General features: G+C 41.8%; 1 protein-coding gene across 2 annotated transcripts; it reads left to right on the top strand.

The window, feature by feature from the left end:
* Positions 1–82484: 82484 nt before the first annotated feature.
* Positions 82485–140750, top strand: RSPO3 (R-spondin 3). 2 transcript variants are annotated; one of them, XM_058802465.1, is made up of 5 exons: positions 82485–82747; positions 113971–114162; positions 115695–115841; positions 118147–118344; positions 139792–140750. In XM_058802465.1, the coding sequence occupies exons 1-5, from the start codon at positions 82651–82653 to the stop codon at positions 139983–139985; spliced, it is 828 nt and encodes a 275-aa protein (XP_058658448.1). In that variant the 5' UTR covers positions 82485–82650; the 3' UTR covers positions 139986–140750. The 2 variants fall into 2 exon arrangements, with proteins under 2 accessions (XP_058658448.1, XP_058658449.1); XM_058802466.1 differs by lacking the exon at positions 82485–82747 and adding an exon at positions 84013–84133.
* Positions 140751–144179: the final 3429 nt, after the last annotated feature.

The following is a 144179-nucleotide window of genomic DNA, read 5'->3' as shown; positions in this document are numbered from 1 at the left end:
GGAAAAAGAAAAGAAAAAGACATTTAATCAATCAATTGTCAGAAGTGTAGAAAACTGAAAATGCAGCACATAATTTCCAGTAACAGGGAATTGTTGCTGAGTACTTGACTTTAGTGATTTATACTCTTCAAATCACTGTCTTTGTCAGAAAATGTAGTTCTTTCTTCTGTCATTTGGAAACAAGAAGTGAAAGATCTCTACTTTTTCAAAAGCCTTAATGTAACAATGTTGAACAGAAGTCAAAAATATTTAGGCAGCTTTGTGGAATAAGTGTCATAGCCCTGGCTGCTAGACTGAGATGTGCTCACAAGAGCCTTGCTCCTGAAGAGAGAGAAGTTTTTCTGTGCACCTACCCTTTTCATTGAATGATTTCGCTCTCTCAAATGAATTCCTCTTCTAAGAACATTTCCTAAGATCATTCACATAGTTCACCTTAGGGTCTGGCCCATTCTGGGGGTGGCTATGATGGAGAAGTGTGTGCTTTCTGCACTCACTGCTTACTGTGGTGAGGAATGGCGAGATGCAAAATGGGCCAGAGTTCAGCTGGCATAATTCAACAGCAGAAGTTTTGAAATCAGTGGATGTCTACTGGTTTATATCAGCTGTTCAAAAACTGAGGCAAAAGCACAGATTCCAGCTAGCTGAATTTTGGAGATGTTGTCTAGAGCCAGCTTTGCAACTCAAGTTTCTCTCTGTCAGCTTCACAGAGCAAGGGAGGGAAGTGAGATAAAACAGTTAAATGTGAAGCTCATCCAGTGCAACTCATTTGTAACTCTAAAGAACATTCTCTTGTGGTCTTTCCAGAAAGTGGTTTACTAGCATTTTACAACTACAGGTAATGCATGTGATAAAATAACAAACATATACTAGATGGATTAAGGAAATTTGGGCAAAGAAATCAAAATATCTAAGTAAGACATCCAAAATCCACAAAGACTGGCATCTGAAAAACACAGGCCTGTTGGAAAAGCCTGTGCAAGTGGCTGAGATTAGTCATATCAAACAATATCTGCTTTCTACCCAGGCAGCACTGCTAAGGTGAGGTTTTTACAGTTTTGTGCCAGCTCTCCTGCACATGCCTGGATAAATCCATGCCTGGGTGGTGAGCCAGAAAGGCATCTTTTTTTTTTTCTGTAGTCACAGAGACTCACATTGAGATCTGGCTGGCTCATGAGAAACTATGACCTAAAGAAAGGGCAAGCACCCTTAAAATCCAGCTGATTTGGTGAATACAAAAGTATCAAGAGCAGGGGAACCTTGGAATGGATTTGGAAGATAGCTTTTGGACTGTGGTGTCTTTATTGTGATGTAAAGACAGGGTGTGAATTTGATGCTTTTGTCCCTGTAAAGATGGAGTTTGCAGCTGTATTTTGCCCAATGATTAAATTCAATCTGGTAATGGGTCTGATAATTACATCTTTCCCAAACTGACCTGGATAGAAGGCACCAGAGTGGTTTATAGTGCATTCAAGTCTATGAGTTATTTATTGGTGTTCCTTCCATTAAAATAATTTCAAAATTGATGTGAGCAGTTTCATGAAAGTACTAGGAATGACATTCCCACCTTCAAGAGTCAACTAAAACAGATGTTTTCAGAGCACTTTAAACTCAGACTTGGAATACAGGCTACCTATCAAATTCTTGTGGTCTCTTCAGCAAAACCTGTCACACTATAAGAACGAGCCAAAACCCTGCTGTTCAGGGCTGTTAAAATTTCCATAAAATAAAAAGTTCACCTCCACATAAATGAAGGATTGGGGTAATGAGATATGGCCATAGTGGCATGTAGCCTGTACACTTAGGGATGAGGCAGGCCCTGATCATCCTCTGGGTGGACAGAGATGCAGAACTGTAGAAGGTCTCCCAGGCACCCTAAATGCAGAGGTAACATTGCCTGTGTCATTCCTGACAGATATCCAGCACACTTACATCTACAGATTGCTGCTGGTGAATGGCCCACCACTTACCCAGAAAAAATATTCCACAGCATCCTTTCCTAAGAGCTATGAAATTTATCAAGCTGGAAGAAATAATTTTAAAATGCTGCTGCTATGGCTTTAGGAGTCTTTTGACTATAGTACTGTCCTGTTTCATCTGGCAGGCAAGAAACTGGAGTGATGAATAAGAAACCCAACTTCCAACAGTTAACTGTTTGACCCTGGGAACATGGATTTGACCAGTTCAAGCAAGAAAAGGGAATAAAACTTTTTTTTTTCAGTCTCCATAAATGAAGGGAGAAGACACAGATAAAGAGCAGACATTTACTATTATTAATTAAATGAATATAAATATTAGGTAACTATTTAAATTATTCCTGTACTGGCCGAACACAGAGCAGGATATAGTTAAACCTAAAAAAGGCCTGAGACTGAAAGAAAATCATGGCAATCTTTTCTTCAGTGATATTTTTTTGCTGTATCAAACTAAGTTGTTCATTTAAAAAAAATCATTGATGATCAGTGGCAGAAATCAGTAGCATTCTTTGCACACAGGAAGACGAGTCCCCTGAGCATGGTTCTGGAAAAACTTCAGCAGCTGGCTGACACCCTTTCTTACCCTTTGTGAATCAGAAAGGTGGGAGGGGATATAGTGTATCTTGGCCAACAGACCATCTTCTGCTCTTTTATGAAACCAACTTGTTGTAAGAATGCCTTCATTCATTGAATGTCCAGTGATAGCTTTTTCTGGGCAAACTTTGGCTTTTAGTCTGCTCACAAGTTAATTTCATCTCCCTGTGTGGATCTTTCCTATTGTTTTTGGTGCTCCTTGACTGACCTCCCACATCACTGTGCAATATTAATTTTTGTGTTGAAAACCTTTTTGTCCATCTCACTGAATCCTTGAACACCACAAGGCATTCAACCAGTTTACTGTGACTTTATGAAGTTTCAACAGAGAGCTGTGCCACTGTAATTTACATGCCAAGAAGCTGCAAAACAGTTCTGTTGGAAAACAACTGGCAGATGTCTGCAAGGTGAAGCAATCAGTCTGTTTCTGTCATACCACACAGCTCCCAGCACACACCAGACTGGCTCTTGATGGATACCAGCCCCATCTTACACCAAAAGCCATTAGTGACTTTGCCATTGATATCTTTAGGAAGAGTTTTCACAAAGTTATTTCTTCATCACCTGAGTGATGCCCAATGAGCTGAGGGAGGCCGCTCAGTTCAGTCCTGGTAGCTTTTGGTGGCTGGTCTGTATAGCTCCTATGCAACAGAGCAGTTTTAGAGCTGCCCACGCCCCCAAATTGACCTAAATCCTTTCTCCTGCCTCACGCTCAAGGTTGTTGTCAAAGACATGCTTAGTAACAAGATGTTTCCTGGCAGAAATCAGGTACAAAAATGGAACTGTGTACCTAGCTGCAGTGCCAGCCTCACTGATGGGTGGGATTTGCCTGGGAAGCTGGGGCTGTGCCCCTCAGGCCCCCCCGTCACCGGCCGGACACCGACTCCCATTGCCACCCACTGCGGCCACTTCCTATGGCTGCACAGCAAACCAGCAGTGTCTGGTGGCACACTCAGCACCACATCTGGTAGCGTTTAGCCCGAGTGTTGGCTGTCCTTCCCAATAATTCATCTGGAATAGGCTAAAGCAACAAGCGGGCGTTCGTTCTCCTGCGCTCTTTCTTTCCCCCGTTGTGCCATTCAACAGCTCCAAAGCTGCTAAAGCCACAAAAATGTTAGAGTGATTGTTGGCCGATGTCAAACTTATTTTGGAGTGGTTGTCTTATATTGGGTGACATATTATTTACCTTTCTTATCTAAGCTTAATAGAGTTAAACAAATCAGCGCTTCCTGACGGGAGGCTGCTAGAATGTGATTGAATGAGCAGTGTTGTTAGGAGAGCATATGTGCCTGAGCTCGTAGATTCTAACAGCTAAACTTTGGTGCTTCTGTTGTGACATTGTATTTCTAGCTTTCCTGTCAGCTTAACACCACCCAAGGTTGGGGAATTAAAAAAATTCATAAATGCAAACACATTTTAATATACTTTTGGATGTTTCAGTACTTGTAATGCATGAGGTTTTGTAGAATACGTAGAGCAGACTCAAAATCTCAGAGGCTGAAAGTGAAAAAAAATTATTTTTTTAACTCTCAGGTGTTTTAAAGCAAGTTTTTCATAAAGTCAGCAAAACCTTCAGCCAAAGACAAGTGCGTGTTGGATTAACACAAAAGACCCAACAGTGATAATTAAAATTATATCTCTTTTTCATATTATGAAGAACATACAGAAAAGTACAATGGAGAGTTTCACAACAGAAGCTTTAAATTTGAGTTTAACCCTCCAAATACCTGTGCCCAAAGACAGTGGGATGGAAAAGGCCAGAGATCAAAACTGGTATTGACAGAAGGCTCTCCTTATCTGCTAGGGCAGAGCAAACTCATCAGTGTGCTATCTGAAATACTCATGGTACAGATTCCCAAAAGAGAGGGATGGCCCCTAAGAGACACATATTCTCTTCTGCCAAGGTCCTTTGGCTTTAAAGTAAAGGACAGTAATTAGCCCAAGCAAGAGCCAAAATAGAGCTAAATTGCAAAGGAGTGTCAGCCTGCCCTTTCCCCCAGCAGCGCCAAATAAGTGCACCCCAGCCCTTGGCTGCTGCTGACCCTCTGCTGAACTTCTGCTGGTGCATCCCTCACAACTCTGGAAGTCTCAGTGGTGTCTTGATGGCAAAAAAGACTTTTTCCAAGGCTCCCTCTTTGTTTAGCAGCGCCCCAGCTTTCCCAAGTCTTATGGCCATCACAGAGCCATTTAGAAAAGCAATGTTTGGAGGCATTCTTGCACCACTGGTATGGTCTGTGCATCCCTGCAGCAGCCTGGATAGAGGTGTCACAGGCTCCCCGCTGCAATCAGGGGTGAAGAAAGGGATGATATGTATGTCTGCATACCTACAGAAAGAACACTTAGGCTTTTTATGGGTAAAATAACTTAGGTTGTGAAGGCCACTTTAGTAAGTGGAAATGTCTACCCTGAAAGATCATCCTTTTTTTTTGATCAGTGCTGAGCCTAATATCTTTGGTGATGTTTTTATTTATTACATGATAATCTGGCAGGGAATTGGTCAGCCACTTGCAAAAATGATTAATCAAAAATACCAATCTTGTTCTGATTTGCAGCATAACAGAAAACAGCAGCTCTGTCCTGTGCTACTCCCCAGTGATTTACATCAGTATGTGCCAATGATGGAAAACATAGCCTGCCTGTAAAGCTACAATTAGGTCTAGTTTCCATGGACATAATCAGTTGAATGCAGAAAAAAAGAAGAAAGAAATCTAATAAAGAGAACAATATAAAGTAACCATTATAAAATAACTGAGGACTTTACATGCCAAAATATGAATTACTTTAAGATATATGTTTCTACTGGCAATTTTTGTACTTTTTAAAAAATGCTTTATGAGACTATCTAAGTTGAAAAGTTCACATTTATACAGGAATAAAAGAAAAATCTGAAGAAGCCTGGAGTTTATAAATAAAAGGCATGATACATTAATATGCAGTTTTCAGAGTGTTCTACTTCACCATCTTCTATTTTAGATAAGTAGAGTTACACTCAAAGGAAGTACTATCGAATAAATACAAGAATAAACAGCTGAGAAAGGCAGAATATTAACAAAGGTCCAAATGCTGCTGACACTACATCAAGAGAGGGAACATTTTGACAACTTTATTCATGCCAATAATCACAAGTTGCCTTTTTCAACATTCAGGCTACTAAAGTTGCCTTGTTTTGCTTGTTAACCACTACAGCAAAATGAAATAAGATTTCACATAACGAAAAAAGCTTTGATTCCTAATTTCAGACACCCCTAAATTTGAAAACTTTGCTGTTCTTCTGCCAACAGTTCTTGATATATTAGAAATTTTTCTTCTTAGGTTGTATGCCCACACCTGAGAAGAGCTGAGCCATCTTGTGCTGCCTTTAGGTACCATCAGTCTTCTATAACACAACAAACACGGAAGTGTAAATTTGATGTTTAAACATGGCAAGAGATATTTTAATTTCCAGTTTTGTGGGTTTCTACAGTCGTACACTATGCTACTAGTGTTGTTTCTTAGCCTTCTGTTCTCCATTACTCGTGCTATAAAAAGTAAATTGAGAATGTATCTAAATAATCTCTTTCCTTTGGTAAGCTGGCATAGGGAAAGCTGTGTTGGTCTTGGTATTTTTCTTTTCAAACACTGAATTCCTCTGGGATATTTCCCATTCCTCGTATTACAAGCTTAGACTGATATGTGTCTCCAGTCAGGCAGCTGTAGATTTCTAATCCCCTAAAACTAGGGGGTTACATTATTACGTCTGAAGTGTAATAATTCCTGGGAAGGAAACATGCAATATAAAAATATCTCTAATGATTTAAACTGTACCCTGTACAATACTGTATTACTCCTTGTTAAGGTACAGCAGTACAGAGCCATGTTTTTACAGGTTATTTTTCTGTCCCCCAGCTCTCTTTATTCGGGCAACTTTTACCATGTAGGAAGGGACAGACTCCCAAAATAGGGTATAACCAACAGAAAACCCCACAAGACAAGTCTGTGTTGGATGGAGCACATAAGAGATAACTAGGAAGGGAGGTGGAAAGCATTAGCATTAGCTGTGAGGCTAAGCACAGCATGCTCCCCATCCCCAATAAACACATTGCTTGCCAGGCCAGCATCCATCAGGTGAGAAGTATCAGCTTTTGGTGCTGCTTCTGGGAGCAGGCTAGTCCTTGGTGTCACTGAGGTGCCATCTCCCAGCTCACTGTCTTTTCCAGTGAGACTTTATAACTTTCCCTGTCCTTGCTTTTTGCCTTGAATCTTTAATTTGTTACCCATGCTACTGATCTTACCTCTGCCTTCAATTATACATTATAATTTGGCTGATTCTAGTCTACATACTTTCTCACAGCTCTTTCTCATAACTCAGTGTTTTCCAAAAAGTTTGAGCTAAGGTTGCACAGCTGGGCTGTATCAAAACTAAGCCTAGGATCACAGGCAGCTGAACTCCTAGAAGAAGAATCGCGAGGTGGGGGAGGCGGGAGAAAAAAGTCCTGTGTTGATGGGATTGTACCATAGAACTTTCCAAGGTCTTGAGGGGACCTCTGGTTCTAAGCTGGAGATGACGATGACAGTGCTTGCTAAACTTTGCCAAGCCAAACATCTAGGACATAGATCTCTGCAATCAAATCAGATAAAATTTTCCAGGCACCTACAGTCAGCTATTTTTCTGAAAGTAAAGGATGAATGAACGCTCACAAATGCTTATTGTGCATCCAACCCACAAACCAAGAAATCCAGGAAAGTCAATGCCAAAGAATTTTAAATTTTAATAAATATTCTTGAGCTGACGAGGAAGCCAAAACAGGTCAGTTTTAGGTAACTTCAGGACATGTAGAGTTCATATTCAGCTCCTGGCTCTTACATAGACCTTCCTTGTGCAATTTAAGGCAAGATATGTAAGTGTCAAACTAGGACTTGAAGATGGGTACAGGGTCCCAGTAACACCAGCCTATGCATACAAGACTACAAACTAATTCATAAAAGGTTGTAAAATCTAGGGGAAGGAAAAGGATCCAGATAGATTAAGTGCTGCCTAAAGTCCAGGCACGTACCCTTCTCCAAAGCCTTGCAGTTCACATCAATGCTAGATGACTTTTTTTTATGAAAACAAGTCACCACTTCCCAATCTTCTTCTCAAAAATAAATGGGCAAAGAAACCTTTCACTCAAGAGTCTACTGGTTGCACTAGTGACCCATAAAGGGGAAATCTGGACTCTAGTCTTTCCAGTGCTTTCGGAGATTGAGCCCATGGAATATATCCCATTTTTAAGGTAGTACTGCCCTATTGCTACAGCTGAACCACTGTGACAAGAAAGAATACGGGAATCATGGTCCAGAGAAGCAAGTTGTCCAATTGCTTCTTGAACTCAGACAGGTAGGTGCAGTGACCACTTCCCTGGGGAGCCTGGACCAGTGCTCAACCACCCTCTGGGTGGAAAGCCTTTTCCTGACATCTAATCTAATCCTCCCCTAACTCAGCTTCATGATGTTTCCTTGAGTCCTGTCACTGGTCACAGAAGTGAAAATATTGGTAGTTCCTACTTGGCCCTGCACTTCCTCTTGTGTAGAAACTTTAGATTGCAATGAGGTATCCACTCAGTCTCCTCTTCTCCAGGCTGAACAGACCAAGTGACCTCAGCCACTCCTTACATGGCTTCCCCTCCAGATCCTTCACTATCTTTGTGTCCCCCCTTTGGATGGTCTCTAATAGTTCAATATATTTTTCATATTGCGCGCCCAAAACTCTACTCAAGGTGAGGCTGCCCCAGTGCAGAGCAGAGCAGGACAATCCCCTCCCTTGCCCAGCTGCAATGCTGTGCCTGATGCCCCCCAAGACATGCTTGGCCCTCCTGGCTGCCAGGGCACTGCTGGATCATGTTCAGCTCACCATTGACCAGGATCCCCATGTCCCTTTCCACAGTATTTCCCTCCAGCCTTTCATTCCACAGTCTATACACACAGATAGAGAATTCATCACTTGCACTTGTTAAGCTTAATTTCTTTCATGATTTCCCATCTCTCTAATCAAGATCTCTCTACAGGGCCCCTCCTCCAGGAAGACGACAGCTCCTCCCCATTTTGTATCACCTGCAAACTTGCTTAATATCTCTTCAAGTTGTGCTTCCAAGTAATTTCTGAATATGTTGAAGGGCACAAGGCAGAGCCCTGTGGAACCCCATGCGTGATCAGTGGCCATTCTGATGTCTCCACATTCACTGTAACCCTCTGTGCCCAGCCCATGAGCCAGCTGCTCACCCATTGCATCATGTGTTTATGGCCAGTCATGGTCCCTACGGTCCAGACTTCTGATGCATTTTTCAGTACATGGTCAGAAGAGTCCAGAGAGTGCATTGTTGTGCAGACTAATGTATAACATGAAATCTGAGAGCCACAGCTGCTGGCCGTAATTTAAACAAAAAGAGTGAGACCACCACATATTGCTAAATGAGGTGATTTTGATACGTTGGTTTAAAAGAGAAGACTTAGGTTATTGAACTCAGTCCCACACGGACTAAAGATGAGCGTCTAGCCTGCTGAATAAGGGAGATGCCAGCATTCCCAAATGAATGGTGTAGGCATGTCCCTGCTCAGTTAGTGCTGGTCGTGAATACCAGCTGACGCATTTGCCATGTGAGGAAGCGTTCAAATCATTTCCAGATAAAGTCCAAAACATTTGTTAACTATTATTTTTTTGAGGCTATCACTTCAAGAATTAGTTGCTGCAACTTTACCATCAAGCCATATAGTCTGACTCGCATTCTTTGTCTGCAAGCTACAGCAGGTCCACCTATGGCACCTAAATGTGAGCCTCAGAAACCTATTTAGGAACCCTCATTAATTTAAATGGGTGCTGTTCTCCCCAGTGGCCATTAGGCAAGTAGCTATTTCAAGGATCTGGATGCAGAGACCACATTAGGTGCAGTGAAATCATGCCTAAATTCCCTTGTAGAGTTAGTCTTAAATTTATAAACAGAGTGAGTAGAAAGAATTTAGGTCAGGCTACAGACCAGGGCAGACCTAACAATAAAATCACTGATAACATGTGGAGTGATTTCACCTCAGCACTAATATTTTTAACATTAGTTAATATGTCAGAATGTTGAGAGCCTAATTTTTTTTTGCTTCCTGAACAATAGACAAATCTTACTGAAGTCTTACATGCCATAGAAGAGTAATAAAGTAGATGCAAGGCATGTTTTTTATTCTACCTGCTTTTCCCAGACTGCATTGAGTCCCTGCTGAGAATACCCAGATTTAAAATAGTGCTACACTTTATGACTGTTGTTCTACACTTTATGACTGTTACTCTAAATCATATGCAATTAAAGCAGCCACAAATATTAGTCCTTTATTAGACCAAATATTTCCTTCAGAGCTAGTCTGGGGATTTCTGTATCCATAGATGGGGGTGAAGAGTGAACAATTGACAGTGAAGTAGTCTGAAAAGGCACCTTGCTCTCTTTGCCCCGCTTAAAAAAAAATCCCCAAGAATAGACTAAAAAAAGATGTCTTAATGTGAGAACGTTTGTATTTAAATATTTACTTCTCTTGTGCAATCTATATTAATCACAAGAGAGAAGAAAGGGAGACAAGCAGATGAATATAAAACCTGTGAAACTTAGTGGAACAAATGGGATAATTTCCAATTTCTTTACTAGGTGTTAGATCAGGCCCAAAGGATTTACCAGCTGGGACCCAGTTGGCCTGCAACAAACTCATGCCGAGGTTTCCGGCAGTTCATTGAGCACCACTGCCCGCCCAGTGGAGAGAAAATATTTTCAAGGGTCTCTAAGGGAGGAGGCTGCCTGCCTGCCCCAACACCCAGGGTACCTCATCTTCTTCTGCTGCCTCCTCCCTCATTAGCAGAGTCAAAAGTTTTCCTTTGTACCACCATTTCACTGAACACTGAATTAGGTGCCAAAGCATGGTGAGCTGAGTAGCTCACCATGAGTAGCTTGCATGAAAATTGCTCTTACCAGTATTACAGGGGCTCTGTGTGTGTGTCACCACTGTCAGATTGAATTCCCATGCACAGATTGTGCAGGGACTGACTACAAAATCTTGTGGAGATATAGATGTGACATTCTAGCCACCATCACACCAAGGCTCACACTCAAAAGTTTAATGTTTACATACATAAATAAAGAAGGATTAAAGATCTGAAGTCACAAAGATAAGGGATTACTGCACATAATTCTCTAAAACTGCTCACCAGATGATGATGTGCTTTTTTCCACATTTGCTGCATTTCACCTTAAAAAGGGGGGATCCAGATTTTCTTATATTTGTACCAGTTCTTATGTTACTCTTACAGACACTGCTTATTTCCTGGCATTGGTGGGAGAACACCTCCAAAGGAGCAGCTGAAGTATGTGTTGCAGATAGGCCGCTGGCCCTCTCATGAGAAAAATATCAATAACATAACAGATGAATCACATTTCTAACATGTTAATAAACACCTACAAAGCTCTCCACACTCTTACAGGCCTAATCCCAAGAAACTTTAAACTCACGCACATACTCGGTCATGGGGGATCTGCAGCTGTCCACTTACCCCTGCTGCTCCCTGCAGCCCTCTGATACCTCCACAGGTCAGGGCTCATCACTGGGGTGGGCTGCCATGCCTCCTGCCTGTTCTCCAGGTGTTGACTGCTCCATGGAGAGCTGCCTCTGCTGTGCCTGTCGGAGGTCAGGGTGCTACAGGCTGTCTCTGCAGGAGGAACATCAGGTTTTGACTACCACTGTTTTCACATCACAATCTCCTCCCACCATTACAAATGGAGCTCCTTCTTTTATATGTTCTTTTTTGTTTCAAAAGTTGATGTAATTCCTTCTTTGCTATTTACTCTGGCTTATGGTCATCTACCTCTTTAACACTGTGAGTTTTGCGGTGGTTTTGTGTATTTGATCCAGACATGCTGTTTACAGCCACATGCTTATCTTAGCAGGTGGGGTTATCCAGGCGCTTTTCCAAGGGTGGGCTGTGCACACACCCCCTCAGCAGGCCAAGGATCATTTCAAACAGACAGTTTGGGATGCAGTCATCCCGTTCTGGAGGGCAAGAGCAGTTAATGAGAGCAGCGGACACGAGCTCTCACATGTGGATTGGGCTCTGTGCCAGAGAACTATTCCAAGCACCTTTAATTTACCAATACAGACAGAGCCAAGATGACTGTCATCGGAAGTGAACAAGCAGACTTTAAGCTACATGCAAGATGCAGAGTCAAGGTCTTGATCTGGGAGATAACTCAGTCCTCCAACACTCAGTGAGCTGGGATTTTTGTTCACTCCAGCACACCAATACAAAATGGCCATAAATTTCAGAGCTTAATTCTGACTTTAGGTTCTGACTCTTTGTATTCTTAAATGGGGCTCAGGGACAATGTTTTGGTTCAGCACCACCTCTAAAACATTGCATTAGCTTCATGTCACATGAAATAAAAGGTAAATGTCTTTTGATCTTGGTCCGCAGCCAGGTTGTTAGAAGTTCCCTCCCCAGCCTCTTGGGCCTGTGCAGTGCCTCACTGACTGTGGAGCTGATTGTAAGGTGTGGTTTCTTGTTCTAACCAAGTAAGTTTCTTTCTAAAGCCTTCCTTAAAGGGATAAATGGAGACATTGAAACTAGGAGGAGCAATTCTTCTCTCCCTTGGTCGGTGTTGCAGTCACTTCTCTGAAAAACAGTAGAGGACAGAAAAACAGAAAAACAGTAGTGGACAACTGATGTCAGAGTGGGCAGGGTAGAGGAGGTATAATCAAATTTTTATCAAAGCCTCAGGTATTTTGCTTCCTGTTTTCTCAACATTGGAAACATATGTCATGGTTTAGGAATGGTATTCCCCAATTTAGTGCTCCCACTGAAGCACTCCAAACCAGGTGCTGCTCTCTCACTGCTGCCTCCCCATGTGGCAGGGTAGAGAGGAGAATTTGAGGCAGAAAAGGTGAAGATCACAGGCTGAGATAAGAACAATTTACTGGAATCTGCAATGGAGCAGGAAAAACAAACCATAACAGCTGCAATATCAGTAACAGAAGGAAGCAGCACTACCTGACTGCTCACTTCCCACTAGGGTTACTCCACCAGAAGGGACCCACTCCCCCATTCCTGGAAAAATACAAGATGTGGTATAGAATAACTTCCAGGTCCTGGCCATGAAATCCTCCTGGCTACCACAGAAGTTAATCCTGTCCTGGCAAGAACCAGGACAACATCCCAACAACGTAGGATGAGATCAAGTCTGAGATGTTGTTTTTGTTATTGGCCCTGTCCCCACCACTTTTTCCTTTCAAGTACTTTGGGGATTTGTGTCCTATTTACACTTTGGTGCATCATGACAGAAGAACCATCTTGAATTGAGCTCTCATGAAGTGGAGCACAAACTCCTAAGGACTTCATTATATTTGTAATAGTCCCAGCAGATTATGGCTTGGCCCAGGTAACCCACCAAGGCAAATGTCAGCATCTGAAGTGGAAAACATTTCCTTTTCTAAGTAAGCCACAAGGACCAACCCAAAGAGGGATTTGTTGTGATCAAAGACTACATTACTACAGATTACTGAATAAAGAATATAAGTCTTTCATTCCTTGTTCCCTCACATTCCTTGGTATGAACAAAAGCCATTCAGATTCAAAGTCACTTTGTTTTCAAATCCATGTTAAAATGAGGAAACACGCTCCAACAAAGTAATTTTAGTGTCAACTTTTGGAATTAGAGAAAAGCTGAAAAGGCATGCTGGCGGGCAAGAGAAATAGCAAGACAGGACTGTGGGAATCCAGGGTCAGGAGAAAGTACCTGGAATAGAGGGAGAGGCCAGAGCAAATGAAGGGAGTAGTTGAGTAGGAGAATTAGTTATGAGCTAAAGATTTCAAATTTTATTTATTCTCTGAAGCTGAATTGGAAAAACATGGGGACTTGATAGCATACTCATGAAAAGATGGTATTTTAGGAGCTGGTATTTCAAGTGTAGGTCAGATTGCTGGCTGCCTGGTACCTTTGAAAACAGTGTCTTTTAAGAAAAAAGAACAATTCTGTTTTGTGGAGATAAATGGTCCAGTGAGGAGTTAAATGCAGTATCATCCGTTCACTGTTTGTCTATGCAACTTGCCAGTAGTTGCAACACTACGTTCTCTGGAAAGTAAGGAAAAAAAAAGAAAAATCCCTGCAGTATTTTTTTCTCATAATGTGCAGAGCATGATGTCAGCCTGGCAGAGGAATTTAAAAATAAACAATAACACACATTTTTACCAAACAGAAAAATATCACTTGCAAAGGCAATAAAATAAAGGCTGTAATATATTTTATCTCTTATTTTCTTCATGACTGAAGAAGTAGGCAAGCATTAGCAAAGAAGACACTTTCTGCAGAACTGTGTAGTACATTTATTTTGAACAGTCTTTGCATTGGCATGATGTCTTTTCCCAGCACTGGAGACAGGCAGCCCTCTTAAAGGTGTCCCTATGGGGATGGGAAAAATGCCACAGGGGGAACAGCATGGTTGCCTTCCCAGCTCTGCCTACACATGTTATACTTCCCCCCAGTGATGGAATAAACTACTTTGTGCTGTATTTAAATGGGCAGCAACTTCTGATTTTGTGAGTGGAATCTTTTCAACTCATAGACTTACATCTTTTTAAAGCAATCTAGCTGGAAAATGTTCACAAAGCTGAAGATTTGACAAAATCCTTCTCTTTCATTAGTGCCTTTTTGGAGTAATAGTGGCATCAGTAAAGTGTTCATGAAAGGTAATTTTTTTTCCTATAGAGGTTTGAAGGAGTAATTTTAGACCTTGAATGTCTGGTTGGGTTTATATGTTTGTTCAGCAGGTGCCTCCATGTGAATTAATAATTTGTGGATTTTCTCTAATTGATGAAGACACAGCAAAATTCATTTTTCTCTCTCTGGTGGGGAATGAGAAAGATTTCAGAATCCAGACATTTTTGTGCATGAACTAGGGTAATAGAGGACTTGAAATAAATCCAGACTTCAGGTATGTAGCTACATTTTGAACATTAACACTGGGATCTCAGTGCCACATCACTTTTGAAGAGTGGACATGGATCCTAAGGCAAGTATTCTGACACAGAGGCACAATTATGACAAGCTAATTACACCCAAGAGACACCCAGGTTTGATTATAAAGGGAGCCACTAGTTCACATGAAGGCATCTATTCGGTAGGCATCTGAAGCAGATTAAGTAAATTCCTCTTTCTCTCTCTTTCCCACCCTTCATTACTTGTTTTCAGTGTTTTAGGTACCAGGATGGAAGACATAATTTCCTGCCTGTTCTAAAATGCTTCCTCCTGAAAAATCAACTCTAAATTGAGTAGACATTGGAAAGACTTGACTATTTTCCACATGAAAACAATTAGATCAATAAACATTTTTGCCCTGAAAGCAAACATTTGCTATAGATCACTTTCCAGAATATTTCTTTTACTGTTTTGATATATCTTACTTTCCAGATTATTTGGTTTTCATTCTATGTAAGAGAAAAATATCTTCAAAAACCTTGAATGGTCAGCAAAGAATGGTCAGCATACTCTGGCCACCCCTTCTGTTGATTGCTTCTCACAAAGCTGAATATTATTTGATGCTTCAGACCTTTTTGTTTATTTCATAATGAATTTCATTAATTGCTAAATTCTTGCTGTGAGAATATTTAAGATTTTAATTTCTTTAAATTGGAATAACATATGATTTTCTGATCTTAGACTTATAAAGTGGAGAATTCTAAGGTTCAGAGGATTCCTTCCATAAATAATTTTTTTCCTCTTTCTTTGTTTCGGTTTTTTTGTTTCTTACCCCCAGAGTTTCAGGGTAAGGCTCCTGAGACATATGTCTGAGTTATGGTATAGATTTGAGAAGATGAATGCTAGGCCAAAGCACTGTCTGAAACAAAGTGCCACAGGACAGACCATATTTAATGTAAGAAAACACCGCATCATAGAAAGGGGCTGATTCATTTCCCTTCTTTAGGGCAGCTAATCACCAGGCAAGCCATGGATTCCAGATTGTCAACTTCATAAAGAAGGAACAGAAGTAAATTGTTTGCTCTGAAGAGATCTCAGATGGTTCCAAATTTCTCTGCTGCCTGGGCTGGCTGTTCATCCCTGCCAAATGCTAAATACTCTGACTGCCAGCCATTGCCATCACTAAAAACATCCATGTGGTTCATTGCTTCCACCAATGCATTTCTCCTTGGGATTACAGAACATCATTATGGATCACCATCATCATTGTTTGATCTCAATAGCTTTCTGCCACGCCAACTGTGCAGCAATGCTCCTGCATCTCTGGCTAATTTTGTCCTTCTGTATTTGGATGAGTAAGGTTAATAGAACTCTGAAGAGAGAATGACATGATGGTAAAAAAAAAACCCAAAAAACCAAAAAAAAACCAACCCAAATGACTTGCAGGACTGCTGAAAAGAGAAAATTTTTTATCACTTTCATATTTACTGTTACATCCGCTTTCTGCAGAGGAAGGCATCAATGCCAATAACAAGTATGCTAATTACTATTTAGGCCATAACTTCAAGTCTTTAAGTAATGTTGAATAATTCTTTGGTTCAGTCAGGAAATTTGCTAAGACACATTTCTCCAAAATGCTGCCAAAGACAATGTCTGTTTTTAATACTTGAAAAATAAACCAGATTTGCACTTTTAAGTGACCACAATTTTACAGTTCCTTTTGGGCTCCAGTGCAGCATTCAAATTCATCTCACCTCATGCTTTCTCCTTCCAGCCATCACCCTCACTCCTCCCCACTTCAGGGTAACACTGAAGATCACAGACCTGGGAGAAAATTGCTGTACTCTTTTATGCACTTTGATTTAATGTAGCAGAAGGCAGGAGCAGAGGGTTGATGGTAGTGGAGAAGCCATTCACCTTCAATACCACTGTACAAAATCTGAGAAAAGAAGTGAAAAAATGTGTCTGTGAAACACAAAAGGTGGGGAATAATTTCTCTAACATACAGGAGAAATAACAGAGAACTTCATGCTTCTTATTGCCACTAATGTGTGATCACCATCATTTTGGGATTGTGCAGATCGATTTCAGTCTGAAGTGAGGATCACAGCAGAATGATGACGTCTAATAAAATTACTTTTCTTTATGGTCCCATTCAACTCGAACTAGTCAGTAAAAACCAAGAGATCCTACTGATCCCTGCATGTTCTTTGCCCTTTTCTAATTTTGGTGGAAGTCTTCAGTGCCATCCTAAATTATTCACATCAGCTGCTGTTGTTAGAAAAAAAAATAGTCATGAAGTCTCATTTATTTTAAAGATCAGAATGTCAGGAGAAAAAAGAGGTTGCTTTGAAATACTGCCCTAACATATAAAATACTGCTTAAGGTTTTCTCAAGCAAGAGAGACCAGAGTGACATGTTCCCTTGGGAGAGAAGGGCTATACTTATTAAGGCCACAAGCCACTTTTGGTCTTTCTAGACTGTTTTGGTGCTTTCTTTCCCAACAGTTTTCTCTTTTGAATAGTCCTATCTACTGAAATCTGTGGAAAAAAAAATTAAGGGACCTTAACAGCACATACATTCAATTTTAAAACTGAGTCAAGAAATCTTGCTTACAATTCCCATTCAAAATGGTATTTCTGAACTTTTTCCTGAATGTTCTTTCAAGTCTCAACTCAATGCAAGGTGGGATAGTATTAACAGTTTTTCTCAAAATTGTTAATAGTTTAAACAAACCCCACCAAGAACTCTCTGGAAGTACTGATGGTAAATACAAGGACATAAGAACCAAATAATGGCCACACTGAGTCAAAGGTTCATCCAAACCAGCATCCTGTCACCAAGAATGGTGGTGCAATGTAGTGACACAAGGCTCCAGAAGTATTTCCCTGGAGTGTTCTCAGGGCTTTTCAGTAACTTGTGGCTTAGGGACTTCCTGAGATAATATAGAAATAATCCACCTGCTTTTCATGACTCTGAGTCATTGTGGAACTTCTCTTCCATAGCTTTGTCCCTTGAGTGGTAAGCCTTTACCATCCATAATACCCTGTAGTAAGGAAAGCTCACCCCAGTGTCCTGGGAAGGAGCATCCTTTATTGTTTGTTTCACATCTCCCAGCTGGGACCATTGGCACAGAAATGTCATGAGCAAGAGCCATGAGCCCCAGTCTGTGATGGCTTAAAATGCCATGGACTGCTACTGGCCTGTCAGAAGTTGTTTCTCCAGAGCAGCTGGGAGACAGTTTCCTCAGGTCACTTGCTATACTCGCATCTGCCCACACATTCAGCCTCCAGAGACTGTATCAAGACAGCAGTGTACAGACTGCAAATTTAAATTCCTCCTGTGAACCACAATTATCTTGAGAATAATGTTTTATCATAAATAACATTTTATTTCCAAATCTGCAGAGCTCAGAAAATAAAAGCAAATGTCAATACTTGTATTTTGTTTCTTGTTCATAATAGAATTTTAATGGTCTCCTGTGACTCCAAAAGGTAAATCCCCCCTTTTTACAAGAGCCTCAAATCTGAGTGTTGTTCTGCTGGGCATCATTAATAGATTCATGTTTTACCTCTCTCCTTATTTCAAATGTCAATGAAACAGGGTAATAATGATAAAAAAATATTAAAATGGCAGGGAACAGAATTCCCTCAACCCAGCTTGACATTCCCACTTGCTCTGATACTTGTGGATCAAAAGGGAAGTGTCTGTACCTATCTGCTGCCCAAGAAAGCAAAGGCAATTGATTGGCACCTCAAAGAAAGGGACATGCAGATGTGGTGCTTAGTGATGCACCTGGCAGTGTTAGGTTGACTGCTGAACTTGTACTCAAAGGTCTTTTCCAGCCTTAATATTTCTGTGAATCTGTGACAAGAAGTTTGAAGGTCACTGCCCAATGGCAAAATTAGAGGACACTATAAGCAGCTAAGAAAGGAATTGTTTCCTTCAATGGCAGGAAGGACAAGGTTCATCTGTTCACATCACGACAATATCTTATGTGGCCTGCTCTTCAAGTGTCCTATTGTACTCTGGTCTTCTTACTCTTGGCCCTTGCCTGCTTCTCAATTCTTACCTTTACTTTCCACATATGTAACTTACTGGTGGGAATTTGGTTCAACCAGGTATTTTTAAATAACAAAGTTGCATTACCTATACATTTCCCAGGTTTGGCCTATTTTGACATGGGACTGTGCATTCTGTTTCTATACTTTCTACCATTATCATATTTTAAGGTAAAAAGCAAATTGCAACATTGAAGGCAAAAAAGGGAAATCTGTCTTGGGAAGACATACAAAAGATTTCATTCACATGAAAAAACCCACCAACATGCATACACAAGGCTTTTGCAATCAAGGGGAGTTGGACAGGCATACCTGAAGACAAAATAAGAGCTCTTCTATTTATTTGCCAAATGTTGCCAAAAAGAGATGCAGGGCTGAGGATTGGGATCAACTGGTAAGTTTACCACTTTTTAAATGACAGAACAGTGAATTGAGAAATTCAGCTGCCTTTTTGATAAAGGTATTTAAGCTTTCAGTGCTTTACAAATTGTATTAATTGAAAATATGCACACACATGATTTAAATGAAAATATAAAGGGCTGCACTTTCTTTGAAATAGACCAAATGCTACTGTAAGAGCTAATAGATAGGCAAAAGCTCATCACTCATTGACACATAGATGTTAAAAATGTCTTTTATATTATTATTTCAGACTTCTCAAGTATTGGAGCTACTTTCCCACACATACAGCTGGGACAGGCTAACTTTGTGTTCTTGTACCCCATTCAGCGTTTACTTGTTTGCTCACCAATTAATCCTTATTTTGGTCACAAGCAATTGGTGGTCTGGAGTCCTGTAGCATCCATGTGCCAGATCTAAAATGTTTTGATATGTTCTGGACATTTCAGCATTTGAAAAATGACCTTTCACAGTTGTAGCTCTTCCAATACAAGAGGATGAAATTGATGTAACAAGGGGAATTGTTGCCTGTTGAGATTTTGTTGCATTGGAAGAGAGAATGGGCGTCCAGTTATCTGTTTCTGTGACTGCTGCATATGGACAGGGTGATAGTAAGAGGGAGTGAGATCTGAGAGATAACATTCTGCCCTTTTGGCCAAAACCATCCCTGGCTCCCACCCACACCAATATGCCAGACTGCAGGTTCTCTCACGACAGTCTCCCCAAACACGAGTTCGTACTATATAACAAAAACACTGCAAGTCTCATTTAATACAATGTGCTGCCCATGCCTGATCTAGCATGGAGGTAGAATTACCTTATTAATTAACTTAATAATCTCCCAGTTCTGCAGATGGAAAGCCCCCCCATCACTGGTAGGCAGTGGGAAATAGTTTGGCATGCAGCTGCCTGTGCCTTCTCTACTCCAGGGACAGAGAGAGTGCCCCAAACCCTACTGCCTATCCCAGCCCAACATAACAAAAACCATTTGGTTCAATTCCTTGCAGACAAAGTAAGACTAGCACCTTGCAGCACCAGGAGCATGTGTGGTGTCTGAGCATCTTCAGGCATGGTGCACTTTCTGGAAAATGGCACTTGCCGCACTCAGAGAGCCAGTAGCAAGCTTGGGGATGCTTTCCCTCTGTAATTTAAACACATTTTATTTCAATGATGAAGAAATTTAAATAGAAGTCTAGCTAAATTTAGAAGACATAGACATGGATAGTCAAAACTATAGACTTTCTACTGTTGTTTTTTTTCTCATCTCTTGTCCCCCTGTTTTTTCTAATTGGAAGTGGACCAAATTATGCTCACATCTGTGTATGGAGATCAATGCATTTAAGTAAGCTAAAACTCCAAAGTGAGTCTGAATTTATGTATTTAGACTAAAAGGCAGTTCAGAAATTTGGCACATTGCACATTGTTTTGCCCCAGCCCTGTTTAGCATCAAGTCCAAGGAAAGCCACAGTGACTTTTTCTAAGGTTATACTTCTGCTTAAAGCTAAACAGGGCCTGTGAAGCAAGCTCAGAATCTTTGTGGTTTACTTTCTTTTATATGGTGAAATAACCATGTAATTATATCGTAATTGCATGACAGTAACCTGAAGTTAGAGAAAAAAGTATTGCTGAATGACTGGCTGCAATTATGCAACCTTACAGAGCTAGTAGAATTTGTTAAGATGGTGTGTCAATCCAGGATTGCTCCTCCCTGGTAACAGTAAAATTTCACTAAATTAAACTCTCAGCTTGGAGGACAGATTGATCATGTATTTATGTTGTAACGATTCCTTAATAATTGCTACATTCACATATGGAAGGTACTGTGCAATCAGTTCTGAAACCTTAGCAGATAAGACTATTTAAGATTGCTCATATAATAATGTTGTCCTGTAACTGAAACCTAGATTCTCTAAGTTTCTCACAGCTTTTAACATCTATTGTGTGCTTGGAAAGAAGGAGCAACTGATTCCTTCTGCATAAGAACATGATCTTGCTGTGCATCATGCATCAGAAACTGATTCCTTCTGCATAAGAACATAATCTTGCTGTGCATAATGAATCAGAAAAAGGCTATGTCCTCCAGTTGTTATTACATTTTACTGCTTCCTTTGTGTTTTAGTCAAAGATAGCTGAGAGAATGTATGAATTGACAAAATTCCCAAAGTCCACGAGTCTTCATAAAGAGGTTCAAAAGAGTATTTCTGTACCCATTATGACAAGACAAAGTAATTTTCTAATTTTAAGAAATTAGGAATAGAAACCACAGGATGATGACATGGTACCCACCTCTTTACAGGAGCAGCTTCTCCTCCTTGGTCCTCTGCCTCCTGGGCTCTGTTCCCTCACCCCTCCTCACTACATTTCTATCACAGTTAGTGCTACATCTCACACCTGTGTGTGAAGCCAGTTTTTCTGGATCACAGTAGCAGCAGAGGTGGTACCAGAAGGCTGATCCCACTGGAGCTACCCCTCCACAGACCAGCCTGATGGATGCTGCTTTCACACAGCTTGTCCTGCAAATGTACTTGGATGCCCCACACCACAAGCCCTTCTGTGCAACAGGAGCATTTTGGCACTTTCCAGAGAATTTAGCTTCATTGTGTTTGCCATGCAGACAAGAAACACAAGCCAGAATGCTTTTGCATTTTTTTCTATGACTTCTTTTCCTTAATTTGGCATAAAACCACATTTAGTCTCCTCACTTCTACATATCCAGCCTGAAATTATAAAGCCTACCTCTGTGAGGTATAAGAAGATAAGGTTACAGCAGGAATATAACTTTTCAGTTTAGGCACTCTTTCTGCCAAAATGGCAATATTGCTGACTTCCAACCAGAGAGGAAAGACTTCCAACCATTGTCAAAGCCTGAGCCATCCTTTGTCTGTGTGTGTAGGAATTGTATCTAGTCAAAACCTCACCTGTATTAGAAAACTGATATTGGAATTATGACCACAACTAGTGGAAACAGTCCCAAAAATCACTGTATTTGCCAGCAAGAAAATTTCCACAGAAGATTTGCATACTGAACACTTAAAAGCCAAATTACAATTCTAGATGATTGTGAAATTCTTCACAGAGTGAAAAGTAATTTTTTTCCTCTAGAAACTATTACTTGCCCCAGAACTTGCTGGTAGCTTGAAAGGTCTGTGAATTGCAAAGCAAGACCAGGCTATATCAAGGAAAGAGAAGACATCCTATAGTAAGAGCATGAAATGTTAAAACACTTAGGAGAGCTGTAATCTGGAGATCAGGAAGAAAGACACATCAGTTTTAGAGAGAAGAGAAAAATTTGCAAGGTGAATTTAAAATGTGGGGAAAAGGTAAGAAATTGTGTGGGGGAAAGGATCTAAAAGATTTCAGGCATGGATTTTCCTGGCACAAAAGTTTTCAAATTGCCCAATTTCCTTCTCCTCTGGATCTGCCTTTCTGGCTCAGGGTAACTCCTGTGCTCTTCATTTGGTTTCCTGAGTTACTGCTCTCTGTAGAGAACTAAAAAACTCCAAGTTTTATTCCCAACATAATTAATTTTTTTTTGTTTTGTGCCATTAATTTTACTTCTATTTCTCTACCCATGAAACTTCACTTAGAATAATTCCCAGCCTCCCAATTATGTTTCACTGACATTTTTCACATCAAGTTATCTCTCAGAAATCTTTTTCTTCAACTATATGAGGTATATATTTGTAAATAACTGACCTTACAATAATTTTCTAATATTTTTTTTCCTTTAGTACATGGCAACATATACCATCTGAAATTTAGGCCAACATTGCTTTTAGTTATAAAACTATATTTAATAACTGGCTTTTCAGTAAATAAAGGAAAAATTTCTAAGATAACATTTTACCAAAGAAAGAAGGAACCTGTTTCAGGTCTTATAAGAACTCCAACACCAACATATATCACACATTTTGAAATGTTTCTTCTGCAAGCTATTAACAAGGGTGAAGAGAGATTATACATCTCTAAGCATTCTAAAGGTGAAAAAGAATTTTTAGAAGTTGAAACATAGCAGCTACACACAACTTATATGATAAATGCATACCTTTACTTCATGTATAATCATATGAAATAACTTGGAATTGTGTTAATGTGCTGGCGTTCCTTTCTTTTAGCAGGACAAATTAGTATGCATTTATTTAACCTGTCATTACATCATACTGAACATCAGTCACTATGCAATTACAAAGGTAATGGTTACCATGTAGTACTGACAAAGCCACTGTTTGGCTCTTGTAATTGGTAGTCACTAAAATGCATTTTCCATATGATGAATGAAGTAGCCAGCAGAGCAGTCAATGCTGCATGAGATTTGCCAGAACAAAGATTAGTTTTAGAGTCCTGCATGGGCTTGAGCATACAATAGTGTGTCTGTTTCTTGTTTTTTCAGTTCTGTTACAAAATTCTATAGAGTGAGTTCAGCAGGGGAGAGCAGTGAAGGAAAAAAGAGCATACTTGGGGGCAGAGAGGGGAGGAAAGGGGAGGAAAAAAACTCAAAGGATGAAATTTGCCATGTGTAAAGGTCAGTCCAAGTCTTAAATCACATTATTTTAATTTAAACCCCTTCTCTTTCTGCAGCAACCTCTGCAGTTCCTTGACAGAGGCAGGGATGCTAGGACCAAAGTGAGCCATTAGTAAGCTGCAGCTGATGCTATGTGCAGTCAGGATATCTTCCCAGAGCTACACTTATCTCTCTTCCAGACAGATGAAGACATGCTACCTTTAACCGACAGTTAAACTTGGCTGTCTTCCTCCTGTCACTTATGAATTTGCTCCTACAAACAAGTCCTCTTGGCATCAGTTACTTTAAGCATTTGTGAAGGCCATGTTCATACCTTTCACACATACAAGTTGACTCATTGGGGTAATATTGCGATGCTGCAGTGAGGGATTTGATCCTTTGTCTTGAATCACATTAGCTTAATTAGTGGAAATTATTGATGATGCATGCTTTGAAGAGTCATTTGTGTCAAATTTCAGAAGTCTTAAGAATCTGATTTCTAATTCTAAGTATGCATTGCAAGCCTAGTTGGATAAGTGTTATTTTTACCTAAAATCTACAGGAGTGAGGCACTTTGTGAACAATCTCCTGCTGCTCTGTGCCCCATTGGGCTCAGCAATTTTGTCACCTGGTGTGTCATTCACAGTGAGGAGCTTGGAGACCTTCCATGGGGTTCCTCAGCTGCCCAACAGAGCGTTTTCATCAGGGCATCAGGATGTTGAAAGTTTTAAAATAGGAACATGCTGGAAGTGTGGAAGCCGGCATGATAACAAGAATGCTTGCTGCTCCTGTGCTGCAGTGCTGTAAAAGCCTTCACACTCACCTCAGGGAGAAAAAGGCTGGGAAATGTATTGCAGAGTTGCCTGACAGCATCAGTCGCTTCTCACAGAGACGGGCTGTGAGCCATGGAGGCTGCTTTCCTAATCCTCAAACTTTCCACAGCATAGAACGGAGGACCAGTTCTAGTCCTGAAAGGATCAAAGGGGCAGAGATCAACTTTCCCCTTGCAGCAAGTCAAGCTTTCACTGGCTCTGTCCAACTGCAACCTGAGCTCTGTCCTTCAGGCCCCTGGCCACCCATAGCATTACCACAATTAGGACCAAACCAAGCAACTAGGAAAAGAGAAACACCTCTCATATGTCCCCCTCACAGAGCCAGTGGAAGTGCCTGACTCTACAAGTTCTTTTTAATTGGCCTCTGCTTTCATCTCTCACACTTTGCAGAAAAGCAAAGACTATGAGCAGCTTTGGGGAAGGAGGGAGTTTGGAAGATTAAAACTAAGTGTTTGGATTTTGTCTAGAAGTAGCCCATATGGAAAGGGCTTTTTGAATACATATTCAGTGGCATTTCAGTATTATGCATTAAGGGTCCATACTTGCATGCACACTGAAAACAGCATGTCTTTAAACAACACCAAACCTAAACTGTAAGCTATTGGCAGTACCTCTTCTGAGCTATTTGCCTGAATTATTTCTGCAGTAAATCTCTAGAAATGTCCACTTAAACAGTAACAGTCATAAATATCTCATGGAAGCCATAAAATACAACAGAATTTTGGAAGTCATAATTTTAATGGATAAAACTGCGCTATAAAAGAAGGGCCTCTGGGACTGAGGCTAAAGTAAAATTTATCTAAGCGAGCTGTGATGCTAATCCGTCTGCAAGTGATAAATTATCCAATGTCCCAGGTGTGACATAATATCCAAAGGGTGCATAGTGATTAAGGACACAAAGGTATAGATGTGGCAGGGGTCCAAGAAAGCCCCAAGCAATTAGTGGTGACTGGAAATTGTCAACAATTGCTCTGAATGTTTGATAGTTTCCTCTGTGCTCAGGTTTGCCAAGGCATACATTCCCCAGCGTCTGAGGCTGGGTTTTGAGGCACGGTGGCAGGACCTGGCTGGGCACTCATGTAGCTCTGAGCAGGGTGCTTACAGTCTTTTCAGTAAGGTACTAAGACACCCTTCCCAGGCTCCTGCTGAAATCAGAGGGTCAGGCCAACACTTAGGGGAAACAAATCAAAACAAAATAAAAAAGGAAAACGCTTATTTTAAAATACAATAGCTAGAAATATTTCTGTTTGGTCAGAAACAGAAAAAAAACCCACCCTTAAAAAAAAAAAAAACCCTTTCTGTTCTAAAGAAAACAAAAGTAATTCTTGGAAATGCTGAATTGCATTGTGGTATCATTATAAACTGCTGTGATTCTGAGAGGTCTTTTGGAGAGGCCAGCAGAGTCCCCATAAATTTACAGCACTAAAATGTTTAGACAGAAGGCAATCAGTGCGTGTTGGACTGGATACCCAAATCAGTCCATATTGTTATACAAACTGATTATGTTTCAAACAGCAAAAATGGCGAGCTGTTAACGGCAGCAAGAGTGTTTACATAACTCGGTGTCACTGGAGAAATCGGAGACAAACTCCTCAGATTCCCTTATTTGAAGGGAAGATGAACAGGATCCAGATGAACAGCTCACCCAGTGAAACCCCGAGCCCATGCACTGCAGGAGCCCCACTGCTCCCAGAGCAGGCTGCTGCCTGGCCAGGCAGCCTGCATGAAAGCTTCATCTGGCTGATGATACACTCATTTCTGAGAGGTTGACTGGATTATTAACATTATCCAAGGGGAGAGGGTGAGCATCAGTTTTTGAGACTGCTTTTGGCAGTCAAGAGTGTGTCATGTGAAGAAGGATGATACTCAGTGAAGAAGCCTTGGGTTTGAAACGGATGCTGTGCTTCACACCCAAACCCACAGTGCCGTGCACAGCCAGGTCCCACAACAGCTGTGTGGAGCCTTCCCTGTGTACCACAGCCCACAGGAGCCCGCTCAGGGACACACACTGGGAGCAGCACTTCGGTGCTCATCCCTGCTTTTCCCTGGAGCCATTGCCTACTTTTCCCCACTAACTATGGTACGGGAGTGGGACAGCTGCAGCACTGCATGCGTGCATTTGCCCTCGCAAAGCACATTGCAAAGGGGACTGCCTACAACTGGTCCTTACCACTTACAGTCCCAAATCTATCTCTTGCTAAGATATATAAGAGCTACCAGCTGTTTCTGGAACACACAAAAAGGGAAAGCTTGAAGAACAGCACACAGATATAGCATATGTCAGTATGAACAGCACACAGAAAGAGATAACATTGCTTCACTATATTGGCTAGATGGAGAGCTGGCTCCCAATCCAAACTATGTCACTTTTAACCCCTGTGACAAGGTATTTTTCACCCTTGCTATAGGATTCAGAAATCCCAGCAGACTTAGGATAACATAGTCATACTGAAAGTCTCATTCGGCCTTTGAGAGTTTCCCTCTAGCTGTCCATCAGCCAGTCACACCCCACAGTCTAGCCTCTCCTTTCCTAAATCCCTGGGTCTCTTCAGACCCTGCCTTACCCATGTACAGATGTGCCGACAGCCCAGCCAATACCTGACTTGCTGAAAATCTGGCAGCATCTATTCTTCATATGCTTCTCCTTTTGCTTTTTACCTGAAATAAATTGGTCCCTATTTACACAGCAGGATACTATATGTCCAATTGGAAGTGTTTGGAGCTGTTTATCTGCCTTCTACATCTTCTCAAACCAGTAAAATGTTACCTATTGCATTGTTCTGCTCTTACACAAATAAAATTACCCAATAACCTAAAACTGTTAAATTACTTAAAGGTAATTCTCACAAAATGGATTTACCTGGCAGTTTTCTGTCCTCCTGGTCTTTGATATCCTAACTGTTGCTGATTTCCAGTAACTTGATGTGGATTAGTTCACCCCTAGAAAAAATACCAGCATTTGAAAAGTTGTTACCCTGGACTGAATCAAAGGAGTTATCAAAGGACCAGCAGTTTGAGGAAGGTTATTCTCACTCTGCTCTTGTGAGGCTCCACCTGGAGTGCTGCATCCAGCTCTGGAGATGCAAACATAAGATCGTGGACCTGTTGGAGCACATCCAGAGCAGGCCCATAAAGGTGATCAGAGGGCTGGAGCCCCTCTCCTATGCAGAATGGCTGAGAGAGAGGGGGTTGTTCAGCTAGGGGAGAAAGGCTCCAGGCAGGCCTTGTAGCAGGCTCCCAGTACCTTTAGGGGCCTACTAGAGCTGGAGAGGGAGGGCATGCAGTGATAGGACAATGGAGAACGGCTTTAAACTGAAAGAAGTTTAACTGAAAGACACTGGAACTGGCTGCCCAAAGAGGGTTAGGCCATCCCTAGAAGGGTTCAAGGCCTGGTTGTATTGAAGACTGAGAAACCACGTCTTAATGCAAGGTGTCCTTTCCTACAACAGAGGTGTTGGAACCAAGTGATCTTTAAGGTCCCTTCCAACTCAAACCATTCTATCATTTTATGATTCTTTTTCTATACCATATATTTTAACAAGTTAAACATAATGTTTCATTTCATATATTTCAATCCAGAAGCTGAAAGGCCATGCGCAGACCTGACTGAATGCATTTTTGACAAATATAAAATTTATCTGCTTCGTAATGCAACTGTGAAATGATAGACTTGCTCCACTCAAAAAGATGAAGAGAAGATGTAGGCATCTCTAAAATCCAAATGTTTGTTTCAGTAGCAGTAAAAGAAGTTAATTTAATTTGTCATTTCAGGATACCAATTTAATTATGAAGTTGAGCTACAGTGTTAATTAAAAGAGATAGGAGTTTAATTGCCTTAAAGCAGAGTGGGGTTCTTTCATGTTCCCACAGAATAATCTCTTTGAGATATTGAGGGGCTGGTTGGCTTTGAACAGTGACAGTAAGCTTGTGCTGTGACTAAAGATCCAAGAAAATGGATTTGCCTTCCCGAGATCCAGTCTCTCCCAGTGACCTACACAGGGACTTTTCCTAGGTATCTCCTGCAGTTTCTTCTTGCATGGCTGGGCTGAGAGCTCCCTGGGGACAAGCACTGTTGTGAGACACCTACTCATGCAGCTCCTGGCACGCTGGGGTTTCTGCTCACATACATGCTGCTGCAGTGGTTGCACATTAATAAATGTCTCCCCTCTCACATACACATTATTATAACTGGTGAGTATTGTAGAAAATCTCACACCTTCCTCTCCCAAGACTTTGAGAAAGAGAAGGGAAATACAAACCAGCTGCAACTAGAAACCACTAAAGGTCTGATCAGAGTTCGTCTCTGAGGTAGGAATACCAACCATGCTATTGTAACCAACAGTTGAACCTACAGTGGTAAACAGAGCTGACATTTTTGCCCAGGAGAAGCTACTAACATGTCATGCACACATGAGCCGTGTGGGTGTTCCTTCAGATTCTCACATGTTGGTTACAAGAGGCAAGTATCAAATCCAGGCCAACACCACCTCCCTGCTTCTGTCATGTAGATGTAGCAGGTGGCTGGCGTGGTTGGGTAACGTTTGGATGTCTTCAGTCCTCCAAAATTAGCCATGAGGCTTCGCTAAAAGACTTCCTGAACTGTAACATAAAAATAAAATGTCATGCATATGCTATACAAAAAAGGAAACAAAAGAAAGGCTGTAGTTATAAACGTAATATGAGCTTACTAAGGTCCAGGCTGCCAGGAACATCAGTGCTGTAGGTTTTAATGTGCTTTGAAATAGAAACCATTAGCATCTCAGGTATAACAGTTATAAATATACAGTGATTTTTAATCTTACCATGGTGCAAACCATTAATGTATTTTAGCAAATTTTAGAGGCAGTGGAAGAAGGAATGCAATGATCCTGCTCTCTGTCAGAATCCCCGCTGGTACCATGATCCCTGTGAACACCATATGACAGAAAGGGACATAAATGGGGCAGAAGAAACTGGTTTTCACTCTTTTTTTTTTTTTTTTTTTTTTTTTACAGCATATGACCCATCTCTCCCCCAGAACACAAGGACTGTCAGCAAATGGGGCACAAGGGTTTGAGGGGTCCCTTTCTCCTTGAGACCTCTCCAAGTGCCTTTTGTGTTTCAGCAAGCTGGAATTATGCCATCAGAGGGCTATGTTTCAGTGCAAACAGTACTCTTGATCCCTGCGGTCCACTTGCTGCTTCTCACAAAAGAGAGAAACAGAGCAATCTGTCAGGCAGATCCAAAAATGTCCCTGGTCTGGTTCAAACTGATATACTCACCACTAAGAGTCAGACTTCAAATCTGGTCCAGAACTGTGGACAGTGAAAAATGTGGTGTGATGGTTTGGAGAAATGACTGTCCTGAAAACAGAACTCCCATTCAAATCCCACCTAGATGATAAGGTATCCAGACCATGGAACATGCTTTTTATTTGGCTACAAGACCCCAGGCAAACTTGTTAAAAAGCATGGGAAAAAAATAACTGGTTGTGAGCTCTGCTGTGCCTATTTATTGAAGCTCAAATTTGGAACCCTTGTCAGAGAAAGTCCAGTTAGTGTCTGATATTATGTATCCTACATGATGAAAAACAGTGAAATGAGAAAACTTCAGAGGGTTAGCAGGGAACAACTGCCACAGAAAGAGGAGAGATACTGTTCTTACATATTTTTCCTGTGTTGGACATAAGCAGCCTTCCTCAAAGGTGACATTATGTGATGAGGTTTTTCTGAAAAAACTTATTGAGTTTTTGGGTTCAGCTTTTACCATAAACTCTTCCCATTTACTACTTGTGAATCTTTTGTCCACTTCTGTCATCACCATTCCCCACAGCTCATCACCATGATGCCACTAGGCTGATCTCCATCAAACCTCCCTCCCTTTCCCCAGCATAATTGCAGACCTCATTCCATGGGCTCCTTTCTCATCTCCTCCGAACAGAGATGCCAGTTCCTTTTTTTTCCTGTTCTTTCCACCCCTCACACCCACCCTTCAGTTTGTCTCCTCTGCTCTGCTCTGAATTTGAACTCCTTTCATCTAATGTCTGTAATTCCAAGGTCCTCTCCAAGAAGATTTCAGAGAATGAGCATTGCTTTATGCTGCTCTCTTCTTTGTTTATGTCCCTCAGATACCTGCATCCCCCTTTCATGTCCCTTGGATACCTGCATCTGTATCCCTTTCCCCTCCTGTCCTCAGGACAGCCATGGGGGGCTGTTCTCTCCTGTGTGGGATATGCCCCTGTGCTTTATCCTCCATGCAGCACTGCCTTGGGCTACTCCTTCTCTACAGCTTCCTTCCACCTGCCCTTCTTCCAGATATACACATCTCCCACCTTCCAGCTTCTGGTTCTCTTTCATCCTCTCCAGCCATCCTATTAAAGACACAAATAGGATTCTAGAGAGCCATTTCCATCTGTGATTTCCTATAGTCCTCTGGTCCTGGTTTAAGTTCTTTGCTCACTAAGAGCAGCTGACCTATGACTTCTGCTGCACTTTATCAACTAAAACACAATCTTGCCTGCCATGTAACAGTGCTAGACTACTACACTGATGATTTCAAAGAGAAATCACTCCTCAGCTCTCCAGTTCAGTGCTGTCAGTCTTGGTATGTGATAGCTGAAGGTTACTTGGTACATTGCAACTGGCTTCTATTTGGTTTCATGGTGTTGCAGTCAGTGGTGTCACCTAACCACACAGAGGGAAGCAGTACAGCACACAGTGGGTTTAGCAGTCACACAGGTAAGTTGTGGGCCAGACTGCTACACATTGAATTTACTGTGCCTGTCTGACAACTCTGAACGAGGTGTCAAATAAAAAATATACCCTGACTCTTCCCAGATAAATTATTTCTGTAATTTGTTAAACTGCATGTGCATGTAAGTCTGGAGTAGCAAGAATATTGAATTTAAAGACTTAAATACAAGATTGCAAGGCAAGAAAAGGTGAAGTTGTCGTGTGTAATGAAGATTAAGTACCTTTGCAATAAATTTAATTATGCAATAAAGTGCCAGTGTGGTGCGCAAGGAATTTACTCAAGGTTCCCAAGGTAGGCTTTAATTCATTTTATCTTGCATTCTTGAGCATTAGCAGCCAGACTTACAAGACAAAAGATTAAAGTATGTATATTACCTCCCTTCATTATGTGTCTTTTTAAAGCGTACCAGGGACAATATATATGATTTGGTTAAAGTAAACTCTTCAAATTGAGAATGCAGAAGCCAAGAAGAATGTATTTAAAGTATTTACTTGGTTTCTGCATAACATATTCAAATATAAAATTTCAGCTTCTTCAAATAAAAGTATCAGTGGCTGATGCCACTGTTTGCATGCTTTTCCACAAACAGATTGACCCATGTGTTTGTACTCTGGTTCAGTAATACAGATGTGGATCTACCAAATAATTTATCTGTGTGGCAAATATGATTGGAAACTTGGTGACAATTGTTTTGTTTCATGTGTATTCCGTCAGCTGCTATGAACAGGGTACTTGGGGAGGGGCCATGCAGCATGTACAGAAATGAGATCATAACTGAAATGGATGTGATTTTCCCTATTTGTGTGATTTTTAACCACAAGATATCAATAGGCCTGTATACATTTTTTGGTACGATGACTAACATTTTATGCTGATATGTCATAGAATCACAGAATTACAGAATAGTTTGGGTTGGCAAGGGCTTTTAAAGGTCATCTAGTCCAACACCCCTGAAACAAGCAGGCTGCTATAAAGTCTCCCTGGAACCTTGTCCTCTCCAGGCTGATCTCCCAGGAAATCCAGCCCACTTTTCCTTAGGAGCACTTGTAAATATTCCCCTGAGAAGACAGAAGTAGCCCCAGTATCTTCCTTGACCCAGCTCCTTGAGCTGCAGCCCCTTCTGTTGCCGGTTATGCTGGGCACTCCAGAAGGCAATCAGGTGGTCTATGGGTATCCCACATTTTGGCCTGCAAACTGGTGGTGTTCTGCTGTACAATCTTGTGGCTTGCTATATACAGATTTGGGCTTGGCTTGTACTCACTGTGGTCTGAAGTCATGTAGGAAGGATTAGAACTAGAGTCTCAAGTCAGGACTTGGTAAAGAGCCCTATGGAAGATTTCTCATGGAAGGGGAGTAAACTGTCCCACACAATCATCTCTAAAGAAGGGATTACCTGTTTTCATTTACCACTGAGACTAATCTGGGCATCTCTGAGATATTTTTGTGGCTAATGTACAGCTGGTATTGTGAGAAATACTGTAAATCGTGGTCGAATTCTCTTCTCAGTGATGCCCTTGAAAGGCTCAAATGACTGCTTTTTGCTGAAGGGGTAATCAGGTTTACACTGTGATAACTGAGTACAGAATTTACCCCAGTGATTGAATGTCTTTGTCACAATGAGGAAACTAAATATAGTCAAAGCAAAGCAGCAAATGACTATTCCTCAGAGGTGCACTTATTTTTATTGGTTAAAACTGTCCTTCATACTAAGCAATATTTTTTGTCCTTATCCTGCACTGGCCTAAGGCAGTAAAGCAGGTAAAACATGCTGATTTTCAAGCTGATTTTCAACCCCTGAGATTACAATGCTCATAGTGAAGACTTTTAAGGAGCTTCTACCTGTGCTCCAGAGCAACAGAAACCTGGACTGAGCACTGAGGGTTGAAGGGACTGCATGCCTGTGGGAGGGGAGGCAGCCAGGTCTGAAAGCATGGCAGGATCAGAGGAAGACCCTGGAGACGGCAGGCAGGGCAGCAGCATGGACCAGTTCTGCTTCCTATTTGGGACTGGGAGTGATGTGATTGGGTTCATGTTATGTTCAGCTGGCCATTACCACCCCCCTAAGAAAACCTGTATATGCTCTGTAGTCTCTTTCTAAGATCCCATCTTCTGGGCACCTGGGAAAGTGCTTGGTGCAAAAACGTGGTGAAACCAATGTCTTCTGGTTTTGTGTGGGATGTAGTATTTGACCATAGAGTAAGGAAAACCCTATGACACGTGGGATATTTGGCAATATGAAACTGGCAATATTGATATTGGCAATAGAAAACTTAATTAAACTACACATCCAGGCTCCATGGGCCCATGTTTTGATGCACAGCTGGGACCAGGTTCTCCCGAACCCAAATAAAAAAACAGTTATTCCTCTATGCTTTTATTTTGTTGCACAGAGCAGCAAAAGTTTCCTGCAGAGTGTGACTCACATCATGAGGATCATTCAGTTTTCAGTGTCCAACCTCTGAAACGCATTGACAAAGACCTGTGAACCATAAATCTCTGTATAGTTTGGGAGATGTGTGTCTTTACAGAGTCCTAGATTGGACTTTTGGATAGCTGTGCATCAACAGCTGAGAAAGAGTTTGCAGTCAGTAATAGTATGGTTCCTGTGTTCCCTCATCACTAAAAATCGTTAGTGGGAGATGTAACACAGGAGTTATATCCTCCATAGTGGGATATAACTCAGGTATTGTGCAGGCTAGAGATTGGAGTGGGTAGGTTAAACAACTTTCAAGAGTACATAAAAAATGTCTAAAGGCTTACTTATATCAGGAAAAATATTATATGTACAAAAGGCATCCATTCCCCTGTTTTAAGCTCTTCCTGTTCCAGATGTCACATACCTCTGTCTCTTCAGCAGACAACACAGATTTTCAGACAAGTTTAAAGTCTTTTTGCATTCCTGCCTGTTTCCCAAAGGTGGACTTGACCCTTGTGGAGATGAGGTACACAGCACTATACTGCTTGCTGTGCAGGCATGCTTCCTGTGTAAGCAACATATTTACTTGAGACCATGCATGCTTTAGGACTGCTAAGGTCAGAGATAAAACTTGCACACCATGCTGTTTTCAAAACATCTCAGGGTGACTAGAAATGTGCTGGAACAACCATATTATGCCCTATGGAGCCACAAAATTTGCTTCTAGGGAGTTAGCTCTGCTTGGAAAAAGAACTTGTACTGACCATTGTGTAGTAAATTACACATTCTTTCCAGCATCAACCTCATACTTTGGTTTTCACTTGACAGCTCTGGCAATTTCACAGGTCGTGACCTGTTTGTGTATCTCATGGAGAGGACTAGTTTTATTACAGATGTTAAAATGGCATCATACTGACTGGGAAATTTAGACATGTGCTCTGAAATCAGCCTTTACAGCTTGTCTATGTACCTGCTTTTTTCAGTGTGCACATCCTCACAACATAAGGCCAGGGACACTCATGGAACAGCACAGCACAGTGCTCAGCAACCAGCCCCAGACAGCCCCTGTTGGGTGTGGAAATCCCACCATTTTGCTAAAGCATCCATTCAAAAACCTTCAAACCTGACCCAAAGTCTGCTGGGAATCTCTTCAAGGTTTTGCATCAGAAACCCTCAATCTGATTGTGATTAAATGTGTATAGGTGAGCGTGCAGTGTGCACCTTTGAGAAAAGTCAAGATGCCATAAAAGAACATTCCTATTTATTAGGTAGTAGGCAGGATCAGTGAACTGACTGAATTCCAAGAAGTTGCAGGAAAGCATGATTATATTCACAGGCATGTTTCATGGCTCCGTGTTTCCATACTAGGTTTAAGGAGGAAAAAATGCAGTGCATGAATCCAAACATTTATAATTCAGAGAAATCTCTTTTCAAAATTCCCTGTCAGAAAATTGGCAAGATTCTGCCTGTATAGACTTTTAGTATATAACAAAGTGCAATAACATGAAATGTTGCCTTAGGAGCAGAGAGACAGTTTGCATGAAATCTCTCTGCAGAAATATAGGTATTTGCATAGAAATCCATTGAATTGGTCTCTTCGGAGCTTTTGTCTTTTTCTCTTCATCCTGCTTGACTTGAACACGTACTCTCAGTTGTACAGGGAGTGTTACCATATTGCTTTTGCATTAGTTTGCGTCATGAAAGAAAGGAAAATAGTTTTGATTAATTCATAACATATTTTGTGCAGAAAATTTTTGTCCTTCCCCTTCACATTGAGAGAGTGCCTTGAGTTTTGAGGGAGTTCAAACAGCTTTAATGGAGCTGATATTGAGGCAGAATTAGAGTTTATATATAGCAACTTGGAGCAGCTAGGGAAAGAAGCACATGTGCACTAGAGGGACAAAGACAGAGGTACCCAGAAACATCATAAATTAACATGGTGCAATGACATATAAGAAAAAGGCACCGTACTATAGAGCGAAATTGTGAAATTACTATTGCGATGAATATTTATTTTTAGAGCTACAAAAGGTATGTTTTAGAGGCTATTAGTCAAAAAAAAAAAAGGAAGGGGGGATTTCGTTCAACATCTAGCCACATGCTTTTGCCAGCAATGCAGGAAAACAAGGAGAGCATTGGATTTCACAGATAGCACCACAGACAGCTATAAAGGCCTAATCCAGTGTCACATTTCTGCTTAGCGCTGGCTAACTACCAGCCCAATTTGCTGTCTTCTCTCCCCCTGTGTTTCTTCATTGTTTCAAGCCATGCAGAGACTTATCCTAATAATGGGTCAACCCTCAGCCAAATGTGTTCAATTGAAGGCCACCATGGGAGAATGGCAGGATATTTTTCCAACAGCAAGTGAATTTCAGGCAGCTTAAGGCAGTATCCATTTCACTATAATGCTGGTTTATGTTACAGCCCTTTTCAAAGTTCTAATTGCCCTGTACTGCTGACATTTATAGACATCCCCGACTTTAAATGAAAACACAACACTGAGGTCAAGAGGAGGTTCTGGGACAGCAAAGATCCCAGGTGAGGCCAAAGGAAGAAATTACTTCAAACCTTCCAAATGCCAAACATGTTGTGGTGGGGGGAGGAGAAAAGAGATAAGAAAACCCAGAGGTGAGGGACACCCTATTGACAGCCTGAAAGGTATGGATGGATGCCTAATAGTGACTCTCGCTTATCCACACATTCAACGCCTCGAGCACAGCTAATCCTCTCTCTCCTCAGTTTCTCTCCCTTAGGTATAAACATTTTAAAGTATTTATTCATCTGGATGTTTGTGACTCTATTTTGGCCCAGCTCTTCATCTGTGTTACACTGGGTGAGCTCCAGCAAAGTCAGTGACTTTATGCCAGCTGGGAAAATGGTCTCATTTTGGAGAGGGAAAGTGCTCTTCCTATTACAGACACAAAACTCACAGAGCTTCCTTCCTCTGTCCAGGCATCCTCGTCTGATTTAGCAGCAGTGATGGTAGGAAATATTGCTACACAGGCTGGTCCTTACTTTGCAGTGCACTGCACAACTGGTCAGCCACAATGTGAGGTAAAATCTGAGTCAAAGGGACAAGGTGAAGAGACAAAGCATGTCTCTCACTCATGCAAGGATCTATCTGTTCAAGTGGGAGACTTTGCTTGCTTTATATTACTCCTGTGGTGTAAATGGCTCCATTTTTTCAGTGTAAAAATGTCTTGCAAGAACAAAAGAGAAGGGATTCTACTGTGATTTTGTGGACTATTATTTGTTCCCCTCTTTCTAATACTGTTACACATTTCTAAAGGGCTTGAAGCCTGGCTCGTGCTCCCATATTTTTTGACATCCTTGAAGCCAAGGCAGGCAGGTCAGGGTGGCAGAAATCAGGAACAGTACTCAGGAACACAGTTTCTTCATTCATCCTCTTCAAAAGATGCCTATACCTTCTAGGCATCACCCCATGCTACACAAGGGAAACTTGCATCAGTGAGAAACTGTGAGGAAGAAACTCTACAGAGGTGCAGCCTTGGCAGCCAGTGAGAACATATTAAAAACATGCTTAAAACTTTCAAGTTTGTTAATTGAAATGCAGTCAAATATATATATAATTCTTTATTTCTGCGATAACAGGCTGGTATTACTAATGGATATTTATAATGCTTTTATATGGCAATAAAACGGTCTTCTAAACGTAGTCAGCTGTGCACTGATTTCCAGGTCCTGTGGTTTATCCTGTCCATAGATAGTCTTCTACACCTTTTCTGGTGTCTGGCAAACTATCTAGTGGATGTGTGCCAGCCATTGTGCAAGATATTCAGTTGCTGTATGGTGACAGGTTTGAGCATCAAGACCAGTTATTTAGGTTGCTAATGATGATAATGATCTGAATCAATCTCCAGCACCTTTTAGTAGGAGATGAGTGACAAATCACTTTTGAAAATCCTGTGATAAATGTCTTAATGTGTTTGATTCTGTTGCTCATACACAGATACTCAGTGTCACTCCAGAGACCAGTGTCATACCAGGTGTATGAGAGAGGATATCTGCTACAGAGGACTGGCAGATCTTCTGTAGGATCTTCAAGAGAATCAGACATTTCTGGACCATAGCATGAATACCTTTATGATAAAGGCAGGGGAAAGGGAGGGATGCTCCCATATGTTTAGGAGAATTGAGCCCTGGGTGTCTGACAATGCCTATACATCTGACCTCCCCCAGTCATAGCAAGTTTAAATTCAAAATTATCAAACCAAGGGCAATTTCTGATAATGAAATAAGGCCCATAGTGTGCAGGAAGAAGTTCAATTGCTTTTATTCTTAATTGAAAAGAAACATTGCTGCCACATAACCAGGCAGTAAAATTCAGAGATCTAATCACTTCAGTGGGAAGATTTTAATGTGCCACATTTAAGCAAAGGGCATGGCAAAATTCCTCTTCCTGGGATGGTTGTAACTACACAGAATCAAAGAATGGACTATCACCAACTTGTGACAAGAATAGACAATGAGGAGAAACTCAAATTCTTCTGACTTGGCGTTCGTCTCTATTTTAAAAAATGCAGTTCAAGCTTTAAAGCTCAGGGAATTTTAGGTCCTTGTAAAGTAGACCTGGACCTAAAGCAGGTATTTCTCCCTAAGTTTGTGTCTGTTTCTATCTCCAGACACTGACATAAGATACTGAAGTTCATGTTTACAGAGAGGACAGTGGAGTCCCATGGCAGTGGTATGCTACTTTGTATGCTGGAATAGAGGTGTGGAAGTGATTTCTGAGCAGAATGATCAGGACAGTCCTCCTTCTCCTTTGCTCCTGCAACTGCTCCTCGCTTACAGAGCTGAGACCTAAAACCTTCCTTTTCTTCCAGCATCCCACTTTCGTGTCAGGGTTAGTCAAGTAACATTTGTGCTGTGTTAAGCTCTTGGTGGCCTTTCTGACACCTCGGGAGGCCTGGGGTGCAGCAACCTTGTCCAGCTTCCCTTTCTGCTTAATCCATCCTTGTCCTACACAGCATGGGAAACTCCAGAGCTGGAGAGAGGAAAAGCAGAGGGAAATCTGTTTCAAGTGTATTCATGCAGCATCCCATCTTTGACTCTTTCCAGAGTTATGACAAACTGAATCTCTACTATCAATAGATCCAGTGACTACAAACAAACACATCTAATTTTTATTTTATTTTTGTGAGAGACTATATTTTAAACAAAAATTGTCCAACTCAAATTTATTACCAGAGTATAAATAACATTTTCTATCTCCTCTTTCTCCACTTAATTTCTACCCAGTGCCAATACTGTCTTAGGAAAAAAAATGTTGTCCTAGTAATGTGATGTGCCAGTTCCCTTAAGCCCTTGTAGATTTCATTTGAGGCTTTTATTCCATTTGGATTCTAGTTGCTCACAAAAAATAAGTCTCTTCAAAAATATGTTTAACTTAAAAATATATACGAATGGGAATCCCATTTCAAACCCAGCTCCTTGTTCTTATACTATCATTTCTGAGCTGAAACTCTGATCTATGTTTCCACTGTTTTCAGATTTCATCTTGTTAAAGGGAGTATTTGGTATGTAGCACAACGTTCAGCCAACACTTCATTACATTCTGGGATCCAATTACTCATGCAGGGTTTTGGTTTTGTTTTTTGTAACTTGGTGTAAGTTTCCTTTCCTGATGAGGTTTTATTTTAATTCCCTTCAGTCTGCAATGTCCTGCAAGTATTTAGTGTTATTTTTTAAATTGTGGTGGAAATACGGAATAATTATTTCCTTTTTAACAAATCTGGAAAAGAACCAAATCCAGATGAAATTCATCTCCAAGATTTTTGAGTGAAAGCAACATTAAAGGATATCTAATTAGACCTACAGTAATAACATCACCATCCTTGTTACAGGACATATACGTATATAAAAGCTTGTGATCTGCTGAGTTAGGAAGTTAGCAAGCTGGAGGGTCTACCACAACTTCTGAGTGCCCAATCAGCTACACCACATATTACACACACCATGGAAATTATAACCTACTCTATAGCTTTTGTGTAATCAATTTGGAATGACCAGATTTGGTCTCAAAACAAGACTTCCAGGATGCAAAAACCACAGATCTGAACAAAACCACAATTCCCTATATGCAAACTATCACATTTTTATATAGAACAGTGAATCTAAAGAATTTAAAACAAGATGCAGAAAATGTGAAATGCCAGCAAACCAGTTGTGCTGTTTGCCTGTGACAACAGAAAATGTCTCTGAATGTCCTATACAGCCTGTAACTTTTTAAAGGACATCTAATGGGTACGCAGGAGTTGCTATCTACAAATCCCAGCATATAGCCTCAGCAAATCCTAATACAGCATCTCTTCTGCTTGTAGTTGCTCAGCTTCTGAATTCCAACACAGTCTTTAAATGATAAACTTCTTTGCTCTTTGAAACATTGATCTGTGCCTGTGAATTTGAAGTAACATCTGTTATTAAGGATTTCAATTATTTTGCTTAGCACTGATGTAAATTGTTGGGGTTTGGTTAAGGAGTTTGTTTTTAGTTTCTCCTCCCTCTACTGCACCCATTTGCCATTTTATGCAAGTTTTGATGTTTTTATTAATCTTGGCAAAAGCCAGAAAATGGGATATCTTTAATAAGAAAGTCTAGACATTTTGGAATAACCCAAGGCATGGTGGGCCAGTTCTGTTCAAATAGATGTACAAGGCAGCATCTTATTTTGTAAAGGCCCCGTTTATCTTGCCACTGTTCTGTTGCCTTACCCGGTTTGTCATGAATATGGTGAAGTTAATGAAGTAAAAAAGAAAACCAGAGGATAAATTTATATCAGGCATTGCAAAGTCTGCTTCCAAAATATATTCTGAACTGTATTTCCATTTAATACACGTCATTCCAGTGAGAGATGTGGCAATAAGCTATGGTGGGCTTGTTTTAACAAATTGACAGGGCAGCAAATGGATGAATATTCTATATAGTTGAATAAAATTACTTCTGCTCATATCCTGGGTTTTTCAGTCATAAGTAGGAATTTTGTCATTTTCCCCTCTAGCACACATTAAGCATAGACAGATGATGCCTGCTTGTGGATTCTATACTGTAAGAATAGAGAAAATGCTTGCTTTGGAAGAGGTGTATTTCTCTACAGCAACTGCCTCCCCCCCATTTTTGAGGCCAAATTTTCAATATTGAAAATTCTACCAATTCACATCATGCTAACAGTAACCCTGATTTTTAGGCTTGTAGGTGCAGTCATAAATATTCCAAGTTTCTTGAGGTCATGAATCTCTAGTCATTTGACACAGTGTGTATCAATCCCTGAGCTGCCCATTTTTGCTTCCCTTTACAGCCATTTAGGAAGAAAAGAAAAATGTTAACCATTCCTTTTTTTTATGACACTTTTGCCCAAATCGCCCAAATCCCTTCTGCAAGGAGGGACAAGAGAATGTGGAGACTACCTGGAAGTTGTCTTCATTTTATTGTTCAAATCTTACCCACAACTGGGGTGAGGTCCTGGAGGGGAAATGCTTTTAAGACAGAGGTAGCTGAAGCTCTGATCTGAATGGAGAGGCCCCACAACTGTGTGGCCACAGCTGCTTGACGTAATACAGGGGCACATATTGCCCAGATTGATGGCCCAGAGAATTAAAACTGTCTCCTCTCACCTCTGTGATAAATCCATGCTTGCAAGTTATGGCTGCTTTAGACCAGAGAAATAAAAGATAGGGAGCTGCAAGGGTCTGGTTAGAGAAATAGCCGAGTAACCTGGATCAGCTTGCAGCACAGACATGTCTGGTTTGACACACAATATCACAGTATGTATAGTCCTTTTCTAAGCTCCAGGAAAATATTCTGCTTTCTGTTGAAGTATTTGAACACCTTACCTCTTATCTCCATCATGCTGTGAATAAAAATGAAGGAGTGAATGATATTAGTCTAGAATTTTTAAAAAAATATTTGGGGATGGAGTCAACAAAGAAAGAATTTTACTGCTTTGTAGGAAAACAAGATGAGGGGAATGGCACAAGATTGCCTTTAGTGTGTGATCAATACTGGGCCAAAAAATGTTTAAGCCCAAATCATGTCTTTCTCTATCCTGCAGCTTTTTAATAGAAATCAACACATTTCCTGAGCACTACCAGGAGTTTCTGATGTTCTCAGACAAAAACAATTGCCCAAGGTTGGGAGCCCAGTGGTCCTGTCCTTGGGGCAGAGCTGTCAAGAACTAAGAGAATTTGCAGAACACTTCTTTGTTTTACTGAAAATGTCTCAAATTCATTGCATTTTCAAGAAAACAAATGCACACATTACACAGAGAGGTTCTGCCATCAGGAAAATATTGACCGGATGCATTCATGGTAGAGAACAAAAGCATAAATACAAACAAAACCCTGACAAAGAAAGATATTTAGACATTCTGAAGAATGTGTTCAGAGTAAAACATCTACATAACCACTTAGTCACAAGTGATTCAAAATACAAAATACAAAACTAATCTCTAGTTTTTCTAGAGGTGAAGTTGAGCAACGTGGTTCTGGTTTTCTGATGTGTCCTGTTGTATCAATTACACAGTTCAATACAGTAAAAACCTCTGTCAGATGACAACAGAAATTCCACTCACAGAAATTATCAAATCCAGAATACAGTTTTTGCTTAATATCTATGTACAAACTCATCTATACATATACATCTAAAGGTGTTTTCATTACTTCCGAAGCTCTTACAAGGCATTAGAAATCAACAGAGTCAAATAGCCCACCACAGCACATTCCCCTATCAAACAGAATGCATTTGTCAGACAGAAACATATTTAAAAACTGCAGGGTAGCTTCACACAGCTTAAGCAGATGTATTATTTAGTGGTGAATTGCCTGGGTGGGCTGTTGGGGACCTAAGAAGTTCCTCTTGTACCAGAACCCTGAGTGGTGTTTTATTGGAATATGAATTCCAATATTACCAGTTAGATGGTGCCTAGGCCAGTCTGACCCTCGCTGCTGGGCCAAAGGCAGCAACTGTGGTGTATCACCCCAGAGATACCTTTGGCTTGCTGGAGGTTGCAGCTGGGCACTGAACAAGTCCAGGCTTGTTAGGAACTCCGTTTACCTCAGGAGGAAGGCTTCAGGCGATGGTGAAGAGAAAAGGAGACGGATTCTGCTGGAGGGTTTATATCCAGAGGTTTATTCCATGGTTACAGAGGTCTGAACGTGAGCAACTGCTCCAACAGAATACCGACCGCATGGCCTGATCACCTTTTTAAGCTCAGGGACAGGGGGAGGGGAGGGAACAGGTGAGCCACCAACCAGGTGAGAGGGACAGGGTCTCGGGGGGGGGGGGGGGGGGGGATGACACCTAGACAGGCCAATGACCCCTGGGCCTGAGGGGCATCCTTTGAACTTGACCAACCACACCACGCCTTGCTGGAATGTTAAACCTGATTGACAGCCCAGCAGGGGGCGAGGGGGGACGGGGAAGAGAGGTATTGGCACACCTGGGGAAGGAAGTTTACAACACACTGCAACAGTGTTTCCCAGAGTGGCAGCTATACCAATGACCAGCTTAATTGCTCCCATCCTGTTTCCTCTTTGCCCAGACAATTCCTTCTACCATGCATGAAGACCCCTCGAGTATAATTTTCAGTCTACAAAAGGAGGTGCTTTAAGGGGATGATCTGCATGTAACCCATAAATTTTGAATTTTTTGCATCTATTCATTGGGGGGTGGGGTAGGTCAGGGCTAAATTGTAGCAACACAAGCTCAATTACACCTTATGTGAGCCACCCTTCTATGGAAATATATGTGGAAAGATGTGAAGGCAATACATACCACTTTGCCTATGCCTAAAAACAGTTGTGCCTTCACTCATCCCCCCTAACTTTAGACATCTGCCAATGGCAGTGAACTTTTCTATCTCCACTGACAGAAAAGGAAATTTAGAAAGTCTCTGCCTGTAACTTAAGCATTGCCAATGATCTGAAATACGTGGGATGATTCTGACTTTCTCTGGGGTCCTGCCATGGTCCATCTCCCCTTAAATGTCTGGAAGCAGCTTCAGCAATGAGACATTGTAATCATTGGAATTGCCCTTGCCGAGGCCAAGATTACACACAGCTGTGTGCCCATTTGTTCATGGTGGTTAATGCTGAGAATGAGCCCAGCAGGTAACCCTGCACGGCACTCCATGATCATATACCTTGGACATGTATCCTAGCTTTCACACTGACACAGTAGCTAATTATAAAAACAAATTGTAAGCCTATCTGTTTGTCCTTGCCTGTTGCCAAGTAATGTTTAGTTTGATGTGGGACAATAGTATCAAAATGCCTGAACCAAGGTTGATATATAATAAGAGAATGATGCTAAGAGAAAACAATTGCAAGAAGCAGCTTTCCCCATAAGGAAAAGAATCAGAAAGCTATAAACAGTTCTACCATTTTACATGTTTTTTTACTTTAGCATTAGCTTGTATGCCAGAAGATAAATTTAATTTCATGTATTAAAGTTAGGACTATCATTTCAGCTTCTTCAATATTTGTTACAAATGAGGAAATACATAACTCTCTTTATTGACTTACAAAACCCCAAAAATTTCTTGAGGGCTACATGCTCAACCTTGAAATATCACGTGAACTTTTTTTGTTCATAAAAATCACTAAAAATTAATATGATATAAACTATCCTAGTGAAGTTTGGATCCACGATTCCAAGCCTGTCTACTTACTTTGTGACTTTGATCCAGCCAATGTCTACAGCTATGCATAATTTTATGTATTCTGACCTTCGTGTTGTCAGCAAAAAAGATGCAGCTAATGCATAAACGATTGCAGATTCACATCTTAGTCATTATCACAATAGAACAGAGATCCTTTTCACCTTCATATATCTTTTCAAGTTGTGATAACCTGACTAAAATTAACACACTTTCTAAGGCACTGGGGAGAAAACAGAAATGAAGCCTTGCTCACAATGCATATTTATTTTTTCTCTTTAGGATTTCTGAGTAAAGCTGAATCCACCAACTCCAAAATTTCTGAAACTTTTTCCAGGTTTAGCCAACTTATTTTTACATGTGTTTTGTTCACATAGGCTTATATATAGATTTATATTCTATATCCTCAAGTTTTTAAATTGAATCTCTTAGTATGTGGGAGACTTGAGTCAGCATTTCTATTAATGCTGCTCCCCTACTGACAAGTTCCTAATGTGCAATCTTTTGCTTCTTAGACTCTACTTGGTTGCCAAAACCAGCTAATTCCAAAAGATTGGAATTAGCTGTCCATAGGTAAAATTCCTAAATTTCAGTTCAGTTGACAATATCATATTCTTTTTGAAGTTCTAAGAATTGTAAATCCTTTTTATTTCCCTTGCTCAGTAGACAAAGAAAATCTCTGTGGCTGAGACTCAAGTCACAAGCACCATGGCTTCAAAACACGCAAACAAACAAACAAAAAATGGGAAAGCAGTTAATTTCTTCATTCTCTCAAATTCATAATTGTTCCAACTCTTTATGACTTGGTTTTTCCACCCAACCTTCTGGAGGCATTTTTGTTCCTCATGACCCTTCAGCGCTTTCTCTGGATGTCTCTGCCTGTAAATAAATGAAGGCTTGGTTTTTGATTTATCAGGTAAGTCCCTGATGAAAATTAAAATACTTTTCCTGTTGTGGTGGAGAAAGAGTGTTTGCAATGGCTTGACCTGTCCCAACAGCTCTCTGTGTTTATTAACTCGCTGGAAACTTTTGGTTTGGGATGTCAGCCATTAATCTCTATCAATGTTGAATTTTTTATAGAAGACCTATGGAAAATAGTTTTCCATTACAGCTACTCTAGTTTATAGCAAAATACTTACCTTCATCTAGAAAAATCTGAAACAAAATAGTTTATATATGTTAATATTTTGCTAACATTATGTATTATTTGACTTTGTTTAATCACATCTGTAATTTAAATGAAAATCTGGCTCCTCACTGTGACCAGAAGAAAAAATACATTCACCTCCACCGTGTTGTGTCCAAAGGCACAATAGCAGGTTTGGGAGACGGTACAGTCTATTTCTGGATAGCAGATGCCCTGTAGTGTAATCATTGTTCATTGGCTGCAAGGATTTTCAGGCAGACTGCCAAACAGCCCATGTGCCTCTGCTTATTGCCACATTTCTTAAAGGTAGGTTTTTAATTGGGAAAGGGAGAGATCATGTGTGATTTGCTATGCAGTTCTTGACAAGTAGTATTTTACATTAAGTGCTATGCCATTTTTTCACAGGCAGGAAGCTTTGGAGAATATGATCTGCCTCTCCAACAAGTACATATTATACTATAAACCTCCACAGAACACAAGTGTTCCTAAGAAGAGAGAAAAACTGGGAAATTACTGACACTAGGCTGTAGTTCAGGCCCTTAGATAAGTGTATGCAAAATGCACCTATCCACACAGAGAGCAAGTGGCATGTTAATGAATTCATTCCTTCTCCAAGGTAAAGTACTCTTACCAGGAACTTTCCATTTCTACCTAGACCTGCATTTTCTTCTGTATTTTGTACAATATACCCCTCTCATATGGATGTGGATAAAACAGACTTACAGATGAGTTTAATTCCAGGATTTGATGAGGAAGACGAACATATGGTTCGCATCTTCTAGACCTTATCTATGATTTTACAGATTTCCAGATCACCAGATCCTTAGGTCTTGATCTGTAGATAGGAGATGTAGCCCTATAGGGATAAAACTATTGGACTTTGTCTCAGGAAAACTAAAATACAGTAAAAAGACTAATGCATTTCTTCATGGCAATCTTGAAAGGTGCAATTTTCTCATTTGAATGTCTAGAACAAATAAATAAATTTCTAGCTTTTAGCTCACTTCACGTTTGTAAGACTTTATTTCATCACCTCCAAATGAAAATATCATCTGTTTATGTAGATTTCTTAGTAGGCATCGAGTTTGGCAGAAGGAAGTGGCAGAAAGAAGTGGCAGAAGGAAGGAAGTGGCGGAAGGAAGGAAGTGGCGGAAGGAAGTGGCGGAAGGAAGTGGCGGAAGGAAGGAAGTGGCGGAAGGAAGTGGCGGAAGGAAGGAAGTGGCGGAAGGAAGGAAGTGGCGGAAGGAAGGAAGTGGCGGAAGGAAGGAAGGAAGGAAGGAAGTGGCGGAAGGAAGGAAGGAAGTGGCGGAAGGAAGGAAGGAAGGAAGTGGCGGAAGGAAGGAAGGAAGGAAGAAAGGAAGGAAGGAAGGAAGGAAGGAAGTGGCGGAAGGAAGTGGCGGAAGGAAGTGGCGGAAGGAAGTGGCGGAAGGAAGGAAGTGGCGGAAGGAAGGAAGTGGCGGAAGGAAGGAAGGAAGTGGCGGAAGGAAGTGGCGGAAGGAAGGAAGGAAGTGGCGGAAGGAAGGAAGGAAGGAAGGAAGGAAGTGGCGGAAGGAAGTGGCGGAAGGAAGTGGCGGAAGGAAGTGGCGGAAGGAAGGAAGTGGCGGAAGGAAGGAAGGAAGTGGCGGAAGGAAGGAAGGAAGTGGCAGAAGGAAGTGGCGGAAGGAAGTGGCGGAAGGAAGGAAGTGGCGGAAGGAAGGAAGTGGCGGAAGGAAGGAAGGAAGTGGCGGAAGGAAGTGGCGGAAGGAAGTGGCGGAAGGAAGGAAGGAAGGAAGGAAGTGGCGGAAGGAAGTGGCGGAAGGAAGTGGCGGAAGGAAGGAAGGAAGGAAGTGGCGGAAGGAAGGAAGGAAGGAAGTGGCGGAAGGAAGGAAGGAAGTGGCGGAAGGAAGTGGCGGAAGGAAGTGGCGGAAGGAAGGAAGTGGCGGAAGGAAGGAAGTGGCGGAAGGAAGGAAGTGGCGGAAGGAAGGAAGTGGCGGAAGGAAGGAAGGAAGGAAGGAAGGAAGGAAGGAAGGAAGGAAGGAAGGAAGGAAGGAAGTGGCGGAAGGAAGGAAGGAAGTGGCGGAAGGAAGGAAGTGGCGGAAGGAAGGAAGGAAGGAAGGAAGGAAGGAAGGAAGGAAGGAAGGAAGGAAGGAAGGAAGGAAGGAAGGAAGGAAGGAAGGAAGGAAGGAAGGAAGGAAGTGGCGGAAGGAAGGAAGGAAGTGGCGGAAGGAAGGAAGTGGCGGAAGGAAGGAAGTGGCGGAAGGAAGTGGCGGAAGGAAGTGGCGGAAGGAAGTGGCGGAAGGAAGGAAGGAAGTGGCGGAAGGAAGGAAGGAAGTGGCGGAAGGAAGGAAGTGGCGGAAGGAAGTGGCGGAAGGAAGTGGCGGAAGGAAGGAAGGAAGGAAGGAAGGAAGGAAGGAAGGAAGGAAGGAAGGAAGGAAGGAAGGAAGGAAGGAAGGAAGGAAGGAAGGAAGATTTAGCAGCTTTTTCCATCTCTGGTGTCTATGACTTCGTACTTGTGCATTGAAATACCGACTCCAGTAGAACTGATGATGAAACTCCCACTGAATTCCAGGAACTAGGCTTTTATGTGTAGTGTCTAAGGAGAACGTTTTACTAATTTTGAAATTCCTAAGTGCTATTTGAGGAATTTCCAGCTGCCATAAAAGTTATTGCTGTCTTCCTAGTACTACAAGAACATTTCCATTTCAAAAGAAATCTATACAAATATAAGTATTTCCGTAAGTCTTCTCTTCTGCTTCTTATTGTCTTTAACAATAGATATTTCTACTGATCAACCTGAGACATAAAAACTCATTATCTTACAGATGGGTAAGTAAACCTTCATAAAATCAAAGACTGGGTCTTCAAGTCTTTTTGGTCTGTACACTGGCTTGTATGCTCCCAGGCTCCACTGGTCCGTCTCTATGGTAAACTTCCTTCTCAGCACCACTGTGGCACAGGTGTCCTTCTGGGTCTCATATCTTTCTCTACCTGAAATTAAAAAAAAAATAAAAGATAACACGACTTCTCTTATGTTCCTACAACTCTTTTGTTGTTTTTGTTGTTTGGTTGGGTTTTGTTTTTTTTTTGAGGAGAACTAATGGAACGCATCATTTTGCTGGCAACAGTTTAAGTTTTCAGTCTAGTAATTAAATATTCATGAAGAGCATAAGAAGGAATAAGTGCTCCTCCTATGCAGTTTAGGGTTTTTTCTTTGATGATGGAAAGGAGAATGAGAACCTTCTTGGGGCAGAATATTCAATGATGCTCACACTTCTTGAATGCCATCACATATGATACGTTCTCTGGAGAGGCTGAGGAGTATTGGTACCACTTCAAGTCGTAGTGAGAGGGAATGGCTAAAGACACTGCTTTGCACAGACCTGGTCCACATAGGCATTTTCTCACCTTTGGATGAAGAAGGCAAAGCAATGTCCAGCCTGTGGATCTCAAAATCTCTCAGATCACGAGTTACTTGGGCTTTCTGGACTTTCTGACTTACTTAAGATACATACTTTTCTCATAGTGTTTCCATTTTCACACCTGCAGCAGGCACTGGAATATTTCCAGTCCATCCTCTGATGATGGAATGTTCCAATGCCCACTTCTGGAAGGATGCAGATATTGCATGGACCATCATTGGTTCCAAAGGAATGAAAGGCCTATGTTTTGTCACCATGTTTCCTCATCTGTTTCCACTTTCATCCATGCTACCTGGGTAGTCTTGGGCAGATAGTCAAACTCAGATCCCAAGAAGTACCAAATGCCTCAAGCAGATGAAAAAGGTTGGGTGTGCTGAGTCATCCTAGTCTGCAATTAAAGAGAACAAAAAATAAATGTGCAACAAGGGTGACAGGTTGTCACAACACAGCACAGCATGATTGTGTTTGCTGCTGGCTTCATCCCGAAAACATCATTGGCTGGACTTCTTTGCACATCATCTATATGGCAATGTCACTTGCTGTCCTTTCATCACTATCTGATGTGGTTGATATCTGCACAGTTTCATTCCTACAAAACACTAGTTGCTTTTGCCACTGATTTTTGTGCAAGACACTTTTCCATGTTCTTTCATTTTTAATTCATTCCCTGCTTTGCTTGCCTTGAATGTTCCCATGTGGTTATAATTGCTTTTAGTGAATCTATGCTCCTTAAGAGAAGCATTAAAGTCAGCATGCTGGCACAGCCCACAGCAGACAGATTGTAAAGTTGTGTTCAAGTCTGTTGAGGTTTCTTTCTCTTTTGACAGAAATGGACAACAAGATCTGAAAAGAGCAAAGCTAACTTCAGATCAGAAAATCCTAGTTCTGTCCTGCAAATATCGATTTTTTGTGCCATTTTTATCATCTTATATGTGAAATAGTGAGGGGAAAAAAACCTAGATTTGATCAAAAACACGCACACAGCAATATGAACAACAGATTATATGAATGTCATTAATATTCTTTCTATCAAAATGCTGGGAGTTGTTTCCCTTCAGTTTTCCACTTTCTATAAATTATCATTATTGTCTGGGTTCTTTCAGACATTGAGGCCTCCTAAAAAACCTTTAAACAATGATTGACTCTACCAACCATAAAGCAAAGCATAAATCTTTCAATTTGAGGCAGAAAAACAGTGCTGTGCAGAAAAGAATCTTCTAGAGTAACCAGCCTTCACCTATATTTCCCAAGATAAACAACTGTATGACTATGGGGTTGTGATGCCTCTAAATTTATTCCTGAATCCCTCTTCCCTAAGTATTTAACATGAGATATATGAACAGATTAAAATGATACATACTCACCAACCTTCCCTGTGTTATAAAACAATTAAACTAAAATGCATTAGATTATCATCACACAAATTATCAATAAGTCATTCATTGTCTTCAATGGATTTATACCAATTTGAGTGTGCTGCAAGTCTGGCCAAAGAAGAATAACTTCTCTTCTCTGGAGAAATTCCTTGGCATCAATTCTCCCCATATTCTAAGAATAAGAAATTACTTGTGTCTTTAAAAGAGGAAAGGCAAAAATTCATGGTAGCAAATAGCTCTTCCCCACAAATGCTTACAGACTGAATATCCTGAGAGAGAGTTTTTGAGATACTAACAGTAAAATTGCATGTGACAGAAGAAATATTTTGTACCAGAAAAATCAGCAAAAAAGAACCAAAATAATGTCTGGAAGCAACAGAAAGCAGAACTGCCAGGGAAGATTTTTGCCATATAATTGATTTCTAGCATGAAAGAAGAGCTAAAGTATTATCGTTTATGCAGATAAGTCAAGAAAGTAGAAGCTAACAAATTAAATCGCATTAACACAAAATATCAATAAATCCCATGTTTATAATTGGATGCAGAAAAACGTACTGACACTTAAATGAAAAAGTAAAATTTTTTTTTCCCCCACTGCTCTGAATAACTCAGTACCTTAGAAAATTGCCTAGAAAACCTTTGAAACAAGACAGTGAACCCTGCCTGTGCTGAATGGACTCATATTTGTTGGAGAGAACTAGAGTCACACTACTAAACAGAATTACATTTTTTATGGTGGGTTTAATAGCCAAACAGCAGAGAATACATTGGAAATGTATAGTGTATTTGTCAGCTAGACTGTGGTTTTCTGAATACTTCCAAACTATAGACTTGGAAAAAAGCTTCCAGAAAGTAAAAATCTCACTGTACTTCCCAAAAAAAACCCAGACAAAACATGGAGAGCTATTTATGAAAGGCTTAGATTTCTCTCTTCCATGTATTAATGTTTGGACTCCATACATATGAGAAGCCCCAAAGAATGTATATCTTACATGCTAATGTGCCACCTTTGCTGCAGTGAATTATAATGTGGAAAAGTTTTGCCAATCCCTTTGCAGTAAAGTTTGCTGTGGTGGAATCAAGATTGTCTGGGAGAGTGTCCCTTTCTTGAGATCCCCTTTTTCACTACAAATTTGTCATATTCTGCAGCAAAGGAACCAGGGATCTCAATGAATAAAAACTTATGTTCTTATCACATGATTGTGTTTCAGTCTCAGCATATGTATGAGGGCCTCTTGATCTGGTCTAGCAAAAAAGAGGAGGAAAGGAAAGAGCTAAAAATGAAACAATTTCATGAACTGAAATGAAGTTAAAGAGAAAGGGTAAATTGGAACATTAGCCGGAATTCCCAGTGTCTTCTTTAAAAAGAAATATATGGAAGAAGATTAGCTCAACTGGTTAGAATGTGGTGCTAATAATGACAATGTTTGTGGATTCAATGCCCACACTTAAGAATTGATGTTCTTTGTGGATCCCTTTCAGTTCAGAATATTCTCTGATTCTCTGAAAGCAACCACAAGCCTGTGGAAATGGGATTTTCTTTCCTTGTTAAGTAATTTTATGTACCTTTTTTTTTTTTTTTTTTTTTTATTGGGCTAACATCAGAATAGCTTGATTTATAGTATGGACTCAGAAGCAGATTTTCATGGCTGACCTGAGAGAGTCATGAGCTTCAGAGCAGGATGACAAGGCGCAGCGAGGCAATGACTGCAGGGAAAGGAAGCAAAGAATGTGTCTTTACCATCAAAATTTTTGCTCATGTAATTGTCCTGAAAAATATGGTATTCTAACTACACATTTTCTTTAAAAGCTGGATTTTGTATTGTTGTTTGCAATTCCATTCTATTGGGCATTTCCAGAGCTACAAGTAAATCAATACACAACCTTCTTTAAAACTTGGGACCACCTATTCTAAATTAGTTCATTCTTGCTCTAATGAATAAAGCCAGAAAAAAAAAAAGATTACTTATCCTTTATAATAAATGTAGAATTAATGCTGCTAAATTTAGCTTAAAACTGCAACAAATTTATTTTTTAATTTCCTACAAATTGCAATTTCATAAAATGTCATGATGCTTATTCTGTCAGCATGTCAAAATGTCACGTGAGAAGTGCAAAAATTTTTGAAACATTTGCTAAAACTTGGGGTTCAGTACATGACAAACCTCAGTGGCATCTTTAATTCATGCAAGCCTAAGAAATCAGTTGTGCTATACACAACAAATAGGTATTTCATCAGCTTCAGTGAGACTTCCTGAGCTACTTCCCTAATTAAAGGAAAGATAGATATTAATTTCTGTTCTCAAATATATTTAAATAAATCTGGAATGATTCCAGTTTAAGCCAGTCAAATTAGTTTAGCTTCCTAAAGATTTGCAATGTAATGTAATTGATATCCTCAATTTCTACTCAAGAGGAGCACATTAATACTGTCCACAATCTGCAAGCTTCTTTTAAAGAAATTAATTGATACAAATCTATACACAAGTGGAAAAGGTTTTTGAGGTTTGCATGTAATCATTTTGCTCTCAGAATTGTGAAGTTTTCCTGCATTGTATCATGGTCATTTTTTGCATACCAAGAGATATTAGTAATGACTGTTAAAGTATCCTGCCATTAAAAAAAATTACAAAACTGACATGACATTTGACAGGATTACTGTTTGCAAGAAGAGAATTACAAAATGCAAGAAGCTGAAAGGATGATCGCTTTCTGTACTTCTTCATATTAGCTTTACTGGATATTAATCTTTCTATGCTGCTTCAACACAAGGAATTATGTGAGAGACACTGTCAAATGTGTTTTCTGTTTGCTCTTAATTGGCTTCCATTGATGCCCATGGATTTAGGCATTCACTTTAAGAGCAGATTTTGCTCAACATTAGGTATGTTTGCAAATTGCTTCTGCAAGTCACTAGTGATTGGGAAAAAATGTTTTCCTCGGGCTGAGTCTTCCTTTGGTTAAGTATTGCCTCAAAATAGATCCCATAGTGGGACAAATGTGTTTGTTGCTTAGATATGGTCTGCCAGATTTTCATGTGGAATATTTCAAGCCGAGAAGGGAGGATGACCTGTACCGTGCAAGTTCTTCATGGGCGTTTAACACCCACAGTTTGAGACCCTATCTCTGTTTATTTTCTCAAATGAAAACTGAGAGCATGTTTCTGGGTCCTAGGTTTGGACCAGACCTCCCTGCCAGTGAGGCCTGGCAGGAATGACTGAATAAGCAGCCGTTTTGGGTCATGCTAAAGTAACCCCGGTCTGCTGGCTGGAAAGAGCAGCCAGAGCTTGCAGTTGCTCCTGGGCTGGCTGACAACTGAAGCCTGTTGTTGCTAGCCCTTCCCCTGACCTTCAGCTTGATTTCTGGCTACTGACTTTGTTTTGGTCCCTGAACCCAGATCCTCATACTAAACACTGATTTGGACTGTGTGTGTCCTATTGCTCAAACAAAGGCCACGTGATGGGCTTTTCAAGTGTGGAGAGTAAATCTTAAGAGCCTCATGTCTTCGCAGAGCGTCTCAGGACGGGCCACCCCTAGTGAACTTAGTGCAGGTGTTCCCTGGTATCTGGGTTAGCTGAGTGTGGATTTGAGCAGCTACTGCAGAAAGCCATCCTCTCATTACTGCAACCAGATGTGCACACCTCACATGAGGTGCTAGGACTCAGAAGGATATATCCTGTGACTCACAGTGTGGTATAAAGTGGCACTACCCTGAATTGTTTTCATTATGTGCTGGGAAAGACGCTGTTCCTCTCCAGATGCCTATGCTGAAGTGCTCTCAGCCCACCAACTTAGCAACATTTCCTTCCTATTTGTTATGTTCCATATTTCTGTCTAGGATTCTTTTCCTAACAGATGGTAAGACGCAGACTCTACAGACCTGTTCTAACTGTTGACATTAATCCAGCTTTCATTTCTGAGCCTCAGAGCATATTTTGAGATGCGAGGTATACAGTAGAGCAACTGGCATCTGAGGAAGGCAGCTTGGCTTTGTTAAGGAGATCATAGAGATTACAAGTGGATACAGCAGGTTTTAATAACTACAGCATTTCCTCATGCTGAATGTCAGTATTGGAGCAGAGTGCCAGGACTGCATTGCCATGCTTTCTGGGGTAGGCTTTAAGCAGTTGCATGATGGGCATGCTCCAACCCAGATAAGGATTCACAAATCAGAAAAAAAGCATCAAGCCAGAAATGGGTGCTTGTTTTTAAACATCTCCCTATAAACTGACCTTCAGATGGCTAAAGCTCTGTGGTTTATAACAGTTCAATGCTGCCAGTTGCAAAGGACTGTAGTGACATTGCTGTCATATTGGTACACGTGGTTTGTTCCATGTGGCTTGTTCGCTACTAGTCTATAATGCTGGCAATACTTTGAGTCTGAATAAGAGCTGAACTTAGCTCAGAGTAGGCCTTTGATAAGAGCAATCTACCTGTTGGTGGGCCTCTTTTAAGCTTTGGTGACAGAGTGCAATGAAGACTGAGGAAATATGTCTGTTACCAAAAAAATGCTAGGAGTTCATTCTCCAACACAGCACCTTGAAATTTCTGCTATGAAAAAGATTGCCCAGGACCAGTGTGCCAGCAGCCATTGAAATTGGGGCTAATAGGAACAGGATGCTAAGTGAGGTTGCAGGAACACAGCTCATAACAAGCTGCTGTGAGATCTGTGCACTTTGCAAGTGCTTGGGGCTTAAAGTGATCAGGGTCAGCCAGCAGACTGAAGTTATACACTGGGCTCTCAACCCAAATTTCCTCTGAAATCTCAAGTATGTTAAAAAACCCAAAAACATATGTATCAATGTACCTATAGTAGTGCATCCTGCAATTTCACTTGAAAGAATTGCAGGATTTCTATCAGTAATGCCTGCATTGTGCACCATTGGATACTGTAAACTATTTTTTTATGTATCTGATGATGTGGTTTCTCTACTTAGAGGCTGCCTTGAGTCCCACTTTCTAGGGATCAAAAGTGAAACAAAGAAAATTGAGGTCCTACAGTCAACTAAAGCTTTATGTAGAAAATCTCAGTTTAGCTAAGGGAGTATCTTACACATGAATAAGTGATTTGTCAGTACTAGGAAAGATCTGGAGCTGTTAATAATGGTCTCTGGATTGCTGTGTTTAGCTTTTCTCCATTGGCATCTCCAGTCTGGTCTTCCTTCTTATCCATACAGGGGTCAAAGAATCCCATTTTGGGGTTGTCTTGACTGAAACCTGCTTAATTCCCTCTGTACCAATGCTGCTAATTGCCATTCCAGCTCTACTTGTCTTTCTGTTTCTATCTGAGTTTCAGTAGCTTCCATTTTTCAGAAGGGAAATGAACTTTCTTCTTATGGAAATGGTGAAAATTGGTCCAGATCATCATAGCATATACAGGTTATTTAGTGAACTACCAGATCAAAATACTGATTTGGCTTATGGACACCAGGTATATTAGGTGCAACAGATTTGCAGGGACACTCTGAGGCAATTCCAAGAGCAAGACAGTGCAGACAGATTATTAAGAGCAGTTCTGAGGAAGTCTTGGAAGAAGTTCAAATCACTGAAATGACTAATGCATTTCAGATTTGGCCAGGAAGCAACAGTAAGCCTTCATTTCCAACAGAAGGACACCAACAATTAAACAGTGAGGTCTCTGACACATCACTTTTTACCAACTTCACTGTTGCAAAAATTTAATCACTGGTTACTTTTACTATCAGGGCAAATGGTTATGTGAGGTTTGGGCACAGATAAGATGATTCCTTTCTTATGTCCAAAATATGTTTGCTACAGGCTGGGTTTGCTGCTAAGTAGACAAACCACATCTGAAGCACTAATGGTCTCATAAACTGACTTCTGCTTTCTGATCATTTCCTTTAAACACAGCTTCTATTCAGCATCAAAAAATATCAGCACTTTTCAGAGAAACTAGATCTCTCAGCTTTGACACATGATTTAGCACCCTGATCATTACACAACACATGGTTTCAAACTGTCTTTTGCAGTTTTAAATGTGTGATGTTACTTCAACCACACTGTCTTTTTCACAGACTACCCTGGGAATTTCATTGTACATTTAATTTTCAATCAGGATTCCTGACACTTGAGTATAGTTTTCTCAAATAGTAGGAACCATTGAAACACTACATGAAACAGCATTATGCAGTGTGGACTAAGCAGGTGCAACTTTCCTGGCCTGTACACAGAGGTGTTGTGAAGCCACAAGTATTTTGAATTGGATCTGTCTTACCCCATTTTTGATATTTGGAGATAATCTGAAAACAAGCTTAACACAAATGCCACGACTTCTAGCGATCAAGAAGTTCCTTTCTGCCCTTTTAATTTCCTCCTGAGACATTTATCTTCTCAAACTCTTCACAGAGACAGATTGAGCACTTCTGAGGTAGCACTTGCTCATATCAGTATGGAGTTTTCCAGGGGCAAAGGAGTGGGTGAGGGACTTTAGTTAGCTATGGGGTGCCTTCTTTGATCCAGCCCACCACAGGCCCACACACGTGCTAGGGACAGCACTAGGGAGGGCTGTGGCAGTGAAAGGCTGAGCCCACAGGACAGCTTGAGAGCTCCACTTTCAGCAGCACACTGGATTCCTAGCAGATTCAAATGATCCTGGAGGTATGGCATGAGTAATACTCATGGCTGACAGCCACTGGAAAAGCCAAATCAGCACAGCCTATGCTTATTGCTGAATCAACTCCTTTCCTACAGCTTCAGAAACACAAGGCTCTGCTGCCTGTCAACAATGAGAGAGAGTAAATGTGGATCAGAGATCTCAGCCTGTGAGAGGATGAAGGAACTGAAACTCTCTGGTCTCCCCTGTGTATCACAGGAAGAGAAGGCAAGATATAAGGGTTGGTGTGGCAGAGCCCTTTTGTTGATGGACAAGCGCTGACAAGGATTTCTCCTTGCCAGCATGTTCCTGCCCTGGCTATCTTGATTGTTCACCCCTCCCAGTGACTAGATTTGTGGTTCCACAGCGCTGTACAACTTCAAGCACCCTTGAATCCCAGTTTCTACCAGGGTAGCACTGCCTCATGGCACACACCTACCCCTTGGCAATGGCCTGTCTTGAGCAATCTGAAAGCCAGCTGCATACTTCACAGCTGTGAACTGGGGTTTTCCAGCAAAAGCTGTCTTTCATGAAGCCACTTATTCATGTCAGCTTTGCTCACTTTGGACAGACAAAGGAAACTATGAGGCTTCAGGAAAAAAAATCCCTATTACTGGGAGTGCATTGTTCCCACCAATTTCAGTAACACAACCTGTGCTAAATAAAAGACAGAATTTATTCCTACCAATCTTAATTTGGTCAGGTACTATTTCCAAGGCTGTTCCAAAGTAAATAGGTCAGGAGTACCTGCCAAAATATCAACCTCTTTCACCTTGTTATTGCTCCCTGGTGTGCCCTTGTTTCAGGAGGAGTAGGTTAATAAGAGTCCACTGCACGACCTCAACCAGCTGAGGTGGGGATATGGTGCCCTGGGGGCTGGCTCCAGTCATCCAAGCTTTCCTGCAGACATTAACACTAATTGGTCATGAAAATGAAAGATGTAACTATTCTGAAATGCAGCACAGTGAGATGAGCAAACCACCATGGGCTGCTTCAAACCCACTGCTGCAGATGTACAGAATAAAAGCAAACCTCACCTTGTGGGTGAAAGGATGTAATGGTATCACTGTTAGTGGTATTTTACTAGACCAAGAGTTCTGTCTTGCAAAGGCTTGGCCTGAAGACATATGCTTGCTTTTTTTTGGAGACTAAAAAGATCTGAAGAAGAATCAAAAGCTACACAATGTATTAAATACAAAATTCTGAAACACAGAACATCGTTAGTTTGCAATAATGTGTATAATACAAAATTCTAATCTCAGCTGATTTTACTCTTTTCCAAGCAAGACATAGACCATGGATCTGTGACTGTGAAACTTTGACAAAAAATGGGATTTGAGTAATGACACTAAATTCTACCTATGAGCTCTGGTACTTTTGAAACATGATTTCCTGACCCTTAGAAATACACTTTTTTACTCTAAAACTTGCTTTCTGCTCATGCTGTTTTATCCTCTTCTGCTCTTTTCAATAAGGCACCTATCACTATCACCAGTATGAATCCAGGCTGACCTGGCTGTTTGTTTCTCAGTGGGAGGGCTGTGTCATTGCAGGCAGATGATATAAGATGATTCATGATAATATAAGATGTTATAGGGCTCATAAGATAGCGATCAAATAAATGAAATCATCATCTGGTTAAAGCAGAAAGCAAAACATATGTGAAATAAATTTTAAGCCAGCAGAAATAAAATCTGGTGCTGTCATCACCCCACTGCTCTATCACCTGTACAGAAACAGTGCATCTTGCACTGGGTCTTCTTGCCACCCACCTCATAAAATCCTGTGCTTGCTGCCCAGTGCTATCATAAAGCAGAATTTAAACATGCTACAGAAGAATGTGCAGAGAAAACAATCAAAGGCTTTAGAAGTTTTCTGGACTGGATTTTGGGGGCAGCAAAAAGCTTTCATTCACGGGGGAAGTGTTCCTTGATATAAATAGCTTTATATCTCTAGAGTTTCCTTCCCACCTACATAACTATTTCTCTGCTGTTGAGGACTGTTACTATTCCATGAGGAATCCAAAATCTGTGTAGTGGGTTTTAATTGTGGGAGAACTACCATGTAATACAGTAGCAGCTATTTTTATTATGCTTTTGTGTCATTTTTCTTTTCCCAAGGGGTGTCACAGGATGATTGCGAGGCTGGAATTTTCCCAGAAAATGTAAAAGTCCTGACAAATGAGGCAGAGGATCAGCACAGTGAGAAGCACTGAGACCACAATGTCTGACTGGAATTGGAGCCAGTTCCTGCTCCTCCACTGCCTTCCAAGCTCCTCCTGTGCCTGGTTATGGGTCCACAATGACAACACCAGATCTCAGCCCTCCCAATTACTCTAGACATGAATATTTTATCTTGATAAAATGTGCGCAACCCTTCTTCCTACACATGAACACATTATTTGGAGTTTGTTAATGTTATCCTTTCAAGGTAGCAACCACAAGGACAATGTCAGAACTACATGATCCTAATTTATGGGGAGATAAGACAACACAATCATCTCAACAAATTGATCCTAGCAAAATGAGTTTATTCACTAGTAACGTTACCCACTCTTTTGCATTATGTTTTTCCACTACATCTTGATCTTGTAGGAAGAGCCCTAAAATGGAGTTGATGTATTGGTGAATGCCAAACTCAAGCAAATTACTGGAATGTTCAAGTCATTAATAAACCCTCTGGACCCCAATATGCCAGGAGCACAGAACAGAGACTTTCATTTTGTCCCTTCAGGGAATCAGAATTAGCTTGTCAAGTTTTATTAGCCTGGATGACATTGAAGAGTGACTGAGTGGTCTTGGAAGCAGCATAGTGACTTACACATCACAAAGCCTGACTTCATGAATACTGCTAGATTAAAAGTAGTGATGCATGGGTCTGCTCTGAGAGTTCTGAACCCTTGGCTGGCTAATTGAAACTCTAGATAAATGATGTACAGATAAAGGCTGGTGAGGTCAGAGACACCCACTTCATTTATCTGCAATCTCTACCTTCCTATTAATCAATTTCTTGATAATCCCTCTCCCTTCTCCAGTACCGTGCATTTCTACTGCAGGATTGTGGAGCACGGTGAAATGTCTTTGTCATAATGGAGAAAGAGAGGGAAAAGCCAGCCATGCTTCCTGTCCAGACATGTCTTTCTTTAAAAAACGGAGAGGATTATTTTTGTTTGTGCCATGTTCTATTTGTCTACATTATTCTGGAAGGAGAGATCAAACCTACAGGCCAGATGCTGCCTGCAAGCTTCTAGCATCCCCATTCCATAAGACAGAGGGAAAGACAAAACTTATTAAGATTTGGGTGTTGAAACAAATCCCTCTGCATCCCACAGTTAAGACTGTTTCAAATCCTGCACTGATTTTTCATTGGCAGCAACGAGGGCTGCTTCCTCTACAGTTCTGCCCTGGAAATGGCAGCTATGATCCAGCCAGACCTTGTGTCCTTACATTCCCTCAGAGCACACTCTCAGTGCCTCACAGCACCGGGCAGCACCATGGGTGACAGCACCAGGAACAGGATAGGCAGCAGAGTGCAGCACTGCACTGAGCCGCTTCTCCCGGGCTCATTTGCTTGGGTCCTGTGCCATACCAATGTGGTGACACTCTTTCTGTTCCTGGAGAACCTCATCCAATGCCAGCCCAGACATCTGGCGCAGAAGCTCAGATCTGTATGAACTGTGCTATTTATGAATGGTAATTATCTGCCCATATTTTTAATTCCCTTTACTACTTATGTATTGGCTGAAAACCAGGGAGGGTGAGCCATAGATGCTGGTAGAAGGGCTGAAGTTGGGCTCACGTCTCTGAACCTGGAGTTTGGTGCACACAGTGAGGTTTCTTGTCTCTTAATTTCTCTCATATTTCTCCTTCACCTCTTCTTTCTTCTTTCAGCATGTGCAGATCTCATATAGGCAGAAAGTCACCTGCAAGAGACACCAATGTCATTTGCTTGTGGAGTTTGGAGGCTGGCTGTTTGATCTGCTTCTAGACATAGCCACCAATATGATCACTGAAAACTGGTGCCAGCCTGGTGTATCTTAGCATCTCATATTTCTTATCAGGGCTTTCACAGCACACATTCATTCTTACCAAGGTAGATTAATTTCTCCACAACCGCTGGAAATGTGTCTGTGCCCAGTGATGCTCAGTGCCATTATACCACTTAGCACGCCTCTTAGTGGGGTTTGGCAGCAGAAAAGGCCTCAAAGCTGGAGGAATATACTTAGAACATCACTTGTGTGAGAGCCTCACTGGTTTACTGCCCCTCTGGGGAAATCAGCGACCACACAACAAACCCAGACAAAGGAGCAGTCTTGAGGAGGACTCTGTCACCAAAGCTTTCTTTCTCCTGATGACAGTAACATGACTCATGTGCCCTTGAACCTGAGAAAAACCAACCTTGTGAAAACCTCTGAGAAATTCGGAAGTGGTGACAGTGTTTTGCTGCATTGAATGCCAGCACAGCAAACTCATCTCTGTAAAATGTTCCAACTTTACAATATTTCAGCTTCATGCTACTAGAAAGCATCAACCATGCATCACCAGGGACAGACTTCCCATTCCTCTGCTGCAAAGGCAAAAGTAGGTAACTTGCATGTGATTTATAGGCAAAACTCATCTAGTTAGAGTGCAACACATACCCTGTGCCAGCAGCAGTAAATCCAAGCCCTCTGGGGTCTCAAAGGAATGCTTCATGCAGTAGCCTGAAAAACATGTGCAGTGTCTTTGAAAATCCTGTGGTTTAGGGTTGGTAGAAAATTTCTCATCACCATCCTGTATGCCTACCTGCCTGCCCTGAGAGACTACAACAACAGCAACAATTGCAAAAATTCCCTGGAATCAGACTTCATGACAGACTACCCAAATCACTTTCGCGAATAGTCAGAAAGTTAAAAAGCTTATCTCTGTATATAAACTCAGCTTTACCAGAGTGGGGAGGAAAAAGAGAGGTGGTTATATCTAATGTTGAAAATGACACTTCAATTGCAGGAATTAAATGTTTAAAGTGTCATTCTAGAACTTTGGAAGTGAAATAGGTTCGATGAGCAGGCAAGTGGCTGAAGAAGGCAGTGAAAGGCACTTAGGAAAAGGAGGAATTCAACTGCCTGTCATCAAGTTTAAGTTGTGTCCACTTTTATTTATGGAAATGGGTTTAAAAACTGTACAGCCCTGAACAGGAAAATAAGAAATCTGAATGGCTCCTTCCATCTAAATAACCCCCACAGAGGGCAGAGGGAAACATGGGAGGTGAATGACATTCCCAAAGTCAAGCTGTGGGGTAGCAGAAGAGCTGAAGGGAAAGCAGATCCCCATGGTGCAGTGCTGAGCATCCTGACCTCCACTGCCTCCAGCAGCCAGGCTGCAGCAGGGGTCATCCTCGGGATGAACAAGCAGCAGGGCAGCTGCCTCCCATCCTCCCCCGATGGACTGTCTGCCCCTGCTGGGTTCAGAGGCTGCTGCCTTTGCTTCTGGTCCAGCAGTGAGAGTTTGTTTCTCCCTCTGCACAGAACAGATTCTTCCAGGTTTTATCTTCTAGGAAGATAAAACAGACATCACTCTATAAAGTAGTGGCATTTGCCCTCAGCCACGGCAATATAACCACCTCTGCAGAGGGGAAAAATTCAACCCCTCTCAGAAATCTGGGAGATGGCAGATGTTAGTCTCTTTAATAGGAGTAATAAAAATAATTACTTCTGCTAATATCAGGTATCTGATTTCCAGTATTGAACAGGAAAAGTGTAATACCTGCCATTTTAAATCAGTCTGTCATGTTTTCATTCCTTTCTCATCCCCTGGGATTTCAAAAATCTTGATGAAATATGTGTTCACTCTTCAAATATTTCCTGAGGCCAGTGAGGTCCATATGTTCTTAGGAACAAGTTTTTCACTCTGTGGGTTGTTCCTCATGACATTTAAATTTTCTGATTTGTGTATATCGGCAGCACAAAGCTAGAAGATCATGGGGTTTTCCCCTCACAAATATAATGCTATATTTATAATGCAGTTTAAAGGCATCAAGGAAGTATTACAATATTTTATAAAGATTAGGCAGAATACTTCAGGGTTTGCATTGTGATTGCAGCCATGGTTCCTAAATTGCAGTGTCATTGTCAAGGTAAGAATGATATTTTATTTAAACCACTGCTGAACATATGGTGTTATTTATGCCCCAGACATCCATAGAAGAAAGAATTTTCTAAGTCTAATTTAAGCTGTTAGCGAGTAGACAGCAAAAAGATGAGACGTCACTGTTTTTACTAGCGAACAGTGCTGGTTTAGATTAAAATAGTTAAGGGATGTATTTTTTTTAAGGCAAAAATTCTGCACGGATTTGTACAGAAACCATGACTAATGAAAATGTAGATCTGTATCCTTCCTCTGCTGTCAGATCTTGCCCATGACATCATCTCGGGTTGTCCTCAGCTACCATTGTACATCACGTCCCGTGACCCTTCCCTCTGCCAGTATTTTTTTATGAAAGCATGATTTAAAGTGGTTGGGCCAGGTTATGTGTGACAGGGAATGAACATGTCTTTATTCATCTCTGCATGTGCTGAAAATCATTCGTTCTTTTGCTTATATGGAAGATGAAATTGAGCTGAAGTAAAATTCTAGGTTAACTTTACTCCTAAAAAGTGGCAAATGGTATAGGAGGCAGAGCACTCTGGGGATTATTTTAGTTTTTACAAAAAACAGGAATTGGGAGAGTACTTTAGAAAAGAGGCTTATTTTTTAAAAACTTTGAACATATTTCATCTCTTAGTCCCCTCTTTTCTTTCCTCACCTTTCCAGCACCAAGTTAGGACAGAGAGGAGAAAATGAAAGCCACAGTGCAACTAGAAAGTGATGACCATAACTGAAACTTGGTGGGATGAATCCCATGACTGGAATGCAGCTTTTGATAGCTACAGGCTGTTCGGGAAGGACAGGAGAGGAAGGAGGGATGAATGGGTTGTCCTCTAGATGCAGAAATGGATAGAGTGTGAAGAGCTGCCTCTGAAGAGCAGCAGACTGAAAGTTTATGGGTGAGAGACAGAGATGGAGGCAGCAAAGAAAATCTCATGTCTGTCTACTACAGGGCAAGAGTGTAAGAGCTCCCAATCCCCATGCACAAGAAATTGGGCAAGAATGGCAAGGGGCTGGCATGGCTGAGTACAGACCTGATGGCCAAAATAAAGGGAAAGAAGCAAATGAGCAGGCAGGGGAAGCAGAGGCAGGTGCCCTGGGATAAGAGAGGATTGCTGCTTGGTTGTGCAGAGATGGAGTCAGGGAGGCCAAGGTGCAACTAGGGTGGAACTTGGAAAGGGATGCAAGGAATAACAAGGGCTCCTACAGATATGTTAACCAGAGAAGGAAGATCAAAGAAAGCACACCCCCTAGATGGACAAGGCTGACAAACTGGTAACTATTTTCAAGGTGAGGTACAAACCAACTTTTTTTCTCCAATGTCCAGTTGAAGATGGTGTCCCTCAGGGACTCATACTGGGACCAGTACTGTTTAATATCTTCATCAATAGCGTAGACCATGGGATTGAGTGCGCCCTCACCAAGTTTGAGACTACGCCAAGCTGAGTGATGTGATTGACATATCCGAAGGACAGATGCCATCCAGAGGGACCTGCACAAGCCCAAGGGGTGGGCCCCTGGGAAATCCTTGAGGCTTAACTAAGCAAAGTTCCAGGTGCTACACCTGGCTTGAAGCAATCCCAAACAGAAACCCAGATTGAGCATAGAATGAATTGAGAGCAACCTTGCTAAGAAAGACTTGGGAATACTGATGAATAAAAAACTGGATGTGACCTGGCAATGAGAGCTTGCAGCACAAAAAGCCAGCTCTATTCTGGGCTGCGTCTGAAGCAGTGTGCCCAGCAGGTCAAGGGAGGTGATTCAGCCTCTCTACTCTGCTCTGCTGAGACCCCACCTGGAGTACTTTGTCCAGCTTTGGAGCCCTCAGCACAGGAAATATGTGGACCTCTTGGAAACGATCCAAGGCAGAGCCATGAAGATGATCAGAGGGCTGGAGCCCCTCTCCTATGAAAACTGGTTGATAGAGTTGGGATTATTCAGCCTGGAGAAAATATGACTCCTGCCTTTCAGTATCTGAAAACAGCTTATAAGAAAGATGGAGACAAACTTCTTAGCAGGGCCTGTTGCAACAGGACAAGAGGTAATGGGTTTAAACTAAAAAAATGGGTATATTTAGAGAAGACATAAAGGTGACATTTTCTATGATGAAAGAGGTGAAGCAATGGCACAGGTTGCCCAGAGAAGAGGAGGTTCAGGTTGCTCAGAAGTCACCAGAGGAAGTTCCAGTTGGATATCAAGAAGAATTTTTTTCACAGAAATGGTTATAAATGGTTGTTAAACATTGGAATTTACTGCCCAAAGTGGTAGTGAAGTCAAAATCCCTGGAGTTGTTCAAGAAATGACTGGACATAGCACTTAGTGCTGTGGCCTAGCTGATGAGTAGGTGATCAGTCAAAGGCTGGGCTTGATGATCTAGAGATCTTTTCCAACCTAAATGATTCTGTGGTTCATAGAGGTGGTAGATGCCTCATCCCTGGAAACCTCCAATGCCAGGAATGGGGATGAGACCCTGAGCAAACTTATCTAGTAGCAGGTATCCATGCTAATTGCAGAGGGGTTAGTCTAGATAACCTTTAAAGGTCCTTTCCAAGCCAAGTTATTCTGTAATTCTGTGATTCTATGACTTGAGCCTGAGTAGTTCATCTTAATGCACTTTTAAACTCAGCTTTGTAGATGGCCTTTAGAGCTACAAAAGCTCTCTTCATTCAAAGCTTGATCCAGCTACTTGCTTCCACCAGAAAGGAGATGTAAGTGTTAGCACTTGCTCATATTAGAGAGCTAGGTGGGGATCTGCAATACAATAGACTATGCTAGAGGAAAGCTTTATGCAAAATTGTGATATTAATAATTCAAAGGGAGATGCTAAAGGTGAGAACAGGTAGGAGTGGACACTGGAATTCTTTTGTTCAGACAGAACTTCTAAGGTTTATCTTATTTGCATGTTTCTTAGTTATGTAGAAAATGACATTACACATGCATATATTGGAAAAAAGTTCTAATTTATGTTTTTCACTATGCTATTCATTTGCATTATTCAGTGGCCACCCCCTGTAGTAGGTACAGGCACTGTGCTGAGAGGTCTTCACAAAATGACACAACAGGGTAGCTCAGTGTTTCTAAATTCTGATTTGTCAAGTGAGACTGTTCATAAAAACAGGTGTAGTGTTTCCTCCCGTTGTTTAAAAGAAAACTCACATGTTGCTGCAGCTTATTTCAGCTAATCTCTGCAAAGTGCTTAAAATTCATGTTCAAAGACATTAAGCACATGTTTATATCCAATTCAACACCATTTTTAAGGATTTTCAACAGGATACGAGCAAAGCCAATAAATCTGGAAAGCAGCCATTTGATAAGTGCTACGAGTGGCAGCAAGGACATCCAGCAGTAGCACAAACAGGGGCTGGGATATTTCCAAAGCACTGTATGGTAACACCAGACTGCCTCAGTAGGTATTGTTATTACTCCAAAACCATGTGGACCACTGTTTCTTTCTCACAGTGACTGAAAAAAGGTCTTTTTTTCTCAAATTACTGTTGAATGAAGGGATTTTCATTTTCACTAAATTCTCCAGTTTGCTGTTCAGCACCTCCATCAAAGGTGGTTTTGCTTTAGGTACCAGAACCAAGAGAAGAGAAATGCGACACCCCATTAGCTATGAGAATGACTCCAGACACCATATTCCCGCTGCTGCTCTGCTTTCTTTTTTTTTTTCCTATTTGTTCCCCTGTCCTCGTAAATTTTCTTTGAAGCCTTTAAAAAGGGTCTTTTTATTTCTTTAGAGACAATTTGTTCAAAATTCTAATGCACAAGATATGCTTTTTGAGTTGTTTATCCTCAAATTCTGTTTGTACAGAGCAAGTGTGAGACACAGAGATGTGGCTGTGTCTGAAGCAGATGTACACCTGCAGACTTAGGGAGTCTCCCAGCTGCCGTTTCACACAGTGCAGGATGTGTGAAATGGTCACATTTCAAGAGAATATGTAGTTTTTTTATGCCAAGCCCACCATTCTTTAGAAGGTTTGATTATTTTAAACCCTAGCATGTGATTATATTATTTTTATCTCTTACAGACTGATGGAAACCCCAAATATCTTCACAAATGAGACATTGATGTCCATCTGGGATAGGCCAGATGTGTCTCTGACAAACCACCTTGGCTCTAGAGTCAAGAGAGAGAATAATGGCTCAATTCTGTCATGAGATGGCAGTTCCTCTATTTGTTTCCCTTGCTTTGAGGAGTGGGGGTGAATCTGAGGCTTTGTTCTGACAGTGAAGGGCTGATAGTGTTAAAGCCATTTGCAAAAAGACTCAACTTCCAGCCTAAAAAACTCCAGCTATTCTCATTCTAAACTTCTCCCCAGCAGATTCTGCCAATCATGACAAACTACGTGAAATTTGTGGTGAATTTGTGATGTGCAGAAAAGTCCACTAGGGACTAATTTGACACCATCAGATGCAATTTCCCTTTATTACCCTAAGGCAAGATTTAAACTAGTTTCCAGGGGTGAGAGGTTACTCCATTAATCGAGGGCGCTTGCCCCAGCAGGCTGCCACCTAGACAGTCTGGGGCATCATTAAGTGGATGGATTTCTCCTGTTTTCTTGGTCTTTTCTGGGGTTTTCATTTTAGGGTGGCACTTTTATTCTTAGTCTTCAGATAGACACCTCTTTCCATAGCCAGACCAATCTCTACCAAAGCCTTTCCTGCAGCCTGTTTTTACAGGGAAAACTAAGATTTAGGTTCAGTCAGCCCAACATATTTGGTTAACCCTGTGCTGTCTGGAGTAGAGGAAGAGAAAGGCAGGGATCCTCAATGAAGCTCAGATAACACGGGGAGGCAGAGATGAGTGAGAGTGTGAAGAACACAGAGGCAACTCAGGCTCTCTAAGGATGTGCCAGCCATCCCAAAACAGAGCCACCTCTGCACATGCTTACCCCATAAGTACCTGGGCATCTGGGAAGAGATGAGAGCTTTAGCACAGGGTCAGGCTCAGCTAAGCCTTCATGGGACCTTGTGCCTGAAGCACTGCATCATGTGGTGCCTTGGCTCAGCACAAGGCTCTCCAAGTGGTCTCCCTGCAGGACCAACCCAGGTCCAGCAGAGCTTCCCAGCTCAGGGGTCATCCTCAAGCAAAGCAGCTCCCTGGCTTCTGGATCCCACTGGAAGAAGTACAGCCCTACTCTCATGAGATTACCCCTGGGTGACAAGCCTTTGTCATAGTGTCTCTAACCATGGCACAGCTACCCTGCCAGCCACATAAACTGCACACCACAAACCTAAACTGTGCACAAGTTAATGCTGACCAGCACTGGGTGGGATTGCAGAACCCTGTCTGACACCCATTTTATACTCATTCTGGACCCAGTTCTACCAAAATGCACCACAAAAATTTAAAGTCACAAGTAAGAATGGCATTTACAAGAGTTCAGTCTTTTAAGCCTTTTTTCCCCCTTTTGTTTCTTTAGGGTATTCCTTCAGCTTCAACTTGAAGAAAGTTGAGTTTAGTTTAGTTCTGTGTCTTTGTGCCACTCCCTTTCACACAGGCACTGACTGCCAGGGAACATATTGCTCATGTGAGATTTTGCAAAGGACAGGAGAGCTCCTCAGTGGTTTTGGTAATGAGCCAGAAAAGCAATGACAAAAATCCTGAGAACTTTTCTCTTTAATCCTTGGTAGGAGACAGGACCTTCTTAAGGTTCTGTGTGTAAGTGGTTTAGTTGAACCAGGGAACTTTTGGTGCAGCAGAGACATAACAACCCTGAATCTGTGAATATTGCAGTGTTTGTCTTTGGCAGTAATTTGGAAAAGGCACTGCAGAGGCAGGAACAAGAATCCCCAGGAGGGCAGATGCAACGTAATCTGCCCCAGTACAGCATTCTCTGTGGTTTTAACAGCTGGCATAAATCCCAACTAGTGAGGTAGTTCCACCTCTTTTAAAATGCCTTTTTAGTTGTCAAGAAGAGCTGTTAAGTTAATTCAAATGAGCTAGTATTAAGAAATGAAATAATATTTATATAGGGCTTGGATGGGTTTGACTTTACCTCTTCAACTAAACTGGGTGAAGGCAAAATGTTGGAAACTGATGATTACTCAAAACTAATCTGGATGAGGAATGCTTATTAATTTTAAGTTAATTATCTATCCCTAAAGGGTTTTATATATGTGGAAATTCTTTTCTCGAGGCAGACAGCTCTGCAGTCTGGATCACCTGAGAGTACAAATCTGGGCCACAGTGTTTCTGATGACAGCACTGCATTTCTATCATTAATTAGCATCTTGTGGAGCTAATGCTACTCACTGTCCTTCAAAAACTGCTCAACAGCCCTGATTTTTGCCACATGTTCTCTGCCTTGTCAGCCCTCCAAGGCCCTGAGGGAAGCAGACCCCATTGCCATGTAAGAGTGCTTGCAACACACTCCTCCACAGGAAGAAGAACAGGGTTGGATGCATCTGCTCTCAAGATCAGCAATTTCTTTGAGGAAAACAAAAAACAAAAAAAACCAAAAAAAAACAAAAAAAAAAAAAAAAAAAAACAAAAAAAAAAAAAAAAGAAAAAAAAAAAAAAAAAGAAAAGAAAAACAACCAGGAAAAGCCATTTAAACTGAATTACTGGCACTATTGTTTTCACCTCTCCACAACCTAACTATGACTTCCAGTGCATCCTGAGTTAAGAGTTCATCATTCCAGCTGAACTTAATGGGAGTATTTACACAAGAATTGTGTTGCAATACCTAATAAGCTTGGTTGTGGGCAAATCTCTTTTGCTGTGTCTGTACTGATTTTAGTCCAGAGAACATTCCCACTGCTGCAGTTCCACCAATAGGTAGGGATAATTGTAATACTGCTGTGACTGATCCCTACTAATCCAGCAACCATATGTATCTTCTATCCATGGCCCAGGGCAGACTGCAATGTTTGCATGTTGGTGGCTGCTGCTGCCTTGTCCACACCAGATCCCCCATCATCAGTATCACAACAGAAGTTCTGCTGGGAAGCCACTCATAAGAAAAATGAGATTTTCATCAGGTCCTCTCTGTCTCCACTTTCTTTATGGACAATATTAAAAAATTATATTTCTTGAGGTCACTGTGAAGACTAACAAGTAAACACTTACAAAGGGCTTTGAAGATGAAAAGTGTGAAATATTTCACTTAGTTATAAAAGCATAGATGAGGCCGAAGCAGCAGTCAGTCGTCTAATTTGAATAAAATATCCTTTTATAATGTTCTAGTAACACTGGTTTTTTTAATTTGATGGGCAGCAGTCAATCTCTGCACATAAACAGTGACACCAGAATCTGCACTTCCTCTTTGTAAACTTTGGAAAAACTGATCCATCTTGTTTAATAATGAAAAGAAAAAATAGGGAAGAGAGAGAAAGAAAGACACAGAGAAGAAAAATATGTTCTTTGAGCCAATGTGAGATGTAAGGCAATGTTTCATATTAACCCTGGTTTCCTCTTCATACATCTGATTTCTTTGAAAAACACAGCCAGAGTTCATCCACCAGCCCTATGGCCCACATTGTTCCTAAGGGAGGCTCAATGCTGTGGTTAGAAAGAACTAAAGGAAAAATATTGCTGAGGAATTTAACCAAATTTTTCAATGTAGCAGCTTTGTAGGAAAAGAGGATGCACTGAAGCTAAAGCTTCTTATGAAAATCGTGCTGTGTTCATTCATGCTATCAGGAAAGTTTGAAGTATTTCCAGCCAGGGCCAAACATGAACCATTGGATGGCATTTGGTTGGATTGGGTTAGGTAGGGTAAGGCACCTTCTAGAATGTGGAGAACTGAAAATCAAACCCTTGTTCCTCCTCTCTCCAAGCACAGATATCAAGGTGGCTCTCCCCAATGTTACCAGTGATTTCTGATCACTTATTTCCTTTTTCCAACATCAGTTTGCACATTTCCAGCAGGGAGACTGCCACAGAGGAAGGGACATCCTTCACCCTGCAGCTGCAGGGATTCTCAGCTGCTCAGCAGAGAACTGGACAGTGGGAGTGACCTGGGCAATGTGCTACCGTGGACCTGGAAAGCTGGGAAGAACATGAACAGCAAGCTGCAGATGATGGGCTGGAAAACCCTCTGCCCATGTGATGCAAACCATTAGGTGAGATGTGCCTTTCAATTTTTTGCTGCAGAGTCCACAGCAAATGTAATGGCAAAGAGGGACATGAGCATGGATATCCCACAGGACAGACAAGTTCTCTCATCACCCTAGGAGACACAGGCACAAGAGGAGGGAGGGAGGCAGTGGTGCTTTCCAGGGGTTTATGCAAAATGCCTCAAGCCTGGGTGAAAAAAAGCTAACAAGAATGATTTTGGAAATCAGAAATGTCAATGAGCTTGGGTTTATTTTCTCATATTCTATCAGTTTCCTGACCTTGCCTCTGCGCATTCCTTTGTCTATACACAATAGTGCAGAAGGGAAATTATTTCATCTAACTTTGGGCATTTACATATTTTAAGACACCATTTGGGTCAGCTCGTTTAGACATCTATCACAAGACAAATAAATCAGTTATAAAATACCTGTGTCTTTCCACTGACTACAAAAGCAGTCAAGAGGACAAGTTCATATGTAAATATGTGGTCAGTTCAATTCTAACTCCATGACTATACCCCCCACATCCTTCTCATTTCCCCCATGAGAAAATACAGATCCCCTCACAGCATAGAGCTCAGCACAAGCAGGGCTCTGCTCGCTGAGTTACACTGGGTTGTGCTCACTGATGAGTGAAACCAGGTTGAAATTCAACTGCTAGCTGTAGCCTCCCACTCATTATCTCTGCTGAGTGTTTAGATCTCAGGGAATTTGTGGAGTTTCTGGGTTTTCAGATACCAGATTGTCTTCTCTGTGAGGCAGTGGGCATCATTCCTTCAATGATTGTGGAGGAATCTCTAGAGGACAACCTCATGAGCATTGCTTGCTCTCTCCTCTAAGGGAAGAAATTGAACTCACGGTTTTCTGACAAATGCTTGTTTTCTGCTGTTGTCAGAAAGCCAGGAGACATTTAGCAGCTGTAATAGTGGAAGCTAAACAAAAGCAGAAAATTTCCTGTCTGCTGCTACAGTGGATAAGTATGCAAAGTGAGGTTAAAGAGAGGTAGATCTCCTCCTCTAGAAGCTGTCACCCAAAATAATTTTTGAAGGGGCACAGTCTTCCCTCCCTTCGCCCTTTGATATAGGTTTAATTCCACAAAACACAGTCCAGTGATCACTGTAAACTAAGAATAGTTGCATATTCAAACTACATATTGATGTTAAAAGTGAGCTTATTTTTTAAATAGAATATGGCCTTCCTCCAAGACACTAGTGTGCAATTGATGGGATATCTGTTTCAGAGTTATGTTTCTACAATGAAGTTCTCATGTTATAGACCTGGTGTCAACAGACACTGAAGTCATACAAATTCTGGTAGGAAAATTGACTTTGATACAAGCAATACCTCAATTTCTTTGGAATATGAAACTCTCACTTTCTTTTCTACTTTTGTCTCTGAGGGCCCTGCTTCCTACAAAGATAAAACTGACTGCTGCTTTCAAGGGCTATTTATTGCCATGGCAGTGATATATCACTCTGAATAGTGCCTCTTAAAGTACTATTAGCACCTACCTGATCTGAAAAAGTTCAAACGTTCAACCAAAATTGCTGTATTAATAGACAAGTCTAAAATAAATAAACAGGAAACAAACAGAACCTTTTAAAAGAAGGAACGGCAATTGAAATACTTTAAAGATAAATAAACTTTTAGATTTGACTCCCTCTAGAGTATATTTAAGGAAAAGCTTGAATCAGGAGATTCCTTTTTTGTTGCAGAAATTCCCTGTAGTCTCACCGAAGATCTCTCCAAGTGCAAGAATCCCTCTGTGCCCAGCAGCCTCTCTTCAATAGAGTTCTCTTCCAGTTGGAGCTAAGCCCCTGCAGCGCTCAGACCAGAGCACCTTAGTGCCTCTCTGGCACCAGAAAACAAAGGTAAATCTTCTTTTCCAGTAAGAGGTGATTGAGCTGGAATTGTGCATGCCTATGTTTTCCAAAAAGGAGACCAAAGCCTTCCTGTCTTCACCAACCACATGCAGTAAGAGGGCTTTCATTTGGGCTGCAGTGCCGAGTCAGAGTAGACCCACATCTCTGGGGACCTCGTACAACAGGACCTTCATTCACTATGGCCCCCGGGGATTCAAACAAACCCAACACAGTGTTGCAACATCTGAAGGTCCCAAATGCCTTTTTTTTTTATTTTTTCTAGAATGAGGATCGGTTACCCATTTCAAAATGAGCAGGGCTGGTGGAGTCACTTTGGCCTTTAGAAGCCTTTTGGAGAAGCTCCCTCAGTCCTGTTGTACAGGACACCAATGGATCCTCTCTCAGTACCTGTGAGTGCCCCCACTGCCACTCCAGGCAGCTGCACAGGCTTGTTTACAGGTGGGAATGAGATATCGGACAGAAGAAAAGGTAGCACAGAATAAACAACTGAATTTTCAAGAAAGAACCCAGTGGAAACAAGACACAGAGCATAGCATTTATGTCTATGTTTCTAATGAAAACCAAGCAGAACATCAAATACATTCCGTAAGTTTCATATGTAATAATGAAGAGGCAATACAGTACAGGCACAATTTTCCTCCTCTCTTTGCCAGAAAGAAAGATGAAAAAATACAATACTTGGGTAAGAAAAAAAAAAAAAAAAAAAAGAGTGTGAACTTGCTGAGCCGCCTGGATGTGAAAATAGAGAAACTATTTCTTACTAACTAGGCCCATTACTTTCCAGCATGTGATGAATTCTCAGTTGCTAGGTTTTTAAAGCCACAAAAGAAAGGAAAGAACAAACCCAAAGTTTTCTATCTCTTACTGCATCAATATATAGATAAATTCAGTCTGACTACAACACATGTACTGCACGGCAGTACCTCCAGGAATAAATTTGGATCACTATGCCATAGACTCCAGAGAGTCAACATGACATATTGCATCATATCCCCCCACACAAAAAGAATTCACTAACAATCACTTCCAAAAGTGCTCCTTTATTCCACTTTTACATTATAGTTTCTTATGAAATATCTCAGTGGATGACTTTGGTGCTTTGCCACATTTCTCTCAATCTATTTATAAATGTTTGGTTGGAAAGAGAGTAAACATTGCAAGAAAAACACTTTATAAACTTTTACTATTTTCGTATAATACTTGAACTGGAATTAGTTTTGCTTAAAATAAATAATAATCCTGGAGTGCTCTGCAGAATGATACAAAATCTCCCAAGCTTGTTAAAATACAAATTAAAAAAAAGAAGAACACATAAAAAAAGAAGGCATAAACCAAGTGGTTTATAGCTCATCTGAGAACACAGAAAATTATGTTTGTTGTGAGGGGGAAAAAAACAAAAAGCAGCCTGCCAGGTAGAGGGGGAAAAAACCAAAAAGCAGCCTGCCAGGTAGACTTCATCCAGCACAGTATGTCGCTGGTAACAGCCTTCAGGGTAATTACTGCTCTTTGATTAGAAATGGAATTGACTAACATGCCACCAGAAAAGTGGCAGCATCGATGAGTGTGTGATTCCCCCGTGCCCCAATAATGGATTAAACAAATGTTTCACACCTAAAGACTCTGGTTGCATTTGGAAAAGCCCAACTGGTTTCTCACAGGCAAAATTTGCTGGCTGACAGAGCATGTTGCTGCTGCCTGCTGCTCCCTTCCCACCTCACGCACCCAGCGGCTTGCTGCTTGTTTATTTAAATGACACTGTTGTTTGAAATGATGGGGGCTTCTTATCCTCTTGAGTCATGCATTCTCTGTCTGCGATCCTCTGTTTAGGCACTTTTAGCACCTCATTAATTACTAACTGCAACAAAGTCATGCTGTTTTGCAACTCTATTGCCTTTGTTAAGAAATCTCAATCCTGTGTTAGAATGTGAAAGGGGACTGTTATCTACCATATGCCCTGCTTGACTCCATGGTACAAAATTAGCTTTCTAGTTCCTGAAAAACATATACTTGTGCTCCTTGAATGCATACCCCATGGCTAAACAGCCTGGCTTCCGATAAGTGGCCTGCCAGTACCAATTGTAGAAGGTACTGCTGCAGATAAAACCCCTTCTTAACTCCACACGATATAAATAAATATTTTATCCAGGAATACGCCATTTCTTAACAATGTTTTTAAGAAGTCTTAGTAAGGTCCTTAATATGCCCTGCTGCAAAGTGCTACCCTAGATGCCTTTCCATGAGACTGTGGTTACTAAAACCCTCTCAAACAGTTAACTATTAAAGATAAGTAACTAACAGATTAGGCAGTTGGAGATATTATTTCACTCTTAGATGGAAGGTCGGTGGGACAACATAATGTAAGGACAATGAAAGTCTTCCTTGCGATGCTCTGAATGTTATCAGTGTATGTAAACTCTGCAGGCACATTAAGGCAGATTGGTACAAGAGGTTTGCTCCAAAAGGGATTTTGATAGCTGTGCAGAAAGCTGTGATTTAAGAATCATCTTCAGCAGCAGCTGAAGCTGGAAGAACCTAATTAAATTCACAATGTCCTTCCTTGTTTGGGGTGAATGCTCCTCGGAGCACAGCTCCTGCAGAGACCCAGAGCCAGCACAGGCAGGACTCTTGCGTGAGCAGACTGTGGGCCAAACAGAGCTAAATTCACTGAGGATCTAGACCCAGCCACCAGTGGAAGCAGGCCCATCCCATCAAGCAGCGTGTAAAAGCTTGTTTACAAAACAGGGACAGAAAAATACAAATGGTAACAATAGCGACTTTTCTTAGTGGTTAGGGTATATGCAGCCAGAAGACACCAGTTTCTGCTAATAAATTTCCACATAATGTGAAATGTGCAAGCATACTTTCAAAAAAGAGACAGAAAATAAGATTTCCCTTCATGGGCCTTAAAATCATTTCCTTCTTATCATCTGACACCAAGACTGTTTATGGTGGCACAGACGCAGTAAAGCAGCCTGCGAAGCAACCTCAGCCAAAGAATCACACAACTGAGAGCTCAGGGTGTGGGGCGCAATTGCACTCAGAATCACACTCCCATGGAAGGTACTCATGCAGCATGGGTCCACACAGTGGCTAAGTTTTATGGCAATTGGGCTAAAGGGAACTCTAGAATAAGACACAACTGACTTTTTTAAAAAGAAAGGATCTTAATTTCCCCCCCCCGATGGAGGAGGCTGTCTGACTCAGGAATAAATGGATATTTAGCTGTGCAGAAAATCCTAGCTGGTCTGAGTGTTTCCTTATTGCTAGCTCCTGCTTGCTTTCAATTCAGGATGAATGTCGATTCTGGTAGCAGGTTAGAAGGAACACCAATTGCCACCACTTATTTGGAGAGTTTAGTCATCTAAATACTGAATGTCGGATGTCACTTGCAAAGTCATATGCTCACCAGGTAGGATTTGCTCCTCCTAAATTGAAAATGTTTTCCTATTTCATGAGATCTTAGCTTTCAAGTTGTGGCTGTCTGATGGCTGATTTGTAATTTGTTCAATGTAGTAGATGTAGATACTAGCTTAGCAGAAGATCCACATCACTAAATCCTTGTTATTCAAGGACCAGTCATCAGCCTCATGCAAAAAGAGAACTAAGTTCAGAAGTAAAACACGATGTGATTCTTTCCATTCGTGAACAGCGGTCAGAAATATGCTGGAAGGTACACAAAATGGGTAAGGCTCTCACTAGGGAATGTCTGTACTTCTCTTCAGAGAAGCACAAGGGCTTTTTTCAGCTCTGATGAACTGAATGCAAAATATGAACTGATACAACATATTCAATTGCCTCAAACTCTCCAGACGTAGTGATGGATATCAACTTGAGCTTAAAAGTCCTTCTGAAGAGCCCCATGTCACCAGTGCACCAGAGTCAAGCAGAGAAAAAATATTCTTCAGGACTACCATTTTGCCATTTTCCAGAGTTTCACTTTACTTATTTCACTTGAAATAAGCAACAAGAGCATTTGGGTACAGAAGTGTTCCAGACTGCTCAGCACTATCTGCCTAGTATTAAACCCCCCACAGAATAAGTATCAGTGACACATTTACTGATGTTTAGTGAAGGACAGGGCAGGGTAAGCCATGGTTGTATGCTCTGTTCCTCATGTTGGGACAGTGGCTGCTCGGCTCCTCAGCTACACCTCCTACAGTCCTGTAACACCTCTTATGGCTTCAGGCCACTGCAGCTGAGCTGCTTCAGTATATCCTGGCAATGGATTGTTGAGGACAGCTGGAACTGCAGCACATGAGCTCTATCAACACTGTGCACCACCGTCCTTCTTCTTCATGCCCACCTGTTCCTCTGAGTGAACACCAGGCAACCTGCCCGTCACCCACGCCGTGTGCCGAGTGAGCACACACACAGAGAAATGGGCTTGTTCCCTTGTCCCTGCCTTTCCAAGGAACCCGACATCTGTAATCTCACGTACGGTACTGAGATTGCTTCACTGACCTATTTGAGACACTCCCTGCCCTTACTGTTTTACACATCAGGTTTTTTCATTTTCTTATGGTGGATCAGACCAGGAAACCGAATATGCTAAAAAAACGTTTTTGTGTTTCATTTTTCAGCTGGATATTTCCCAAACCCTTGGACCAACAGAGCCCAGGAAGTGGGAATGAGCAAGTCGCTTGGGTAAGTGTGGAATCTACTTAGATGGACATTAACACCAAAGAAATTCACAGGAAACACTGCCAAAGTGAGAAAACAGCTCCTCCCAAATACTGAAATCATAGAGAAATCAATGCCTAGGCAAATGCATGTGTCAGACGGCAGTGAACCTTTGTTGCCGGTTACTCACATCCTCCAGCTTTACCCAGTGATAGTTCCACCCTATGGGCTGTCACCACAGGACAAGCAGACTTGGGCAAACTGATGCATGAATTTAAGCCACTACAGTTATTCTAGTATTGCCTTCTGGGTGGTTAAAGCCTACATCAAAAGTTTTGGGGTTTCTTTCAATTTAACATACATTAGAAAAACATTTATGTTTCTTGCTTCTGTTCTATAATGAGTATTTGCACCCAAAATACACAGATACTTCCATGGTAATGCTGAGACCTTTTCTTGCAGACACAGTTGCTCTAGGCACAGATTCTGCAAACACAGAACAAAAAGTTGGTCTGCATCCCAAGTGTTTTACAATTGGATCGCAAGTCCAAGAGAAGACCAACTGATAGATGAATACAGGGAAACAATGACTTAGCACGGTTTGATCATCCTCATATTAACTGCTAAAACTTCCTCTGTGCCAAAAACTTCTCATTTTGAGGCTTTCCTGTTGGGCTTTCTTAACTGAACTGCATCTGGAAGGTTTGTGCTACAAAATTTGTTTGTGTTTTCCCCACAAATACGCCTTTTTTTTTCCCCCGCATACAATAAAACAACAATTCATCCCTCCTCCAGTGTGATTCCGAAGACCAGAGCAAACCTCTCTCAGACTGATAAAAGGTCAAGCTGACAGCAGCAGGCTTTGGACCTGACCCAGACAGAGGGGTAGTCCAGATCGACGTGCTAATTTAGGACCTGATCCTGTAAACTTTGATTACACTGGGATTTTATTACAATGACAGAATTGCACAAGTCGGAGATGGGAAAAATCAATTAGGTCATCTAGTCTATTTGTTGCCAGTGTAGGATTGTTCTCTGCTGCACATGTTAGTGTTCTGCCATTAGATATTTTAAATATCTGAAACATAAAGACATTATTAAGAATATTGGGACTGGATCTTTCAGAATCAGTTTTTTTTTAAAAAAGTATACTTAAGTTCAACTTGTGAGTAAAGCATTTTTCATCACTCACTTTTTCAGTATACTTAGTACAATCTTCTGTTTGTGATATTAACAGCTTTTGAGAATACTCATGATGTTAAGGGAGATTAACCTCCTAAATTGAACATGACTAAATAACAAATGGGTTATGTTAGGAAACATAGAGAAAAGTAACAACTGTCAGATTGGGAAATATGGAAAAGAGACACACACAGAAACACAAATACTTACATCTATGTGTCTGTGTCTGTGTCTGTGTCTGTGTGTGTGTGTGGGTGTGGGTTCTGGGTAATTTCTTATATATTGGTGTCTTTCTGTGTGCTTTGCCAACTGTGCTTGCCCTTAGTTAGCACAGGAAAAGAGAAATCTGGAGCAAAGACTGTCATGATTTGGGGTCCTGTGTGGTGCCAAGAATATTGTGGGTGTTTAACAAATAGTAGATGCGTTGAGTTGTGCAACTGTTACTCAGGACTCCTGCTCCAGTCCTCCAATCCTTCTCCCTTCTCAGATATTACTGACCCAGATCTGTGGGGAAGCTGCTACCAGGAATGACTCCTTGGTGGTGGAGTCTGATCTATGCCATCTACAGCCTGATCAGTACCTGAAAAATAAGAATATGTATCAGACACAGTATGCTTCGTTTTCAAGTTATATATCAGAAGCAATCCTTTATTCCTTTACTGTGTTTCTCAAGTTGAAAAGGCAAATTAGTGACTCTTTTGTTCACTTACACAAACTATTTCCAGTCTAGAGAAGAATGACAAAGGGTGATCATTCAGCTGTCCTGTTCACATGGCTAGTTTTTATGACTAGAGTGCCATTTTAAGCAAACACAATATCAGCTATTAATTGAATATTAATATTTTATTTGCAATATAATCTGAGGATCCTGAGGCCACCTTTTTCTCCAATACAATGCATTAGCTATTTGGAAAACTGAAATCAAGATTTTCTAGCTATGGGATTTTGCACGGGATGGGCAGGAATTACGATAGTGAAAACACCACACACTATTACTCTTTGACGAAAGGATACAATCCTTAAAAAAAAAAAATCCAAACCACAGCAGAACAATACCTAGCTGATTTTACAGACTCCTGCTGCTGGCTTCATTGCAGCTCAGTAAAACAGATGTATTTGACTTTCTGGCAGCACACAGACCATCAGCCATTCTGTCCCTCCCCACCCTCTTTAATAAACCCCAAAACAGTGCTGCATTGAACCACCCTGGGAACTGTTTCCGATTCATCTGTTTCACTTGCAAGGAGACACTGCATCCAGCTCCCTCCCAGTGTGTGCTGCTGCTGCTCCTCACATCTCCCAGCCTGGTGAAGGGAGGCTTCTGGCGAGCTGGATCTCCCCAAAACTGATGGTCCACCTAGCGCGGGCCCAGGCACAGCTGTGCAGCCCTTGCAGCCCAGCCCGCTCGCTGGCTCTGCCTCCCCAGGGCTGATGTCAGCCTGAACTTTGCCGCTGATATCTCATCCATCGGGATGAGCGACATAAACAGAGAATTGCACGCCAGAGTTTTGCTCTGGAACAAGCTCCTTCCACACATTTCAACAATATAAATCTTCCCCTTTTATCGCAGAATGGCAGTAACTGTTTATGGGTTCAGTTTGTTATTGTTGTTGGGTGGTTTTCTTCCCCCCTAATGGGGGTAGTTTGTGGAGGCAACCAAGCTCCTGGTGTCCTCTCACCCTGCCACTTTTTGGATCCTGTCTTGAGTCAAGGCACAGCTTTTGTTTTTTCCTCGTCTATGTCTCTGCCCCTCTTCCACAGCCAATAAACCACCTCTCCCCCCTGGCTGCTGGTCACTCATGCATGCCCTGTCCTACTGCTTGGCCCTGGCTTGGTGCACGCTCCACAAGTCGGTTCTGCTGAGGCTCTTGGGTGACCCAAGCAGTCCCCGGGGCTCTCTCCCAACACATGTGTCCCACGCATCTCTGCTGGAGCAAGGACACAGCAAAGGGAAGAGGCTGGAGAGACAGTGAGCAGAGTTTCTCAGTCGTGCTTTGTCAGAGCAAGGAGAGGGAGTTGCACTCCCCATTTGTTTAATGTTTTCCTTATGTTTCTTGCGGAGCGTTTATTTTTTGACATGCTTTCTCTGCCCACTGGTGCTAATGCTGCTCGAGTGAGTTGGCTGGCTAGCTGCAGGTTGGCTCACATACATGTCCCATCCTTTCTCCACTGCCTTGTTTATTTGTGCCACTCGCCTGGCTTGCTCAGCTATTTATGCGTACACACTAGCACACAAGAAGTTTCAACCTCCAACGAGACGAAACATCGAGACAAATGCACTTTCTACATGGCAGGGTAGCCCCTAGTTTCGTCTGCTGAATGATTTTTATTTTATGCCTCTCTGGCAATCCCACCCCATCCGGCTCAAGTATCCTGGATTAGAAAGACTTTCCCCAGAGTCCTTTTCAAAGGGAGCCTCCCACAGACCTTTAAATCCCCCACATTTTATGGTGCCGATATTTAACAGCTCTGAGAGGGACAGCGGGGGGAGAGAGCGGGGAAAACAGTTACAAATAAGAGTGGCCGCTCCTCACACCATTGAGGTTCTTGATGCGATCAGCGCCGCTTTACACGGCTCACTCTCATCCCAGCGATAGGCACCCTAGATAAGAAGGCAAGCGAGAGAGAGCTCAGTGAAGTCGCCAGTTTTACCTTGAATCAACCTCACCACCCCCTTTGTAGCCTTCCCCTTCACCCCAAAAGGAAACCCTTGCGGGAGAAAAGAAACGCGATACCCTTCTGTCAAACAGGCCGCCTCGCTCCGCCGAGGTGCAGCCGAGCTGCGCCCTGGCTGCCGGCGCTCTGCCGGGGCTGCCGGCGCTCCCGGGCCGAGAGGCTGCTGTGCTCACCCCGGGCTCAGGGCTCCGCTCGACCCCGCTGGCCCGGGGCCAGCCCCGTGTGCAGCCTGCCGCCCGCCGGCCGTGGGGACGGTCCCCGACCCCGGCAGGACACGCGGGTTTGCTCTGCTCCTTCCCACCGGAGAAGCCACCCTGGAACACCCCTGCCCAGCGGGGAAAGGCCACAAGGCAGATAAAAAATCCCGAGAGGCAGGAGACCCCGCAGCGCCCCACTCCCATCTCCCCACCTCCGCTGCGAGCCGGGACGTAAGGGGCAAATTCGGGGACGAGAGGGTGCGCGCCGTGCGCCCCTCGGCAGGGGAGGGCTGAGCACCCCGCCCCGTCCCCCGGCGAGTGGGGGCGCCCCTCCCCACGGCGGGGCCGGGGCGCGGGGGGCAGCGGCATCTCCGCCGTGACCCCGGCCGGGCCGGCGGCGGAGGGGAGGCGAGCGGGACCCGCGGCAGGGAGGGGGCCGCCGGCGAGGCTGCAGAGCCCCGCTGCCGGAGGATGCTCGGGCGCCGCTGCCCCGAGGGGCTCTGCCGGGAGAGGGGAGCCTCCTCCCGCCGTGCCGGGGCGCTGGGCTCGCCTCCTCCCGGCGCGGCGCGCCCCGCCCCGGGGCCTCTCCCCCGGGGCCCCGCCGAGGAGCAGCTCCCGCATGAAGCCCGGGGGCTCCTGGTCGGCGGGCGGGAGAGCCGGGGGGGCCCGGCCCACCTGCGCCCGGCGGCTGGCGGTGCCCGCGGCGCAGAGCGCGGCTGCTCCGGATCGGCGGCGGCGGGGCTGGGTCCTCCCTCTGCCCCCCCGCCGCTCCCGCCCTCGCACACTCCTCTCCCACCGCCATCCATCCATCCGTCCTGTCGGCACCTCGCACACACGGGCGCGCACAGCCGCACGCACCCCGGCACCCGCACAACATGCTGCCGGCCGCCGGCCCGGCATGGACCCCGGCGGCGGCTGCTCGGCTCCTCTCCGCTGCTGACTGCCCTCTGAGGTTCGCGGCAGGTAGCGGGGCAGACTGCTGGAAAGTGCAATAGGAAAAGCCAAGGGGAAGGGAAAGGAAAAAAAAAAAAAAAAGGAAGAAAAAAAAAAAAAAAAAAAAGAGAAAAAAAAAAAAGGCAAAAGACATCAAGCCGGCCAAGCCCAGCTTTGGATCTCAGTGCAGGTATTTCTGCTGCTGTGTTCATCCCTTGCCGCCTACCACCCCGGTTTATTATTTCTTTTTTTAAGGAAAGAAAAAAAGGACGAAAAGGAGAAGTCGAACTCTCAAAGGGTTACTATGCAATTGCGACTGATTTCTTGGTTTTTTATCACTTTGAACTTTATGGAATACATTGGCAGCCAGCACGCCTCCAGGGTACGGCGACAGGGAAGAAGTAAGTGCGAAGAGATTTATACTTTGATAACTTCTGGTTCCATTCCTTGTGCTGTTCACCTGTCCGGGGGGTTCCGTGCCCCCGGTGCCCGGGCGAGTGCGCTGGGAACTAAATCCCGCGTCAGCGGCGCGGCCGAGCGGATTTGCAGGCAGTTTCATTCAACGGGAGGGATGAAAGCGATTTTTGACCTCTCTCTGCTCTTCTTTCTCACCTCACCGGGATGAGCAGCGCGGGCTCTGGGAAGACCTGCGTCTGGTGCTTTACATTTTAATTTCTGGTGAAAGGGAACGTCCTTTCTTAGGTCTTTCCTCTTTCTGAAGGGAAAGGGCGATGACACGACAGGTAACTTTTTGCCGGTATGCCCTAAGCGCCCTTCTCCATCCCGGTCAGGAAGCCCCCTTCCCAAGAGCGGGCAGTACGGATTATCGCTATAGGCTAATGCTGAGGGGCGCTGGGGGTGTCCCGGCTCTGTCCGGCCCGTTGGCTTTCAGCCTCCGCTGGCCACTAGTCACCCATTGTCACCGTCCTGGGACCGCGGCCCCTGAATTTTTTTAAATTTTTAAAATTTTTTAGATTTTAATCCCATGGGATGAGGGAAGTCCATCCCTTCTGATTTAACCGGCCCCGGTCCATCTCGGCCCGGGTCCGGGGCAGAGGCAGGCGGGGGCCGGGGGGGCGAGATGCAGTGCCCAGGGTGCTGGCAGAAGCTGCCTGCCCCCCGTGAGTGTTGGAAAGGAGAGCCCCCCGTCATTGGGGCAGAGAGAACAGGGAGGCAGCAGCGAGTCGCCCCCTTGGGAAGTCGCTGTCCAGGTCGCGGGGCTCTCCACGCTCAGGCGGTCTCTGGCTCCGGCCTGGGGGTGCGGTGTGGGCTCGGATCCGCGGTGACACCTCCGGCAGCGCCGCCGGCCGGAGCCCTGCCGTGACCCTGCCGCAAGGAGCCGTGCATGAGCGGGATGCGGCGGCAGAGGCCGGCGGGACGTGCCCCCGACCCGGCCTCGCCACCCCGCCTGAATGGGACCCGCCGCCGCTTCGGGAGAGGAGGCGTTTTCTGAGGGGCTGCTCGTGCCTGTGCGCTCCCCCTGACAGCTGCAGACACCGAGGAAATGTCATAAAACACAGCCCCCTGCATTTCATCAGCAAGAAGTAACTGAGTTACTTCCTCGGGGAGGGGAGGTACTGTTATTTGAATTTTCTCCTGCTCAGCCTTCGCTCCCTTGCCCTGCTTGGCACGGCTGGCCCTTGAAAGCCTCCTTTGTATGGTTTGCCTCCTGCAAACAAGTTTTGATTCACCTAAAGTGCCCCTAAAGCGGAGCTGCGGACGAGAGAGAGCGGGGCTCCAGCCCTCCGATCCCCACGGCCTCACAGCGAGGGAGCACTAAGGGCTAAGTAAAACATGTCAGGGCATCCGGTTTATTATCCTTGGCAAGGGAGGGCTCCGCAGCCTCCATCACCTCCCACCCACTCCTTTAACCCCTGGCGACCGCGGGCCCGCAAGCTGCGGGGGGCAAGGAGGGGTACCCCGCGGGCTCGGCGGAGGCTCGGCCCGGGCTGGGGGCACGGCGGGGCTCGGGGGGCAGCACGGCGGGGCCCCCTCCTCCCGCACTCGCTCCGGCGGCACCTGGAGCGCGGCGCGCTGGGCCAGCGCCGGGCCGGCGGCGACCTCTGCTGTCCCGTGCCGCGGCGGGCAGCCCGCCCTGCAGGTGCTCGGCTCCCGCACGGCTCGGCACGGCTCGGCACGGCTCGGCACGGCTCGGCACGGCACGGCTCGGCACGGCTCGGCACGGAGCTGCCCCGCTCTCTCGGCGGGAGAAGGCAGGTCTGCCTCCTGCCCCGAGCGGAGGGGCAGACGCGCCGCGCTCCTCCCGGAGAGCGCCGTCCCACCTCGCTCGTCCTCAGGCAACCTGCACAGCGGGGCAGCTTTCGGAAAATAGGGCGGAAGGGTTGGCCGCGAATGTTGAGCTGGTTGGTACACCGTGGGGAAGGTACCGAGCGCTTGCTCAAAGTTTTTATGGCAAAGTTTTTTGGTTGAAGTGCAGGAGTTAGCATAGATTCAGAGCAGAACAAGTGGCTGGAAAATCACAGCTAGAGGGTCAGAATGGGAATCTGGCTCGTTGTTTTGGCAGCGAAGGCAAAAAGCCTTTCAGAACACCTCACCTGGATGTGCTGTCCATCATCCACTGGCCGAGGTCTTCAAATCCAGCTGGTTGCAAAACACGATTTGGTATAAAAATAGTGGTTACTTAGCTTGAAGCAAAGAATTAGAGACTGAGTGTTTATGAAAGATTATAAAAGTGGTTATGATCTCTTGCACTAATCACTTTGGCTTAAAAAACCTATGAATTGCTGTTAGTAATAGTGCAACTTTATTATAATTACAGTGTGCAGATAAAGACGGCACCTGCCAAATTAATCTACTGTGTGGAAGACTTTCCCTGGATTTCTTTTTCTTTTGCTGAGATAGTCTCCTTTAGTCACAAATAAGCACGTTTCTAGGGAAATATTTTAAAATTTCTCTTTAACCTGCTTATTTTAAAATATAGTACAAATAAGTTCCCATCAAGCAGTCAGTGAGCCCATGTTACTTTGTTTTCATTATTATCAGAGTCCTCCACTCCATGTATTGTATTGTAGACTTACATATTTTAAAGTAATTATAAAATCTGAACTGGCTAATTCAGAATACACCATGCCAGAGTCCCAGCTGGTAAGAATTGAAGTTAATTTGTTAAATTATCCCATCAGAAGGATCTGGTCCTGAAGCATTACTTATTTTGTACCTATTGCCAAAGTAATCCTTCCTATGAGAAATGTCTAGTTCGCAATCCTTTTGCTCTCCAAACTCCTACTGAATTTTCTAGCTGGGGAGTCCTGAATTTCTGTCCCATGATCAGTAGTAAAGATATAGTCGGCTCTGGAGAGATAAAACTCCTCTGAAGTCAACAACAAAGTGCAGACACATGATTGGGTCCAGAATTAGACATAGAACACAATCAATAAAAGTTAAAAGCAAACATACCACTAGCAGAGAAATTTGTGGTTTTATTCTGATAAGAGCAATCAAGATTAACAAAGTTGCAGGTTTGAGTCTTACAAGACAGAGTAATATGCAGCTGAGTGTAGACTAGTGTACCAATAAATAAGAATTTCTGTGTATTGGCCAGTGATTGCAGTTTGCTTAGAAAAAAAAGGATGATCAAATCAATAGCTCCAAAATATTTTGGCTCTGCAGACTACTACCAACCCCCAAAACTTAGTACTGACAGTTATGTACATCTCTCACTGACCCTCAAGTAGACGGAAATGAAATATTATTTGCTGCGGGTCTGTGAGTGACCGGCAGACCATTTGCCATGACCCTCTGGACTAGAAGTGAGCCACGGACTAAATTTGGAAATCCAGAATAAGTAAACTGATAGAAAATTCTGTATTTCTACTGCACTCTTACTTTTGTGGCTAAAATAATATGTATGACTCTATGGAAATGCAATGGAGGTAGAGCTCCCGTGATTATTGGTAGCCCGTCAAATTGTCTCCTGCCTTTCACTATAATAGCACATCCAGGATACCCAGTGCTCCTTCCTTCCTGCCTTCCTGCCTTCCCTCCTGCCTGCCTTCCATTGCTCCTCTGTCCATTCCTCTGCTGATGCGGGACTGCAGGTCTTCCAGCATCTGCCTCTGGTCACAATTGCTAGTGGAGGGCTCCAGTCTGCAAACACTCTGCATCTCTGGCTTGGTTTGCATACAGCTACTTACAAACTCAAAATTAGGGAGGTGTTTAACAGCCCATTTGTATAGACAGATATATAAATTAAAACAAACCAGGAAAATATTGACAAAACACCAAATGGTGAAATTATTTCTTCAGTCTTTTTATACTCTTGAGGAGGGTGTAATTCACATGGAGGTAGAATGTCAGCAAGAAAAAAGGAGTTAAATTACTCATTAAAACAACACTTCATTGTAGAAACAATTCTTTTAATAGTTCACCACCTATCTATATTATAGATATCTACATGTATGTTCAGGGTTTGCACGTCACAGATGGCAGTACTACAGAATTCATATGTAATATAGATATTGTTACTAATTTTTAAAAATAGAAATAATTTTGTATTTTGGTGCAACAGTTTTAAGCAGAAGTTAGCCAGGCAAGCAGCCATCAAGCAGCACCCCTTGGGCAGGATTGAATTACTGTTAGTTCTCTTTCAAAGTGTTTGTATGCTGCTGATAATTTTTTCTCTAATCTCTTCATATTAGCACTGTGAGGGTAAATAGTTTGATGGCAACAAGTGCGTCCTTTTCTTTTTTGCAATGAAACAATATTTCTCATTTTTTGGATGAGAATCTGCCCATTTAAAATTCCTGTTGCAGTCATTGGAAACAGAAGCTGTTCCATCGTGTTGTTGTAAACTGTGAACATATCTCATTGTAGAGATGTCTTAAAAAATTAAATATCAGAAAATCACTACCAATCGCTGAAAGCTTTTGAAGCATGATAAGGATGGACTGCTTGTGTTATTAAAAAAAAAAAAAATCAGTATGTATGTAAAATCTGTGCCTGATCATACCAGCACATGTGGAACGATAAGTGTTGTTATCCCCAGAGACTAAAGGACTTTACTGAGCAGTTCCCATTTCATACCTGATATCTGAAAGGGTGATAATTTTAATTTTTTTTCTATAACTTGCTGAAGACATTTCTTATACTATATAAAATTCATGTTAGACTTTAAATATATGTTACTACAACTTCTCAAAGATATTGATGTAGAATCGTATACCTGAAAATACATGAAAAGTCCTATTTCTCTCTGCAGAGAGAATAAAATATGGCTATTATTAGTAAGAAAGTTTGAACATGCCTCCTTTACTTTCAGTGGAGAAAGTCCTATGGACTGTGCTGGAGCTGGAGCGAGCTTTTTTCTGCAGGATCTCCGGATACATTTTGAATTTGGAAGAAATCCCATACTAAAATACTTGCAAAATTGCATGATTCCAATATGTAAAGTCCTTAAAGAGAATAAAACAATGCCTCTTACCTTTCAAAACTATCATTCTTAAGTTGCTTGGGAGGCAGTCTCTTTCTTAATCATATGAAAAGTATCACTATTTTACTACTTCCACCAACTGAGCCAACTGAAGCCAAACAAGTTAACTGAGACTAATTTCTTCTTTTGAGCTTTGCTCTTAACATACCAAGCCTTTGCCAATCCCCATTCTGCTGTTTCTTCTTGCTATAAATTTTTCACTGGAGACTAAGGAAGTTACACCTGATAAAATCTGAGCTAGAACTCAAAAATCAGACTTAGTAATTTTCTCTTGCTTAGCATGCTCATTTTGCTCTCTGGTTTGCAGAGCAAGTGTGCTGGCTGCACCACTGCACTTTATCGCTAGCATTAGCAAGCTGTCTGTCATTTCATACTCAATCATTTATAGACAGTGACCACTAGAACACTCCTCCATTAAAACTATGGATGTTCTCAAGAACAAATTTTCCCCCGCAGTGAGTTGTCCCTTTCGCTCGAAATTAAAGTAGAAGTTGCGAAAGCTTGGTGGAGGAGATATAAAAGATAATAAAAAAATATTTTTGTCTCACTTCTAATTTTGGAGTCTGAACAACTCAAAATCACTTGGCCAATTTTTTTACCAAAATAATTCTGAACAAAGCAATCTTATCAGATGACAAAAGGCAGCTGAAACCATGTACGTTTTTATAAAAAACTCTGTCTGCTATTACCACAAACAATGCTTCAGAAGAAAGTACTCAGAGAACATTTATTCATGCAAAACATGCTATGACTCTCAAAAAAAAAAAAAAAAAAGATGAGAGCTCCAACTCTTATATAAATAGTTGAATAACTGAGCTTTTGGTGACAGCAGAATCATTAAAGTTAGGTGTTTTGTCATAATAAAATCCAACAGATTTTATTAATGAGTACTTTAACCTTATTTTTGTTGCTAGAACAGAGCAGTGCGATGAGCAATGCTACTTAAGGAACGATTGTACTACGGTTGTCCGACAGCTGACTAATAAACATTTCTGTGTGTTTCAGTTTCCAGATCATGAGCTATCGACCTTGCATTTTAAAATGTTAGTGTTACTTACTCCTGTAAACCAACATAACAGCCACTGAAGTAAAGGAGCCACAAAACACATCTTGCTCCAGTGCTCCTAGGCAAGAACTCACCTATGGGGAGTCAGAGCTGAACTGGGAGAGCCTTTGGCTGTGGCAGTGCCACCGAGCTCCTGCCAGCCTGAAGCAGCACCCCAGTCCTGCACTGATATTTTGGCTCCAAACAAGAGGAAGGAAGAGCATAAAGGAATGCTTGTAGTAGTACTTTTAAATAAAAGTAAAACTCCAAAACACAGGTTTACACCAAGTTCTCGTAGTGCTGCTATAAACTTTATCCTTTCAAGCTTCTTAATGTGCGTCAGTATAACATCCTGATAGGTTTCGTGTTTAAAATTGCAAGGTCCTAGATGGGATTTCAGACATTTAATATATTCTGCAGGGTAAAGAAGATTTTGGGGCACTGTAAAATGAAACAGGAGGTCATTGATAGATGTTGGGATAGTAACGATGTGTGATTCCTGTGGCTTCCTGTAAAGGGCAAGGGCAAACACAGAAGGGCTCATATCCAAGAACTGGACATGAGGTGCCTAAGGTGTGTCTGGGACAGGATTTAAATATTAGCCACTCACCTTCAAATAATGTGTCATTTCCACCTCACCCTCAACACGTGGACATTTCTCAGATGGTCTGTAATTTCTAACGTGATGTTTCATCTTACTGGCACTGAACATCTGTCCGTGCTCAGATCCTTTCATGCAGTGACTTTGAAATTTTCTCTTAAAGAAACCCTGCGTTAAAAAAACGCAATGAATAAATAGCAACAAATAATAAATATATCAATGCCAAGTTCCTCCACATGGAGCACACAATATTGCAGATCATTGCTTACTGACATTGGAATAAAGCCACATGCATTCCTGCTCCATACCCAGCCCTCAAGTCCTGGTCTTTCCTGTGCAAACTAAAATTGGTGTGGGTGGCGACCTGAGATTGCATGCAAATCCAGGTGAAAGACATCACTTTATTAGAAAATATCAATACAGATAGTCTAGACTCATGCTAAATGGAAGAATTAAGCTTAGGTTTTCCATTCCTGGCCAAATGTTTTAGCAGCTAAGCTTTTGGATGCGTTAAGGGGCAGCATCCCAGCTGCTCCCTTCTTGGTGTGTTTCAGAAGAAAAGACTGAATTCTCCTTTCTTTTGTTAAAGAATGTACTGGTTTGCAGTGCAGTGTAGTAGTGCCAGGGCACCTCAATTCCCTGGACATCCAGGATTTGATACAGTTTCTGACCTCATCTTTTCAGACCAGGCTAAGGCTCCTTTGTTCAGCGTGCTGGATTTTTCCCCTTTTGTAGGCACCCAACTCTTCTCACCTACTAAAAGGCAACTGAAACATCTTCCTCAGAGCTCCCAGCTGTACTTTGATGCAGGTGTCAATGGAGTTCATCATGAAACAAAGCAGGGATTTTTGGAACGGCACAAATCTATCAAGCATCAGCTTATCCACCCCACTTCTCCCCAGATAACTCCCTGGGTACACAGCTTCACTGGTGATAGTGTTTTCATGGGAAGTCACAGCAGAGGCAGGGCTTAGATATTTTAATGCAGCTTCCCTACAGGGTGAGTTTGTGTTTCAAGGGGAAGGAAGACAAGGTCCTCATGTAAACCAGAATCATAGGAGCAACCAGCTGGTGGAACAAGATTTCCATTGCATTCCTTGAAAAACTTTTACGAACATCCACATGAACCAGAGCTACTAAAACCCGACACTTTAATATGTTTACAAAGTTTATGTATGTTATCAGCACATGCAATACTCCCATAAGGATTTATTACAGGTTTCTTTAGCAACAACATTTTTTATCATAACAGCTCAACTGGTCAGAGAGAGGAAAACAGCCAGTTTCTCCAGAATGAGCCTCCCACACACACTTGTCCAGCATTATTGAGTTGCTTATTCATGAAGATTACTCAAACCAGTGTCGGCAAGTGTTTCATAACCTTGTTTCCTTTTCCTAGAATGTTCATTATTAATTTCACTTTTTCTATGCCACTGAATAATGAGTTGCTGGTGTTATATTACTTGATGTTACTGCCTAGAAGAGCTAGCCCTCCCAAATAGAAAAGTGGGAGCAAAGGCTATTTATTCAACATGGGAGTCAGAAGATGTTAAGTGCAAGTATTTCGCAAACACATGGGGATGGATGAAGATTCCAGAAGTTTTAGTATAACACAGAACTAAAAATAATCAGCTAAATGAGACTTCTTGTGCTGGGCATACTGGCCACAGATGTTTAATAGCAAAATCCTGAAGGCCTGGAAGGCAAATAAATGACATGATTTTGTGTTTTGCAAAAGAAAAAAAAAAGAAACCCCACAACAGTTTCTGTTTTGCAGTCCAAAATGAAATCACACATTTGTCTCTTGTGTTTATGTTTTATGAAGAGTTGGGCAATTGACAAGTTTCAGAGTTGAGGGCGTATTAAAAGGGAAAGTAGAATTCTGTATGACAGTGTAGAATTTATAACTTGTGCTATGTCCTAGACAAGTATTTTTAAGATCAAGGCCCCAACTTTAGGAATAAAAATATTTAAATGTGCTTTTTAAGCTACCAGTTGAGGAGAAGTTTCAGAGGTGTAAAAATCTGTCTGTAGGATTCAACTTCAAGTGAATGTCAGCAAAAGGGCATCCTCATTGCTGCTTAGGTCATACATTATTTCTGAAAAATAATTACTTCTGAAAGTAATTTTGAGGAACAGATAAACATAAAAAATTAGTTCCCCTAGACAGATTGTGGACAAAAATATTGCATTTTATCTCCACTGGCATAATTTATTTCTGCTACAAATCTACAAAATCAATATGATTTGAAAGTGCTTATTCTTTTCCATGATGGGGTACCATGTTCATTCATCTGAGTAATTAACTAAGATACTGCTTTAAAGCCCCAGCTTCCTTCAAACATAGAGCAAGTAAGCTGCCACATTACTAACTCGGAGTTCGGTATATCTAACAAGCAGTGACATACATTATGGTTGTATTGTCTCAATCACTCTATGAACGTAAAAATTATGGAGGAAATTTCAAACACACTTTCATTTATGAGGTATCTACATATTGTACCTGGATACTCTGCCAAACACGAGGCTTCCCAAGCTTTATGGAGGTTAGAAGCACTGAGTAGGGAGTGATCAGAGTGGGGGCATCTTACTACTCTGCCAGGATCTGGCTGGCCACAGAGGAAACTCTGGACTGTACCAGTTCAAGATGAGGACAGGCTGCTATTCACCTCTTTCTGAAATCACATCATTTCCAGCTACCCAGTGAGCAGAGAAGTTCATTTCTCCCTCAGGATAAATCACACCTGAGTCCAGATAAAATAGATTAATCAAAAGAGTAGCCTTCTCTTGAATTTCCACAGTTTCAGTGAGAGAGGAGGATTCTAACCATAGCTACCACTAAAAGACCACCAAGCATTATGAAAGCCAATCCATAATCCTTTTTGAAGCCTTGCATTATTTCATGAGAAGTAAGTTATTCATCTATAATACTTGCTGGTTGAGCCTTCTAGTCTGGTTCCATGACTGGCTGCGGTTAATTCTGGGAACAGGAAAAAGGGCCTGTGTTTTTCATCTGGAAGTATGCAGAGACCTTGGGCACATCTCGCTCAAAAGAGATCAGTCACAGAAATTGCAGTACTCCATATAAGAGAGTTTATTCAGAAGTAGAATCTTCCATCTCATCTTCCTTAATTGCTACAGAAACATCTCTGGCTTATATAGGTAATTCCTGGAACCCCCTGACCCCACAGCTGTTGTCCTAGAATTGGAAAAATTTATGTTTATGCATTGTCATCTCTTCTTTCTCCTCTACACATTAATGTCTATGTATCTATCTGTATATTTTCATTCCCATATGTATCTATCTGTATATTTTCATTCACACAAAAATTCACATCAGCACAAGCAAGAATTAAAGTATTTTCACTTTAAGATTGTCTTAAAATATAGGTGAAATTCATGCTGATAACCTCAGGTAGAAGTTTTTGACTCCACGTGAAGTCCTTTGGTTTGTCTGAAAACTCCATCTCTTCTCCCACTGTTCTTATCATCTGTTTGGTCATGGAAAACAAAATTACTAGTTTTATGTAGGTTAAACCAAATGATAAATTAAAGAACAGCAAAAAATTGCCTGGGAAGCTTGGTAAGGGACCCTTTTTTCTTTCTGATTAGCTTGTCATGTTTAAAACTGTACTAGAGAGTTATATGGACCCTTCCCTTTTAGGTTATGAAACCTTCCTTGCTTTTCAAATGACCTGTATCACTAGGCTGGGAATTTTACTTAACCACTTGGAAGGAAGATGATGCTCCAGAGATTATGCTCTGGGCAGGGAAAATTGGTGATTCCAGTGAGAAGTGTTTTTCCTTGCCACTGTGATAATGCAGCAGCACTGCTGCTGATGTTCCTGGGGTTGGCCATGCGTATGGGTACACTTCTGTAACTGCATCTGTGCACGTGCAAGGAAAGACAATATTCCTCTCTTTTATCAGCAAACAGAAATGTCACAATCATAAGACACATGCCATACTAACCCGAGGTTTTCAATTAGAGCCTCTGCATTGTTTTTAATGGGAGATGGTTTAGGCAGAATAAACATGTCACAGAGCTTAAGGGACTGATTCTGCTTCTAGCTACAGCTCATGTCAGGAAGCAAGTATCTCACAGAGCCCTGCCAGTATAAAATTTGCATGTGCACTGAATCCAGCCTAAATGTTTATAAAGGCTACTAAAAAAAACATGATAAGTTGGAGGTTTTTGTTGCCAATCACCAAGAAAAGGAGCAGAAATGTAGTCTGTAATTTGCTTTGTGAGTTGCTGGTAGAGAACATGAGGGTATTCCACTGTCTTTTGTCAGAGAACCAATGCAATTTGCCACTTTAAAGTGTAGGAGAAATATTTTATGGCTTTCTCCATGGTTTACTCATTCACCCTGTCCAGCACTGTGTATTCCTGAGTATTTTCCTTCTTTGCCTTCCCTCTGTTCCTACAGATATTGAACCTGAGCACTATCTCTCAAAGTAGTGCCTGAAGTAATTCACAACATGAGAACATTCACCAGAACAGACTAGCTAAATAAGTGAGCATAGGAATGGACACAAAATGTTGCATTTTCTGAAGTGGCAAGTGGTAGAGGAAGTAATAAGTCTAGATCAGCTCCATTAGCCTGCCAGATTTAATACATGCATGATCCATGTCCTTCTCATAATCCACTCAACACATGAACCCAGCCCAAGCCTGCTGGAAATGAGAACTAGCAGGTGAATGCATTGAACCAGAACAGACACCAGAATTCACATGCAATCATACATACAACATACAGGATGTACAATAATGTTGTCTTTTGTCAAATCAATTTTTAAAATATTTATTTTCTCATGGTCTTAGAAACTTCTATTTTTCCTGAGTGTCATCCCAAAGAAACATGTTTTTAGTGCTCTCTCATCCTCACCCCCCTGTTTGTCTCTGCAAGCAAGTTTCTTCCTCGACGTAGTTTTCCCTTTCAATTACAAATTATTGAAACTTGCATTGCTGTAACCAGGGTTTTGGGGAGTAATGGTGGAAAGAGAAAGGATGCCCTTGAGCTGTGGTGTAATGACTTGATGATAGGAGTGGGTTTCTTGGTAAGAGACAAGAAGCAGTGAAAAACTTTGATTTACAGAGACAGATTGTAAAAACAAGCCATGAATCTCTGCATATACAGAAAGATGTGAATCCTTGGAGCCTATGTCAGATATAAGGAAGGATGGGAAGGTTTGCATAGAGTAACAGAGAATTTAGTCCTGAGGTCTATCAAATGCAAGAATAGGAAGTGTGAAGTTTGTAAAATTCAGAACTATTCTGAATGTGTCAGCTGACATCAAACATGTCCATGGCTGTTTGACCAAGCACAGATAACAAACTATTCATCCAGTTTTTCTACTGCTCTCCCCTTCAGGGACCAGCAGAAAAAATGCCTTGTTTGCAAAAATACTGAGGAAGGAGGAAAGCCCCCTCCATAATGTCCTGCTTTTCCCCACCACTCTGTCAGGGATGGTCAAGATGTGTGGCAGCGCAGTTGGCCTCGACTTAGTACAACTTACAAATAGGAGTTTGTTCAGAAGTAGAATCCTCCTCCTCAGCTGCATTGATGCAGACAGGATGGGCAGCAGAGTTCCTCAGCTGAACTGCAATGTGCAGCTCTGCTCACTGCACTCTGTAAGCAATTCCCAGCTCTTGTAACGCCTGATGGTCCCAACTTTCCCTATGCCAAGCCCTTTCTCCAACACATTTAATTCCTCAAAGCTCTGTATATCTCTGTTTTCACTTGTGACAGGAGTTAAAGTCCACAAATGGAAATATCTACTCTTCCTCTTGGCTTGCTGTGGAGCCATAGTCCTCCTCCCCCAAAATATTCAGTCTAAGTGGATTTACAGAGTTAGTCTGAAAGTTTCTGAATTAGAAACCCTCTGGTTCAGAGGACAGTGTGAGCACTGCTGTCTCCACAGGCAGGCCAGTGCTCCTTGCTTCTCTTTAAGATGGGCTCTCCCCGGTGACACCGGGCAGAGGAGGTACCACACCCTGTCCAGCCGGCGGCCTCGTGCTCAGCTCTCTCAGCTGCCAGTTCTTCTTTAAGGCTTTACAATGAACAAGTTTCAAACAAACATCAGATGAAAGCAATTTTGAGCCTAAACCAAGCATGGCCAGGTTTGCATTGGTGATTTATTGGTGCAAGTCATCAGCTCCTATTACCTTTTTCTTGAGCCATGCAATTCTCTGGCTTCCAGACATTTCTAGGGCCTGATTCTTTTCCTATTGAAGTTAATGGGAGGTTTTGCCATTGATTTCAATAGGAGGCCTCTAACTTTCCAACCTTTCCAACCTGCCTATAGAGTCTTGAAGTACTTCCAGGTTTCCATCATAGTCTGCGGTTCCCCTCTTTAAGTCAATTGGACATTAACAGATTGCCTGGGTCCACACCTTTGGATAGAGAAAAGCTCCAGGTCTGATTCAGCGCTCATTCACACACCAGCTTCATACCCCAGTGGAGTTCCTCCTGATTTATATTGGCAGGAGAGTGAGGTCCAATGTTACTTATGCCTGGGTCATTGCCAGCAGAACGCGGAGAGAATTCAAGTCACTTGTTATCCCCTTCCCCACACCTCTCAATCACACATAAATGTATGTACATATATGTGGATATATTGGAATCATCTGGACTCTTTTAAGTTATTTGCCATTGAAACTGACTTCAAATTCAAGTTTTAAAGTTGAACTAACAAAGGAAAAAAGAGTCAGAAGGGAGCCAGCTGCAAGGGTACTCACAATTTTCATCAGTCTACAGGACACTCCTAATAACATATTTTACTACTTTGTAGTGAACTTTCTTTGCTTCTGCCATAAATATATTCCCTATGCTGTAAATGAATAGCTTGCAAGCTCAGTAAAGTTAATATAGAAGAATAAATCTTAACTACCTAATGTCAGGTCAGAAATATAAATCTTATCTAATATGCCAGGTCAGAAGGAAAGAATACTTTTTGCTGAAAATAGCAAATACTTTCCAGTGCAGAGTCGGAACTTATTTTTCTCTTTAAAAAAATGTGCTGCCCCTAATAAGATGGGTTGAACAGTCTCTTTTTAGAATCTCCAAAAGAAAAATAAACACACAGAGCAGAGTTAATTTATAAAATGCTCCAAAGTTTATCTTGGCAGAACAGTTGTAGGCAGTGAGAGTTCTCTCCCTCTCATACATGCATTCATACACACACACACACAGACACACACACATCTCAAAATTAGGACAGGTCTTTACAATAGCAAATGCTACATAAAACATATATCTGGACAAATCCATAGATTCTTATTCATGCAAGGCTCTCATTTTCAAGTCAATGGAAATTTTTCCAAAGAAAGATAACAATCCTTGATGCCTTTTTGTGTAAGTACAGACCTGCTGGGTCACAGTGGGGGAGAGCAAGACACACAAGTACCTCGTGTCTCAGGCCCCCCTCCCATGTACCAGCACTTCTGCCAGCTGTAAAGCAGTCATGCAGCCACCGTCCCCTCCTCCTGCCTGCCCAAGACCCCACTTGTTAGACACAGCTGGACAGCCTGGTGAGTGATCTGCTGGCACAGAGGTCCTTCCCAGTAGCCACAGGCTCCTACTGCTGCCCATCCTCTTGTTACTCCTCCACACCTGCTTCACACCACCCACCCCGGTCTCACCAGAGCCAAGGTAACTTCAGAGCCTGAGGAGATGAGGCCCACCAAGGGCTTTCTTTCAGCCTCAGAGTATTAACTTTATTTATTTTAAAGTCCATATCAACCTGTGTCAGGGAGCCACAACAACAGGGAAATATTGCAGGTTCAAGATCTACCAGCCAAGACATCGTCCAAGAGAACAGCAGGTGCTATGGTGCTATGCTGACAACCTCAAACAATTTGGAGCTCCTCCACCTCTTGTAGCAGCCACTGGCCTTTCACACAGTTTATTTACTTCAGTGTCTGCAAAGCAAACAGTCAAACAGTAATTTTCCCCAAGATAAACAAGAATACAGGCAGTTTTACATGACTGAATCACAACTTGATGCTGGGGTTTGCACAATCCTCTGGACCATTTTGCTCAGTGCCACGAAGCTACTCAATGCAGAACCTGTCTCACTAAAGCCCCTCAGAAGAATGCAATAAGTAGGTTCTCTCTCTTCTCTTCTCTTCTCTTCTCTTCTCTTCTCTTCTCTTCTCTTCTCTTCTCTTCTCTTCTCTTCTCTTCTCTTCTCTTCTCTTCTCTTCTCTTCTCTTCTCTTCTCTTCTCTTCTCTTCTCTTCTCTTCTCTTCTCTTCTCTTCTCCTCTCTTCTCCTCTCCTCTCCTCTCCTCTCCTCTCCTCTCCTCTCCTCTCCTCTCCTCTCCTCTCTCCTCTCCTCTCCTCTCCTCTCCTCTCCTCTCCTCTCCTCTCCTCTCCTCTCCTCTCCTCTCCTCTCCTCTCCTCTCCTCTCCTCTCCTCTCCTCTCCTCTCCTCTCCTCTCCTCTCCTCTCCTCTCCTCTCCTCTCCTCTCCTCTCCTCTCCTCTCCTCTCCTCTCCTCTCCTCTCCTCTCCTCTCCTCTCCTCTCCTCTCCTCTCCTCTCCTCTCCTCTCCTCTCCTCTCCTCTCCTCTCCTCTCCTCTCCTCTCCTCTCCTCTCCTCTCCTCTCCTCTCCTCTCCTCTCCTCTCCTCTCCTCTCCTCTCCTCTCCTCTCCTCTCCTCTCCTCTCCTCTCCTCTCCTCTCCTCTCCTCTCCTCTCCTCTCCTCTCCTCTCCTCTCCTCTCCTCTCCTCTCCTCTCCTCTCGTTTCCCTCTTCTCTTTCCTTTTTGACTGCTGGGAATTTGCCAGTAATGTCCAGCATTTGGTCTGACAACTGTTCTACTGTAAATATTTAGAAGAATCCATTAGAGATTAAACAAAGTGTAAGTAACTGCTCCTAAGTGATAGCTCTTATTAATGTTTGCAGCTACAGACTCCTTACAAATGCATATCAACGTCCTACCTCTAGGCTGCTTGTAAGAAAGGGCAAGACAGAAGGCAGCAACCAGAGCACAGTGTAATTTGAGTGTCAGTGTGTTATCATTACAAATATCAGCACAGAGACAGCATTCTGTAGAGTGTGTACCATGCTTGCAAATCTTCCAGACAGCAACGGGCAGAGTGTGTTACCCTGACCAATGCATTTTAAATGATCCATATAAAGCCACAAGAGCACTCAGAGTCTCTGTTAAGACATCTTTGCAATTCTTTGGTCTGCCCCAAAAACATAACCTCCCCCCTGCCCCTGCCCTGCCAAAAGAAACAAAAAACCACCCCCCCAAAAAACCCCACCAAAAATAAAAAATCAAAACCAAAATCTAAAAAAAACCCAAACCACCAAGTCCCCTTCCACCTCAAAGTGTATCAAGAATTGTCATGTGTTACAGGGGAAAAGACAAGCACTGGTGTGGTGGATTTTTTTTTAACCCCTACTGTATTCCAAAATTATCCTGTTTATACAGTATTTTAGATGTTCCTTGTGCAGTAGGATATTTGTGGCAGAGAAGGACTGAACACTAACACTGTTCTGGAGCTTATTATGAAATACTTAAGAAATTATTCTAGCAGAAGTCTCTTTCCCATGGACATAATTTTGAGAATAAAAAATGTTGCTTTTGCAACCAACTGAGATCAATGAAGAGGCATAAACACACCTACATGTTAGCCAATTTGTTTGCTTGAAAAATAAATGGTGCTCTAGGAACGCAGTCAACACCAGGTATATGTCTATACATGGGCACACCATAGCAGAGTTTTCTATCGTAACAGATCGGTGATACAGATTTTTAAAATTTTAATTACTCTATTTATTTTCAGTGATCACTGAGTAGAATGTGCTAGTTCCAATAGAGAAGGGGTAAAAATTGGATACAAAATTTGACTCCAGTGTCCACCTTGAACTAGTTAAGTCCTGCAAGACAAAGGCCTGGAGCTTATCCAGACTGCTTATGATGCTTTCCCAGGGTGGAAATGTCTGGTACTCACAAATAATGCATGCAAGGCAGACCTCTTAGCATCATGTCTAGTTTTTGAAGCTACCAGTCTCCTTCCCATTCCTTATCCCCTTACCTTAAATAAAATGCTGATGGATTATTCTATACATCAATCTGTGCTCATTCTTTCAACTCAGTTTCATAGTCATATCCAACCTTTCAGAATTTGTCAACGTTTTCTATAAGTGACTTTAGCTCCTAGGGAGGAATCAATAAAAGCAACCTGGACAACTGGGAGGGTTGGGCATGAGCTACTGAGCAGGAATGTGCTGAGTTGGTGGGTACTCCCATCTCTGATCATGGTGACTTACAGAGTTGGTGGCTTCTGTGTCACAGCAGGGACGAAGGTAGCATGTAAGGCAATTTATCTTCTTCTGTACCTCTGTGTGTGCATATTATAGGAGTTTCAGAAGGCCAAGCAGAAGAGGTAATCATGCTCTAGAAAAGCTGTAGTGGTCTCTTCAAGAAACAGGAACATTAGAAAGCTAGTGGATTAGACAAGTGGCTAAGACACAACAAAAAAAAAAAAGTGAAAACAAAAGGATACTTTCTTGATATTCTCCCATTCTCCATCCTGCACAAATATATAATGGTAACACCAACAAGTCTCCTACCATCTGTCTGCTTGCACTGATGCTTCATTCAGCAGATATGCTACATAGAAACCTTACTAGACATAAAATTCCAGTTTTCGTAATAAGGCAACAATGTGAAGTTTGTTATAATGAAATTGAAGTTTATTTAATTTCTGAAATCTCCTGTGAAACAACTAGTGCTCAAATCACAAAGAAAATATTGGATCATCACCTTATATTAGAAATATGGCACTTTTATTTGATTTTATCTACTGTTATTCATTCTCCTTAAAAAGAAAATAGAATTAGATTGATAAGCATAACAAAACCCACTGTGAGTAAGAAAACTGTGACATAGATGATACCATCAAAATGCAAAATGCTAAAAAAAGGCTATCTTGCCAGCACATTCCCCTAGAGAGGGGCACAGCAGCAAGGGATGTCAGAAGGTGCTCAGCATAAACTCTTGGATCCACTCGATTCCTTTCCCAGGCACAATAATTTATGGCTAAGCTACAGAATGCTTTTTAAAAGATATGTCACCTCTGATTTGAAACATACCTGTGACTGTGATTATACTGCCTCCCTGAGACTGCTGCAATGATTTTATCTACTACCAAGGCTTTCTGAATTTTATCTTAATGAATGCAGTCTCACTGATGCCTATTTCCAACCATATCCTTACTTCCAGTATCATTATAGCATAGATATTTTAGGGGCAATGCTTTGTTACAGACTGCCTTTATTTTTTAACTGCCTAGACAAAGAACTGCTGTTGTGAAGTGTGCTCTGACAAGGCTTGTTTTTGAGAAAACTGTCTCCTAAGCTAGTTGCAGGTTTTACTATGCTTTTTTGTCTCTAAGAGCAGGCTTGTCTGAGGTCTCAGCATGAGCTCAGCCCTGTTCTATGCCAGTGAAACCCTTTTGGTGATAAATATTCATGTACTTGTTCTTTGCTTACGAAATTGTTATGGGAGAATTGAGGCAGGGTCTAATAGAGAGCTGTCCCTATGTTGTGACCAAGAAACTGTGTTCCTGATGGAAGTGAAGGCATGAGGACATCACAATTTCCCTCATTGCCATGCCCTGCCTGCCACCAGCAGCTCTCAAGGGTTATGAATCAACAAGACCCTTCAAAGCTTAGAGATCTTCACAGGTGGAAAAGTAGCAGTGAGGGGATGCACTGTCCCTTCTGAATCCTTGGTACAGAGCTATCGCTTTGGCACGGGCTTTGGGAGGGCTGTGCCTCCTCCTTGCAATACAAAGCTGAGTAAAACCAATAGCAACCCATCTGGATTTGCTGGCAAGAGTCACAGCTTCAACCCGAGGGGTTCCCCAAATGTCTCAGCTCAGAGTGGTTATAGCAGCCAACAGACAGGCACTGCATTTCCCATTCTTCTCCAAAAATGTGTTGGTAAAGGTGACACGGCCCCTAAAGCATTTACTTACATCATGGAGCTGCATCTCATTTGATTGCTGTAAAGTGCTTTGAGGACCACAGGGTGAAAAGTCCTACAGAACTGCACATATATTTGGATGTTACTGATGCTGCTGATGCTGTTGCTATGTGATTATATAATTTTCTCAGGGGTTTTAAGGATGGTTGAAATCAAGATAGTTTGCATTAATTATACTTATTCTCTTTTTCCCATGTATGTGATAAACTTTGTAAATGTTTTCCCCGGTCATTTGGCCTCCTTTTTATTTAGCTTGCCTTTGAACACATCTTTCTAATTTTCTATGAGAACACCTTTGTGGTACTGGCTTTTTTCCATATGGAGTGTTACATATGATGTTGGTATGGAAAGTATTATAAGGCAAACAGGAGATTTAAGCTGAAAAAAGATACTTTAGAGATTAATGAACAGGCTTTGAGTCACTCCTTTTATAGGACACTGGTTTGAGTCTTACTGAAATCAAAGCAATCTGTTTGCTTTCCTGTGAGGATATAGCTTAGTAGTCCCTTATAAAACTACTTAATAATCTAAAAGTCAAACACTTTTATATTAAAAAAGCACTGAAATTATTATCTTTGTTGAGTCCCTTGCTGACACACAAAGGAACAGGGCTGCTGACTCCAAGCACTGTAGGAATCTTACTCCCAAGTATAATGCCAGGGATTTAAAATGCATGAACATTAATTTTAAAAAGTTAATAAAGTAGTGCTAGAAGCCTTACATAAGTCTTTTGAATTCACACAGCTATGCTTTTCTCTGTAGTATTAGGGAAGAGATTTTTTTTCCCAATTTTCTAAAAATAAGGAGAAAAGAATAATGGTTTTACTCTCTGAGACACCATGAAAACATGGTTATTATGTTGAAAAGATTTGATTTTTTTTTTTGTCAATACAAAATTCCCCAAAACTGTTGGGTAAGGAATTAAAAAATAGAAATGTTTAACTTTGAATTAGTTAATGACTGAGAAGTTCAAGGTGTTATTTTCAAAGTTAGTATGTTAGGAGTTAGGCTTTTGCCTACTTCAGGAAGATAAGTGTCTGCTCAAAGCACAAGAGTTTCCATTCAAGAATGAGTCCTTAATTTTAATCAGGTATTCAAGTCTAATTGAAGTCAAGGGGTCTGTAACATATGCGTGCAGGTAACCATATGCTGATGTGTTTTTTGGAATGGAGAGGAATTTAATCATGGTCTTACATGGCAATTGAATGGGGTTTTTTCCCAGTTTGGTCTGGGTAGGCAGAAAGTGGCATAAAAGGGATCAAGAAACATTAAGGCTTGTTAACTTAGTGCTCAGTGTAGAGGAGAAAAAGAGCCTTTTATTTCCCTGAAATTTATGACCTTTTTTGTTATTTTTCTTCTCCCTGTTGCTCTTTGCTCACCAACCACAGCTCTCATTTGCTGTGGACAATTCCCAAAGGGAACATTCCTCGCTGGAGTAACTTACCCAGCTCTTTTCCTTAATTTACAGTGAGCACAGCACCCCTTGCAGAATCCATAGCAGGCCCTTTGGCTGCAAGCCAGTGCTAATAGCATGTTTTCCAATAATCTAATCTCTTCAGTCACAGAGCAGAAATCAGAAAGTTAAAAGAACTGGCTTCTCAACTTGTCTCATTCCGGCTTTGAAATCTGTGCATGGAAATGTTGTGTGAATAACTACAATAAATTGTTACCACACTTGCACCCATGACTCCATAGTAGTGCCCATAAGAATCTGATGTATATGAGAGAACCCTCTACAAAACAAGGTTTAATGTGGTGCCAGAAACAGACTCTCTCATGAAGGCTTTCTTGTGCAAAGAAGCCAGAAATTTCAGCCAAAGCTGAGGACATATTGTAAATATCCATGAATTAAACACCTCACAATTCTAAGAGATAAATATCGTTTCTCCTTGGCAGATGAAGAAAATTGAAGCCCAAAGATGATAAAGCCAAAATTTTTAAGTTTGGCTCTAGAAGTGAAATAGCAATTCTTTGATTGGACTCCTGAATAAATAGCTTTAATTTCAGACCTCTGACCACCTGCATCTTCTGAAAATGAGGGTTTATACACAGGAATGAAGAAGGAGATCAGTTGTCTCCCTGGAGGCCCTAGATTTGAAAATACAGATTCTAGTACTTTACAATGGTAGAAAGGGACTTTAACCAGCCAACTTTATCAACCTTCAAACCCAAGAACCCCTAACTTTCTTCAAAGGCACGTAAGTGGTATTGTTAGTGAAAGACAAAGTAACTAGATGCTGAAAGTTAACCTGTACCTTTTACCTTTTCCTACATGGGGTCTTTTTCATGTGTGCTGGGCTGTGTATATTTTTGCTTTGGAGATGTGGAACTGACACCATCATAATATTTTTTGCTGATTTTAAACATCATGCGGAGCTCTGGTGGTGTACTGATTACAAGCTGATAACTGGGTCCATCATTCTACCTCAGGCCTGGATCCCTCCATGGATGATTTTGATTGCAGTCACCAGGAGCTATATGCTTTTTGGGTACTTGGGGTAGCAGTTTTACTACCTCTGTGAGACAAACAGCTTGACTTTCTTCACGCAAGTCCAGGAGGTCAAGAAGCCAGTCAAGGAGGATATTTTCATTCTACGGCACAGTTCAGTCTTTCCTTTCACTTATTCCACTTTAGCATCTGCTTGTGACATTTTTTAGCACAATTTTTCTGCAGCAGCCCAGCATTTTGAGTGGTGTTGTTGCGGTCATCTCACATCCGAGCCCTGTCTCATGGCAGCCCAACGTGGTGGCAAGCCACTAGCCACCAGCTGAGCTGCCAAATATTCATCATGTTGGATACTTTAAAAATAACTGCTGTGATTTCATGTTTTTCTAATATCTAGGGGATGTTGTGTTTTCACTGAAGCCTAATTAATTGTTGGTGTAACCTATATTAGGCAGTTCTATTTGCAATAATGGGTTCTATTTCTATCATTCTGCATCAGCTTAATTAAGTTACAGCATGACAGAACAGAACAGAACGGAAGAGAACAGTCCTTTCTTCCTCATTACTGGAGTTATTAGAAAAGTGTTCTTCAACAGAGCATGTTGCAAAGTACTAAGGATATTTTATAAGCTGGTTAAGGCATCTGGCACCTGAAAAAGCAGACCATGAAATAGTAAAGGGTTCATTTTCTGGTGTAAGGAGATTGGTTAGGAAGATGTGTCTTAGAAATTTGTACTTGAATGTGCAGAGCAAGGTTAAACATGCCTCCCCCAGGATTCTGCCCTGAGCCAGCCTAAATGATGTGAGTCCTACCATTGTTACCAATTAAATACTTCAACAAAAGTATGCTTTTACGACCACTTCTTCAATTGTGCATAGAAAATGTCAGATGTCACTTTTGATGTGCATCAGTGATATTACACAATATATTAGACAAATAAAAAAGTCATCATTAAAATTTATAGTTCATAGTTTGCCCATTAATCTTTCCAAATATGAGGGGGTTTTTTCTGTTTAGGCTACAGACAAATTTTAAATACAAATTAGACTTTTTTCATATTTTTTGCTATTGTACAGAAACATTAAAATGGCTTCAAAACTATTGACTTTTCAGGTCTTACTATAAAATGTTTAATAAGACTCATAACACTAACCCAAAGTTTCCTAGATATTTAATTCTTGATTTTATATATAATTATTGGTCTATGAAGTTTTGTTTTTCTTTACCTAATATTGTCAATAGGTGGCCTCAGTTTATTTTTTTTTTACTGTAGAATTTCTTTTTGCTTTTAAATTGAAATTCTGTATCTTATAATTCTTTATCACCTTTAAAATGTTGCTGTTGCTATTTTAAATTAAAGCCGCTCAGACAATTATTAATGGAATAAAATTCCATTAGAACATGACACTCTTCAAAAATAGAAATATTTCGTCAAATATTTTGACAAAGTTTGATGTGCTGGCGTTATAATGTTAATTAGATTTGGGATAACAAACATGCTATTACAGATGTTACATCAATTAAAAAAAACAACCACCAAAACCAAAAACCAAACAGAAGTTTTAATTAATTTTAATTCATTTTTTTTTTTTCCAATCAACTGACCTGATTGGTGTGCAGGTCCTCAGAGAATTGGTGGCATACCACCACAAAGAAAATGAACTGTTTTTCTGCTCTAGCACAAAATGGACCATAGCTTTGATTTCGTCGCCAGCACCCCAAAAACTCAGCCCAAACACTTTGTAGCACAGCTGCAGCTCCACAGTGACCTGCCTGCTGTGTGTCACTGCAGTGATGTCAGATGCATCACGGTTTGGGGAGGTGAGCGATGCTCGGTGAGAGCGCTGACTTGCTTTCATGTGGGTCAGTGTGTGCCTGCTCGGGAGGGAAAGGCTCAGACTTCAAAGGGAGGGCAGCACGCAGAAGGGGTGATAAAGCAAGCCCTAACTACGTGCCATTCATAGTTACTTCACTAGGAAATCCAGGCACACAGAGCTGTTGAACTGAGTCAGTTTCTCAGGATTTGAATGCCTACTTAAATCTCACCCATCCTATTACTTGATCCCAATTTAAACAGGCCATCCGATCACACTGCCCTCTAAAAATCAGATAGCTACGCTCCAAACCATGGACTATGCTAATGCTGATTTACAAATTATGCTCACCCCGTTTTTTTCACAGGAGTTTTACCATTGACTTTAGGGGCCCAGGACTTATGTCAATCAGTCCAAGCTGACTGGTGATGATGACTCTTGTCTATTTTCCACCAGAGTTTAATCTGATTTCACATCATACTGTTCATGTTTTGCAGTCAGAAACCTTTGACTTCTTTCTCTTTTAAACTAGCATGAGTCCCAGTGGCATGAGGGAAAGGTGAAAACAGTTGGAATATCATTTGTTGAGTGTCACTACAAGCACTATTTTAATAATTAATTTCAACTTGGAATTCTGGACAGTATTTTGTGTCACTAGCAGATGGATGGTCCAGTCAGCCTGGAGAAGCTAGCCTTTTTCCTTCATGAAAATGTGAGATCAGAGCTTTTCCTTGTTACAAGTTGAAGATCACAATTTTTAGAGATTTTCTAGCACTGTGATACTCCTTAATACCTATACTATGATTTGAAATCTTGATGTGAGTCTTGAATTTAAAGAGAACATGTTCCATTTCAATGTTTGCAGGCATCAGTCCAGAACAGTTCCACTGCAAGCAACACATTTGGAGCTTCCAGTTAGCTTCAGTATGATATGAATTTAATCATTACACAGAAAGAAATAATTTCATTCAGTACAAACTTTTGATCAGTTCCACTTAGGAAAGTATATTAAATCGAGAGGATATTAAGTAATTGACCAAAGGCACATCTGAGCACTGCCAAGGCAGCGGGCTTGCTTGCTGTCTGGCTTATTAATTTTTTAATGCTGTAAACATGGTAGTAGAAAATCATAGTTTCGACATGGGATTACAGGCTTTTGCTGTCTAAACCCTTCTCCCTAGTCCCCGGCATGGAAAGTAAAATCTGTTACATCCTGCTGTTCTTTCTGTGGTTTCTGAAACAAAACTTTGAGAGAAAAACTCTGGTCTCAAAAGACCCTGCGGGAAATGAGAAACTTGCAAATGCTACTGTAGTTGTGTAATGTTGACAGTATGAGCTGAGTGATCCTTATGCAGATTGGAAGTACACGAGCATCTGCGTAATACGCAACAACCAAAGTCTCCAGAATGTTAAGAGAACAAAACAGGAGAAGCAAATGGGGTGTGGAGGGTACAGGCTCTGCTGCCACCAGGATAGCCTGAGCATTCACAACCTTTGTTAGAAACACAAAAATGGGAGATGGAAAGTTACCAGCTAACAGAAAGACCACACATTTCAAAGAATGAGCCTCTACACTATACATTTTTGCTTCTTTACTCAGTAGAAGCATGCATCACTTGTAGGGGAGAGACTGGAGAATCAAGGGAGTCACAGTGATGTTGACAACTTTGTTTTTAGAGCTCTGTGTCCACATGAACCCTATAAAATCAGCTGGGGATCTTCATGACAGCAACTTGCAGGACGAGATTATTAAAATACTGTCTATATGTGCATCAAATATAATCTCTTTCCAAAAGTCACACCTCCTTTTTTATCTGAGCACAGATGCTTTATTTACAAGTAGCTGAATCTGACAACTGTCATAACACAGCTGGTTATAGAATTATTAGGTCACTACAATTACTGAGTTACTACTTTTAATAGATCACAAAGTTACCCTTCTATAACAGCTTTTTTAAATCTAGACAATAGTCTTGAAGGCTGGGTATTTGGAAGCAACTACAGCTAACTCTAAAAGTAATATCTGTAGTTCCTTACAGGATTTAGAACTTGATGTGAGAAAGTATTGCCTTCACCATCACTATCAGGTTGTTTAAGGCAATTTTCTCAGTGATCCTCTTTGGTTCCTATACTGGTTAAACTTCCTGGATGCCTGAACGTTGTTGGTGCTCCATAGTATGTAGAAAAAAAAAGAAGTCAATTTCCCTTCTCTCTCCATGAAAAGAATTTTTCAGTTTATTTACAAAACTCTCTGGAATGACAAGGAGCCATTTGTGGTTGTTGTGGCTGATTTCTGTTGTGCTGAAGATGCTAGGAGACTGCATAAAATTCTGCACCCCTGGTGAGATTTTTCAGCCTGTTGATGCTCTTTCTAACCGAATTCAGGGGATATGCATTCTGGCTGCCAGTATACTTAATTTTCAGGATCACTCTGCCAGACGTGTTTAATAATGATGAGGCAATCCCCAGTGAGGTCTTGGCCATTTGGGCCAAGGGCCTCCTTGCTCATAGACGCCACTACAAAACAGTTATGGATACTCCCTGAGACTGTGGAACAGTCCTGTACTCACATTTCTGTTGCTTTTTAGAACTCTTGACATTTGGTGAGTAAAATAAGTTGGTTTCTTTTCCCTCAGACATGAAGTGCCTCTTGAAGAGAAAAATATTGTCAAGCCAGGCAGATGTTTGGGGAATTTTTTTTTGTTTTGTATAAGATCTTTTACCTTGAAAACATAGGAAGATACTCAAGAATCCTCTTTGCTACATGTTTTATATCAGATGGCAGTGATAGTCTGAAATAAAATAGAAGTCAGACAAATCTCTAGAGGAGTTACCACCTCCTCAGAAAAAAATCCTAAAATATTTGTGAAGATCAAATCACAAAGAGAAGCAGAAGACATTAAGCCTTCAACAGTTGACTTTTAGACTGATTTTCCCTCTTTGCCTCTTTTGTGGGTGCCTCAGATTCCTGCAGACCCAGAGGAGATTGAACAGAGAGTCCACATTCCTCAGCTATCACCACTAATTCAGTTGCATCCCAGAAAACTTATTGCCAATCCAGCGTAGGAATTGTCATGTACAGGTTTATCTTCCCCAGCTGCTCCCCCATGGCAGCACATCCAGTCCCTTGCTCCCTGCAGGTGATTTAAGGCCTAGTGATCCTGTTGCCTGCAGGACAGTTCAGCTTTTTCCCCCACCATTGTGTGTCCCACCTCTAGTGCTTTTCCACACAAAGAAACACTGTCCAAGAAAGAGTCTGAGGAAATACGCTGTGGTTTGCAAACTGAATTCCTTAATGACTTTTTCATTAGAAGAGCTGACTGCCAAATGCTGTTTGCGCTTGCCTAAAGGACGGTTTGCACGACTGAGAGTAGCTCTGCTTTACATGAAGTATTGTTTTCAGGCCACCACCACAGGCAGCTGCTTCTCACCAGGCAAGGGAAAGAGCAAGGAACGTGAGTGAGCACACAGAGCAAGTGAATGACACCAGAACCCATGGGATTTCCCATCCCAAATCCGCACCGCCACAAGGGCTCATGTCCGTGTGGGCCCTGTGTGGTGGTAAAAGCTGAGGTGGGGTCTGGCTCTCCTGGCAAGGGGCAGCCCAGCTGGGAAGGCCAAATTCCAGAGCAGCTCTGCTGTGAAAATATTTCCTGTGAGAACACGCAAGCCTGAGAAACCAGGAGCAGCAGCAGGGATGGATTCCATTTGCCTAGCACATCCATTTCAAGAGCAAACCTCTGAAGGGATATCTTGTTGTTGGAGTGGTGATGAGACAGTGCACCTCAGCTGCAGTAAACGGGCAGTACCCCGTGCTTTTCCCCAGGTGTCAGAAGGTATGCCCAGCTGTATTTCTCCTGCATTTTCTTATTTCCATGTTTTTTTGATCCCCTAAATTCTAATCTATACATGGAGTAAAATTGATTGAAAAATACCATCTCAAAGGTTTAGAATTCATTTGCTGCACTCGGTCAAAATCTAGCTTCTTGTCCACAAAAGTTCAGATTCAAACTCAGCTCCTTATCCTTAACTTTCTACTTTTAATAGAGACTATAACTCATTGTTTCCAGAGTAGGGCTTTGGAAACTATTCTGAGATTTCATTTGCTAATGCGACTTAACAAATATCTGGTCAAATGGCTTGCAGAAAAAGAGGCCTCTGGGAAAAAAAGAGCTTAAAGTCAGACAGGGGAAGGGAATAGTTCAACATCCATTTAGGGTCTTCTCTAATCTCCAGTATTTAGGTTTTACAAAAAAAGAAAAAAAAAAAAAAAAAAAAAAAAAAAGAGATAGATCTAGATTTTGGACCTATAGCCAGCCATGAGTCTGCAAATGAGTAGTTTGTATCACTTCTGGCTGATGTTTGTGTAAGAGCTGAGAAAGAATTTGTCTGTGGGTCTCTGTGCTCCTACCATTTGCTTTGCCCACTGCTATGCTGCATTTTCCATCCCTGAGAGTCTATGATTTCACTGTGCTCAAAAAGTGTTTGGATACAAAAGGGTGGAGCACTCAATGGTTAGCAGGGTCATGCATAGAATATTTCTTCCCCATTGAGTCAGTTCTGAAAGTTGGTGAGAATTTTTTACGTTTGATTTTTTTTGTCTTTGTAATGGAGCGGGCTGCACCAAAGACCAAGTGGTTTCAAGAAAGTGTACTTATCAAGAGTGTGTTTGAACATATTTGCTACTGTCCAAGACAGTAGCTATGCAACTCCATACCTCCTGGTTCTGCAGCCAGTGGGGCCACAGTGCCCAACCCTCTGCCAAGGCACTGAATCTCTCTTCATTCCTCTTACCACATCTATAATTTGTGGCTAACAGGAGTGGTCTGTGCTCTCCTAGTGCTTTATCACCTGCTTTTTCACTTCAAAGTGTTTCTCAATGTGGATATACATTACTTACCCATTTCTACTGTTTACCTTAGTATAGAAATTTGAAGCAACGCTTACACTTGGTGTACTGTGACTGGATTTCACTAGGTGGGGTTTATGTTTACAGCTTCCTGTGGCACACCACTTAAACTCTGAGCTCTGTGTGATACTGGTTAAAAAAGAGGTAAAACTACTGGTTGCTTCTTTGGGGTTATGGTTGGAGCTGGTGAAGCACTTGAGATCGGCAGGTACTAACAATTTGCTGCAATGAGAGAGGAAGGGTAAGGGCCAGCTCTTTACCCAGAAGATTGAATGGATTCTGGAATCTCCTCAATCCCACCCCGCTTTTGCAGTAGGGGAAGGACTGGCCCAGACATTGCACGGATATGGCAAGCATCTGGATCTGAACCAGAGAGGGAGGAGGCTGAGAGGTAACAAGAGTGAGATTTTCATCTGGAGCTTGGAGATGCCCAATTTCAAACACGTTATCTCATCCTCTAGGCACAAATATTTTGGCTCCACATTTTTTTTTCTTCCAGGTTCAATGACAAAGCCCAGTGCTTTCAAAGAATGCCAGTTTCTGGAGCATGTGGCTTGTCCCTCCCTCTTTTGATTCTTGCCTAGACCAGAATAAGGTTCTACCCTTATTGCAAGACAAATGAGAAATTATTTTATCACACAGGTACAAGACTCAAAGAAATGCCAGATGCAGTAAGAAGCAATGAAAAAAGTGCATCTCTTTAATAGTTTTTTAGAGGAAAAACCCATGTTTTATGTAAAATGTTGATTTTGAATTTTCAGTGATATTTTTCTTTAAGAATTTCCAAGAACTGTAACTTATTGTGCTTCATACATTTAGTTATAACATGACATGAAATCAGTGGGGCTTGACTTGCATATTTTATCCTATTCCTTGCTCCATAACACTAGCAATAACATTCTCCATTTGGAACTATGCTTTCCTTTTTTGCTGTGTTATTTGTATGAGATGTATCTGGAATCCAGGAGAAGAGGCAAAAATTGTGAAAATGGCTAGGAGTACATTTTATTTTATACTTAGTACTTCTGGAGTTAAAGGGGAGATGGAAATTGGCCATGTTATGGATCTTAGCTATAGAGAATTATCATATTTCAATAGTAAAGGATTGCCTGTCTTGGCTCACACACACATCTTGACCTCAGAGCAGTTGCACATAATGTTTTCTCTGTCAAGAGAATCTATTCATAATGGTGTCATAGGTGCTCACACATAATATGTTTCCCGTCCATATTTTATACAGCAGCTTTGATGACAAATATTTTGTACTTCAGCTGCTTTTTCATCCAACTGTCAGACTTAATGAAGGAAAGTCACAGATAGTTTTTAATGTCAGCTTCTTAGATCACATTACTCTGTCTGCCTTTTAAAGCTGTTTCATACAAGGGCCACAAGACAGAGGAGAGAGAGATAAGGATGTTTTCATTTACTTAACTTTAGAAAGAAAAAATTTTCCAGGCTCTTAATTTCAAAATCAATAAGCTATGTGCCTTTGGAATATTTTCAGAAAAAAAGAGTGTTCTATTTATTAAGTATTCAGTATTTTGAGAGTCTAGTGAAAGCAAGTATGATAACTGAATTGGGGTTGCAACTTCTCGCTGCTGAATGTCATTTATTCTCAGAGTGGTGTCATGTACTCATTGTAAACACACTTTCCTCTAGGTTATGCTACAAAATGAATGTCTCAGTATACACAGAGAATTGAGTTCTTGTATTCTTGTGCACAGCAAGGCCAAAGTTTGTACATTTCATGTGTGCCCAGCCCTACTGAGAGAAATAACCCTCATTCCTCATTTTATTAATGAAAGAGGAAGAATGAACTTGAATTCCCTTTGAGGTTCTTCAGGTCGCAGGACTTGTCATTGAAGCCTCAGAGCCCAGCAAAGTGCTTTTCCCATTCATGGGACATGTCTTTTCTGCTGAGAGTGTAAGTGAGCAAAGCACAGAGGTGCTGCTGAACTTCCCTGCCAGGCAAGCCTGCCCTGAGCAGCAGGCAGTGCTGCCTCTCAACACCCCAGCCATGGATTCATATGGAGTCCTGGTTCTGCCTCCAAGGGCTCCACAGAAAGGAGTTGAAAAAAACAAGTTAATTGTGTGTGCAAACTAGTTAGCAGTATCTGCAGATCAAAATAAAATCAAAGCACTAAAATAGGCAGTCACACCATGCATGTGCACTTTTATAAAATTACCACCGGCCTGAGGAGAAGGCAGAACAGGAAGCCAATAGTATTTAGAAATACAAATTAGTTACAAATGTAAATGAGGACTATATTTTTTCTATATATGAAATATAACCAGGTGTGTTAGGCTGAGAGATGAAAGCTTGCACTTTAAAAAATTACCATTTTTCATGCAAGGCAAGGCCAAAACAAGAGGGCACACAGGGTCTGGCATTAGTTGATGCTCCATTATTTTTTTAGTTTCAGTTTATTTAAGAAAGCAAGCACGAAGGAATTAAAAATAGGTAAGGTAAAAACTTCTCAAGTACAGGAGGATGCAAAACTTTATTCTCTACCACTGAGAAGTAATACATTTCATTGTATCACACAGCAGATTAATGTCTGCTACTGAAAAGATAGTCTGCAACAGCATCCTCTTTCCTGCTATCCCCAAGCCCCTAAAGAAGTTAGGCAGTGTGTGTAATAAATTTCGCTTTCCTTGTCTGAAGAATTAGAACAATTCAATTGAAAGGCAAATATAATCCTACCTATGCTACATGCTGAGACTGTAGCAGGGTAAATGCCACAGTTAAGTCTAAACATCAGGTTGTAATTGTTAGAGATTAAAAACATGCCAGCGAGAACATTCCAGGGAAAGAAGGAGGGTGAGAAGGATGGCTCTCCTGTGTCTTTTTTTTAAGGCAAAGTATCATCAGATACAAGGGCATACTCCTGCACAGCAGAACTCAAATAAAATGGCATTTAGTCAACAAAGGAAACTATACACTAGATTGATTTTTTATCATGCAACTAGGAAAAGAAAGAATAAGTGAACATGAATTTATCTGCTGAGCCAAGTGCACACAAGGCAGAAAAGCCCCTGAAAATAAGGAAGAGAAAAATGAATGTTCTCTAGAATGCTGCTGTTCCATATCATCTATTTCAAAGATCATTTACTGTTGGTTATATCTGCAAGATGCAAAGATGTCAGCTGAGCTTCTCATTTTTATGTAGATGAAATAATTTCTAAAATGACAAGTCAGGTCATAAGAGACACAAGAAAAAATGAAGCAATCTTTAAGAGCTGTCAGAGAGATGGATGGTCCACCCTTCCAAGTGCAGAGGAACCATTATGTCATGGTCTTGTTTAATGTATTGTTTTCTCACAGTTTGTTTTTTTTTTTAATTCTTTTCTTCTCAGTGCATCCTAATGTGAGCCAGGGTTGCCAAGGAGGGTGTGCTACATGCTCTGACTACAATGGATGCCTGTCATGTAAGCCCAGGCTCTTCTTCGTTCTGGAGAGGATTGGCATGAAACAGATCGGAGTGTGTCTTTCCTCGTGTCCAAGCGGATACTATGGGACACGGTATCCCGACATTAATAAGTGTGCAAGTAAGTGCTGGGGAAAGGGGAAGCACATGGATTTGTTTGTTCTCTCTTGAATTCTGTGTCTCCTTAGGAGTCAAGTCAACAGAGAAGGGGATGGACAGGCTCTGTCCTTATTTGCTCAGTTCTTTGTAGTAGTGCAGTAAATATTAACCCAAGCAAGAAGTTAAAGACCACAAAAATGGCCTAAAGCTCAGGGATCCTGGCTTTGCATGAATGACCTGCCTAGAACCCAGGTGACGGCCTCCTCCTCCTCCTCCTCTACATCCTCATGTGAAGGGGAAGCACTGGTGGGCACCAGTGCCCTCCAGAAGCAAGAGAATGCCGGCAGCTCTGAAGAGAGAGAGGGGACTGTGGAATGCTGAATCTTGGTACTGGAGCTGTCTAACCCACTGCCCTCACTCGCCTGAGCCCTGCAGCAAGGAAATAAGGTGGCAGGTGGCATGCTTTGGAGATGTGGTTTGCCCTGGTCTCTTTATAGCTTGTCTCAAGCTCACTGTAGTCCTCTAAATGCCTGTAGAAGCTGGCCAGGTTTCAGCTGGCCAGGTTTCAGCCTGATTTGGGGGAATTTACTGGTTTGTGTTGTTTCCAGGCTGGGGGACAGAGAAGCCAACTCTATTCTCTACTGCTCAGGCAATATTTTGACCCCACTATGGAGTTTTGAACCATAAATGAACTGGAAAGGATCACAATGTCCTCCCCACTCCTCTTTCTGTTGTTGAATTCACTGTTTTTAATCCCACAGGTGATATAAAAACATAAGAGTGATGGCCAAGAAACTCTCCCAGTTTTTACCTGGTAATAAAAGTTATTTAATGAATGGACCCCAGAGTAAACTCTTACAGAGTAACTTGACACTGCAAAGTATTTGCTCACTTTTTAGCAGTGTGTGGCCTTGCATATCAAACATGAGCCATGCCATGCATAAGGTTTTATGCATTTCTCTTAAAAATTTCTGAGAACTGGGAAATGTATCAGCAATGTCAATTTGGGTAGTCATATAGAGAATACATTAAATACTACAGAACATCTGCTTGAACTTTAGGGAACTATTTAAAAAAAAAGAAAGATATGTTGATCAAAACCACTCCTAAGCAGATTCTAAATTCTGGCATATTTTTTTTCTCCTGCATGAATATTTTTATCTCCTGGAGACAGGAGATAGGAGTGTGGAGCTGACCGAGCCCTCGTGTCCCATGGGGTTAATTAGTACCTATGTGGTGCCAGGGCAGGGCAGAAGCAGCACAGTGCTATTCTCATGTGCCCTGCTCTGCCTGCCATTTGCACAGGTCTCCAAGAAGATTAGCAGTGTGGGGCTCTTCAGCATCAGGCCATCCTTTCTAAGTTCTCACCCATGCCAGGGTCACCTGAGGCTAGCTTCACCATGTGTACTGGCCAGGAAGAAGACCTAACATAATTTGTTTCCTTTGAGGATTGTCTGACATTGCTAGAATTGTGTGATTCTGGTGTATGTGAGAGAGCCCATGGCAGTTCAGGGCACAGAGCAACAACGCTGTTGTTTACTGTTTGCATTTCAGAATGTAAAGCTGACTGTGATACCTGCTTCACCAGAAACTTCTGCACAAAGTGTAAAAGTGGGTTTTACTTATACAGTGGAAAGTGCCTTGAAAAGTGCCCTGATGGGCTGGAAGCCAACAACCACACGATGGAGTGCACCAGCATCGGTGAGTCTGCTCCCCATGTCCTGCCTTGTTTTCTCAGAGGGGCTGTGGGACCTAAGGAAGGCATGATCAGTTACAACACCAGGGAAATGAAAACGTTCTTCATAACAAGATATATTCCCCAGCACAAAACACTCAAGGTATTTCCTAAGTCTGCCACTTCACAAGAGGCACAAACCTGGTTGTGTCCTGCAAAAACAGCCTTGACACTAAGGGCAATTCTGCCAGAGGAAGGACAGCCTGTTTGGTCTGCCCTGAGGTAGCAAGACATCCATCTCTTGCTTGGTTCCTTTGCTATGCAGCAGCACTAACAGCAGAGTTTCAAAAACCCTGAGTCAGATCCCACAGGTAGTTTAAAAAAGATTAAAATACTAATGGCTTTACTTTAGCTCCCTTGTACCACCTGAGCCTTCAAAGCATGTATGCAACAACATTTTGAAGCTTACCTTTTCAAAGGTGAAGGCTAAAAACTAATATATTAAGGAAACATCCCCCCAAAAAACCTCCAATCTCCAAAATGGTTCAATAATCACCAGACTTCAGAAAATGAGGATTACAAATAGGGTGTCACTGACACTGAAGGAGTGAGATTGATGTCATTGTGACTCACTGGCTGTGGAGAAGAGACTTGCTTTTGTATCTTGAGCCTCTGACTCAAAAGCTCCAATTATTCACACAAGGGCAATTTCAGAGGTCACCACACCTAACTGCTCCATCCCTCAGCCATCCCTCCAAATGAGAGAAGAACAAGAGATATATTTGCCTGTGAACAGCTGCAGTTAGCATCCCCCACCATGGGCACACTGAAGCTGTGGCAGGGCTCAGCTTATTTTAGTATATTGGCTGTGAATTGTGATGGCTGAGGGCTGTGAGCTGCAGTGCAAACCGTAACCTCTTCAGCCACCAGCAATCAGAGAGAGAGCACTTAGGCACAGTCTGGGCGTGATGGAAATCTTCTCCACAGTGTCATGCACATAGCTCTCTCTGGCATCAAGTGTTTTGGAGGGGAAGTAATGCAGGATTAAAAATAATGTGCAGTAGTTTGGCATTTTCCTTCTCAAATACATATTAGTTCAGGTGGTAGTGTAGGCTTTTATGGTTTTATTTTCAAGACTTTCATCTTTGAAAGAAATTCAAGGGATCATTTTTGTTTCTTGATGGCTGTTTCCAACTGCTGTAGACTCAGCTGCTTTAACAATGAGTCAGTCTCAAAGAGGAAAAGCCATTTAAAGCTATGGAATAAAACCAGAACTTTTTGTGCATGTGAAAGCCAATTATTTTAGCAGAAGAGCCCCAGTGTAACATGAAAAAAGTGACCCATATGACAACCCACTGGAGGAAGGTTCAGAGATTGCCTGAAGTCTGTTATATTTCTAGTTTCAGAAAATTTAGACGTAAATTCTGGATCTGGAAAAAAGTTGACTTACCAATTTGTCTTTATAGAGGAGCAGGAAGTCTTTCCTTCTTCAGTGGTGACTTACAATCTTAAGCATGCAGTTGGACTTAAAGTAAATACATACATTTACTATCTTTTCTCAAGAGAAAGACAGCAAGATGGCATAAGAGAAGGATTGCTATTAGATTGTTAGCTTTCCACGTTTATTCCCATGTTTTGTTTACATTCTTTGGATAAGCGTGAAATGTCACACCTTCTGACCTCCAAACAGCACAGGATGCACATTCACATCACTGGTTTAGAAAGGGTAATCTGCACCATTCTGAAAAGCTTGAAGCCTCACACTGACCCAAATTCTCCTCTGCTTTGCCTGTTTCTAACTTCTGTATGCTACAGATGATGGGTCTTTAGGTGGCCAAAGACACTTGACTTCCAGTGTAACATCTTCTGATATCACTTGGTCCTTTATAACTATCAATTTCCCAATTTCCACCTTTGAGACGAGCTGCAGCAGCTTGACTCAATGGCTTCACTCACCTTTCACACAGGCATGACCAAAGTTTATTCCACCAAAGCTAAAAGGGTTTACACCTCATCAAACCAAAGAAAAGTCAGAACAAACCCCAGTAATTGATTCCACTGAGACCAGTAGTGCTGTTATTGCCATGCTTCAGGAATGTAATTACAAAACAGTGAGTAGAAAATAGTAACTGTTATAATTATTTCACATTATTTTGTGCTGCATATCCTTAACAATCCAATTTCTGTCAATTCATTGCTGCAACTCACAACTGATTAGTTCCATTAGTTTTTGCCACCTTTTGGCTGATGCAGAATGAAAATAATGTACCATATGTATTCTGTATACAAAAACATATTGGTCAGTCTAAGTTTATTTTATGTTTATTGCAGTGCACTGTGAAACCAGTGAGTGGAGTCCATGGAGCCCTTGCATGAAGAAAGGAAAAACTTGTGGTTTCAAAAGAGGAAATGAAGTGAGGGTCAAAGAGATCATACAGCATCCATCAGCAAGGGGAAATCCTTGCCCAGCTACAGCCGAGAGCAGAAAATGTATTGTACAAAGAAAAAGATGTCAGAAGGAAGGAAAAGGTACCAAGTTATCATCATCATAATATGAGATTGATATTGTGTTGTTTTAATAATTCACACCGGAATTCTTAGGCCTCAATTTCAGGCTTTATCAAAGCTGCCGTTGATGTGGTGGTTTTTGGGGTGGAGAGAATTGTGCCTTTGCCTGCAGTAAATAAAATCCTAACACTGCTCCAAAAATGTGCTTTGTGTGATCTAGAGAGGACAGGGTGGGCCGCAAGGGAAGGCACTTTGTCTCCCAATTCTGTCTGCTGAAAGAGTTGCCAAGATGAAAAGTTGCATTGTAGCACTCAGAACAAACAGATCAATCATAAAACATGTCAGGGTGGGTGTTGTCTGTTGGGTATCAGGCAGCCAAGTTTCATGCTTCAACAGAGGGATTCCTCCAAACCAATTCCTATTTCATGCTTCTCTACAAGATTTTAACTCTTGTAAATGCAGTGCTGTGGCCTCTCTCCCAGCCTGATCTCTTTTTACTAGCTCTGGCTGAACAACATAATCTGACCCTCACATCTGCATCTGGGTCATCGAGTCCCAGCATGGGAGAAAGATCACAGCATTGCATGGCAGACAAGGGAAACTCCACTTGGTTTCATCCAAGAAGCAAGGCTGCCAGCAGAACTGTCCCTCCATGCAAGGCTTGTGGGACTTACTCCCCAGCATGGCAGTGAGAGAATGGCATCACATGTGTTAAGACTGGGAGATGCTTAAAAAGTTTATGAAATATTAATTTACATAAATTCCACTCAGTAGATACTGTTGTTTGATTATTCTCTCCTTCTTGCAGAGGGGAAGTTACTTATCTGTCCTCAGTGAAGTTACTCTGGTTGACACAGGAGGAACTGTAGACTATTTCCTTTCCTCCATTCCTCCCATTCCCCCATCTCATCTATTTCTCTCTTTCCTCCCACCCCTTCTGAGGGTGAGTGGAAGAGGTGGAGCAGCTGGCCCTCCATGTGAACATCTGTGAGGCAGCAGTAGCTGCTGGTACCAAGTAACAACCCCCTGTTCCACTGTCAATGATGGCCAGGCTTGCTGCAGATGACTTAGGGAAACGCTCAAGGGGCTTGGATCTTCTAACCCTTTTGAAGGTTAGCTCATTCCTTGGGGATGGGATGCACCTCATGAGAGGGGCAATAATGTTATTAGAGAGAGTCCAAATAAGGGCCACAAAGATGTTGAAGGGCCTTGAGGGAAAGCCATATGGGGAGCAGCTGAGGTCACTTGGTCTGTTCAGCCTGGAGAGGAGGAGATTGAGGGGAGATCCCCTTGCTGTCTACAGCTTCCTTGTGAAGGGAAGAGAAGATGCAGACACTGATCTCTTCTCTGTGCTGACCAGTGACAGGACCAAAGGGAATGACCTGAAGTTGTGTCAGGAGAGGTTCAGGTCGGCTATCAGGAAAAGAATCTTCAGCCAGAGGGTGACTGGACACTGGAACAGGCTCCCCAGAGAAGTGGTCACAGCACCAAGCCTGACAGAGTTCAAGAAGCATTTGGACAATGCTCTCAAGCACATGGTGTGGCTGTTGTGGCATCCTGCTCAAGGCCAGGAGTTGGACTTGATGATCCCTGAGGATCCCTTCCAACTCAGCATATTCTCTGATTCTGTGATTCTATGTTTAGAGGGAGGATCTTATGGACCAGATAGCTACACCCAAGAACTGGGTAGATCTACTGATCTATAGGGCATAGATGTCACCTCCTGCTCCTTGGGTCAGGCAGTGTCCTGAAGAGGTAGAGAAATGTACCTGTGTCAAGGTCACAGTCAAGACAATCTATTTACTGATTCCCTTTAGAAATCCTATGGATTTCTATGTTCAAAATGTCCATGCTTGGTTCTGTTTCTACACAGTGGCACAACTTGAAACAGCCTCTCATTAGCCCACTGTAACGGGGGAAATAGTCCATTTTTTTTTCCCCTACCAAAGCCTAATCTTGACAGAGATGAAAATATAGGACTGAACTGTAATTTTGGACTATGAAATGGGTTTTTTTGAGGCGATGATATTATGTGTTTGCTTATAGCAATTTGGCAAACACTTCAGATTGGACAAGACATTTCTCTTTGAGAAATGCCTGCTGTTCCTGTGTAATAAGAACTTTAGAAGAAACTATTCACGTATTTTGCTATCCATTCTTATTTTATGGGATTTGAGCCAAACCATACTTGAAAAATACTGTGCACCACAAGAATTTGTTCACAATCATGAATCTTTTTCTTCCCTTCTCTTCTGCAATAGGCATAAAGGTAGGCTTTTTTCCTTCTTTTGAGCAAGTCACAGTCTACATTCTAGCCTGTCTTGTGCTCAGTAGATAATTCCTTCAAATGAGGAACCTGTGTTCCCACTCTCTCTGCCTTTGGGATTTGTATGCCTGTGTCTGAGACCACCCCCCCCCCTTTTTTTTTTTTTTCTGACATTTACATTCTCAGTATTCACAGAAGTCTTTCCCCTTCACATTCATTGCTTCAGGGAGATAACTTTTTTTTTAAGAAAGATAATTCTTAACAAACTGAGGAATATCACACATGAAACATTAGGTTAAAAGAGCATAATTCAGAGATGAATTATGGTGATAGGCCAGGAAGGTAAGAATTAAGCTATAAGTTGTCCTTCTATTCCTGCTGAAATGGGGAAACAAAGCTTTCCAACTTAATCTCCAGGCAACATATCTTCCCTACTGCTACTGTCCCTTATTACACAAAAAGAAATTTCTATTCCCCTTTGAACAATAGAATAATTGCCCAAGAAAGCAAGCCAGGCTCTGTTCTTAAGGCTAGCTGTGCCCTGTCAGTGAGTGCAGAAGGAGGTGACAACAGAAACACTTGAAAGGAAAGAGAAAGTCAATAAGTTTGTATTTACTGTTGAGAAATATTGAAAAGGCTGTTTTGTATTGTACAACTCCCCGTGGCCACTCGGCATTGCTTCAGAGTTGAACTTCCATGGCATTGGCGTTTGAAGCGTAGCAGAGCCGGCAGTGACCAGCAGTGCTGCTAATCTTTTCTCCATGACCATGGAGAGAGGGTCAGCTCGGTCACTCTTGGCTGTTTCCATGTTGGATGGATGTCTATGGCTGAGGGATTTAGGTCAAAGACCACATGATGACGGGGTGTGCTCGTCACAGAGGCCTCAGTGACTTTGCTGGAGACGTTGAGGTCAGCGACAGGATGTTACTCAGGGAAGGCGCTGCTATCGCACAGCAGCAAGGACACGTCTCTGGAACAACCACGCAAAACGAGATAAAGCAGATAAAGGGAGCTTTTTTTCTTTGTTTCCATCTGCTGGTGTGTCACTGGAGCTGATCAGATGTCTTGCAACCCTTCACTTCCCCTTCACTGGCTATGCAATGATGTTTTACTGTGAGAAGATGATAATATTTTCAGGATGGATGCAAACAAATGGGAATAATGAGGATACAAGTATCTCAATTAACCTAAAAGATTTTTAAACTTATTTTACAACTAAAATAGTTGATCCCAGTGTGATCTGACATGGTAATTTCCATTTGTTTTGCATACAGGCTCCTTTTATAGTTCAATCTCATCCAAACCTCACAGTAATTTATTTCATCATTCTCCTCTTTTAATCCTATGATGTTGTGTTCTTTTTAGTCTGCATGACTATATAATATTAAGTTCCAGTTTTTTCTTCTTCCTTTCTTTTCCTCACACTTTTTCTTTTGTTCACCCAGTGCAGTGTACTGTAAGTTTTACCATCCCACACGTAACATGTTCTTGGCTCCTACCCTCCATTGACAAATAAAAATTGAGACACGTGTTTCCCGTATCCATGTCTGTTAATGGCAAATAGATGTCCTGGAAAAGCAAAAGAGCTTTCAGAGCTCCTCAAACACTGCAAATTATCCATCAATATTATTTCTTTGCCTTAATAAATGTGCTCTGGCCTAACACAAGTCCCTCTGGAGTACTGTCTGCAAATGAGATTGACTTTATTGGATGAAAGACAAATATTCTGAAATTCCTATATTCTGCATACAAAAGTATTTGTAGGGAAAGAATTGTATGTTTTCATGACTAATTCTGCCAAGAAGAGAATATTCACCATATGACTTTCTGTTGAGTCCCAACTAAACTTTCCCATCGATCAGAGAATTTCAAGCACTTTCAGAGAATATGTTTTGATCAGTTTGAAGATAATAAAAGAACTCATCAAAATTATGAACAAGAAAGACACCTTAGAAATCTGGGTATTATGCAAGCTAATAGATAGATTACATTGGTTACACAGCTGCATTATTGTAAGCAAATAAATACATTTCAATTGTTTCTCGTTCTTATATTGAAATTTTGCACGCTGGTGGTGTTTCGATGTTCAGAAGACAGAAGCAGTATTAACTTAACTGTTTCCCATTCTGTGCCAATACAAACCAAACAAAGTTCCTATTCCTGACAGGCAAAATTTCAAGCATTAGACATGAAGACATGGGAGGGTGAATGTAGAATAGCATGTTTCTTTTTCACTGTGGAACGTAGCAGTTGTCACCTTGCACAGTCTGAAAGCAGGATATAGTTATGAGAGGAAGAGGGATAACTTTAGTCAAAATTTAAAAGACTACAGCCCCCTGGAGGTAAGGTAGCTTGTCAGCTAATGGTTTAAGCTCTAAGGAGAATAGAGACACTATGCTATGATTCTTTTTAAGTTTACAGCAGAAATAAGAGAGAGAGAAATGCCTTTGAGGTAAGGAGCTGAATTCTAGACAGAGACTGGTGAACAGAAGGGAACTAAGGGAACAAGATTTGTTGCTAAGGAATTTTAATGAGGAAGTGCATAAGTTTTGGGTACATAAAATAATAACTTCTATACTGTGTGACATGCATGTGAGTATAAAACTGCAGGTTCCATTAAATAGCCTAAAGAACTGAGACTCAGCTCATTTCTGTTGTTTGTACTAGTTCTTCCACCTCTTATATGTCCACATAATGCTTCCAAACACAATAATCAGATAATGTCTGAAGAGGCCTTCAATTGGCTGTGGTGTGAGGAGGGACTCCAAGCAGGATGAGTGCATTTCAGGGGAGCCACAATAAAACAAAAATACTCATGTTCAACACTAATTTTACTAATAATTTGTTGTGTTGATAAATGTGTAGTAATGGCTGTACATCTACTTATTCAAATGAATAGGATATCCCTATACACTCCAAACTCCAAAGATAAATTCTCTTCCCAAGGCAATGGAGGTACACACCACTTCAGTAATTCCTCAGAGTACTATTTTTAAGCAAATATTTTTCTGATTAAAAAAAAAAAAAACCTAGAATTTTAAATATTTCTGGTATTGACTACTTTTACTTAATCAAATTTAAGTCCTAAGCATGGCTATGTGGGAAAGTAAGATATTCCTATCACAGTCCATTCCACAAGTCACATCCTCTCACTCATATAAAGCTCAGTGGCATTTAAAACAAGATGGCTGGAGCATGTGAGCCCGGGAGACGTCCCAGTACACAGTACACAGTTCACTCATGTAACTGTGAGGGATGGGGTGTCCTGTGTGAAGGTCACTAGTGTGGTTATGGTTAATGACCTTACTCCATGGCAGGTCACAGGACTTCTGAAACCTCAAAATGAGCACGAAGCTAATTACTGCATCCCTGTGTTTACATACTGCATATGCCAATGGGCCCTAGCTCTGGCCTTTGCGAGCCTGAGTTACTATAATTGAGGAATCTGTCTTGTGAAGAGTTTGGTTGTTTATTTTCCATTTGTTGCTGCCAAGAGGGCTTCTCATTTCCTTTCCTTGCAAGGGTTTTGACTCTTTAACTTTAACACATTTCCAGCCTCCAATAGTAGGGCTGCTGAGACCGGGAATCCACTAGCTGCAGCACGAAGGGAAATGGCATCCTGGGGATACCCCAAGTGAGGCAGAGCACAGTCAGCACCCAGCTGCCACTGCCACTGGCCAGAAAACATGGACACAACCTGGAAAAGAGATCTGGGGAGCAGGCTTCAGAGGCAAAAATAAGGCCAAAATGAGTCAAAATGATTTGTGAATCCAAAATAGCTAATAGAATAGCAGAGGATATACTGACTAGAAATCAAGGGCTGAAAAGGCTGGAAAAAACTATTTGTAACGCTGTAGCATTTTCAAGATTTGATCATAAGCTGTTTTGAAAGTTTTGCCAAGTTACTACCTGCAAACAGAGACATTGAAATCTGAACTAATTAGTAGTAATGTTTAATTTCATGACAAGTTATTTTGTTTGTGCTACTGTGAACATTAGATTCTCATCAAACCTCCCAGTTCTGACAGACACACATGAACCACACAAGCAGGTAGTACACCCATGCTGTGTGCCCCTGTATTAATGGTACTACACATGAATGCACACCCTCTGTGCACGTGCACCATGCCAAGGTTGTGATCTCTGAATAATTTGCATCCTGATGTACAGTCAGGTGAACATGGCTGTGCCCTCAGATATCAAAATTAGTTTAAGCCCCGCAGGGTGCTGGGCTGACACTGTCTCTGTGCTCCTTGGAAGATGTTCTTCTTTCCTGCTACTAGCTCCTCTCTTGCTACCCTCTGCTTCCTCTCTGTCCTGGGGACCCTGGGAGCACTGGGGAGGTGACTCAGATGCCCTGAGGTCCTCTGCAGCATGCTATAAAAAATGCGCTGGACATGCTGTTGATAAAAAGCATCAACCTCATATTAAAAGGAATAGTGTCAAAGCTGAGACAGAACTATGTGGTCAATTGTTCTTGTAAGGGAACTGAATCAGAAAAAAGTTGATTGCATTCTTTTATTAAAATGTGAACAATGTGAGAGCTGTCCTCCTCAGATCACTAAACCAAATAAGGGATAGAAATCAGCTCTTTTTCTCTTCTAATCTTCCCTTTTGGTGCCTCCTTGTGCTCCAGAATTGGCTAGCTAACTATATTTTAGATGCCTGAGCTTTGTAGGAAAATCTGAAGAGTATACAAGCCCCTTAAGAACCCATCCTACTCTCCTTTGCAAAGTATCCATCAGGTATTCATTCAGCACTAAATTTCTAGCACCTACCTAAACTCTTCCCTCTTGAATAAAAATGTTTGGGATTGAAAGCTCCAGCTTCAGAAAGGGAAACCCACAACTGTGTCTATTCCATGAAAGAAAAGAAGGCAGAGGTCTGCTCCGTGCCCACAAAGTCCAGGTCCACCTTCTGGCTTGCCACCAGACCAGCTGGGGCTATTCCCTCCACAGCAGATATGACTGGGGAAGAGGGCAGGTCAAACAGAGTCCTTAAACAAACTCCCAGTTATGTTTTGCAGACAGGCAGGAGTCTGCCTAGTCTCTGATCTTCCTCCCTGGCACAGCTGGGAGCAAATGTGGGACAACTTATTCATGGCACCTTCACCTTCAGTGGCTTCCCATCGTTTCAGGGAGAGGCACACAGGAAACTGGGAGCACTCTCCCCTCTCTGCAGGGCTGCAGGGCAGAGGCAATGTGCAAAAGAGCAGCATGCCATTCTCTCCTACGCCTCATCCCTTCCTTCCTCTGCCAGAGCATCCTCGCATACCATGCTGGCCTTCTATCACAGCTCACAGTTAGTGCTGCTGAAGTCCTTCCCCTAACTCCTGGTGATGCAAGGAGCACTTTCTGAGGAAGGGACACGTTTGTCACTGCTGGAAAAGGAAATGAGGCTCTTCTAGGATGTGTGCCACAGTGGGACACCATCACAACTTCTTTCTGTTGATGCAGAGCCCACATCAAGCTGTTTTCTCACTTTTGGACAATCTTGCTACAAAGTAAATGTGAAGGGACGTGGCTGCTGGGAGCAGGCTGTCACCGCCTGGAGACCTAAACCTTTCACTGTTTTGACCTGAGTGTCCTGGAAAGAGGAACAAATGCAAGAGAGAAGTTTGATAGGGCATCTATCAAATTTAGTCCAAGAATGCAAAACATTTGGGATATGTGAGCTACAGAGTAAATCAGGCTGTGGATGTTTCAAGTCTAATGGTGACACATCCAGCACTGTTTAATCAGCTAAATCCTGGGCTATGGAACACTTCCATGTATAGCAATGCTGTTATAACACTGCAGTCATGGGCAGCATGGCACTCATTCATTATTGTGTTACAGCTGCCCTCATTTTAAAGGGCCTGATCCAAGACCCACTGAAATCCCATTGACTTCAGAGTACTGTGGATCTAACCATAAAGCAGGGATTTTCAGCATTCCTCTGTAACAAAGTGAAAACAAAGGAGCACTTTTTTGGCCGCTGCTTCTCCTCATCTCTCTGGATATTTGCCTTTTCTTCCCCACCCAGGCAGCTCTGTTTGTTTTTCCCCACCCAGATCTCTGCATCTCCAGCCTCATTGTCTCTTCTCAGCTCCCTCTCCCAGCCAGCTCTGACACCTGATGTAGCCTTTGGTCTGCTTAGGCTGCCACCTCCCAGCTCTCTTTCACCTTCATAACTTTGAAAAGGGTATGAAGTTAAACACTTGCTGCCATTACCTTTTGTTATAAAGGTCCAAGGAAGCTCAGAACATCCCCAATTACATGGTAACAGCCAGTGTTATTCTCAGAGATCCTAAAGATTGGGAGAGAGGTTGTGGGAATCTCTATGGAAGATTTTTAAGGAGGTTAGACAAATAATCATCAGAGCCAGCCTAAGTATAGCAGCTCAGATAAATAGATTAGTAAGAGACTAGATAATTTTTTGATAAGCATTTATAAAATGGTGACAAAATCTCCACAAAATTTTCTTGCCTGTTGCTTTCTGCAAAATTCCCACAAAAAGACAGCACACTGCCTATTTACAGAGCACAAATCCAAGTATCCCTGTCCACTGACATCAGTATGAGGCCTCCTGCTGTCATTTACCAAGCTCAGACTTTTATTTGGGCCTGAATCAAAGAACTGAAATCAACTTTTCATCATTTTTGTCCAGTTTAGTCACTTGCATTGCCGAGATATCTGTTCATGTTTCTCTTTGCATTCACCAGCTTTGAATAATTGTTACAGGAAGAGTAGAGGGCTGGATTTTCTTGCTAATTTACGAGAGATATAAGGTAGCAACTCTCTGCCAACGAAAATGTGTCATTTTTAAGAGCAGATGAAGATATGGTCCATGAGGGGCATATTGCTGTATGATTAGGCCTGAAAAAAAATGACAGATGCAAACAAAAATTCTTTTCCAGTAATTTTTGTTGAAGCAATTCTGCAGTGACAAATTATTGGAAGAAAAAAACCAACATTCTTCATTTAAAAATGTGGTGGCCGTGCAAGATTCAGAAAAAGCATTTTCTAAATCTTCTGTTCTTAGTTTCTTGAAATTCAAAATGGTAGCAAAAAAATTAACTGGTGTTCCATGACAGAAACATATACAGCTAACATTAAGGTCAGAATTTGACAATTAACTGTGGGGATTTTCTATTGTTCTTTTGTTTTACAAGCAAAATGACCCAGTAATGAAATTTCTCAATTCTAATCTAATCCTCCCCAATATCTACAGCAAACAGTAGCCCCAGTGTAAAGATTTACAGCTACAGTTATGTCTCTGCTTTGTTCTTGAGCATGTATTTACTTCTGCCCATTTGCTTTCTGAATTTCTCTCTCATTTGTCATGTGAAGAACTCCATTTAAAAGGAAAACAGGCTTCAGACATGAAACACAGCTACATTCCTGAAACATGAGATGAACAACCTTTAATTCATGCAACCTTTCATTTACAGTAATGTTTAATGGATGGGCTGGTTTCATTATGGACAATGCCTCTCCCTGTCATTAGCCTGCAGAAAGGGCTAAAACTCTTAAGCATTTAAAGTAGCTCCATTTCAGGCTCTGTATTCCCTCCTCCCCTCCCTCCCCCACTCCCCATCACCCCTTGTGACTGCCCTTTTTCTAAGTGCACAATCTAAATGCTACACTCTGCAAATTGCACTTCTTGCTGGCTTCGAGCGTCGAAGAATCCTTCTGAGCACTTTTTATACAAACCCTCACAAGGTCAGAGTTGGAAAAATCTCAGCTGGTGGACTTGGATCCCATGAGCTAGTGACCATTTATAATTAATATTAATGAATGGCAGATGACAGATGTTTATTGCCTAAGCAGAAACGTGCATTGCTAAACCAGAAGTATTTAGTTTAAATCCAGAGGAACTGACTTTATTTCTTGTATGGATGTGGGCTGGTGGTGGGGAATTCCAGTGGGTGATCCAGCCCTTGCTACCTTTAAGCATGAGCATGGAAAAAATAATTCTTTAGAAAAGAATCCTGAGCCCTCTATTTGAAGTACAACATTTGGTCCTTCAGTAAGGAGAAGTCTCTGTGCACTTTAGCAGCTCTGATTTGCAGCAGTAGTGGCTTTTATCCATAGAGTCTAAAGCACCAAAATTAAGGAACTCTTACCTCTGCTTTACACTTGTGGAACCTGAGAAAGTAATTTAAATATAGTATTATAAAGAAAAAAAAGTCTTTGTCACTGAGAAAAAGGATTGCATTCCCAGACACAGTATATTTTTTGTTGCTGGATTTTTTTTTCCATAGTGGTCTTAAATTAAACTAAAGCTATGATGCATAAATCTTTCAAGTTTAAATGTGACACAATGGAAGATGTAACATGGAGATGGAAGAGTCTTGTCTCTGTGAATACTTAAGGCTGATGGAATCTCTGGTTTTGATCTGAAAGAAACTCTTACAGCACATAAATTAACTTCCTGGACATAGAGACATCTTGGGTAACATTTTCAAAAGTAAAACAACAATTTCAAGTAACTTCTTAAAATTTCTGGTTGAGGTTGGAGTAAGAGTCTATTTGTTCTGAATCCCTTGGACAAAGCATCCAGCTCCTTATAGTATCTTGCTACAGTATGTGTGCACCAATATTTGCTGTTTTCTTGATCCTGGGATTTTTACACTATCTGTAAGCTGTTTCTGAGTATGCCATTCCAGACCCTTGCAAACTATTATTTGGTTTGGTGGCTGCAGGTTGGTCTCAGGTCTTATAAAAGAGTGCCAAATGAGTTGCTAACAAAAGCAGGTAGTGCTTAAATCTGTAGAAATAGTGAGCAATTTCTGCTTTTGGCTGAAGCAGAATTTCTTGGAGTAGGCAAGAAAATGATTAATTACTCAGTTTGAAAGAGAATCGTGAACATATTTGGTGACTACTGTACAGTGGGCTTCCTCACCTGGAGGCAGGAAGCCACTGGAGAGAGAGGCTGCTGACCCCCACAGTCCCAATTTTCCCCAGAGAGGCTAGAGAGGATCCTGACTTTGTGCAATACATCGTTGTACCGAAAATATCATTTGCTGAACTTTTGCATCAGGCTCCTTAGAACCTTTCTTGCATTCCAGCAGTTCAGCTCCCGTAGCCAGCCCTGCTGTACCGGCTGCACACACACCACAGCAACACCGAGGGGTGTTACCATTTTACCAGCACTGCTGTAACACTCCCAAGGCACCTGCCAAGCTGAAAAATAAAACATGCAAGTTGTGCTGAATGGCCATTGTGCACTGCTGGCAGGATCTGTGTGAGACAGGACACGGGGCATATCTCCTTGGGGAGCTGGATCAGGGGTTCCAGACCTTCCTTAGCACCTTGGGGTGCTCTGTCATGAGAGGCTGCATCTCCTCCAGCCTTTGGGCCACAGGGACTTGCCTGCATCGATCTCAAGAGCATGGCAGTCAGTTTGTGAAGTATCCTAAGTGAAGTGGGCTCCAGTGATGCACTGTCACATGGCAAAATCATTCTTCACATTGCACTTCCAGCTACTCATAAAGCTGGCTGCTCACTTCAGTGTGCAAAGCTGTGTTACTACAAAAAGCCCTAAATGCAAAGTTCATCCTCAGAGGAATTTAAAAAGAATAAACTTATCACATCCTTGGGGAAGGAAAAAAAATAAAAGAAGGTAAGACAGCTTGGATAAAATTCACATGGACAACTCCTATCTGTGATTCATGTTAAATTGAAGAATTACGAGCAACGTTAAAATATTTGCATTCAAGTTTCTTTTGTGCATATCCACCACAAACCCCACTTAGAAATACTTTTTTAATACTTTATAGGTGTTGATTTTCCAAAGAAATGGAAAATACCAGATTACCAGAGTCATCACATTTCCCAGAAACTTGCTGATTTCAATGAAGTTCCAGTTGAAAGTAGGCAGTTTTTTGAAACAACGTTGCCTTTGTGTTAGGTTTCTGCCTAGTATCCTTTCAGCTTGTCCATTGGGTTGGCCTCTGGCAGCCCACCTGGCACGCTGACAAAGACTCAGCAGCCTGAAAACCTGAGATCCCTTTGGCAACTTAGTCCAAGATTCCTAGGCTTCATTGGGCTAAACTCTGAATCTTTCTGGCATATAAATTCCCTGAGCCTTTTTCAGAGGCAGCCCAGGAGTCCTGGTGATCCCAATGTCCTTTTCCATAAGCTTCTCTCCACCTGGTAAACTGCCAGGTGTTCTCTCAATAGGTAAGAAAAATCCTTCAGAAACACATGGAGATGGCCAAAGTCAAATCTCATATCACCCTTTTAGACAGGGAACTTTTGGAGTCTCAGATCCACATGAAATTTAGTGACTGACCTGTCACTTTAATCAATGTGAAAATGTATTTGGAAATATTGGCACTACTTAGAGAGGGGAGGATCAATGCTTTGGCCAGCTGAAACAGTACACACACACTGGAGACACAAAACAGAAAGAGACAGTCAATTTTCAACACCTTGACTTGAAAAGTATCCTTGAAAACAAATTCTCCCTTCAGTTACACCAAACACCAACCTTGGTGACCTCTGTGTGTTTGAGCAAGTACAACACAGAGGTCAGAATTGGGCCTCTGGTGAATTTTGGTAAAAACAGCCTGCTTCTGTGCTGATGGATTTGCTGAGAGGATCCATCAGGAGCTGCTGTCCCCCTGTATGTTATGTTACCTGCTGCTGACAGGCTGATCCAGCTGTTCAGCTGGACTGGAGTGCACAGGGACTCCTGTCTACCTGTCAGCACAGGTGTCACCCCAGGTAGAAATGCAAACAAATAATGCTCAGAGTGGAGGGGACAAGTGAACCATTCCAAGAGAGGCCAGAGGGCATCCTGTTGACTCCTCATCTTCCTTTACCTTCCTGGCACATCAGAAAACTTAAGAAAATGTAAGGAGGGGACTCCAGGAGGAGGGTATAGGTGCACCTATACAGCAAATGAAATGGTGGAAGATGCCCAGGCTCCCTGGTTCTGGTGTATAGTACCAGCGCAGGAACTGCTGGCTTGATTCAAGTGTTGGAGTCAGCACTTGCGAAATGCCTCCAGGATCTGTACACAATCACCAGTATAGCCCAACTCTGAGCCAAGGCTGATAATGGAAAAAGGCATTCATTGGGATGCACCCAGATATTGGAGTCATATAAGTATCATCTAAATTATTGGGTTCCATTGAGGCAATCAGTTTAAGTAAAGCCAAGGAAAACATCTTTTCTCACTCATCCCTCCCTTCAGAGCACACTGAGCACAAATTTGAGAAGTAAAGAAATAAGTTTCTTTGGGGGTTTTCTCCATTTTGCTATTGTACTAGAAAGAGTTTAAATGCCTGCTGAGGCACTAGCATCTGTCTCTTATCATGTATAACTTTTCTTGATTATTTCTAGAGCAGCAGACTAAACATGCAACTCTGACATAATGCAGCATCACATTTTTATTTCTGGTTTGTTCAAAAGACTGCACCAGCTGAAATAAGTCTCTAAAAAAGACCATATTTATGACCTCAATCCAAGCTAATGGGAGGGCTTGGATTATTGGTGACTAAAAGGAAAACAGGCTATTAGAGATTTTTCTCATATCCTGATGCTCTAACAACAGGGTAAGGGCTTTTACTACTAATCACTATTATTCCCAATATTTGTTCTAGTTCCTGATTCTCCAAGTCTTCAAAGAGGCCCATCAAGTGGATTTGGACACTCATGGACCTTTCCCCCTCTTTTAGGAGAATTGTAAAAACCCAATCCCATTCAGAAGTCACTATTAGAAGTCTCAAAAGAAGAAAATGCCAGTTTCCTTAATACCAGCATGGTCTAGGTAATTTCCTGTCCTAAGGAATGGAGAGTGATTTTCTGCTCTGCTAAACTGCCATTACTTCCCTGTCTTTGGAAGGTGTGTTCAGACTTTATAAGCTGTGGGTTCTTATAAGATGAAAACTGTAATGTAATTACAAAATTGGTGTTGTTAGCACGTTAATCCCGATTAAAACAAGGCTGCTAGCAAATTCCCTTAGTCCCAACAGACAAGCATGAAGGGAATAAATCCCCACAAGCATTTGTTTGAAAAGGTGGCAGTAAATGTCTCCACAAACAGCAAACAGAACTCATTATAGGAATCCTCCTTCTCTGGCTGCTTCTTTGACTGGAGGATATTCTATTTTCAGGCACTGGCAATATCTTTTCTATGGTACTGGAAGGGCACATCCAACCAGTTTCTATTGCAAGAGGTCATCACAAGCCAGGGACTTTTCATAAACCTTGCTTATGAGCTCATGAGTGTGGAAGTGTCATTTCTCACCATCCACGGAAGAAATTATATCTCCTGACTTCCCATATACCTAACAGGAAACAACCTTCTCCTTATCTCATAGAGCAGTGAAAAACCCGACATCTCCTGTCTTGGTGTAAATAACTGGGTCAGTCTCGTCCCATTCCTCTCTGCCTGCTTCATGCCAATGGCTGTGGTGCAGGCCCCAGCTATTTCTGTATTTGGAAACAACATTCTCATTCCTGCTAATGTGCCTCCTTCAGCACTGCTCTTGCAAGGACAAGCTAGCACGCACAATGTAAATAAGAACATTTTTCAAGTGAATGCAATCTAGTAGCCCAGATCCTATTTTCAGAGGCAAACAAACCTTAAGGATCCTCATACAAAGACATCTAAAGTCTACATCTAGAGAAGTATTTCCACTCTTCAGAGGAGATAGGACACGTAAGAACAAGTTAGTCACCAAGTCCCATAATACAGTTGCTCAACCATAAGTATCAATAGCTTTTGAGTTATAGCATCATCATAGAATCACAGGATGGTTTGGACTAGAATGGGCCTTAAAGATAATCTAATTCCAATCCCCTGCCATAGGCAGGGACATTTTCCACTAGACCAATCTCTATCCAACCTGGTCTTGAACATTTCCAGGAATGGGGCAGCTACAGCTTCTCTGGGCACCCAGTTCTAGAATATCTTCCTCAGATTTAATGAAAACCTATTGTTTTTAATTTTAAAGACATTCTTCCTTCTCCTGTCACTACCTGCCTTTGTCAAAAGCCCCTTTCCATTTTTCTTCTAGGCTCCCTTTAGGTACTAGAAGGCCACAATTAGGTCACACCAAAGCCATCTCTTTTCCAGGCTGAAGAATCCCAATTTTCTCAGTCTTTTCTCATAGGAGAGGGGCTTCATCCCTCTAATCATCCTGGTGTCCCTCCCCTGGACTTGCTCTAAAAAGTCAGTGTCCTTCCTGTGCCTGGGACCCCAGGGCTGGATGCAGTGTTCCAGGCAGGGTCTTACAAGAAAGGAAGGGCAGAATCCCCTCCCTCACCCTGCTGGCCACGTTGCTTTGGAATCCAGCATACCATTGGCTTTCTGAGCTGCAGGAGCATATTGCTGGGTTATGCCCAGCCTCATCCATCAGCATTCCCAAGTCCTTCTCAGCAGGGCTGCTCTCCATCTATTCACTGCCCAGCTTGTACTGGCACTGCGAGTTGTGCCAACACAGGTGCAGCACCTTGAACTTGGTCTTGCTAAACCTCATGAGATTCCCCAGGGCTTTTGTGCTTGTCCAGGCATCTTGGATTATCAAAGATCACTACATAGAACTATGGATGTTACACATGCCTTAAGCTCTGTATCCATCTAGACTGGTATGGAAACCAGGTAGGCTACCATCATGCATCTCAACAGCAGGAGAACCAAGGTTTGGCTAAGTTACTTGCTCCTTGAATGTCTTTGTAGACCTTAGCTCTGTTAATTTTTTTACCTATATTCTCTTCAGCATTTTGGAACAACTGCAGCAGTAAAGCAGGCCAGGCAATGCACTAAGTCATGTAGCATCTAGATTGTTCTGAAGTTGTTGACCCTCACACTCTGGTTACTCAGAAATCTAGTGATTATAAAATAGGGCCACAATAGGTAAGGAAAAAAAGAAAAGAAAAAAAAAGACTGCTGTGAAAAAAGTTATGCAGTTATGCTGTTTAAACTTCAAAAAGACATACCAGATGAATCAGCCACTTGTGGCTTGGGAATGAAAGGAGAAAGTCCATTGCATCACTGGGCAGCCGGGGGTTTGGAGGGATGTTGTCTTGGCAAGCAGTGTGAGTACATGCTACAGGCTATGTTCCAGAAAAAAAATGTGTCACTTTTCTTGAAAATGAGAATAATGTGCTCATTTGCATAATATGGCATGACTGTATTGTTGACAGAGCTAGAGTAAGGGAGTTCAGAGCCTGGGGCTTGCTTCTCTTCCTGGCTTCTTTGCTCAGCATGGTTTCTTTGCGTCATGCTGTTGTTGTCCAGGCCACATGATGAGGAAAGCATGACAGACTTTGAGTCTAAGAGGACTAAAAATGCCCCTGAGAAGGGTGTGGACAGGTAGGAAGGAGAACAATACAGTGTAGTGACACTTAACCTTTAGGTTCTGTCCCTGTGCCTCATGGGGTACAGAGGGATTGGGGCACTGGTACTGCAGCACCGGTGCTGACAGTGTTCCAGCAGCCAAGAAGCACCAAGAGGTCAGACAAGGCTGTGAGGGGTGTGAAAGAACACTGTGGGAAATTACAGCAGTGGCTTGTGGTCTTTAATTGCAGCTTTTCAGCTTATTACAGTGTAGTGGGGAGGATTTGTGGTCCGTGGTGACAGTCACAGTAGAAGCAGTGGGACCCTTCCAAAGAGGGGCCTGTTACATCAGTGCCTGTAATCCCAACAGGAGCAGTGCCATGACCCTCTTGCTCCTTTTGCTCTCCCATAGTAAATGTCTTCATGGGAGTGATGAAAGAAATACAATCATCACAAATATCTGAGGCCAGATTCTCATCCCTCTGGGATTTACATGAAGCCTACCCTGTAATACTCCCCCCCCATCAAAGCGAAGCGGTTTGCACAATCACATTTTGTGTCTTCCTATGGTGGTTTGGGATTTCAGCACCCAAGTCCCCTGTAATAATTTCAGTTGAATATAATCGGTGGAACTAAGTAACAATGCTTAAAATGTAAGAAATCTGTCACCTGTGGTAGTTAATCCCTGTCAGCCATGGTTTTCTAAGTAACTGTCTGTCATACTGTGCTTTTGAGCACCAAGGCCTCCCAAGTCAGGGCCAACGCATCCTCCCACTAATCCATAAAATACTGCTACAGATCTAGTGGAAATACTACATCTGAGGAGATAATGCACAGGCTTCTCTGAAATACCCTGGCTTGTTTAAATAGATGTATTCAGACATGGATTGCGTAAATACAGACTTAGGAATTTCTTTGACCCGAGGCTATAAAATATATTACCAAGAACTCAGTACCTTGAATCCGATTAGACATGTAATTATATTGTTATCCAAACTAATTTCATGTCTGCATTTAATTTAAACTACTGCACTTCTCAAAATTATAGCAAGTCACTAGATTTTCATCAATATATGAATTTGCTATTATTAGAAGCAGCAAGGTATCTCCTGTGTACCAGAAAACTCACAGTGCCTGCAGATCAATTCTTCCAGTACAGTTGTCTGTACAAAGCTTTAGTTCCAACATAAAAGCTACTTTAACACCAATCAATTACTATATTGTAATATATATTGCAAGTATTATACATTCGTAACACAATAGTTATTAATGTATTACATTCGTAATATGATAGTGCAATAATATCAGAGATTAGATTCTCACGAATACTTCACTGATATATATTTTCTCTTCATAAGCAAAACACTGTATTGGAAAATATTTCATCTCCTGTCTAAAAATACTTCGCCTATTTTGTTATTTTATTTTTCATTTTGAAGGGTTGTGTTGAATCTATAAGAAGAAATAAACGTTAGTAACGTTAGTGCATCATAGCATGAATTCCGTGACTCATCGGGAAAGTTCACCCGCAGGCAAGATAAAGCCAAGACAGGCGGTAGAGCGGCAGGAAGGGCACGGGCGGGAGCTTTGGGACACGACCGGAGGGAACAGGGAAGGAGGGAACAGGGAAGGAGGGAACAGGGAAGGGAACCTGCGGGAGCCGCCCCCGCCCCGCCTGGCGCGGAGCCGCGGCGCCCCCGCGCGGGCGGCACGGGCACTGCAGCACTGCCCGGGGAACCGGCAGCGACCGCACCGAGAGAGAGAGCGAGAGAGCGAGAGAGGGAAACTCGTGTGCGTAAAGTGTTACAGGCTGCAGCCCGGGAGAACGTTCTAACAAGAACATTCTTCGTAAATGGAATTGAAATTCCAGGAGAATCTATTCCTCCAGGTCGTGTTGTTGCATCGTTTACTTCTTCACTGAGTTCCAACATAGTTTTAATAATGGCCTTGCCTTCTTCTTCAAAGGAGAAGTAGGTCATGGAAATATAGAATGGTTTGGGTTGGAAGGGGCCTTAAACGTCATTAGTTCCAGCACCCCTGCCCTGGGCAGGAACACCTTCCACAAGACCAGTTTGCTCCAAGCCCCATCCAAACTGGCCACGAACACTTCCAGGATGGGGCAGCCACAGCTTATCTGGACAACTTGTTTCACCACCCCAAAATAAAGAATTTTCTCCTAACATCTAATCTAAAAATCTTCTCTTTTAGTTTAAAACCTCTCCCCCTTGTCCTATCACTATCTGTCCATATAAAGAATAATTCTCCATCTTTTTTTTATACACTCTCTTTAAGTACTGAAAGGCCAACTCGTATTCAGAGATGAACTTGTAAACATAATGGCCCATGTAATTTTTGCACTTTTCATTTCACAGATAGCCAAATGCCCAAATTTTCAATGAATTTTCATGATATCTGGTACCCAGTTCAATGTGCTGCTATGAAGAGAGTTTCAGCAAGTAGAAGAAAGAAGAAAAAATATTCAGGAACAAATCTCTGGGAAGAAGAGAGAAGGGATATGAGCAGGGAGGGTGATGTACGCAAAAATATATCCCAATGCTCGCAAAGAACTGCTGGTAGAATCTTCTCTTGGGTCTAAACTGAAACACAAACTGACTAGGAGTAACATTACATTGTCACACAAAAATTTTCATTTTTAAAAATAGTAGTGAAAGGAGCAAAAGGACGAGCAAAGATGACCCTTCTATGCTATATTGCTTTACCATAACAGTATAGGTCTAGAGGGCAGATCTTTTCACAAATGGCAGCAGAATGGAGGTGGTAACATTAAACCATGTACAAACTGCACAGAGGACTCCAAACTAGCTATCCTCAGAGTAGAGGAGAATTACGACTCGGTTTTAAGTATTTTCCAGAGATCAGTTTTCCTTGTCATTTGTTAAGATACCAGCTTGATTAAAACAGAAACAGTAAAACTGTGCCTAGATAAGTCTCCAGTTAGATAAAGATATCTTATTCTTAGTATATCCACACACATGTAAATACATATATCCTGGTCCATGACTGAATGGGAAACCATTATATGTCATTCCAACACACTTAAAGAACTGTGGCTGGGAAGTCACAGCTGAATGATTTTGGCTAATCACCAAGTGAGTAATGTCAAACACTGAATGTCTGGACAGTTTCCATTCAAATAACATTTCATCTTGGGCCAACAGTATTTACAAACCACTGGAATGAAATCCCATACTGTCATTTATCCATTAGTAAGAGACAGCATTACAGCTGGGTAAGATGCAGACTTACCTCTGCATGGAAGTCTCCCAGTTCTCCCAGTGGTGGTAGCTCTTTCTGAGCCTCCCACACCAGGTCTGCAGGTCTCCCCTGCTCACCTCTGGGCTTCTTAGAGGACATTTACAAATTCAGAGAGGGATTCAGCAGGTATGTGGGTGTATATTCAGGTAATCTGTAACTGGTTCCCTGAAGTTTAAGGTGTCCTTTTACATTTAAAGTTTTACTGTTCCAGTAACAACAAATGATAAAGGCAGATATTGGTCACTACTTAATGTGTGTATCCAAACTTTCCCCTGCTCTCCAGTCCTAGGCAGTGGTGGTAAAGAATGGAGAAGGTGTAAAATATTCCCATAGAGCTACACAACAAGAAGAGCATATTTTCACATCTTGATCTTGCTCCTGTCTTTCTGCATTCTCTTCACCTCTGAATCTCTATTCCTTCATCTGACCTGCACCCTGAACCTCCTTGGATGGTTATCTGTTCTCAGAACAAAGCCACTTCCCCTGCAGCTACTCCCTTATTGTGACATACTCCCACAGAACTCAGTGAGGCATCAAAAACCGCTGACTTTGGTTTTGAGGCAGGAATGGGCAAAATTGATAAAAATTTAGCACCCTCAACAGCAAGAGCTACTGCCAGGTTTGTGGAACTCCCCCCACACTGGTGTAGGAAAGCCTGGATTATCTCTGCTAAAGTTTAAAAACAAAAAATATTCTCTCTGTAACAAAGAAGGCCAGATTACTAGTATCATTATTGAGATACCATAAATGAGAGTTTAGCCAGATGTTTTTCAATACTTGTCCAGAAATTTCTCCATGTAAGAAGGCATAGGGGTCAGTATGACATTTTATCAGGAAAGTCTCCAGAGAAGTTGCCTTTGAAGATATCATTGAGATCCATCTAACTGCAGGTGAATTTCACCTGCATAGCTCAGTAGTTCCACACAGACAAAAATCTAATCTGCTTTAGGCTCGTGTGGACTTACAAGTTCAAGCCAATGTGATTCCTGCACTGGTTTGTAAAGAATCATAGAATCACAGAAATGTTTTTGTTGGAAGGGATCTTTGAAGATCACCTCTGCCATGGGTATTGGCATCTTTCACTAGATCAGGTTGCTCAGAGCCCAATCCAGCCTGACCTTGAACAGATCCAGTGATGAGGCATCCACAGCTTCTGTGGGCAGCCTTGTTCCAGTGCTGCACCACACTCAGCATAAAAAATTTCTTCCTCACGTGCAAGCACAAATGTACTCTATTATATCATCTCCACAGCCAATATACAAAGTTTTAATGTTCCTAAGGGGATGGGATCCTTTATGGGAGAGGTCTGTAGCAGCAACAAATTCCTCAACATCCCAACCTGATTTAAAGCAATAAAGTATTTGAATACCTAATTATGTGACAATGGTCTAGAGTTTGAATTGAGACACATTTCAGCCTGAAGACCATCACACACCTGTGCTGGAGCAGACACTCTGCAATGGGATTCATGTTGCAATACCAAGAATCCCTTGGGATGTGGGTGTGGTGGTCAGACATTTCCAAATACTAGTGTCCAGCTCCTAATGGGAGCTGCTAAACCAGGGCTGGTTTCATGGGTCATGGCAAAGTGAGGGACTCAGAAATTTCAATAGTCTGAGCAAATCTTCTAATGGGCCATATTTTCTTTTCAGGGAAAAAAAATAAGGAAGAAAAAAGGAAAAAATCCAACAAAGATGAAAGCAAGGAGACAAGACAGGAAGGCAAAGGGCGAGCAGCCCGAAGACAAAACCGAGAACAGAGGGAAAGCAACAACAAAACGCAGCCGAAGAAAAGGAAAGCCCCAAACAAAGAACAGGACCTGGCACCAGCTGACACTGCACAATAATGGCCCTCCATGATTGTTTAAGTCTTATGATGCTGCTATCTCTTCCAGATCGCCCTGACATGTGTTCCAACCATTCAGGCCGCAAATGGACAATGCTACCAGTTATTATTAAACTTTAAACAACATTCCAAATACTTCCTATATTCTCCAAGCAACCATAGTTTATTAAAGAGATTGACATGAGCCAAGGGAAAAAAAATCTAAAGATGGGATCCTTTAAAACTGTTATATTATATGCTTCCATGCATCTGTAAAAGGCAATTAAGAAATTTTGTATATAATAATAATAGGGTATAAAATATAGCAATATAATAATGAATGACTTTCAGATGAACAATGTTCTTTTTCTTTGTAAAATATTTTTCAAGTTATTGTTTAAGTATGAGGCAAGAGATATGTCTAAATCAAAGATGAAAATCGTATCCCTTCATATATTGTACATAATTAAGAGAAGGAGGAAAACATTTCTGAAGAGCCAGTAGGAGCCCAAGGTTTTACAACCTCTGGTGGAGCAGGATGGGATTGCCCTGTGTATTCCCGGTCCATGCTCCAGACATGGGTGAGAAACATCAGGAGAAAGCCAGCAGGGCTTCAGCTGCTGAGGGATAAGAAGCAGAAGCATCTGCAGCTTTGAAGACTGAATCCCTGAGGCAGAAGGAAACTGAGCTGAGCTCGAATAACGCTCTTATCTGTGGACAACACAATGTTTTCTGGTCTAAACAGTGGTACCGTGTGCTGTTTTATGCTTTTTATACCTATGTGTAACTTAAGTCTACATTTCAAATCTTCTGGTGAATGACAAATCGTATTTGTAGGAGACAACGTTGAGTTAATAAAAACCAGAAAAGTAGATCATGTAAGTATGTGTTTTTCACAGTGATGGTGTCTTTTTCTACTGGGGAAGGGAATAATTTCATAGCTTCACAGGCTGAAGAGGACACAACTTACACCCACACTGTGCATCTAGCAAAAGAGTATCCATGAAAATAAATTTACCAACGTATACAAATTACAAACTTCTGTCCAATTTTACTTAAATTCCTATTCTAGTTCTTCTCTCTGACACAGCAGAAGTGAAAGTCTCCATTGCTCAGTGGACAAACCAAATCCTGTGGTACCATTCAGGTTTGTTAGAGGCTAGAGCAGCCCATCAGTGAAACACAGGTTATGCTACACACTGATTGCTGCCCAGAAATGGATTTACCCTTTCCAGAAACATGTTGAGGAATCAACATACCTCACAATTTGTGTTCTGTTGCCATGTTTTGCCCAATGACAGCTGTCACGGGGGTAGCAGCCCACCCACTGTGGAGCGTGGACTAGAACAGGTGGCAGGAGTCAGTTCCCCTCCCTGTTCACTATTTCTGTTTCTCACAGTGAGTTTGACTTTAAAAAATACTCTGTCCAACACTGAAGCCTGTCTCTCAGGCTGAGGACACCTGAGTGACAGGTGCCAGTGACTTTCCAAGTAATATCCTAATCATCCAGACAGCAATGTGGGATGGTCTCCTACAGTTTGCTTTGTAAGAGCTTTGTCTCTAACGATACATGTAGATGCAGTAGTCTAACCACATGGTGTTTAAGGCTTCCACAGTTTGCCTCCTACAATAATGAAAATTCATTAAAACTTTCTGTAACTAGTCCCTGATTTTATGCATTTATTGTATTTTTTCAGTCTTTCAGAAGACTGAAGGGCTGAATATTACAGAGAAGAGTATCATATAACACTCCTCACACACAATGGAGTCTGAATGGGTAAGAGAGCAAAGCAGGGTGTGCTGAATGCCTGTGAGGGGCACCTAGCAGAGGGAGGCTGGAGCAGGGGTGACTATTTGTGAGCTCCCAGCTCCATTGCATAACTTGTTTATATCCTCCTCCAGAGTGGTCTGGTCTCAGTCTCCCACTACTGACCCAAGCAGCAGCAGTCAAATCCCTCCACCAACATCTTCCCACCTTGTTGGCAGCAGCAGCTGAGGAGGAGCTGGTTTTAGAGTAGTGGAAGGTGCAGAACCTGTGTGCACCACTGAGGCTCGGGGTGATGCTGAAGGAGAGAGAGGAAAGGAGAAATCCTCATGCTGCCAGACTCAGAAGCTGGCACCAGAGGAGGTGCAAGTAGCAGTTCTGGGCTGAGAGGTATTGGTATCACAACAGAAAGGGGAACCCAGTGCTTCAGACTCTCTCCTACAGCTGCAGTCATTCATCTGTCTGCAGTGCTGGTGGGCAAACAGGGATATTCAGCTGCTCGGAAAGAATTTACTGTTCAATTTACTTCCTCCAAAGACAGGTTTTTGGCCAGATGAAGCATCCCTACTTGGATTCAGCAAACTAGGTCAGCAGCTGGACCACATGAATAGTTGCACTCAGGGAAGATTTGTCTGCAACTCTTAAAACTTACGAGTAGGATTGTTTTTTCCCTGCCTTGATTAAATATAGGAGCTAAATGGCAAGGGTGTTTGGTATGGAAGAATTGCTTTTGATAGAAGCACAAACAAAATCTATAAAAATGAACAAGAGTGTTCAGAGAGCAATTAAGAAAAAAAAGGAAAAAGCAAAACTAGAAACTAGATGTCCCTGATCTCAGTTATTCTCTACTACAACACTTGGAGGAGTCAAAGGAATGCCATTTATCTGGCAAAGATAAACAGAAGACTGGAAAAGCAGTATGAAGTAGTTCAAGAATTACAGACTGAGGGAAAAGAAAGAGGGAGAAAGGAAAAGAAAGTAATTTAGGATACAAATGTGAGCTCTGTTATACACTGTCACAAAAACCTTTATTATAAATCCTCTGCTTACACAAGAGGCAGTGACAAGTCTGTTTTACCAAAAGCAGAACTTGGAATGCTGTTACCTTTCAGCAAGAAATAAAAATGTAAACAGAATTTGGCACCTGCCAGTAATAATTTATAGCATTAGTACCTGAAAAAACATGCTACCTCTTTCCTGGAAATGAACAAGGAAGTTGCTCTCATGTTGCTTCCTGCCACACAGAAAAATGTTTGATAATATTGCCTATAGCCATGGTGAAGCACTAAGAAGTATATCCAAGTCACTTGGGCAACTAAAATTTTCTCAAGCCCTTGCACAGAATGTAGACCACCCTGCTGGTAGGTGAACTACTCAATTGTGACTCCCAAGAAACTGAAGGAGAATATGGATCTTTGTAGGCCAAATGTATTGCAATAACACCTTTTGCCCATCCAGTAATAAATGTGTAAAATCAGGAGTCAATGATCTTACATGCTAGGAAGAGCTAGTGAGAACCCCTAGGACCTTACTGGAGAAGATTTGATTAGGTTATAGGAGTAGCTGTGACTCAATCGGTGCAAAACTTCTTCCCTGACAATTGCTTTCCAGTTAAAAATTACCTCAAAATCTTCAGAGTCGATTTGAAATTAATCCCAGAGAATTATGAACAGCTTTTCTTAAAATGGAACCTAAATTGAATGGACATTAATTAGAAGCCAAATTCATAGTGTGCTAATTAATAAAGAATATATCTCAAATAAAATACTAAATATCAGTTAAGGCCAGTAGATAAACACACATTGAGTGCTATTTCTGACAGTTAAGCTGCTCAAAGAATTGTCATCAGTAACAAAGAGACAGAAAACCAAACAACTGTTACGTCCCAGGCTTCAGACCTGTCTGACCAAGCTGTATCTTGTTCTCTCACCTGAAGATCCAAATAAAGGAATCCAATGTTAAAGAGTTTAAGTGCTGAACTCCTGAACCCTTCACTGCATTTGTCCCAGCAGCTTTATTCTGAGCCACCACAGCAGAGTTGTCAGGCTGACCAATGCACTAAATAAATGAGAGGTTTTGCTGTACCCTGTAGCAAAGTGGCAGCAGAAGAACCCATCAGCAGAATGGGACCATCATCACCACCATCATCGCCCACGACGAAGGTCTTGCGTCGCTACTAACAGCCTCTGTGTGCTTGTGGTTGATGTGCTGATGGGAAAGCAGCACATGAATATTGTTATTCATTCAGAAGAATTCCTCTACAGCCCTCATGAGTCACTATAATTATTTTTTTGTTTCTGTGGTTTTAGGCTCTGCAACTTATTGAAGGCTGAGCTTTCTGATGCAGCACGAATTTACCATGACACTTGTACTTACTTGCTATGCATTGTTATTTGCAGAGACAGGACTGGGTTTAGTTTACATGGTTCGCATGAAGTTGCACAAATTCAA

The sequence above is a fragment of the Ammospiza caudacuta genome, chromosome 3, assembly GCF_027887145.1.
Source record: "Ammospiza caudacuta isolate bAmmCau1 chromosome 3, bAmmCau1.pri, whole genome shotgun sequence".
NCBI lineage: Eukaryota > Metazoa > Chordata > Aves > Passeriformes > Passerellidae > Ammospiza > Ammospiza caudacuta.
Note: the sequence above shows the minus strand (reverse complement) of the source record. Positions and strands in the feature narration are given on the sequence as shown.

What these genes read in the sequence shown, in the direction of transcription:
- RSPO3 (XM_058802465.1), top strand. Translation starts at nt 82,651, where the DNA reads ATGCAATTGCGACTGATTTCTTGGTTTTTTATCACTTTGAACTTTATG. An exon ending in GGTACGGCGACAGGGAAGAA is followed by an intron (nt 82,748 to 113,970) that starts GTAAGTGCGAAG and finishes TTTTCTTCTCAG; the next exon opens with TGCATCCTAATGTGAGCCAG. An exon ending in GATGGAGTGCACCAGCATCG is followed by an intron (nt 115,842 to 118,146) that starts GTGAGTCTGCTC and finishes TGTTTATTGCAG; the next exon opens with TGCACTGTGAAACCAGTGAG.